Source organism: Delphinus delphis, chromosome 8 (assembly GCF_949987515.2).
Source record: "Delphinus delphis chromosome 8, mDelDel1.2, whole genome shotgun sequence".
Classification (NCBI taxonomy): domain Eukaryota; kingdom Metazoa; phylum Chordata; class Mammalia; order Artiodactyla; family Delphinidae; genus Delphinus; species Delphinus delphis.
The window spans coordinates 90303599-90447777 of record NC_082690.1 but is presented as its reverse complement, the minus strand read 5'-3'; positions in this window follow the sequence as shown (position 1 = coordinate 90447777).

Here is a 144179-nt window from a genome sequence, read left to right as displayed (position 1 = left end):
ACTGGGTATGTTTATTTTTTCTTTAACTATCATTTGCATTTGTATTACTGATAGTTGGTTATAAAGTAAATCCCACTTGGAATGCCCATTAAATTCTGCTTGTTTTCCTTAAAATTTCAAATTAAAGTTGACCCTTCAACAACTTGGGAGTTAGGGGCACCAAACTTCCACAAAGTTGAAAATCCACGTATAACTTAAAGTTGACCCTTCCTATCCACATTTCCTCCATATCCGAGGTTCTGAATTCTTAGATTCAACCAACTGCAGGTCATGTAGTAGTGTAGTATTTACCATTGAAAAAAATCCACAGATAGTTGGACCCTTGCAATTCTAACCTGTATTGTTCAAGGGTCAATTGTATAACTGCATCTTTGAATGCCTCTTCAACTATTCCAACCCTCAAATATGTATTTCTTGGATGCCATTATAATTATCTTTAATCTGATTATCAGTTAGTATGTAAAATATCTACTGCTTGTGATTTTTAATTGAAATACATCTGCTATCTCCTGAATGGATTATAGTACTATTAAGGAATGACTTGTGTTGTCTATTATCTGCTTTTTTTTTTTTTTTTTTTGCGGTACGCGGGCCTCTCACTGCTGCGGCCCCTCCCGCTGCGGAGCACAGGCTCCGGACGCGCGGGCCTAGCCGCTCCGCGGCACGCGGGACCCTCCCGGACCAGGGCACGAACCCGCGTCCCCTACATCGGCAGGCGGACTCCCAACCACTGCACCACCAGGGAAGCCCTATCTGCTTCTTTAAAGCTAATGTAAAATGACATCTAATTGGCACTCTCTTAATTGTTTGAACATTACACATGTTAAAATGACCATGTGAAAACCCAAATATTTACTAGCAAGTTGGCAATGGAAAATCCATTATTGGAGGCTAGTACAGAATGCCCCATTTTGGGTAGAAAACTGTTATATATATATATATATATATATATATATATATATATATACATATACATAGCTCTATATATAGTTATATATAGTATAGTTATATACATAGTTATATACATATATATATAGTTATAATGGTTTATAAAAACTATTGCTTAGATCTAAATGTAGTAAGATTAAGATATTAATGGTTTTGAAACTAGAACATGTATTTAGAAAAAAATAGTGTAATTCTGAAAAGCTGCTGAAGAATTTTCTAAAGGAGGATAATGTGAGACTACTTTTTTAAGCTTTAAAGGGAAAATCAACACTTTTCTAGATTAAAAATAAAATAAAAACAAATTGATGATCCCACTGTTTTCCATTACAGAATTGCAGAGGAAGAGACTGCATCACATTCAGAGTGGTTTCTTTTCCATATCAAATCACCTCCCACAAGGGCTTAGTGTTCCTTTGGAATGATATTTTATTTCATTGTATATTTCTATAAGACCTATTGTCATCAGCTAAGCTCTTTTCAATATTCTATATTTCCTTTCATTGCTATGATGCTGAAAGTGTCCATTTACATTTTCCAATTCAGATGGCATCCAAAAATGTTAAGCCCTTGCCCTAATTTCTGTGAAATAGAGTGATGGCAGAATTAAAGCTTCTTTGTGGCACTCATCCCAAGTCACAATCCTTTCTGTCTGAGGAATTCATAACAGACACAATCACAGACAGTTTGTACCCTGTGGTGCTAAGAAATTAAAAGATAATGTGAATGATATCACACCAGAAAAACCATTACAGTGATAAACAGAAAAAGACAATTTAGCTTAAGTCTTTGAGACATCTAAAGTAATACTCAACACAGTGAAAGGTGTAACTTGCCTGTGCGAAAGTCACTGAAATCATTCCTAGATAAAAATCAACATGGACGGAAGAGGTGTTTGAGGGTGGCAGTGACCTTTGGCATGCAATTTAGGTGGGGGGAGCTAACTTCCTCAAAGTTTTATTAACGTCCAGATGAGATCAAAGCCATCTGCCATCTGTCTCTGGATGTTAAAAATAAGTTACTGCACTGCAGTTTATTTTCTTCCCTTGAATGTGCATCCACTCTCCTTTTTTTTTTAACATCTTTATTAGAGTGTAATTGCTTTACAGTGGTGTGTTAGTTTCTGCTTTATAACAAAGTGAATCAGCTATACATATACACATATCCCCATATCTCCTCCCTCTTATGTCTCCCTCCCATCCTCCCTATCCTATTTTTCAAATGCAGAGTTCTGACAACAACTGGTTTTTAAAATATTTTGAAGACACTGAGGGAATATGCTATTCATGTTAAAAGAAAATAACTTTTTGTATGAACATGCAATTCAGATTTCTATATGGCTCTGTGATCTCAGAGTCCTGTGTTTTGTTTGTTTGCTTTATAAATTTATTTATTTATTTTATTTATTATTTTTATTTATTTATTAGTTTTTGACTGTGTTGGGTCTTCATTGCTGTCTGCGGGCTTTCTCTAGTTGCCGCGAGGAGGGGCTACTCTTCATTGCGGTATGTGGGATTCTCACTGCGGTGGCTTCTCTTGTTGCAGAGCACGGGCTCTAGAGTGCGCGGGCTTCAGTAGATTTGGAGTGTGGGCTCAGTAGTTGTGGCTCGCAGGCTCTAGAGTGCAGGCTCAGTAGTTGTGGTGCACGGGCTTAGTTACTCCATGGCATCTTCCCAGACCAGGGTTTGAACCCGTGTCCCCTGCATTGGCAGGCAGATTCTTACTGTGCCACCAGGGAAGCCCAGAGCCCCGTGTTTATTAGCTTCATTTGACATTTGAACACTTTGTTAAGGCAAATAATTAAATTTGAGGCATTTTCTATTTTATTAATTTATACACAGATAATACACATAATCATAATAAAGTACAATTATTGTCACCTACATTTTCATAAGTTCTCTAAATTGTTGGTTTAAAATATAGAAAAGAAATTAAATGTGGTCTATTGAAGGCGCTACTGTGAATAAGAAATGAAAAATAATTTTAATTAACTTACACAGTGTACCAGTTTTGTATTCACAAGCTTGCAGATAGTCTGTTTCAAAGTAGTTAACTTTGTGACCGCCTGGAGGGGTGGGATAGGGAGGGTGGGAGGGAGGGAGACGCAAGAGAGAAGCGATATGGGAACATATGTATATGTATAACTGATTCACTTTGTTATAAAGCAGAAACTAACACACCATTGTAAAGCAATTATACCCCAATAAAGATGTTTAAAAAAAAAAAAGATTCAACCAAAAAAAAAACAACAACAAAGTAGTTAAATATGCCCTCTGAAAACTTTATAAAAAATCAATTTGCTTAGCAAAGTGTTCTGATAAATAGCCACTAGCTAAATAGGCCGAGCTGTGATTAGCTTCCCCAGTAACTGGGACTGTTATGTCAGGTCCAAATTGAAAGGGACGGTCAGTGACCCTGGATTGAGTCAGTGTGGAAAAGGGTCTGGGTGGAGATGCGAAACGAGGAGAGAATTAGTAACGCCCACAAAGTACCCGAGGACTAGCCCCAAGGAAACATGCTGAAGATGCTCTAACTCTCCAACCATGATTTCCAAGTTCTTATTATTTTTCTGACTTGTCTTTCCCCTTTAGATTGGTACTCAGTATTGACTAAAAATTAATGTCACGTACATACAAATATATTCAGCTAAGTCACATTACACTGTGTAGTTTTCCCAAGGTCCTATATCCACTTCTAGAAAATCAATATCGAGCAGACTTTTGAAGTAGGTATACACCAGTAGCAATAAAAAATATCAGAAATTATAAAAATATGGCATTCAACTATATCAAGTTTCTCTACCAATGCTCCTTTTTGAAAGAGATTTTTACAAAATGTATAAACTTTTTGTATTTCCACAAAGTAAAGGCAGAAGGGAAATATATCAAACTTCTGGAGGATGGTAATTATACATTTTTTGCCCTCCTATTCCTCCATTGTACTTCATCCAGCCAACTTCACTCAAGAAATAATTTGTTGAACTAGTTGAACATTGATATAATTATTTTGTTTTTGATAGACTATCACTTTAATGAGCTATTAATAGTTTTCAAAACATAAACTCTTGTATCTACCTATATATTTCCATAGTGTCTCTCACCATAGTTTTAATATGCTTTGGAATATGTGCTCTATTAGTCCAATGATACAAAACAAATGGGAGAAATGTAGCTAATTTGGGAACATTCACTTGAATTTCTGAAAGTCTTCTTAGATTATGTGGTCTTGCCACATAATGTTTAATGTTCTGCCTGGCCTCCTAACTTCACAGTATTTAAACCATGGAAGGTGGTCATATTTATACACATTTGTGGAGCCAGCTCTGGCAACTGAACTATGGCACCAAACCTATTCTAGACAAAATAAGGGAAGTACAAATATGGTGGATGATTTGGCTGTGATATTAATGACCTATTTAGAGTCAGTGAAAGAGGAAGTAGATCTTCCTATGGATGCATATTTCCTGGTGTCTGGTCTCTCAACCAGGACCCGGACACTTGCCAGAAATTTGACTTGATGACTTTTTCACACACGTATGTCCATCAAACATTACCTGACCTACACCCAAGGTTGGCTTTGTGGGCATGTGAATTCTGCAGTCACACAGGGCCCCAGCTCAGAAGGGTCCTGAGCCTGGTTTAACACCCTGTTGTCACTGTCTTGACAGTCTTATTATCTTTGACTTTGTGTTTTGGAAGTGAATTCCAGGGGCACAATTAAATATGGCTGGAGGGGGTATGGGAGGCATGGAGTCTCAGAGCAAATACAGTCCTGCCTCCCAGCCATCCTGTGTAGATTTTCAGTTGCCCATTCCCTTGCTTTCTGGCACCCCACCTGGAACAAGAGGTCTTCTTTTCTGCTGTGGGAGCTGGGGCAGGGAAAGGGGAGATTTCACATTCTACTTTGGCCCTTCATTCCTCAGTGGGGGCCTGGGTATGAGTGCAACTCAGGGGACTGTGGTCAGAGTCCAGAGTCGGGCACCTGTTCTTTGGGTGTGTTTAGGGGGAAACTGGTTAGAGTCATTGCCACCCATGGTTGGCGACTCCAGGTGCATCCAGTCCACAGCCAGAGGCCACCTGTTAAGGGTGGGAGGGGTTAGCCCTTCTGAGGTAGGTTGGGGCTCTAGGAAGGGGGATGACTGCTTTAAATTCCTCAGCTTCTGCCCCAGCAGGGGTTGGGCATCAGTCTGGCTGGTGACTCTTAGAAGGGGGAAGCTGGCAGTATCAGGTCCTAGCTAGGGCTTCCAGGGGCCTCTAATCACAGACTGGGTGTCAGGGGCAGCTGTGAGGGTCTGCATATCCTGGTACTCGCATCTCCAAGGCAGTGCTCCTCAGGATGTCTATATGCCTGGCCAAAAAAATGCTTTTCCTTCCTCTATCCTCCCCAGGTATAACTTGGACCAGCCAGAGGTAACCTCTAAGAATGAGCTATAAGATACAAACTGTGTCATTTTGGTGTTTCCAAAAGTGAGTTGAATGCACTTATATTTGTATTTAGAACTAACATTGTACACTATAAAGAATAACAGAAAAATTTTGCTAATATCAATAATTTAAAAAGCACTTAGAATGATATTAAATACCAAATTAAACCACTATGATAAGTCAAGGGACAGACCATGGAAGAAAGGAAAAGCTTTATATTTTAGTACCTTTGCAGCACTCTTTTCCTAACTTCTTGAACAAAAGGCCCTGCATTTTCATTTTGCACTGTGTCCCACAAATTATATAGTCAGCTCTGCTTGTACCTAACTGTATTGGCTTCTGTCTCAGTGTGAGATGATATCAACTTCTTTTTGCCTTTCTTTTCTTCTTAATCCAGTCTTCTGAATGGATTTGCCTTTCAGATACACACACTACATGTGCCTCCCTGGGTCAGTGTCCTTCTGGCCCCTCCACATGGGACTTGACAACCTCCACACACTCAGAAGTTTCTTCCTGGATTGTATTCTTGGTCCTGAATTTCCCAGTCTGGGCTTTCTGGCTGATAGATTGTACGCATGTATGTGGTTGGCAGACATAGGTATCGCTGGATATGAATGAAATTTGCAGCAGGAGTTTCAGTAAGAACTGGGAAATATGGAATGGATTACTTCAGGTTGTTGTGGTTTCAGCGTTGGTGGTGAGGACAGGAATATTGTGTGAGAAGTCAAATATTTGATTTACAGCAGGCTTAGAGAATCAGTAATGTCCTTTTCATCTCTAAACTTTATGATTTCAAAGAAGAAGGGCTATTGTTGATATAAGAAAAATAAATGATTTCTAGTATGCTTTTCATGATTATGAAATATCATTAAAAATTGCCCTGAAAATCTAGGCTGATTATAGCCGTTCCATAATTCTGGTTGAGGCAACTGGATAGAAATCTTTAGGCTCATCTTGCTGGCACAATTTGCTGACATTTTAGAGGGAATGCAGTGTTATGCAGTATTAACAGATGAAAGAAATAAAGGAATTAAAGTTAGATGTCTGATTTGATCCAATCACTCATCTTACTAGTATTTTCAACATCAGTAATTTGTGTCCACATTGAAAGCAGTTTGTGAACTTTGGCCATTCATTTAATAACTCCTAGCCTATTTCATTACCTTTAATAATGTCTCATTTTGTGATCGGATGCAATAACATATAGAAAGTCTCCAGCGTTACATACCAAATAAAATTTAATTCCATTTCTTTTTGGAACATCTTAGTTTAACCACATTTTCATAACGTACTACCACATGACAGAAGCAATGAACCTCACCAAATGTCTTTGTAAATGTGGGTACTTATAATCTTAGGAGAATAACGTATAAAAAATGTAAGACATTAATTAATTTAAAATACAAAGGAGAATTACATTAGTTGATTGATGTTATTCTCCTGTGTATTTTCCTTCTCCTTTATATTTTCCTATACAATCACATAAAGTACATAAGGGCTAAGTTTTGAATTACCCACTAAAAAAGGGCTTGGGCAAATTGTTCCAATTACTTAGAAAAATATTTATCCTTATCTGTGATAGATAGTGCCTGCGTGATATTACTAGATGTTCAAACTTTAATTGCAACATTGGTACATGTGGGTACCCCTTCCCTTCTTCTCTGATTCTCTTTGCATATAAGGAATGTGAAACATAACAAAATAACAACTTGCTTTACGTTTTTTTTCATTAAGGCCTATATCAATGATACAGGTCCAAACTGGTTAAGGTTTTTGCGTTATAAAGCCATATTGTTTAATCCAATGCGGTTGGTTCTTCCCCTTTCCAATGCGATTGCTTATATAAAAGTTTGTTGATTTAATTTCTTAATGTGTTTCATAACTTTTAATTTATTTTTATCCTCCCAGCTACTTGGTGCCATAGCCTCCCATATGATCTCACTATTGCTAATTTTATTTGTATTTCAAACTATGTTCTATTCTCCTGCTAGGGTCAACTTCCTAAGATAAGGAATTCAAGATTTTATTTGAAGGGAAATAGCAAACACCCTTCTTCCTTTCCAGGGTTTGGAACCAACCAGAAGTTAAGACAAAAAAGAGAGACGGATGAAAATACAAAAGCCACCCTTAATACTCATATAATTTCTTAAAGAATATGGATTTAGATGTTCAGCCAAATGTGTTTACTTATAACCTGCTACCCAAGCATATCCCCGTGAATAGCCCATTGGGTAGAAAGTTTGGATTTATAGAGCAACCACAATCGCTACAGCTGCTGACTCTTAAAGCTGAATAGGGTAGGGGTTGGGGTGTGTGTGGGGGGGTGAACACAGTTAATCTTCAGAGTTAATAGATTACCTGCAACAATCTACCCATGTCAACCTTTCAAAAATCAAATGCTTATTACCCATGGGGCAATATGTCAGGTCTCTCCCACCACCATAAAAAAAAAAAACAACAAAAGGATATCTCTGTGAGGCAATTTATACCAACTCTACCTAAAATCCTTCCATGATCGTTTAGACAATAATTTTGAGCTCTCTTTCCCAGCCCTCAAACCCTATCCCCACCATATGGTTCCATGAAATGGCCCTACCTCACCTACCTCTCATTACCTGTACTTCAGCGCAAATTACATTCTGCCACATAGGACTTTCCTCCACATATTGGCATGTTGTGTCTCCATATTTATTCCCAAGGCATTGCCTTAACATACAAAGCCTTCCTCTTGGATTATTCTGATTATCAAACTTGTACTCATCCTTCACAATTTAGATGAGATACTGACTCTTCCAAAGACAATTCTCTGATCTTCTAGGTGGAATTATTATTCCCCTCTGCTGGGTCCTGGAGCTCTCTGCTCATTCATTTAGTGTGATATTCCCAGTCATCTGACTTTCTAGAGTAGAAAGATGACTAATTTGACAAGAGTCTGAATCTCACCTCTGTTGCTTACCAGTTGTGAATTTCTGAATTAGTTACTATTATTTCGGTATCATTCTTCAAACCATAAAATGCGGATGATAATGCCTAATACATAGGGTATTTATGAAGGCAAATAAGAGGAAGTAGGTTAAAATCACTTTGGAATATTAGAGCTCAATATATTTGTTTCATATTTTCTTTCATCTCTTTCTACACTATTTTTGGTATATAGTAAATCTCTCTCTATATATATATATATATGGAAGTTTCTTTTTAATTATAATAATTGTGAATAAAAAGAAAATAAAATGTATTGGGGTACTCCAAATGTACCTGACATAGCACATAGCATCTGTTCCATTTTTATTATTCAATGAGGAAAATCAAAAGGGAATATTTTTGGTGTGAAGGATATTTCTTTAGGTTGTTCCAGAAATAAATACTGATATTCTGAGAACCAATAAAAAAGAGTTTCAGTGCACTGAAGACACTGTGGTTTTTATAAAATTATGAGAAGTACCTTGATTTTCATGATACATAATATTAGAATTTTGCTTTAAAACGGCAAAATAAATTGTCTGACAAAGAAGTGTTCAAGGTAGAGAAATCATGCATAAGAAAACATTAAAATGACTGATATTTTGAGGTCATAAGCTGTCATTTATTGATTTAAAAAAATGAACTTAATATTGCAATGCTGAATGTGATAAAGTGTGATACATGGTGAATAAATTCAGATATATACCTGGGAAGAAGCATCTGGCTAACAAAATGGGGTCCCGTCTGGTAGCTACTGTCCTGATGGATATACCATGATTTACAGCCTGGTCCTACAAAACTTTGCCCACACACTTAAGTTTTTCATTGCTTATACTGAGGACACTGAGGCTTACAAAGACCACCTTGATGCTATAAAAAGCATAACCCTGTGTGCTTTGTGGGGATCTTTTGAATTTTTTTGAGCGGGAGCTTATCTTTTCATTGCTCTAGAAGACCTGAAAACAGTCTAGCATGTTACTCTAAACACTAAATAAGACTGAGGAAATTGAATTATCACATATCAGCCCTGCATACATATGTTCATTTTTTGTTACAAAACTATGCATTATTTCTATAATTTAAATTTTAATATGAAACTTGATAACTCTTACAGGCCATATAGATTTGTGTATACTATACTATTCATTACATTCAAGTCATCTAAGGGATTTAGGGCTTATTGGTGGAAAGCCATAGACTGAGGTCACTGTCTGTCTTAGTCCATTAAGGCTGCTATAACAGACCACCATAGATTGGGTGGCTTATAAATAACAAAAATTAATTTCCCACAGTTCTGGAGACTGGGAAGTCCAAGATCAAGGAGCCAGCAAATTTGGTGTCTGGTGAGATCCTGCTTCTTGGTTCACAGAGGCCATCTTCTCATAGTGTCCTCATGTGGAGGAAAGGGGGTTCTCTGGGGTCTGTTATAAAAGGACACTAGTCCCATTTGTGACTTAATCAGATACAAAAGTTCCCACCTCCCAATACCATAACACTGGGGGTTAGGATTTCAACGTAAGAATTTGGGGGACGATGAACATTCAACTGATAGCACTGTCCTGCATGTGACAGCTGAAACTGAGGTCTTCAAATTTACCTTCTGAAATATGCTGGGATTTCTGTGACATTTCCACATGATAGTATAAAATGTCAGTTCCTGAACTTTCTGTTGAGGGATAAAAATTATTTGATGACAACAACTTGGCATTAATGATCTAGCTTATATTCAAAATGGCCATTGTCTATGTATCTCTAACATATACTTCTAAAGAATTTAGACTTCTAATAAATTCTTTTCTTGTAAAAATATTCTTTTCACCTGCTAGAGGCTATTTCTTGCAAAATTGGGCATTTGGGCATTTACCTATGAAAATGAGTAATTGAGCATGGAATTATTTATTTTATCTGTGCATAAGATGACTACAGAATTAAAGCATGGTGCTTTGCTGATGAAAAATTATGCTTAAAAAAAGTTCTCAATGTCAACTTTAAAGGAGTTTTCAGTTGAAAAGCAGCATTCAGATCCTTCAGGATGACTATTTTTTTCTTAGAGTAATCTGTAGTATGACAACTAGAATCATGCATCAGGCTTAAGAGTTTCACCACAGATACTTCTTGATACCTAATGGGCCACTGTTACAGCTTCTTCCGTCTCTGGCTTTTCTTCCATTCCATTTTCTATCCCAGGTTTGCCATGCGTTTTCTCTACTAACTCCATACCATAAAGAACTCTATTTTTGATTACAATAAGGTAGAAGGGAGTTGGAAAGAAGCAGAGGGACATGCTATAAAGTTGAAGAATTAAGATAAAAACTTTTGTCTAGTTTCACTTGATCTTCTTCCAGAGGTGAGTTTGGCATGATTTTTTTACCAGGAAAATAAGTGCCAATGCACTGCTCATGATTCATTCTAGACAAGCCTTTGCTTGTGCCTGCTGGGGCACATCACCTTGTGTGTAGAGGGTCGCCCCCATTTTCCAGGTATGCTCCTCTTCTATATCATGAAATAGCAGATTTTTGCCAAGCACCCTCTTGAAACTATATTTATTGTAAGTTCTTCAAATAGATAACTTATTTCTTGAGGTCAGGGAAAAAATTCTGTACTATTTACAACATTAATATTAAAGGTGAATGGTATTACAGGATAGTGATTAAAGACACAGGAATTAAGAACACCGTTCTGATTGCAGATCCTACCTCAGCCATTTCCTATCTTCTAAACTTAAGCAAAAGCTGAATGTATTGCAGAGTGAAATAATAATGTTGTGCCATTTCCAAAGTAACGTCAGGAAAGTTAAGAACATACATAAAGCCCTTAGCAAAATGTCAGGCAAATACTTGTAAGTACTCAATGTATTTAGTTATTACTAGGTATTATAACTCAGACCAAACACAGTAAAACTTTGGAGCTAACTGAATTTACTCAATACATATTTTCTCAGTTTGACTACTAATGTCTATGGCTATACAAAGATAATCACTGCAGTGTTTAAGAAGAACTTGTCAGCAATTTCGAGGAATTTATACTTTTACTTTCAAAAACAAACCATCTCTGTTAGTTTCTTAAACTCTTCTTGGTTCAAATGCCCCAAACTAGTCCTAATTTCATGAATTAATTGAGCCAATTTTTCTTTCATTTACCGAAATCAATTATTTGAATAAAGTGTACCAAGCCACATAAAAGCAATGAATTAAAATTCTTCCTATTTATTGGTTTTAAAGTAAAATGCTTAGCTGTACTAGGGTCAGACTTTTAAATAGCCAAGCACCTAAGCATTCTAAATCTGATTATTTTTACTGTTCTTAAAACCCAATTACACCAAGTGATTTAAGACTATTTACCTTAAATATTGATCTGCTATGCTTACTTCATTTTGCAAGAATATTCTCTAAATATCTTAGAAGCGTTAGAAAAATCTATACCTTAAAAAACAAAACTATTGTATAATTTTTATTATGGCTAATTTTTTCATTCTAGATGATAACCATTATAATTTGACTGTACAACTTTTATTGACTTTTTGCTAACAGATATCTAAGGCCCAAAATAAATTAGACTTTGGTGTGTACAATTAAACAGGCATAAATATGCCTTAAAAACCAATTAGAAGATATGCAGGTAGGTCCTGCCTAATGTTTTCAGTGAGAGTGAGAAAAACTAAAAGGATAAAATTAAAAGTTCTAAATAAATTTTATATATCTGCAATTGAAATACTGATAAATAAGTACTGTGCTTCTATTGTTGATATGTTTTCACTCTGTATTAGGTGACATTTTCAAAGACCAAATACACTATGTAAAAACATCTATATTTTTAGTGTATAAAGTTATATGTTCTTTGATTATAATATGTATAATTAACTTTATGTCCTTTTTTAAGTGAAACACAAAACTTAATTTGCTTAAGATTAAAAAAAAAATTCCAAGTGATAAAGAGAGAAGAAATATCCCATGTATTTGTCTTCAAATAAATGAGTGTGCATGTGTTTGCAACTGTGGCTCTAGATAAAGAATGCTTTTTCTGACATCTGGTTTATTTATAAACCAGTCCATTGTTTTTGAGGTTAATAGTTTATTTCAAACTTATTCTTTGAATAATTATTTGTTTAAATGAATAGTGTCATGTATACTAAAAGCAGTTAAAATATATGTAAATATAAAATAAAATTATTTTGGTCATTCTTCATTAAAATAAATAAATAAATATGGAATGTCTTTGATTTGTTACAATAAATTCATGTTTCGAGATAATCTGACAATATCTCAGTAGATGAACAAAATGAAAGTAGTACATTGTATAAAACAAATTCAAACTATTAGAAGGATTATGTTATTATACTTTAAAAATATGGAGGTGATATTTCAGATGTTTCGAGGTTTCAAGATTATTAAGGAATATATATGAGAACATCATGAACATTGTATTTGTGAACATTGTATTTGTGACTTACATTCCTTTCACTTAGAAATTTAATATTAAAAACCTTTAATTCTAATATACATAAAATTTATAGAGTTTTTTTTGGTTAATCTCAAGAAATTACTTGATAACAAACTATAATTCTCAGGACATTGGAATTTAAAGCCAATACATTTGTAGAGTTAACTCAGGAGTGTCTATTAAGCAATGATCAAGACACTGTTTCCCTCACATGATGGGTACACATGTGGTGGTCTACCATAGATAAGAAGATAAATAGTTCACCCATAGTTACAGAAGGAAAGGCAAAACAAAACACATGGGTTTTGGCTCTATAATTCAGAAAAATGAGGTTTCAAGCATTATTGAATCAGGTTTGAACACTGTTATAAAGACACTGTCTTTATCTCAGTGATACCTTTTCCTACATTGACTCCTTTTGTGGTTATGCAAAGCTTGTCACCATTATATGCATCACATGCATCCCAACAGCTCAGCAACTCCGGCATTGAGAGAATACCACTTCCAGTTAATATCACCAATACTGTCTTAGGGTATCCAATCTGCCGTGTGTGTGTGTGTGTGTGTGTGTGTGTGTGTGTGTGTATATTAACCCATTTCTATGGCACAGAGATATGGTTTTCTGATTAGTCAGGCCTAATCCTCAAACTTTGCCTATCCTCAAAATTCAAAATAGAATGAGCCCAACAAACAACATATAAATAGTGAAAAAATGACAAAGTAGTTCTCTAAAGCAAAATTAGAATGTTTTTACACAAAAGAAAGGAGAAGAAGTCTTGGGTGGGCAAAAATAGCTCACGACTTCACATTCCATTCCCTAACAGAAACACATTTACATGAGCCCATTTTCCCATTTACTTCTCAGAAATGATGCCATGTATATATATACCATGTAAACATCTCACACCAAAGAGAAAAATAAAATAATTCACTTCCTATCCAAAGGGTTATCTAAATTCTCAACGAACTAAAACAGCTAGGTTTTGAGCTAGAGATCAAGGTGATGGATATGTTTTTCCGTCAAGTCTCACTCCTCATGATGGATATGCTTTTCTATCAAGTCTCATTCCTCATAATTGGCCAACACATGGCTACTCTAAAAGCACGATGATAACATATATTAAAAGTGTTTTTTTCAATACCTTTATCAAGGTATAATTGATATACAAAAAATTACACACACTTAATGCACACAGGCATATAGCTGAGACTGTGGTGACGGTATCATATGTGTATGTACACATTAAATATTAAGTCAAGAGGAAACTTAGTTTCCTATTACTCTTGTGGCATACTACCACAAAATGGGGTCTTACAATACTCACAGTTCTTGAGGTTAGAAGTCTGAAATGAAAAGGCTAGCACAGCCATGCTCCCTCTCCTAGTGCTTGTTGCTACTGACAATCCTCGCGATTCCTTGGCTTGTAGCTGCAAAACTCCAATCTCTGCCTCCATCACCACATGGCTGTTCTCTGTGTATCTGTGGTGATCTCCACTGTCTGTGCCTCTGCCTCCGTGTCTCTACTCCTGTAAGGAACACAGTCATGTTGGATTAAGATCCCACCTATTCTAGTATGACGTTATCTTAACTCAATTACATCTGCAATGACGCTATTTCCAAATAAGATCACGTTACAGGTACCAGGGTTAAGACTTCAACATATCTACAGGTGAAGACAATTCAGCCTACAACAAGGAGAAAGTGAAAGAATTTCATCATCATCTCCACCATCTGTGCATAGCATTCTGAGCAAAAGGCAGCATTTACTAAAGGATCACAAACAGGAGGTCTCACATTCAAATATAGATGCTAGATCACATAAGTATTGGAGAAGACAGTTAAAAATTTTTTTTAACTTATTATAAGGCTTTGAACCTCCTGATTTAGAGGCTTTTGAACAGAATGTCTTCCATCTTTGGAGACAGTTTAGTCTTATCACCACATGGAGTCCCCATCTTTCTTGATAACCTCAAGCTTTGTAAGATGGTGTTCACAGAGATTACCCAAAGAGCTGTGCAACATACTCAGTTGAAATCTAAACATATGAGAAATCAAAGGGCAAGCAACTGATTGGCCAGTTACTCCACTGGTGAAAGAAAAGGAAGATGGCTGCTTCACTGTGCAACTTGTTGGAGAAGAGGATGCAGCAGTGTTTCTCATGTTTAAAAAATGTGCCCTCATGAGAGACAGGACTACTTTAGAACCATCTTAGGTTTTCTCCAAGAAGGACTCTGGATTGGCAAATAAAACTAAGCAGCTATCAAAGGGAATCCTTGGGATGAGCTGAAATAGAGATTAATTTAACCTACGCATTTGTAAGTTTAGAGATCCCAAACCATGAGGGAGTCTCCAAAGAAGCCATGAAAGACTTCACAAGGGAAAATAATTTTTAAATACCCAAAGAGCAGTGTGGTGAAGCTAGCTTTTCACTGAGAATGGTGGTATCAATAAATTTTTTCTCTCTTATCCATCCTGTATTAGTCTGTTTGAAATGTTATAACAAAATACCACAGACTAGGTAGCTTATAAAAAACAGAAATTTATTCCTTGCAGTTCTGGAGAATGGGAAATTTGAGATCAAGGGGACAGCATGGTCATCTTCTTATAAGGACCCTCTACTGGGTTCATAGCCAGAGACTTCTGGTTGTGCTCTCATATGATGAAAGAAGCTGGGGAGCATTTTGGGGTCTCTTTACTAAGAACATTAATCCCATTCCTGAGGGCTCTACCTTCATGACCAAATCACCCCCAAAGTCTCCACCTCCTAATACTATCACACTGGGCATTAGGATTTCTACACATGAATTTGGGGCAGGGGGGGACATAAATATTCAGGCCCTAGCAACACCCACTCCCTACCTCCAAACCTTGATGAGTCATAGACTGCAGTGAGCAAGGAAGGCTTCACATCTACATTAAGCCTGAGTCAAGGAAGAATGAAAAGAACAGAGATTTGACTACTATGTGGAGCTTAATTTGGTTATTACTGGTTTGAGATATGATTGCATAAATATAGCCAAAAAATCAAGTGAAATTTTCTGAGTTCATATGTAGGGTCAAGGAAAGAGCCAACCCCACTAAATCAATTTTAAAGAATGATAGGAAATTAAAGTATAGATGCTTATAAATACCCCCAAGAGTTTAATAGAATAGTTTTAATAGCATATATTATATTCTGCAGAATCGAGATTCTTAGAAAGATTCCCTGCTCTGGTTTTGTTGAATAGCCATCAGGGACAATTACCAGGACCACTAAATAGGAATGGGGAATTCCTCCCTTTTGCAAGCTACTTCTTACTGACTAATGAGAAACCAAAGAGTGCCTTATGGTGACCAGACTGAGAAGTGTCTCTTGACCTTTGAATGTCATTAAACTTTAGGACTCATTTGATTGATTTGTATCTTAGGGATGTTTTTCCAAAGCAATGCTTTATGTGGGGAACCTATTCCATTGATCCGAAAATACAAAATATTAAATAGAAACAGATTGTAAGTAGACAGATATTTTGCACATCACCATTAACATGAATAGTTTATACACAAAATCGAGTATTTTGAATCAATTTATGGATTATCTCTCTGAAAATAAAATTTCTCACCAAAAAATTCATTTTTTACTTCCCTCTGACTTAATGCGATGAACAGAGCTAAAATCTCAATAAGACTTATCACAAATTTATTAAGTTTCAATGAAAGGATTTTGACAAATGCTGAGGCAGGAAACACGAACAAACAGCCAGAGCCATTTATTAAAAATTTAAACGTACATTTTAAAAATTTTAAAGGAAAAATTATTACCCAAAAGTCATCAGTTCTCTTTTTATTAAGAGACCATAATTTATATTTAAACTACATATATATAATTTATTTATGATGGCAAAATAATGCCATGACATAAATAATTATATCAAAATTAGTGAAGAAATTCTAAGTTCATAAAGCTATACAATGAATAGCTATGCAGTTATGACTCACAGGCATTTATATTTCAAAATCCTAAAAGAAGATTGAATTTTTTGGCCATTAATTTTTTAATTGATCCAATTCAACCCGACAAAAGACATTAGAATAAAATAAATGACTTTTTTGTGTGTATGAACAAATACTTTAGGTAAGAGGAATATGGCTACTCAAAATACAAGAAAACATAGATATATCTTTTTCAATAATGAAATTAAACTCATTTACTTTGCTAAAATAATTCTGTATGGCTGGAGAAAGGTGGGTGGAGAGGAGAGTAACAAACAAACTCAGTCCTCTTCTTGGAGGAAAAAAAAATCAGTTGTAATATAATGTGCTACTGTTGCTGATGTAGATGCTGCCATTGTAGCAAGTGTTCCTATCTGTCTAACTTTTAAACTTTGAGCACAATTACATTTCCAGAGATCTAGAGAAATGTGGAATTCATCTTCAGTACCCTTTGATCCTTACCCTTTTTCTCATTTGCCTTCAGATCTTAATTGGAAAATAGACTTCTGTGGTTTGAGTGGTCAATAACATATGTGGAGATCAGGGCAAAGTTCAGATGACCTGACTGATTTATTGTTGTTTCTTTATACTCTACGGTTATAATTTAACAAGATTTCTCATGGGAAGTTAATAAGTTTTTCAAACAGGAAGGGGGACTCTTTGGAAAACAGATGTGTGAATTATGTTATTGTCTCCAGTTTATCTTTTGACTATGATAGAAATGCTCATTTATAAATAAATTTATAAAATTTCAGCAGATATTAAATTTTCAATAAGATAATGAAAGCTATCTTCTTGTGTGACTGACTTTCTGTGGGTTTAAAAATATTATAAAGTCCTTAAATGTCATTTTGTGTGCTTTGTGACTACATATTATTCAGAGACAAAACAAAACAATTGTCATATATTACAAAATGATAAAAATAGCGAGTGTGTATGTTTTCAACACTTATTCTTCCATTATACCATATTTATGTAGAGCTGAGAACAATCTGATTTGGGGACATAGATATGCTACATGCAACATGCTATATATTTATCAGTAAAAGAAATGAACAAAAATAAACCTTGGGTTTCAGGCCAAGACTGTGAAAAATTATTTTATTGCATGTGCCAGCTCTTCTGATATCTATCATAAATTTAAGTTCTTTTGATATCTACCATATTCAAGGCACATGAAAAGCTAGAAGAATGCCTCTGAATTAATGTGTAGTGTGATGAATTGGGTAATACTGCAAACAAACATATTTTTTTTCAAATAAATAAAAATTCAAGGATAGACAGAAATCTGGCCTATTAGTGTTTTAATTAAGAAATTCTGAATGATCTAATTAAATAATATATATATAATTACAGAATTATACATTAGTATCACACACACATATATATATAGTATATGATTAAACAAATATATCTTTAAATAGAAAACACAGATAGTAATAATAAAAGCAAAGATGAAACCATAACTAAATCCATCTTTCAGGAAAAAAACTATAGTGTATTCTAAATATTTTAGCTATATATCCTTTAAGTTCAGGGAAGAAAAATACAACTGAACCAGCAAAGATGGAGTTCCCTCCATCTAGTATAGAACTGGGAATGACGTACATTTACAAACTTATAACACCTGCTCCATGCATGTTAGATAAGACAACAATTAAAAATTAATGTTTATGAAATCAGTATATTCATATTATTTTTAAATAAATACAGTGAAGAGTAACTCACAGCTTTGTGACAAGGCATGTCATTTCTGGAAACACTATTCATTAGAGTGTCTCATCATTAACCTCCTTTCCTCTCAGTTAACTATGTATTCTACTCCGGTTTCTGGAGTAACACAGAGAAATTCTACTTTCATATCAGGATTAATATTTTTATGTCTTGATGCCATATAGGTGTTTTGTCTTGTCTTCAGATCATGTAAACCCAATGCATAAAATGATTTCATACCAGAGTCATTTAAATTGAAATGGCTTCTTTGACAGAGAGGTTGAGCAAATTCCCAATGACTCAGCTTCTAAGTAAAGGAGTTTAAAAACAGAAGAGCTAAGATTTTGAACCTAGGCACTCTGGTTCCTAACTCCATTCTTTTTAAAGCTGAATGACCACAGGAAAGTGATTCAAACTCTCTGTGACTTAATTTCCTCATATGTAAAATGAGGATGATTAACAGTATCTACCACACAGTATTATTATGAAAATTAAACAAGTTAACACATGTAATCATACAGTTTCTCACATATAATAAATATTCAGAAATTACATCTATTATGTTTGTCACTGTTGTATTATTATTGTCCAAAGAAAAGTAATAAAAGGAATAAAGTACAGAAAGATCATCACTAATATGTTTATAAACTTTCAAGAAATTATTTTAAAAAACAATTTTTACAAATTTTGATGAGAAAATAATTATAATTTCATGAAAACATGAAGTGAGTGGATTTAGAATAATTAATTTTTTACCTCCTTGTTTATGCAGATGGAGAAGGCTTGCTCCATAGTATCACCCAGGACCTTAATTTTCCTGCCTTAATGTTGCTCCATCCTCCTATAGTACAATGTGCTCATTTTTCATGGTCAGAGTTAGGTTCTCTCCTGATTCATTATCAACCCTGCATAAAGACTAGAGATTGACCTGGGCAGGTAATTTTATTTTGATTAAGTCAGTTGAAAGTTGCCCACACCTCTCATGCTATTTTTCATTGACAAGAACCCAGTCACAAGGCCACATCCAGCTGCAGGGGAACCTGGGAATGTGGAGTTATCTGGATGGCTATAGGCTAAGGAAGAAGAGGAGAATCAATTCTAGGAAAGAAGGTCAACTTGCACTCAGACAAACTTCCCCATCTGAAAAACAGAGCAACAGTAGCCATCCTTTATTGCACATTTGCCCTCTTGGTCCTGTTCTGTTTCCAACTGCTTTGTATGCTATCTCTAAGCCTCGCAACATGACAAGAGAGACATTAATCCATTACTGATGAAAAATTCAAATTCAATAAACTAAAGTAACTTAACCAAGACTCATAGATTTGGTGGTGAATGATACTGGTTGTCTTGGTATAAAGTAGAAGCAATGTTTAATACAACAAGCCCATGACATTTGGTTACCTGGTTATCATCATATATGTCTTCATATATCTTCATATGTCTTCATATAATGGAAGGAGATTGGAGCAGAGTGCCTTAAAATCCACATCAATACAATATCAAACACATTCATTTACTGCCATGAACAATGAATATAGTGATGAATATGTATAGAGTCTGCCCTTAGTATGCTCTAATTAGGGTGTTTAACAAATAGACTAGTTATATATTTGATTTACCTATATTTTATATTTGCTTCCAGTGATGGTTCATTTTTAATGTGTCAACTTGACTGACCATAGGTTGCCCAGATTAAACATTATTTCTGTGTGTGTGTGTGTGTGTGTGTGTGTGGTGTTTCTGGATGAGACTAGCATTTGAATTACTGGACTCAGTAAATTGCCCTCCTCAATGTGGTTGGACATCATGCAATCCATTAAGGGTCCAAATAGAACAAGAGGGAGAGGAAGGAGAAACTGCCCCTTTTTGCTTTCTGCCTGCCTACTTGAGCTGGAACATCTCATCTCATCTTCTCCCACCCTCAGACTACGATTTATACCATCAGCTCCCCTTGTTCTCTGTCCTTTGTACCCAGACTGAATTATATCACTGTCATTCCTCAGTCTCCAGCTTGCAGATCATGGGACTTCTCAGCCTCCATCTTTCCTACTGGTTCTGTTTCTCTTAAGAAACCATACTAATAAACTCCCTTAGCTCAGGACTCTAATGTATCTCGAGCTTTAGCTCCCTGGTATTTATAGACTGATCTTTGCAATCAGTACCTTGTTTAGATCCCACGTTTGAGCAGAAGAAAATATTCACTTCTATATAGTCTCAATCAGTGATTCTGGATGTCAATCTACAATCTACTCTAAACTGTAAAGTCTTTGGTGATTCCTTCCACCTCTCGTCATGACTCCTTCATTCATCGGTCATTTGAGCATATGCCTATGCCCAGTTGCTTTTCACAGATGCAGAAAAACGTTTGAATGTGATAAAGGTATTGGTCCAGGACAGGAAAAGCATTACAAAATTAAACTTTGTAAATATATAATTGTATGTTTACCATGTTTATAACTATCAGACATTTGTATCACAAACTAACTCTAATGTAGTTACACATAAATGTTCTTTCATGAGCCATATGAATGGACTTTAATATGTTTAGTATGATATGGGGTGAGGCTGTAAAATCAAGTAAATAAAGCCCACAGAAACCTTAAAAGGGCCCTGCCACCTCCCACTACTGGCAAAGAGAAGTCTTTTTTAATATATGAGACAGAGATAGATACAATTAATTAAGTGCCTGCTGTTCAGGAAATTCTGGCCAGTTGGGTCTTATTGCTCTGCTTAAAGGAGAATGACGTATGACATCTAAATTATCCTGACCTATCAAAAAAAAAAGTGATAATATTTCTTTTAGGTCACTGTAGCCCTGAGTGACTTCTGCTATTAGGGTATCCTAAGAATTCTTTTATTAAGTCACTTTTTATCTGTAAAAGGAAGGGAGAAAGAATGGTATGGTAGAAAGGGCAACAAACTGAACCTCATGGATTTGGGGTTCATGCTCTAGACTTGTTATTTTATCCTAGTAACTCAACAAGGTCTTTATTTGCTTCTATGTGAAATAAGGAATTTTTACTATATTAAGAGACCTTATCTTGGGGTCCATGGCCTATGAATAGTTTCTAAGAAATCTGTGAGCTATATGTGCACTTTCTTGTTTTATAAAGAGTATCCATAACTTGAATAACATTATTAAAAGAGTTTTGACCCCCAAAATGCAAGGAGTAGGTGAGTGTATGACTTTCTAAATGTGGCATTGTATATGAGCCATTATATACAGGATTCTTTCAATAATATATAGTGGTGACTATCATGTTCAAGGAAATATGCTCACCTGTGTTATGTTTATGATACAGGTATCCAGAACAGGACATTGCAATGGAATATTTTAATGTTTGTTTTCTAGCGTTCTCTTTCTGAGCTATCTAATTTCGTATACTTCTAGGGGTAGATTCACAGTTGAACCTAAAATGGCATCCCAGAGTATTTGTGTATGTGACTGTGTCCGTGAGCATTTATTCACATTGTTTGGTGTGCAGGATCTCAGGGGTGTGTGAGCAGGTGGGTTATGTACTTACACCTGGGGATAGCTATGGGGGAGAAGGTGTGAAGGGGTCTGCTCTTGTCCCCATCAGCCTTAAAGATTTTTACGTGCACTTTTAATGTGTGTGCTCATTTGTGCAACATGAGGGGTTGAAGGAAGAGTAGAAAGAGATGGCCTCACAATTTAATTAGTGAGAAATTGAGACTGAAGCACTGAATCCTGCCATCAAGGAACATACAAGCTAGTATTATACAGAAGGAACATGAAGGGTGGCAAAATATGCCACCCCAAAATACGCACCTTTAGCATAAGGATTATTTTGAGCTAAAGACACTTGAAAAACAGCAGGTACAAGAAGGATACTCTGACCTTCCTTTTCCTCAGGAAAGCAACACAAAAAAACTCCCATGTGAAAGATGCTTTCTTTTTACCAGGAGCAAAGAAACATTCTTATCACCAGAGACGAGAAGTCAAAGCCGAGAGAAATCTGTTCAAACAGACCTTGCTAAAAGTAACTCTTATCTTCCTGTAGTCTCCCCATATATTTCAGTTGCTTTTCCATACTGCCTCTCTGTGTTCAGCCAAGTATATAAACAATTAGGTCCAGCCACTTATTTTGGTCTTTATTTTCCTATGGGGACTACGATACACACGTATGCTTTTCTCCTGTTAATCTGTTTTATGTCAATTTAATTCTCAGGCCCAGATGGAGACCTTAAAAGAGCAGAGGTAAAGTTTTGTCTCCCCTACACAGACACAAACAAAGAAAATTTCTGCTATTACTCTTAATGTACCTTGTACTGATCTGCTGCTAGAATGCAGAGAACCTATAGTTACACGTTTTATAGTTTTGTCTTTGCCTTAAGATCTTTCCACTTCAATATTAACTAAACTTGGTCCTCTATGAGTCTGAAAAGACCAAGTGATACAACCATGAGAAAATTATGTTTCACCTTCTGCATTTTTTTGTTTAGTAGATGAAACTTTGCTAACTTCAAGTTTTTCAAGAAGAAACGATGCTGAAGCTACTAAGCCCCCAAAGACAGATAAGTCCAGAAGTATACTTTCCTGTTGTTAAAAAAAAGTTTACAGTATTTTAAACTCAGTAGTCAGAGATTAACTTCAAAAAGAGGGCTTTCAGCCTTAAAGCATGTGTTTGATGACGAAAATTCAAAAGGAGACGTCACAGTGAATTCATGATATGTTCCTCCTAGGTGCTACTCCATGCTAGGAGATAGGGATTTAAACATGAATAGGATGGGGGCTCAATCTAACCATGAGAAATAAAGAAAGGGACAAGCATATAAGCGGAAATAACTAGCACCTTACCACGTAACAAGCATATAATCAGACATAACCAGCACCTTACCATGTCCTGTTCTCACCAGGCAATATCCAAAGAGCAAAAATGATTCTACTGCCCCATTTTATATCTAGTTTCTCATTTACTGTTGTCCTATTTTCTTTCAGCTAGTTAAGCATTAGAAAAGAGACCCATTGAATTTGCACTACAGTCTTTTCTTCTCTCTCATTTTCATGCAAAATAAATAAACCCCTTCTGTGTGTTCCATTAAGATTTCAAATATCCCTATTTTGTGGTAATTATATTAATTTGTGTGTCAGCCCCTATTGCCCTGCATAAAATCTCTGTTAGTTATATTTATATACTCAGAGCAATGCCACTGTAAGCTTTCCTATAAATGTTTGCTGCCTGATTTAATTCAGAAGTCTACCCGAAAGCAGGGATGAGTGACAGCTACTGAATAAGTTGTTCTTCTGGTAGCCATTGCTGTCGAAGAAGTCTCCAATAGCAATAACAGTAGTTCAGAGCAAAGACTGTTTGATACCTGAATATTTCAGTTATGGGTAAACTGTGGGTGGAGAGCCCTTCTAGTTTCCCCGAGGACAAATACACTATGAAATGAGAAAGTATTCATTAATGTGACTTGATTTTTTTAATAAATAATTTTGAATATCTTTTAAGCACTCCCTTGGAGTCATAGCCAGAGCTAGGCTTGCATCCCTCAGCCAGGTGATTGCTTTTATCAAACCTCTAAAGTCTTTTGGTGAAATCAATGCCCACTATCAATAAAGAGATGTTTGTAGCAGGAATAACTTCATGTATTATTATCACTATTATTATTTCTTTTAAATAACTTGGACAATGCAAGTGAAAACAACTATTTTTTACACAGCAGTCAGAGCTATTGTATTTTATCAAATCTTTCAAGTTTACTGCTGGGCTGGTTAGTAGAACCATTACAAGTCATAAGCCCCATGTTAGGTCAATTTGTTTTAGGCAGGAAACGTCACTATTGTTGAGCAACTTAGCGTTAGCAACAAAAAGTATCAGGCTCCGTTCTGGTTTGTATGGTCAAAGTACTTTATGACACAATCCCATAGATTTATGTTTTGTCTGTAAGCGACAGTACAGAAGTTCTGACAACAAATTACCTGACGAGAATTCAAGTTAGAAAAAGAAAATTGATGTAGCTCCTCCATTCTCCAACCAATCTGACAATTATCCCTTCCTCCCCATCTCCCTCAATCCTTATAATTTATGCACAAAACAGACCCACAAAACGTATCAGAATATACTCTTTACCAATCCTTCTCAAATACTTCTTAAATAAGAAGCAGAGATACTAAGCAATAAGCTAAAAATATGTTCAATAGGCATAAGTGCTGAATTAGTAAAACAATTCTTCAAAAACCCTCCATATATAATAAGATCCATTAGATATAATTTTAGTTTTTGAACTATTTTTTCTTGAACATTTCTAATTATTTGTAAGTGTTGATAATTTGTGATTTTGTGTGTGTGTGCTATTCCAAAGAGCAACAAAAATGTACTTATTTTTCAACTGAATAATCCTCATTTTATTTCTCTAATACTGAGTTGACTGTACTCTTTTACAAATCTAAAGATCAGGAAGAGGTCATAGTGAACTTGTTTTTCACTCCTGAAACATTTTGCCATTTAATCACTTTAGGAATTATTTCATTATTATTCATCAATTATTTCCCACTAAGCCAGAAAAGATTAAAAACAAGCAAGTGGTAGATTGATGGAATTGCCTAGAAGAATGATGAAATACTGAAACATCCTTAAGATAGGAGATCAGAACTGGCCAAAGGAAAAAGCTATTTCCTTTGTGGAAGCCTTCTTCAGGGAATGGCCTTAAAATTTAGGTAGGTTTGGGCCCATGAAAATGAAGCCATGCATGGGGAAAGAGACATCCAGGCAGGAGATGGGCACAGAAATATGAAAACCTTAAAGGTGTGTATAAGGCTTCACAGGAATTCAATTTGCCTGTGAAAACTTCCAAAGAAACTCCATTCTGCAGAAATATTTACAAGTCTACTTTTTTATTAACAAAGCTTTAGTTTAGTGAACTAAATTCCTATTTATGAATCATCATTACATCTTTCTCCATCTATTGAGGGAAGCTTCATAAAATAGTACATTTGTTGAGGTGCTCAAGCGAAAGAAAAATGGAAAGACGAGTTATTTGTGAAAAGAAAGTCGAGTGTGCACAGGAAAAAGGAAAAGAAAGACTTGAAGTTGTGACACAGAGAATTATTTTATCAAAAGGGAGAATGGAGCAAATACGCCTTCTAAAAAGTTGGGGCTGCCAACTGCTTTATGAAATGACTATAAATGAGAACCTGTTTTTATCAGTCGATAGTGAGAAATTATAACTGAAGCTAAAGTTTGCAATATTCTATTAGCATTTACTTGCTATTATGTTGATATAAGTGGTAGTTTTACTTTGGTGTAATATATTGTTGGTAACCTGTGTATGTAAAGGGTTTCATACTTACTGTTGCCATTCTAATTATTGGTATTTAATGTCACTTAAATTATTCAAACTCTTGTCTTATTTTTAATCTTGTTCACATTATGATTATTATTACATTGTCATCAGACACAAAGTATCATTACCCTACCTAAACTACAATGAATCATCATTTTGACAAAAGAGAATTAAAATTCAGTTCACTATTGCTATCTTTGGTTGGTTCTCAGTTTCTAAAAACACACTGTACAATTAAATAGTATAATAGAGTATGTATAGGATAGAAGGAATGCTTTATTAATGTTTAACCTTGATTGTCAGGCAGCCACAAAAAATTCCAAGTAAGTTTAGTAAAATTTAAGTTCATTGAAATTGGACTATTTAATGATTCATTCAATCAAGTCAAAAACAAAAGATTCAGTTGGCAAACATCACATATTGTATGTATCCATATTCTGTTTGGGGTTTGATTGATTTCAAAATTGCTGTCCTTGAAAAAGTAAAAGTTATCAAGAAACTCATTAAGGTAGGACTTCCAATGTTCTGGAGTTGGCAAGAAAACTGACAGGTTAAATTGTGAAAGTATGTATTTCTATGCTCTGAGCTGGATTACAAAGCTTTGGAGTTCTTTGGAATACTACTCTAGCTTTAGAACCACCCTGCCTTTGCTGGCTTTACGGAAGGATCTTAGCAGCAGTTAGATATGCTTTGGGTTTCACTGCTGTTTTTCTTCTTTCTTACTTGAAAGTAAAATTGCGTCATGCAACCAGAAAGAAGCCTGAAGGTTTTGGTAGGGTTGCATCTAACTCTAAGATATATAAGTATAGTATAGGTAAAATATCAAAGAATATTATTATCCTAGTTTTCCATCACCATGTTTGTAGGTACAAGATTCCAAAATATATTATTTTAATGCTAAAGCCAAATCTCTTTTGCTGCAATACTTTTTCAATTTTATCCTCTATAGTGTAGTTAAACCAATTTCTCTGTTGTGGAGACTAAAATCTATCCCCTTAGAATTTGATAACATTCCTTTTATTTCATGTATCTTCTTCAAACTCTCATACTTTTTATGAAATCACTCTTGTATCAGACTTTAACCTGACATCACATTCCTGTTTCCCCACATGTTAGCTTGGTACCTAAAAAATTACTTTATCAGTCTAAGCTTTAAATAGTTATTTGTAATATATTGATATGATATGATATCTGATATGATATAAATATATTATTTAATACATAATATGATATATACATGTACTTTATATAAATATAAGAACAACAATATAGGGTTTGCTCTTAGGTTTAAACTATATCAAAATCTTAATGCAGGGCATGCAGAATAAGCATTCAATACATCTTAGTGATTCTTCTCTTTCTTCTTATTTACTGACACTTCTCCCACACCCATTCCCAGCCTCTTTTCCTAACCCTCAAACCTAACATTTCTTAATAAATACTGTGCAGAGTAATTCGTTAACCACTGGGCCAGTACTAAGTTCACATCCCATTGGGGTTTTTTTAACATCCTTATCGGAGTATAATTGCTTTACAATGGTGTGTTAGTTCTACTTTATAACAAAGTGAATCATCTATACATATACATATTCCCCATTGCAAATTGTGCTTAGGCTAATAGAAATGGGATTTCCAATTTGGGAGTTGAAGGAGGTAATCGGACCTACAGGATCCCTGAAGTCTTGATTACCTAGGATAGATGGAGAAATAAGGAATACTGATACAAGACTGTGGTAGCCTATCATGATGAGGTATACAAACAGGGATCATGAAGAACAGTGAGCTCAACAGGCTTGAGAAGTGACAGGAGATGGGGTCTGTTAGTCCTATGAGCTGCCTGGATATTACTAAATTACCAACATTTTTCCTGGATTTTTTCCCAAGTATGGATCATCACCATCAAAATGACCTGGGGATGTTTGTTACATTTTAGATTATCAGACACCAACCCAGATTATACAAGCATAGAATCTCTATATTTTCAATAGTTTCCTATGGAGCTTCTCCTGGGAACGAGTCTCTTAGAACCTCTTCTCCAGACACATCTCTCAGTTACAATGCTGATGCTTCTCTGGAATAGGACAGCAGAGTAGACAGCTATTCCTCATTAAGCTTAACAGGCCTCTGTGATGAACTATTTGGTAATAATGCCTCTCCCTCTTTTAAGTAGTCTCTAAATTACTCTTTGTAAAATTACTATTTTTTTTTGACACTTAAAGTTGTTTTATCTCACCTTGGAGAAATGGTTGAATTGCAGGTCTGGGGTGGGAATGTGTAAGACAAGCCTATAATGCTTTGTCCACTGTTTCCCAATGGCTAAAGTGTTTCAAAAACAATAACTGCAATTGATTGGAGCACACTGGATATATAAAAGTTCCTGTGTTCCTAATGGTACTCAAGAAAAGGGAAAGCAACAAATGTCATGTATGTGTACGTCTGTTTGGGCCCTTGAATCAGCCATAAGGTCAAGGAAGAAAATTGAAATAGCAAGTTTCAACATGAACATCCTCTTAACTTGATTATGTTTTGTGTTGACTAACAGGAAATTTTACTTCCAGTTAATGGTTTTTTGTTTTTGGGTTTTTTTTTTTTTTTGGTGGTATTCTCTTTGTTTTTAATCATTTCCCAAATGAATATCTGAATCTTCTTGTTTTCAATAATTTCTAATTCACTTTTGTTTTGTCTTGTTTTTAATTGCTACAAATATCCCTCCAAAGCAAATTGTGCTTTTTGGCTACATGGTCTCACAGCCTCTATTCTATGACAGGTATAAACTGCAGCAGGAACAGACCATTCTACCATATTTTGTCACTCCTTAGCACTGTATACTCTTACATTCTTAGTGTGCCTCTGTCATGTTCCATCTTAAGTAATACAAATACAGAATTCATGGTTTCCACAGTCATTTTTAAATTTACTATAAAGATAATGCTGACACTACAAAACAGTTTCTATCTTGAACCTATTCAAATGTCATAGCAGAATGCCATTTTTTTATGTATTGATATGCCATTGCCTTGTTTGTTTTACGTTGTACCTAAAAGCAGGGTAATACTCTACCTACAGTGGATGGATCATTCAGTAAAAAAGGGGTTAGGGGCTTCCCTGGTGGCTCAGTGGTTGAGAGTCCGCTTGCCGATGCAGGGGACACGGGTTTGTGCCCCGGTCCGGGAAGATCCCGCATGCTGCGGAGCGGCTGGGCCCGTGAACCATGGCCACTGAGCCTGCGCGTCCGGAGCCTGTGCTCCGCAACGCGAGAGGCCACATCAGTGAGAGTCCCGCGTACCGCAAAAAAAAAAAAAAAAAAGGGGGGGGGTTAATGTCACCTTATTACATTAAGAGAACGCTTAGTTTCCTTAAATAATCTATATATTATAAAAAAATTCATTTAATCATAAAATTATATTTTATTAATGTTAATTAGGAAGATGACAATAATAATATTAATTCTAGATGATGGTTATTGAGTGTGTTTTGTATGTGATAGTAGTAACTGTGTTAAATACTTTTTTTTTTTTGTGGGACGCGGGCGTCTCACTGTTGTGGCCTCTCCAGTTGCGGAGCACAGGCTCCGGATGCGCAGGCTCAGCGGCCATGGCTCACGGGCCCAGCCGCTCTGCGGCATGTGGGATCTTCCCAGACTGGGGCACGAACCCGTGTCCCCTGCATCAGCAGGCGGACTCTCAACCACTGCGCCATCAGGGAAGACCTGTGTTAAATACTTTACATACAATATCTCAGCTATAGGTACAGGAATCCTATGATGGGTTATTATCAACTTCATTTTTTTGAAAGAAGAATTGATAGAAAAGTAAATGAATATAGATAATATCACACAGCTAGTAAATGGCAGGCCTAGTGCTCTGAAATCACCTAAATACTTTCTAATCAAAAATTACTTGTTTTTATTAGAAAGAACAAGAGGAAGCTATCTATGTATGCATGACAATATAGGAAAGGAAAATGAACGTTTAGGTCACTAGGAACCTAAATTTGCTTCTTATGAAAAAATTATTGCTAGAGGCTGAACTTTTCTTTATGTATTGAGGCAAAACCTGTAAACATTAAGTCATTTCTTTCAAAAATATATTACATGACTTTATTGATTTGTTGATCTTTATAAATGCTATGATCTCTTCCTAGGATAAATTAGCTAAGTTTAGAAATACTTGTATTCTGTTGCAAATGTATTATCAAAAATGAAGTTTGAGAGGAGACAGAAAATGAAGGGGGTGCTAGAAATTGGATTTTAAAGAAATAAAACTATTAGCCATTTTTTATTCCAGAAAATACATAATGAAAGATTAACAACTACAAGTTTAAACCAGTGTTTCTCAAAATGTGGTCTTCTCCTGAGATATTTTAAGATTTTTGATCCCAAGCCCTACTAAATCAAAATCACTGAGCTTGAGACCTAGAAGAACAGATTAATAACAAGCACCCCAGGTGACTCTAATGCATTTGTTTGAGAACTAACATTTTAAACTTCTAAGGTAAAATTAACATTCAGCTAGATTGAACTATCATAAAAATGAACCAACTGACAAATGTTAAAAAAGAATCATCAGGGCTTCCCTGGTGGCGCAGTGGTTGAGAGTCTGCCTGCTGATGCGGGGGATACGGGTTCGTGCCCTGGTCCGGGAAGATCCCACATGCCGCGAAGCGGCTGGGCCCGTGAGACATGGCCGCTGAGCCTGCGCGTCTGGAGCCTGTGCTCCGCAACAGGAGAGGCCACAACAGTGAGAGGCCCGTGTACCGAAAAAAAAAAAAAAAAAAAGAAGCTTTCAGTTTCACACAATGAGGACTTGCAATAAATTAACCCCCATCTGTGTCCACTCAATTCACATCTAAACTTAAAAATAAAAACATCACTTACATAGAAGAGCCTCAGGCCAGAAACAAAACTCACGGGAGTTTAATAGTATCTTAGAGCCCCAAATACATATGACATTGAATTAAAAAGCAAAAACATAAATAGGGTTGGAGGAAGGAGGGGAAGGAACCATTTCCTCTTCTTCTTTTATCACAGAGGTAGTAATAAAAATAAGAACCAGACTATTTACTTTGAACTTTTGAATGTAGTACCATCTTGTGAATATGTATATTTTGATATCCAATAAAAATAGGCCATTTAATTGCTTTGATTTTTGCTTCCTAGAGAGAATGACTTCTTTAACAATAACTTTCAGAAAGGTATAATTTTCTTGTTGATCTTTGAATGTTTCCCACTAAGCCTATTTCATGCTGATGCAGGCCAGCAGCCCTCCCTCCCATTATCATTAATTAGGCTAAGGCACTCAGTAATGGGAGAATGACCTTGTTTAAAGAGTAGTTATCCATCCAATTGCCTCTGATGGAAATGTGTAGGATCATTAATAGAATAAATGATCACACAACAGATACAAATGGTGGACTGATGTTTATAATGAGGGATGATAAAATCTTGGAGTGAAAGATAAAATCTTTCTCTTTAGAGTGTGGAGTGTAGAATGGATAAAATTCAATTTATGCTTAAATAAAACAGCTACTTGGCATTTTGGCAAAAAGAGTTATATCAGAGCACAGTTAATGACTGTCCATAGCTTTAAATAGTGCAATAGATTTGCTTCACAAACAAGCATCATACAGAGGGATGAGTTGACTACATTGTCTATAATGAGACTTGTTATGGTCTATAGCACCTGCTTTACATACATACCCCAAGTTTATCATTCTTGAAGATAATCAATATAAATTATTCTGTCTGTAAGCAATCATTCAGCGTGTATACTTCATTGTTTTGGGGGGCATTCTGATATTAAATATTTGGATAATTGGCTCAATATTTTGGGAACACATAAAGCTCACTTTTCACTATTAGATATTACTAATAGTGAATAAGCTTATAGTAATGAGCTTATTTTAAAAATTTCCAGCAATGCCACTTTATTTATTTTATATGGAAGATGGTAAATTATTCTGATAGATGCAATACATATTATAATAATTTAAGTGGTATAGAAAAAAATAAAATGACTGTAACTCCCCCTGATTAAAACTAGCATCTTTAACTTTGGGTAGATATTGCTCAATTCACCTATTGAGATACAAATAGAAATGGAAAGATGGATAGACAGGTACTCTTTTATAACATACTCTACTGTACATTCAGTTTTTAAATACGGAGTGATGCACTTATTTTTATTTGAAAACATACAATTGTGAAGTTGAAAACATTCAACTTCAATTAACTCTTTCTTCAACAAAACTATTTTATAAAGAATTTCTTTCAGGCTATGAAAAGAAATTATTTTAAACTTTAAGATGCTGGAATCAATGTTTCTTTTTTAACTATATCTGTAAAATTTTCAGAGTTCTTGGAAATCCATCTAAATTTTAATTTAATATTTCAATGACATTTTACCTTCTAGATGATTTTTACCTGATAGATAAAAATTGTGTCCATGGTCCAAAATGTTTGTGTCCTAATAATCAATTTTTTTTCTGAATAAAAACAAAATTATGCTTATATATTATAGGCATTTTTTTCAGCTTTAGACATTATTAAAACATCTGATTCAGCAGCTTATCTTATGAAGATTTTTTTTTCTTTATTGATATTCTTTTTTTGTTTTGTTTTGGCTATGCCCTGCAGCATGCAGGATCTTAGTTCCCTGACCAGGGATTGAACCCATGCCCCCTGCATTGGGAGCGTGGAGTCTTAACCACTGGACTGCCAGGGAAGTCCTTTTATTAATATCCTTACATTGTCAATGTTTATAATAATTACTATCAGTTTCGAGGCATAATGTCCAGTTGCTTAATCTACATTTTGTTATTTAAATGTTTCAATCAACCTTGCCATTACAATGATAATATTTTTCTTGACTTAGTTGCCTAAATTTCATATTTTTCTTGACTTAGTTGCATAAATTTCATAATTTCCTTAAGAAATGTTTCCATCTCTCCAGGACAGAGTCACAAATGCTGTATTTTCTGAGTTAAATGTAACTTGAATTATTACTTGAATTATTACTTGAATAATTGAAGATAAAGTTCAATAAATTCAAGAACATGGTTCCATATATATTTCTGTGTAGCAAACTCTGTCTACATCTTTCCTGAACAAGATATATTCTTGATCTCTTCATTCAGTTCTTTTTCCATTAGAGGAATCTTTAATACTTTTAGCTTCTGAATATTATTTTCTGTTCTTTAAAAACTTTTTTTGATCTTTAAAAATACTTATTAGGTTTTCTTTTTCCTCCACATCTATTAGCTTCTCTCTAGTATTTTTCACTTTTCATCTTCATTCATATTCACTGTGATCCTTTGTTAGCAGTTTGATCTTTGTCATGTATATTCTGTTTTGTGTGAAAGTCAGAATAATTATTAGTTTTATTATAATGGAGTTTTGGTCTTCTATTTGTTTTATTAGATTTTTATTTCTTTAAAATCTCTGTTGATTTATAATTACATTGCTGAATATTTTCTAACTCACATTATCTCACATTACCTTTTATTGTTCCAAATAACATGTCTTAGAATGTTAAAACAAAAACCAGTAAACTTGTTCATAAATTTCTAGAACCTAATGTGGAAATGCAGTTATACCCTATTTTTATGGTTAGTTAGGAATAAGGTACTTCAAACTTTGCTCATATTTTTAATACCTATTTATTTACTTATTTACTTGCTTACTTATTAAAATCTTAAGAGGTTTGGGACTTCTATAAAAACATGAATTACTGACTAATCAAAAATATGACAATACAACATAACATAAGGAAAACTTGTCTTTAAGAAACTTGTCTTAAAATTCTAAATTAACCCATTTTCTTGTGTATACATTTTATTAGTATAATGTTAAATATTTTAATATTAGATAATTAGTTGCCACAGGAGGCTATATTCCTTTGTACTCTTCCTCTCCTCTCAATTAGTTCTTTTTTTCCCCCTGGAAACTGATATCTTCTCTTACACTGATTGTAAGAGAAATCAAATTAAAATAATATTAATTTATTAAAAATAATTTTTTAAGTTAATATAGTTAAAACAAATAATAATAAGCTCTTTACATATGAGGCATTATACTATAGTGTCATAGTCAAGACCTCAGGCCCTTCTGCGAGATCTGGCTCCAGTCTACCTCCATGACATACTCTAAGTATTTGAGCAATATTAAAATTGTTTTTCAGCTTTATTTTACTCATTTATAAATGGGGCATGAAAATATTACCTACCATATGGCAAAATACCTGCCATGTAAGGTTTACCTGAGGTTTACATGAAATAAGGCTTCACAGAGCCTGGTATATGAAGACCCAAATTTATTAACTAATACATTTTTCTCATTATCAAAAACCATCAAATCTCAAAGGCAATTATCTTTATATCAGATACTTATATTATTTCTGGTGCTGTTTAAATGTATTATTCAAGTTCTGTATGAAGTCAAAGTCATTTTTAACTTCATTATGTACTTAAGATTTTGAGGGACTTCCCTGGTGGCACAGTGGTTAAGAATCCGCCTGCCAATGCAGGGGACACGAGTTCAAGTTCTGGTCTGGAAATATCCCACATGCCACAGAACAACTAAGCCTGTGCGCCACAACTACTGAGCCTCTGCTCTAGAGCCCGTGAGCCACAACTACTGAGCCTGCGCTCTAGAGCCTGCAAGCCACAACTACTGAGCCCTTGTGCCACAACTATTGAAGCCCGTGCACCTAGAGCCCATGCTCCACAACAAGAGAAGCCACCGCAATAAGAAGCACGTGCACCGCAACGAAGAGTAGCCCCCACTTGCCACAAACTAGAGAAAGCCCACGTGCAGCAACAAAGACCTAACACAGCCAAAAATAAATAAATTTATTAAAAAAAAGATTTTGAAAATGACTATTATATGCATGTTTTTGGTTTGATTTTATTGGCATCATCACAGAAAAATAGTTTCCAATACTTGATACTATTGTAGTCTACTGGTGTCCTCTTTGGCTTTATCTAGTTGACAAAAGCATCTTACTTTCGGATCTGAAGTTTTAATTGTACTGTTCTTTTCTGAAATATTTTCATGGTGTTTCACATCTCTGCTATATATCACTCTAAAAATAAGTTGAAATTTAGACAACTGCCCATTGACTCTGGCAAAGGAAAGGATTAGACCTCAGTTTCATGAAGATCAAGTAACTAAATTCCAATTTTCTTCAGTGGTTTCTTTCTTGATATCTGCATGGGCAAGGCTGCCTTGAGTCATGATCTCTTGAGCTCAATGACTAAGAAGGTTAGGCCAGGTCAGTGATTGACTTGAAAGCCATAAGGAAGTGTCCAGGGCTCACAATATTCAGGATGCATCACTGGTTGATATTTTTCTACTGTGAATTTCAGAGTTATATATCAGAGGCAGTAGATAAATTGATTTTTTGGTAATTTGGTATGTTCAGGAACTTAGCAAGTTGAACGTATATTTCAAAAATACCTAAATGTTCTTAAAATTCACCTTATGCTTTGGCTACAAAAAGATACATTCCTATACAAGTTACTTCCCTAATTCTACTTTCATTTATGTTTCTAACCCATACCATTTCCAAAGAGGAGATGTTAAGTATCATTGAGTAAAATCTCCTTTATTCTCTGAACTGCAATTCCTTTAAATATAAACAAAGAATTAATAAATCACATTTGCATAATTGCAAAAATTTAAAGAAATATAATATATGAAAGCCACATCAATCTTATTAAATGTGGTGCTTTAAAATGTTTGTAAAATTGTTCAAAGTATCAGCATTTATAGTCAAACACTTATATTTTAAATTTGTTCATTCAGCATATATTTATTTGTAACCTACATTCCTGAAAACACTGCTCAGTTCTAAATATGTTTAAATGATTCATTCTAACTGATGATCACCTAGAAGAGTTATAGTGAATCAATGTAAACTTTTCTGATTGTTGTATATACAGATCCACACAAGCATCAATAAACATAAGAACTAAAACGTACCCTGCTAAGTGTTTTGAGCAGCATTTTAATATATTTAATATTTGAGGCAGATTTTTTTTGTTACTAGTTTAGTATACTTATTTTATTTTATTTTCTAATTTCCTTTTCTATTGATAGTTTACGACCTACAGAGGAAGGCCTGGCTGCTCCCAGGTTTGGCCATCCAATTAAATCACTGGTTGGTTGAGAGAGAACAAGAATCACTTCAATTCCTCTGCTTTTCTCCTTTCAGAAAGAAGATGTAAACAATGTTAGTGATGGCACATGTTGGTGAAACAAAATTTTACTTTTTTATTTAACCTTATTCAAAATCTTTTGGTTTTAAGCAATCTACAAATATCTTCAGAATGAAGCTGGGCCATAGTAACTCCACCTTGTAATATGCAATAATCTGATGAAAAATTTTTAATTATTATTGTAATTTATTCTTTTCCAGTTTTATTGAGATATAACTGACAGACCGCACCATACATGTTTAAGGTATAAAGCATAATGACTTGACTTAACATATATTGTGAATTGATTAACACAGTAAATTTAGTTACATTCATAACCTCATATAGATACAAAAAAGAAACAAACAGAAAAAAAGTTTTTTTCCTTGTGATGAGAACTTTTAGGATTTACCTTTTTAGCAACTTTCAAGTATACCATATAACAGTGTTAACTACAGTCGTGTTGTACATTATATCTCCAATATTCATTTATCTTATGTGAAAATTTGTTCCTTTTGACCACCTTCATCCAATCCCCCCCACATAACCCACCCCTCATAACCACAAATCTGATCTCTTTTTCTATGAGTTTGGGGGGGGTTGTTTTGCTTTAGATTCCACACATAAGTGAGACCATACAATATCTGTCCTTTTATGATTTATTTCATTTAGCGTAATGCCCTCAAGCTTCATCCATATTGTTGCAAATGGCAGGATTCCCTTGTTTTTTATGGCTGAATAATATTTCATTATGTATACACTTCGTTATCCGTTCATCTATCAATGGACTCTTAGGTTGCTTCCATGTCTTGGCTATTGTAAATAATGTTGCCATGAACATGGAGGTGTGATGTCTTTTGGACTCAGTGTTTTCAGTTCCTTCAGAGGAAAATTCTTATTGTAGCGTTTAAGTTGCACGACTTCTCTTTCTTTTACTAATATATACGGCACTTGTGCAAATTCTCATGCTGATCAGGTTTTTTTAAATTCAAATGTTTGCTTTCATGATAATAGTCATGCTCATGATTAAAAATTTAATTCAAATTCACCTCAGACCAAATGGTATCCTTCTCGAATATCTGTATTGTATGAAAATGCACGTGACAGCTAAGCTGCTAGGTTGTATGTTATGTTCCTGTTCAAATTATTAGTTACTTGTCTACTTTACTCCAGTGATCCTGGTGAGTCTAATCCGTGGCATGTAACTAACAATTAACAATCTTAGGGGAATTTCCTGGCAGTCCAGTGGTTAGGACTAGATGCTTTCACTGCTGTGGACCCAGGTTCTAGCCCTGGTTGGGGAACTAAGATACTGCGAGCCACGCGGTGCAGCCAAAAAAGCAAAAGAAATCTTAGTACTTTATCTCTTTGTACCCAAAGAAAGTTGTGCTAGGCTAGAATTCCAGTTTCTCTTCTTGAAGTCCCCTGTTTCTACAGTTATTTCCAGAATAATAAGTTGATTATTTGTTCTTAAGTTATTTCACTTTGGGTGTCTGTCTTTCACAACCAAACACAGTGGGGCTAAAGCAGAAGACAAAATAAAAATTGTAAATGCGTTTTCCTCTAAACCCACTAATGGTATCCAGCTCCTTTTTAATCTGTTTCTAATTGATCTAACATCACAAGCAAGTGGTTATCATGTAGTCATAATCAGCTGCCAAAATAGTCTTTCTCTCACTATAGTCTATCTCTACCAACAAATCAGAAAGTATGACCTATACTGAACGAGTAGTTTATGTTAATCATGAGTGATTAAGTAGAGATTAAGTAATGGGGCAGGTATTACAAGTTAATAAATATGTGCTATCCAATATTTAAATGTAAAGAAACATATATCTTCTTAGCCACTCTTCTCATTTTTTAGCTTAATACCTAATTATATAAAATTGTAAAATTGTTATAATATTTGTCAAAATTACACACAAGCAATTTCTTCTTATGGAAGCACAAGAATTAGAAAATTTTATCTAGCCACAATCAATTTTCCATGCAGAAGAATTTTTTAGCCACCAGATTTAACACTGGCTCAAAATGATGAAAAGAGTTACTAAATACTATTTTCTTTAAATTAATAATTTTGAACTTATGATAATTTGTTTAGATGAAAGGTACAGAAAAGTGCTTATTTAATAAGCAGAATGCTATTAAAATGAAAACTCCACAGAAATGCAAAGCTTTTGGACTGTATCTTCATCAGCCAAGTGGTATATATTATTATTTTTAAACTTTTAGGCAAAGAAGCATAGCCTCTGGTATGAGTATGTAAATATGCTGATGAGATTTCCAGTGTTTCCAGAAAGAATCTTTTATCTGGCCTACATAATGTGGAGTTCTAATCTCAGGGGGAAATGTAAGATGTGGAGCCTGTTGAAGGAGGTAAATGAGGAAAATTTATTGTAATCACGTGTAACTCAGGAGGCAGAATGCAGGTTGTCTTGTTGTAAGTCCACCGTCTATCGGATATGTTATTTTATCACTTCACTTATGAAAGTAGAAATAGTATATATGCCATATTGACTTATATTCTTAAAATTGGGTGTGTTTGTGATTTATGACACACACAAACATATATATATGTGTGTGTGTATACACATACATATGATTGTTATTTACTATGGCATACTGGTTACTGATTCCTTATTATGAGCCAGTTGAACTCAATGTAGAGACAGAGATAGATTTAGATAAAGATATTGACATATACATAACATAGGAAATCAGTAACCAGTATGTGGTAGTAGTGATACATGGTTATTACTACTATCATCACCATCATCATCATCATCACATCATCATTTTTATTACCATTACAGGTTTCTCCCTCTATCCGAAAGTCGAGCATTCCTATGAGACCTTCGGTGAGCCGAAATGGCATAAAGGAAAGAAGCAATTACCTTAGAACACATCTTGCTAAGGGATGCACAAAATAAATCAAGATAAAGCACAGATGCTCACAGAGTTCAAAGCTATGGTGGCTTGGTGCTGAGATGCTGAGTGTAGGTCCTGGGGAAGGGACTTGGTGGTGCCACACTCAGGCTTGGGGTGCGCATTGCCTCTATACCAGATCGCTGTGGAACAAACACTGAAGGCAATTTTCCCTTTCTGACATTTTTTCTTGAAAGTTAAAATCCTCTTACAATTTCTTCCAGTTAGCAAAAACAGGTACTAATTTAAGTCTTTCATAAAATTGAAGTGGCATAAGCTAACTTTCAAAAAGTGGGGGATACCTGTATTATCACTTTTTATATAGCAAGTCAGTAAGACAGGGTTGATGCCACACATGAGCTTATAAATCATTTACTGAGGAGAAAAAGAATCCAAGAATATACTTTAATACAATAAACACTGTACTTTTTGTTTACCAAAAACTTTAATACCTGCTTTGAGATTTAAACTTGTTTTTGACAATTTATTCTTTAATCATATGTGAAGATAAAGTATTATTTTTTTACAAATGAAGGGAAAATTATTATTTCAATAGTGTCTCTCCTCTACTCAAAGCCTTTCAATAGCTTCCCATCTTACTAAGAGTAAAAGGTAAAATAAAGCACAGAAGGGTCTGCATGCTCTGATCCCCATCATCTCTTTGAACAAGTTTGCTACTCCTTTCCCCCTTGCTTACTCTGCTCCTGCCACAAAGACTACGTACTTAACTTTGCTTAGAACACGCTAGGACTGCTCCCATCTCCAGTCCTGGCACTATGTTCAGAAAGCTCTTTCTCCATACAATTTAATGATTTAATTCTTTAAATCATTCAAGGCTTTGCTCAAGTGTCACCTATGCAGTGAGACTTAACGTTACAATGTGTACTGGTTTATATGTTGCTTTACCATTTGCTTCCAAGATCGCCTTGGCACAGCACGGGAGAAACAAAAGAACTACACTGTGAAGAGTTACCTTCCCTAGATGCTTCTGGATTAGATTTTTATCAGTGAGAAGAACTCACATGAGATTTTGAGGCAGAAAAAGGAAACGCCATTAACCTCCAGAAACAGCTGCATTTAGAATCCTGGGCAGAGAGAAATTCAAAGTAATTTTTTCAAATTAATGTGTTTAAACGTGTATTAATGTGTTTGAAAAAGAGAATATTGGTAAAAGAAAAATCACTTTCAGATAAGCAAAATTAAGACAGATTATCACAAGTAGATTCTATGACAATAGATTCTAAAGAATTCATTTCATGAAAAAAGGGGAAAAAGTTCCAGAAGGACAGTCTGAAGGGAAACAAGAAATAGTGAATAAAAAGGTAAACATAGAAAAAAATAATGACTGGTATAAAATGATAACAATGATAAAGTTCATATATGACATTAAAAGATCACAACATTTTATGAGAATTAAAGTACAAGCCACAGACTGGAAGAAAATATTAGCAAAACATATGTCTGAAAAAAAACTATTACCAAAAATATAGAACTCGTAAAAGAACTCTTAAAACCCAACAATAAAAAAACAAACTATTAAAAATTTAAAATGGACCAAAGATCTGAACAGATATCTCATCTAAGAAAACATGCAGATTGCAAATATGCATACGAAAAAAAATCTCAACATAATATAAAATTAGGGAACTGCAAATTAAAACAAGGTACCACTATAGACCTGTTAGATAGCTAAAATCCAGAACACTGTAAATACCAAATGCTGGTGAGCATGTGGAGCTACAGGAATTCTCAGTCATTGCTGGTGCGAATGCAAAATGGTACAGCCCCTTTGGAAGACAGTTTGACACTTTCTTACAAAACTAAACATACTCTTACCAAATGATCCAGCAATCACGTTTCTTCTAACTTACCCAAATTAGTTGAAAACTAACATACACTCAAAAACGTACTTACTAATGTTTTTAGCAGCTTTATTTATAGTTGCCAAAACATGGAAGCAACCAATATGTCCATCAGTAAGTGAATGGATAAACTGTGGTACATCCCTACAATAAAATATTATTCAGCAATAAAAAAGTGACATGGTAGGATGAAAGCCACAGTAGAAACTTAAATGCATGCTGGCTGATAAGAGAAAGAAGCTAAATTTGAAAAGGTTACATGCCATATGATTCCCACTATATTACCTTCTAGAAAAGGCAAAACTATGGTTACAATTAAAAGATCAGTGGTTGCCAAGGATTCAGAAAGAGGGAGGGAAGGATAGAGCACAGGGGCTTTGTAAGGCAGTGAAACTATTCTATATGATACTGTGATGATTATTATATATTTGTGTTCAACTTTTTGGACAATCCAATACAACACAAAGAGTGAACCCGAATGTAAACTATGGACTTTAGTTAATAACAATGTATCAATTTTGGCTCATCAACTTTACAACAAATGCACCATCCTAATTCAAGTTGTTAACAACATGAAATAATGAATATGTATACAAGGCTATTCAACATAATTGTTTTAAGACATGTAAATGGGTACTTAAGGCACTTTGGATAAATTTTCAAGTGATAGCATCATGCATGAATTTAAAAACTGCTGTATATCAAACATCTCCAATGGAGGACCACAGGATGTACTTTACAATACTTTTATTATTCAAAAAGTAGCTGATGTAATGTTGAAGACACTAATGGATTCAGTAAAAGACTGAAAAATATTTTTTTATAAGTTGGGATAATGGACAAATGTAATATGATAAACATATTATGATACATAATTCATAATTATGGATGTGTCACTGTAATTAAAGCATGTAAAAATTATAGCACCAATATATTAAAATTAATCTATTTAGAGATAATATTTTTATACACATATAGACAAAATAATCTACATTACAAATTTTTAAAAGATAAAAAAGTTTCATAAGGTGGCTGGTCTAAGATCAGTGAGGATAAGTTAGCTGCATCAAACAACTAGAAAATGTCATTTAAAAGAAGTCATAATTTAAATACTGTCCGAGAATATAGAGTGCCTTGGATTAAATAATAAAAAAAAAATCTCTAAGACTTCTATGTGGAAAACTATAAAATATTATTAGTAAATGGTAAGAGACCAATAATTGAGGAGTCAGATCATATTGATGAATATAAAGATTAAAAGTCATAACACTGTTATTATTTCCTGATTTATAGTTTTAATGCAATTCCAAATAATATTCTTCAGGACTTTATGACTTTAAAAGTTGATTCTCAAATTTATATTGGAGTCAAATCTTCCACTTCTTGATAAAGTTGGATAGCTTATTTATGATGAATCTCCCCACTGAGGACCATTAGAAAAATTAGAGAAACTGAAATAATGAGTACTTTGTAGCATCAGAGAACTAAGATGGCAAGGACCTGAGAGGTAAACATCCTGGGGAGAGGGGATACATATTGAGCTGATCTCTGTATGTTCTGGATAGCTTTTCTTTTCCTATTTGCTAATCTTTAAACAGCAGGTGAGAGGTTAGAAGCTGAGTAGGCTACAAATTTGAGAAACTGACAGGGCTTCTGACCTTCTGTTAATGCTGCATGAATAAAAAACTATAATTCAGGAGGCCTAGTAAACATTTCAAGCTTTCCTTTAGGACTCCTGAAAGCAAGCAACATATGCATAAATGCTAACACTCAGTCTAAAAACCAGCTTGGAATCATATCAAACTCAGATTGAAGTGAGGGAACTGCCATAATTTGTCTGCCAAATCCAAAAGTAAATTCTACCAGGACAAACAGAAATCCATTCGGGGCCTTAGATGTTCCCTTCAATTTTCATAGGCAATGTCCACTATTCAATTAACACTTGTCAATCAAGCATACCAAGATGCAGGAGCAATTTACAAAGGAAAAAAAAAGCAATAAATTGTGAAAATATTAAAATCTTTGAGAATCTAAGCAGAGATTTGCAAAAAAAAGAAGCAAATGGGAATTCCATACTAAAAACACAATCACTGAAACTAAAAACTCAAAAGGATTTAATGTCAGGTAAAATACAGCAAGGTACAAGATACATATCCTGGAAGACAGGACAATAGAAAATAATCTGAAGCTTGAAAGGAAAAAAATAAAAGATTAAAATATAAAAGAAGCAAGAGACATATGGAACATGAAAAATATATTAACATAAATGCAGCTAGATCCAAGAAGATGAGGAGAAAGAGAATGACGCTGAAAAATATTTGAAGATAAAATAATAAAGAATTTTTCAATACTGGTGAAATACCATGCAACAGATTTAAAACCACTATGTATGCCAAACAGAATATATACAAAGAAAATCACACCTAGACTCATCATGGTGAATCTGCTGAAAATCAAAGATAAAAAGAATTTCTTAAAAGTATTCAGAGAAAAAGACACATTACTTTAAAGGATCAACAATAAGACTTACAACAATGGAAATAATGGAAATCAGAATATAGAGATAAAATCTTAGAAAATCTGAAAGAAAACAACTCACAACTTAGAATTCTATATACAATGAAAATATCCCTCAAAATTATGGCAAAATGATGATATACCTAGGCTGCCAAAAAGTGAAAAAAATTGTTGTCAGCAGTCCTATACTTGAAAAAAAAACAACTAATGAACTCAAAATATCACTAAAGCAATAAGGATGCACCCAACAGAAATGCATGCATACATGCACCAAAAGGCATGTTTAAAAATGCTCATGGCAGTGCTATATGCAATAGCCCCAAACGCAATACAGCCAAAATGTCTATGAACAGTAGAATGTATAAATATGCTCTTCTACTTAAATACTATATAGTCATAATTAGGAATAGCCTGCTCCTACACACAACATGGATAAGTCTCACAAACATAATTTTCAGGAAGAAATCCGTACACAATAATAAATATGTTATCCAACATACTTGGATTTCAAAATCAGGTGGATTAATTTATGTTGTTAAGATAATGGTTGCTTTTGTGTTGGAGTGTGGGAAAATAAAACTGGAGGGTCACAAGAGAGCTTTTCCAGTACGGATTATGGTTTATTTCTTCACATTGGTAGTAATGAGTTGACCATATCCCCTGTGATATTTATGAATACACTTATATTTGATATTTGTATAAAATTATATTTGTTGAATTTCTGAATACTTATTATCTGATGAGAAATATATTTAATTAAAAAAACCCAGCCAAACACAATCAATCAAAGAAAAAAAATAGTTACTTCACTTTTATATAAAACAGGAATATTAACAAGTGTAGTACTGATACACACAAAGTAATGAAGGAAGCGGATGAGAGGATGCAGAGAAAGATGCAGTTATATATGGAAACCTAGTATTTAATACAGGTGACTTTGCAGATTACTGGATCAAGGAGTAAATGTTCAATTAATGAAGATGAAAAAATTATTTATTTCTATAGGAAAAATAGGATTTTGTGTTCCTACCTGAAAACTTTCAAGAAAAAAGTAAAACAGACTAAAGACAAATGTAAAAGTAATAATTTACCATTTAGAAGAAATTATAAAGGTACAATTTTATCATATTTAGTAACAAATTCACTTATAAGAATAGACAATAAAAGCTAACCACAAACAAAAAGATTGGTAAATCCAATTTAATAAAAATTAACATTTTTATCACACTGCAACCATAAAGGAAGTGAAAAGATTGGATAAAATGTGGGGAAAGATATTTGTAACACTATATAACTAACAAAAAATGTAACATACTAAACACATAAAGGATATCTATAAATCACCAAGAAAATGACAAAGCACTTAATAGAAAAATAGATAAAAGACCTGGATGGAAATTTTATAAAAAAAGAAGCATGAATAATGAACTAACTAGTGAAAAGATTTCAACCTCATTTGTTATAAAGGAAATACAAATTAAGACCATAATAACCACCATTTTATACCAACTTGAAGGTCACCAATGAGGAAACGAAATTCCAATTAGGGAGAATATTGTAAATCAATGGGAACTCTTACATAACATGGATGATAGGTAAATTGGAAGAATACTATGGAAAACAATATGACATCATCTTGTTAAACTGAGCAAAAATATATCCTATAATTCATCACTATCTCTTCTTATATATATATCGTGGGAATTCTTGCATGTGAACACCAACAAACATGCACTAGATGGGTTTTAGAAGCACAGTTTATTAAAGCAGATAATTTTAATAACAAACCTGAACACCGTAAGCAAAATTTAAAAGTAAATTAACCAAATTGTTTGATGGAATATTGTATACTAGTGAAAAATGGATTACAACCAGAAACAATAACAGAAATCTTATAAAGATACTATTGAAGAAAAAGTCACAGAATATAACCTACAGCATGATACCATTTATATAAAGATCTAATACAAGTAAAAACAAAGAGTACCTTATTTAAGACTCATGTATAATCACAATACTTTTAAAAAGAAAGTGGTAACTATAAAATTCATGGAAGTATGAAGGTCTATAAGAGACACAGGCTACAGAAAAGGAGACAGGCTGTGGATAGGTGAAATGGTATTGACAATGCTCAAGTAATAGCTACACAAAAATAAGAGAATAGTGATATTATGCTTATATTATACACATACTAAACAATTCTAGTTTATACCCTTATCTTATACAAAAGATAATGGAAAATCTACTTTTACATTTTGTCAATTTTTCTTATTTTTCTGATTTGTGACCTTTCCAAAAATAAATTTGGCACACTGAAAACAGTACTACATATTCTTAAAGGGCTTACTTAGACCTCTTCAAGCATAACAGCACAGTACTGCAGGGGATGAGATTCTTGACGGACACAAAGAACACATTGCCAAGCATAATAGAAGATCAAAAACATAAAACTGAAACTGTGATCTCTGGGTCCTCCTTTTCTATGCTCTTTATCTCCAAATAATCAAGTTTAATATGAGTTACATATATAATTTCTTGATTATTAAAAGCTATTACTATTTGATTTCCCTCTTTTTTTGTTGTTTTTGAAATACTTGTAGATGAGTCAATTACTTATCAGCAAAAGGTAAGTTCAAAACCTTATCTGAAAATTCTTGGATTCTGTTCTTTTTCTCACGAAATGATATTTAGGGAATGTGGAGACGGCTACAAACTTGTGTTGTTCAACACTATACTGTCAACATATGTCTTTATATTACTTATACAATTAATGTCAGGATATCTTTACCCAAAACAGGTATTTAACACATAACCAATCTAAAGAAAAAAAAAAACAATGTTTGATAGCCTCTTTAGCTATCTCAAATAAATTTTAAAAATATCAGTTTCCCACCCTTTATCCCATAGACCTCTATTGTTTTCAACAAATGACTTTCCCTCTGTCTTCCTGTTAACGTTGTACCACTTATCTCTTAAATAAAGTGAAAAATTAGCTCTCTTCTTTAATAATTTTGTCTTCTTTTTAGCTAGGACTGGTCAATATAAACGAAGCCACAATACTGACATGTAGGTGTTACTATCACAAAGTAAAATACAAATATGTCAAATGATAATGTTATTACTACAAAGTTTTTCCACATTGTAACTTACCCACATCAATGTTTAATCTAACATCTTTTAATGTAGACAATATAATAAATGTTTTGTAGATGAAGTTTTATAGCCTATTACATACCTGTTTCTGAACATTTCTTTTTTTCTCAACAAAGACAACTCTCTTCTAATTTGATCCTTTATTTTAAAGCTCCCAACACTTCAGGAGGGTTTTATAAAGGAGCTGAAAAATACTTCATATTTTTATGGTAATCCAGTCATTTTTCTTAACTCTAGGTAAAATTCACTAGAAATCTCTTAAAATGTAAAATTGTAGCCTTCTGCATGGGGCTAGATTTTATGCAGTTCACCTCTCACTGTCTGTCTTGTTGAATCATAAGTGGGCACCTATAATCAATTACAGATCATATCAGAGATTCCCTATAACATTTCATTAGAAAAATGACTCTTTTGGTGTCCCAATTCTTATTACTGGGATTGATGCAAAAACTTAAAATTATTATTTGTTGAAATAGTGATAATAAGAGGGATTTTGAATTAAAGCTGTGGGTGACACAGCTCATTTGGATCTTCTGGACTGATTATTCAAACTGACTACTAGTCATTTTCATGTGACTTGTAAGTTTTCTGACCTACTTGTCTTGGGGCAAAATTGGCTAATATGCCCCAAACTTGGTTATTATAAGAACATTGGTTTTATGTGCTGAAAATCCTTATTCTAATTCTATCCTTGCTTTGCTCTGAAATACTGCCTGACATCAGAAAATAGTAAGCTTGCACACAGGATACATAACAGAGCAGATCAGAGTTCCTCAGAAATATCATAATTAAGGTAGTAGAAACATTATTTGGGGAGTGAACTCTTAGCAAAACTTACTCCATTGAGTTGCCTTAACTGAGGCAATTAATTTTCTCCATTTAATTGCCTTAACTGAGAATGCTTCTGAAAATTGGACTGATCACATCTATATCATGATATTCGTTGGGAGAGACTTCAACTGTCCACAGATCTTTGCTAGTCTGCTAAACAACTGTTCGACGAGAATTGCCTTAAGATTTACAAAGTGCCAGTGGTCAACATTAATTTGATTTTAATGGCTTAGAGTCTCACATATATTATATAGATGGCATTTGACCACATTATGTAGCAATGTAGTAACTACAGACCTCTAAATAAAGTAGATCCACTACACTTCCCAATGAATTTACTCCACCATGAAGATGGGTTTTACCAATACTCATTTACGAAACTTACCTCAAACTATATCTCATAGCTTTTATAGTTTATATATTCAGAAGTTGATAATATAGCATGCATCCTAAATATACCACAAGAGGTGAAAAGATTAAACTCAGGAAATTTTTACTCTAGTTACTTAAATCTAGTAACTAATTTGCTTTCTTTCTTTGTCCTTAATTGGGACAATATGTTAGTTATTTTCCTCATGTGAGCAGAGCTTTTAGTCATTTTGAAGCAATGCGTCTAAACAAATTTTGATGAAAAAATAATTATCATTTTTTTTGCCTTTATGACTTTCTAAAAAGGAATGCAAAAGACTAGTCTCAGGAGATACGATTTGGAATTTTGGTAAAAGTCAATCCATTAAAAATGTATTTTTATATAATTCTATAGTTACATAGAAAATAACTTAAAAGACTTTAATACCTTAAACGAATATTTTAACCAAAAATGATTTATGTATCAATAGAGCTAGGAGGAAGGGAACTGAAAATTTTTATATGGCTGCTTCCATTGTGTACATTCAAATTTGTCTAAATATGCTCATCAAATAAGTGAAATGCATTCCCTTTGTTTTTTTTTGATTAATATCACAATCTACTTCTTTGAATAATAAAAGCTATCCACTTCAATTCCCTAGTCATAGCTACAGCTGTGATTTTTTCCCCTGAACTTCAAGAAGATGTAACATCTAATTCAATTCTACAGCAAAACTTATGCAAATATATTCCTTTGCTCTCTCTCCTAACCCATCTAGCCAATGCTTTTCAATCTTGTAAACTTTACTGAGTCATTCATTAAATGCAAGGTTTTAGATTTATTTAGGGCTTCTCTTTAATAGCATCTTCATTTAAAAAATTTTTTCTGAGTTATAATCTTTACAAATGGATGGCATCAGAAGAAATATCATGAGGATCCCTTATCTGCCTGACATGCAAGTGATCTGCATTGCTACAATCAACAAAATAAGTTCATCTGAGGTGTCCTTTAAAGGGACTATAAATAATCTTATTTCCATTTTTTATAATCCCAGTTTGGTGATTATTACTAATTTGCATTTTTTTTTACTAGAGGGAACTTAAGTTTCCATAAAAAATTAATAAATAGAAACCTCAATTAAATAGAGTTAAAAAGTAGAGCCCAACAGGAAGAAGAAAGACTCCTTTCTGCGAAAGGACTCAGCCAATGAGAAGCCATGGACTCTTTGTTTACTATAGCTCTTCCAACTTCCTTTTCCTCTTTATAAAAGAATTCTCCTTCCCTTGCCTTTCTGGGACTTGCATGTAGCTCATCATGGTTGCAGACCCTGGACTGCAATTCTCTACTAAACCTGAATAAAACTATCTTTGTTGAGGAAATATCTGGCAGTCTATTTGTTACAGGTTGAAAATTCCCACAGTCATTTTATCAGTGTCGGAGAAAATGAACCACAAAACCTGGGCTAGAATTCCTTTGGAGGAGAAATCTGATATCTTCATTTCTGAAGGCACTGTAAAAGAAGGGGCACTAGCTGAGAAGCTGAATCTATAAGATGTAGGAGCTATCTATAACTCTCTGTAGAACCTAGAATAAATCACTTAGCTTCAGTTCCCACACTTGTGAAACTGAGACATAAATCTCAGAGTTAATGGGAAACCCAATGAGTTAATGCATAATAATTAAAATTCTGCATTAGCATAACACCATCATGAATTTTGCTGTGTTCTCATTTCATATGAAGTCTTATTGCTTATTACTTTTCTTTAAACTGAATCTTTAAAAAATTAAAGGTTATTTTCTAAAAGAAAACTATATCACCATTACAATGGAAAACAAGGATGTTTTTCATAAACAGCAGACAATCAAAAAACAAACACTTGGAAAACAAAGCAATGCTACAAAATCCTACCTAAATACCATGTCAGCTGAAGACTCTGAGCCTGAGACTTTAGTTTTGTTAAAAGAGGGAGAGATTACAAAATGGATTAAAGACCTAAATGTAAGGCCAGACACTATAAAACTCTTAGAGGAAAACACAGGCAGAACACTCTATGACATAAATCACAGCAAGATCCTTTCTGACCCACCTCCTAGAGTAATGGAAATAAAAACAAAAATAAACAAATGGGACCTAATGAAACTTCAAAGCTTTTGCACAGCAAAGGAAACCATAAACAAGACCAAAAGACAACCCTCAGAATGGGAGAAAATATTTGCAAATGAAGCAAGTGACAAAGGATTAATCTCCAAAATTTACAAGCAGCTCAATAACAAAAAAACAAACAACCCAATCCAAAAATGGGCAGAAAACCTAAATAGACATTTCTCCAAAGAAGATATACAGATTGCCAACAAACACATGAAAGAATGCTCAACATCATTAATCATTAGAGAAATGCAAATCAAAACTACAATGAGATATCATCTCACACCAGTCAGAATGGCCATCATCAAAAAATCTAGAAACAATAAATGCTGGAGAGGGTGTGGAGAAAAGGGAACACTCTTGCACTGCTGGTGGGAATGTGAATTGGTTCAGCCACTATGGAGAACAGTATGGAGGTTCCTTAAAAAACTACAAATAGAACTACCATATGACCCAGCAATCCCACTACTGGGCATATACCCTGAGAAAACCAAAATTCAAAAAGAGTCATGTACCAAAATGTTCATTGCAGCTCTGTTTACAATAGCCCGGAGATGGAAACAACCTAAGTGCCCATCATCGCATGAATGGATAAAGGAGATGTGGCACATATATACAATGGAATATTACTCAGCCATTAAAAAGAAACGAAATTGAGCTATTTGTAATGAGGTGGATAGACCTAGAGTTTGTCATACAGAGTGAAGTAAGTCAGAAAGAAAAAGACAAATACCGTATGCTAACACATATATATGGAATTTAAGAAAAAAAATGTCATGAAGAACCTAGGGGTAAGACAGGAATAAAGACACAGACCTACTGGAGAACGGACTTGAGGATATGGGGAGGGGGAAGGGTGAGCTGTGACAGGGCGAGAGAGAGGCATGGACATATACACACTAACAAACGTAAGGTAGATAGCTAGTGGGAAGCAGCCGCATGGCACAGGGATATCAGCTCGGTGCTTTGTGACCGCCTGGAGGGGTGGGATAGGGAGGGTGGGAGGGAGGGAGACGCAAGAGGGAAGACATATGGGAACATATGTATATGTATAACTGATTCACTTTGTTATAAAGCAGAAACTAACACACCATTGTAAAGCAATTATACCCCAATGAAGATGTTAAAAAAATAAATAAAAAATAAAAGAGGGAGAGATTATAAAGAAATTGTGGTAGATGTTCTCTTTGATGAGATAAGAAGGCCAGAAAGAAAAATGGAAAGGAGCCCCTTTTTCTGTCTGTGACTCAGTGTTATTTAATGTTAAGACCACAGACCATCTATTTATATCCTATAACAACAACTCTATGTGTCTCATACTTTGTGAAACATTACAGTGATAAACATAAAATGTTTAACACAGTAAATGCCAATGCACTTTGACAATTATACAAACTTAAAATAGTTCTGGCAAATTAAAAATCTTCATCAATCCAATTAAATAGAGCAAATTCATTTAGGGGCCTACTTCCCCAATAATTCATTTTCATTTCAATAAATTTGGATTACTTTGACAGGCCAGTTATAGTATTCCTCTTTTACGCATTTGGTAAAATAAATAAGTACCAATAACACAATGATTCTAACATATGTAGAAGCACTATACCTCCATTCTGCTAAGACTATCCACTAAATTTTTATTTTGATTATTGCATTTTTCAGTTCTAAAGTTTCCTTTAGATTTATCTTTATATATTTTCTTTCTTTGCTGATAATTTCTATTCATTTGCTGGAACTTTCTATTTGTTTGTATTTATTTATTTTTTGCTTCAAGTATGTTCTTTATTGTCCATTGAAACTGTTTTTCATGGTTACTTTAAAATATGTATCAATATTTGTTTTTCTCTTTCTGACTTACTTCACTCTGTATGACAGACTCTAGCTCCACCCACCTCACTACAAATAATTCAATTTCATTTCTTTTTATGGCTGAGTAATATTCCAAACACAACATTGTAAAGCAATTATCTCCAATAAAGATGTTAAAAAATATGTATTGATAATTCTAATATTTCTATCATCTTGCTCCTGGCATTTATTAATTGACTTTTTTCATTCTCTTCAGATCTTCCCGGTTCTTGGTATAATGTGTGCTTTTTGTTCTAAGCTAAATAACTTTTAGTATGTTATGAGACAGCATGGTTAGCCAGTGTTGAAGCAAAGACTGCACCAAAGTTCAATGGGCAAAGAACACAACATGGCTATTGCAGTAGAGCAGAAAGACTACAATGCAGTCTCAACTCAGCTGCACTGAAAGGAAGGACTGGAGAGTCTTTAAGAGCTGGGGATAGGGGCAGACTTAGGCCATGTGTGTTTGCTAATTAGTTTTACCCAAAGGCAAAGTAAACTTTCTGGAATCTTAGAGTAGGGGAGTCATAGATTTTTCTGTGCTCTCTGGCTATAGTTGAGCATTTGTGGTCTAAAATCTCTTCCTTAACTTTCTGGCTAGAGAGAGCAGGTATCTGTTGGGGCCATGTTTGTCTGTGTCCATTGGTGTTTCCAGGTTGCCAGTTTTTTAAACTCCAAGTCTGTGATATGAGACAAAGAGAAATCCCATGTTGATCTTTGGGTCCTGAAGTTTGTAGCTGGTCTTCTTCTCTTCACCTTTCTTCCTCTTTTTTTTTTTAAAAAAAAAATACTGTCCACAGCTTTTAGTCGAGCTAAAACTAAAAACTATTTAGAAAGAGGAATAGGGAACAGTACATCTGCTCCATATTCCTGGAAGCAGAAAGATAATATACTTTTATTTTTAAATGAATAGTTCTTACTACCTTCAATTGAACATTTTGGTTTGGAAGGCCGAACTACTTCTCTTCATTGACCTAAATTGTGCTGCTGCTGGAGATCCAAGCATTACATATCTTTAAAAAAATTTTTCCATGAATGCCAAATACTGTTCTTCAATGCATTGAAAATCCTTTCTTATACTCTTGATTTTACATGACAGAATTTTAAGCTTGGCAAAATAAGTAACTATTCATGAGATAGTAAGTTCTTAAATTCAATTCACCACTTATTGAATCTTTAATATTGGTCAAGTTGCTTTATCTCATCTAACTTCTATTTCCTTATACATAAAACTGAAAATTAATATTGAACTCACAGGTTGTTGGAACTATTAGATATGATGATACATGTGAATTTTTTACCATATTACATAGTGAATATAAATGCTAAATTACTATTATATAACTTACCTTGTTCTTTCTTCTGCCCTTTTTAATTCTATTTTTTAAAAACATTTTTATACAATTTTAAAAGGATACTTTCCATTTACAGTTATTACAGAATACAGGCTATATTCCCCGTGTTGTACAATACATCCCTGTAGCCTATCTTACAACCAATAGTTTGTACCACCTACCACCCCACAACCATATGGCCCCCAGCTCCCTACTGGGAACCACTAGATTGTTCTCTGTGAGTCTGCTTCTTTTTTTGTTATATTCACTAGTTTGTTGTATATTTTAGATTCCACATATGAATGATATCATACAGTATTTGTCTTTCTCTGTCTGACCTAATTCTCTTAGTATAATGACCTCCAGGCCTATCCATGTTGCTGCAAATGACATTATTTCCTCCTTTTTTTATGACTGAGTAGTGTTCCACTGTGTGTGTGTATATATATATACCACATCTTCTTTATCCATTCATCTGTTGATGTACATTTAGGTTGCTTCAATGCCCTGGTTATTATAAATAGTGCTGCTATAAACATTGGGGTGCATGTACCTTTTCAAATTAGTGTTTTTTATTTTTTTGGATATATACCCAGGAGTAAAATCGCTGGGTCATATGGTTGTTCTATTTTTAGTTATTTGAGGAATCTCCATACAGTTTTCCATAGTGGCAGCACCAATTTACATTCCCACCAACAGAGTATGAGGGTTCCCTTTGCTCTACACCCTCTCCAACATTTATTTGTGTTCTTTAAAATGATATTCATTCTTTGTGCCTTTAATTGTATATGTTTCTGAATTAGCAACTTGACCTAAGAATGGAAAGGAAAGTTTCTGGAAAATTCAAGTGTATAATACGGACAGCAGATTTACACTTATATGTAATGAACTAAAAAACATAGGCCTGGTGGAGGTAAGTTATTTATAAGTAGAGATGCATAACATGAATAGGAAAATTTTAAAAAGAAATCGGTTCTCAGACTGAAAAAACTTCAATCGGTCTCAGATAAGATGACTTTCAACAACTTTATCCCACAAATAACAAATGAAAGGAAGTTTGGGATATTGCCTATACTAGAAGATAAAACTTCACCAATATTGGATAAATTAATTTTCTTACTGATATTTTTACATTTTCAAATATAGTCTCTTCCAGTAAAAAACATAACACGAAGATGTTGTGCACTGATGTGAACTAAGGATAGAGGTAATTTATAATTCAATGTTTTAGTTTTCTGAGTACAGAATTATAACTATTTGATGGAATGCCTATTTTGACAATATGAAGGGTGATTACCTAAAAATTTAGAGCCCTTTTCTTTTTTGCCCAGTACAGTATCTGACATAAAGGAAGAGCTTAATATGTTGCCTGAATAAAACGTAAGAGCCATCACATGACTTTATTTTTCAGCATTCCCCAAATTTCTGTTTTTTTCTTAATAACCGTGCACTGTATTATTTTTTAACATCTTTATCAGAATATAATTGCTTTACATTGTTGTGTTACTTTCTGATGTGTAACAAACTGAATCAGCTATATGTATACTTATAGCCTATATCCCCTCCCTCTTGCTTCTCCCTCCCGCCCTCCTTATCCTACCCCTCTAGGTGGTCTCAAAGCACCAAGCTGATTGCCATGTGCTATGCAGCTGCTTTCCACTAGCTATCTATTTTACATTTGGTAGTGTATATATGTCAATGCTAGTCTCTCACTGCGTCCCTTCCCCCTCCCTGTGTCCTCAAGTCCGTTCTCTGCGTCTGCATCTTTATTCCTGTCTTGCCCCTAGGTTCATCAGAACCATTTCTTGTTTTTAGATTCCATATATATGTGTTAGCATATGGTGCTTGTTTTTCTCTTTCTGACTTATTTCACTCTGTAAGACACATTTTAGGTCCATCCACCTCACTACAAATAACTCAGTTTCATTTCTTTTTATGGATGAGTAATATTCCATTGTATATAAGAGCACATCTTCTTTATACATTCACCTGTTGATGGACACTTAGGTTGCTTCCATGTCCTGGCTATTGTAAATAGCGCTGCAATGAATATTGTGGTACATGACTCTTTCTGAATTATGGTTTTCTTAGGATATATGCCCAGTAGTGGGACTGCTGGGTCATATGGTAGTTCTACTTTTAGATTTTTAAGGAACCTCCATGCTGTTCTCCATAGTGGTTGTATCAATTTACATTCCCACCAACAGTGTAGGAGGGTTCCCTTTTCACCACACCCTTTCCAGCATTTATTGTTTCTAGCTTTTTTGATAATGGTCAATCTGACTGGTGCGAAGTGTTACCTCATTGTAGTTTTGATTTGCATTTCTCTAATGATTAGTAACGTTCAGCATCCTTTCATGTGTTTATTGGCAATCTGTATATCTTCTTTGGAGAAATGTCTATTTAGGTGTTCTGCCCATTTTTAGATTGGGTTGTTTGTTTTTTTGATTCTGAGCTGCATTTGCTGCTTGTATATTTTGGAGATTAATCCTTTGTCAGTTGCATCATTTGCAAATATTTTCTACCATTCTGAGGGTTGTCTTTTTGTCTTGTTTATGGTTTTCTTTGCTGTGCAAAAGCTTTTAAGTTTCATTAGGTCCCATTTGTTTACTTTTCTATTTCTATTTCTCTGGGAGGTGGGTCAAAAAGGATCTCACTGCGATTCATATCATACAGTGTTCTCCCTTTGTTTTCCTCTAAGAGTTTTACTGTCTGGCCTTACAGTTAGGTCTTTAATTCATTTTGAGTTTATTTTTGTGTATGGTATTAGGAAGTGCCCTAATTTCATCCTTTTACATGTAGCAGCCCAGTTTTCCCAGCACCACTTATTGAAGAGGCTGTCTTTTCTCCATTGTATACTCTTGCCTCCTTTAAAAAGATAAGGTGACCATATGTGTGTGAGTTTATCTCTGGGCTTTCTATCCTGTTCCATTGATCTATATTTCTGTTTTTGTGCCAGTACCATATTGTCTTGATTACTGTAGATTGTAGTATAGTGTGAAGTCAGGGAGCCGGATTCCTCCAGCTCCATTTTTCCTTCTCAAGATTGCTTTGGCTATTCGGGGTCTTTTGTGTTTCCATACAAATTGTGAAATTTTTTGTACTAGTTCTGTGAAAAATGCCATTGGTAGTTTGATAGGGAATGCACTGAATCTGTAGATTGCTTTGGGTAGTATAGTCATTTTCACAATATTGATTCCTCCAATCCAAGAACATAGTATATCTTTCTGTCTGTTTGTATCATCTTTAATTTCTTTTATCAGTGTCTTATAGTTCTCTGCATACAGGTCTTTTGCCCCTTAGATAGATTTATTCATAGTTATTTTATTCTTTTTGTTGCAATTGTAAATGAGAGTGTTTCCTTAATTTCTCTTTCAGATTTTTCACCAATAGTGTACAGGAATGCAAGCAATTTCTGTGCATTAATTTTGTATCCTGCTACTCTACCAAATTCATTGATTAGCTCTAGTAATTTTCTGGTAGCATCTTTAGGATTCTTTATGTATAGTATCATGTCATCTTCAAACAGTGACAGTCTTACTACTTCTTTTCCAATTTGGATTCCTTTTATTTCTTTTTCTTCTCTGATTGCTGTGGCTAAAACTTCCAAAACTATGTTGAATAATAGTGGTGAGAGTGGGCAACCTTGTCTTCTTCCTGATCTTAGAGGAAATGGTTTCAGTTTTTCACCATTGAGAATGAGGTTGGCGGTGGGTTTGTCATACATGGCCTTCTCCGTTGAATCTGAATGAGGTCCTTGCTGGATAGAGCACACTTGGTTGTATATTTTTCCCTTTCATCACTTTAAATATGTCCTGCCACTCACTTCTTGCTGGCAGAGTTTCTGTTGAAAGATCAGCTGTTAACCTCATAGGGATTCTCTTGTATGTTATTTGTTGCTTTTCCCTTGCTGCTTTTAATATCTTTTCTTTGTATTTAACTTTTGATACTTTGATTCATATGTGTCTTGGCATGTTTCTCTTTGGGTTTATCCTGTATGGTACTCTCTGTGCTTCCTGGACTTATTTCCTTTCCCATGTTAGGGAAGTTTTCAACTATAATCTTTTCAAATATATTCTCAGACCCTTTCTTTTTCTCTTCTTCTTCTGGGACCCCTATAATTCTAATGTTGGTGCACTTAATGTTTTCCCAGAGGTCTCTGAGACTGTCCTCAATTCTTTTCATTCTTTTTTCTTTATTCTGCTCCCTGGCAGTTATTTCCACCATTTTATCTTTCAGCTCACTTATCCGTTCTTCTGCCTCAGTTATTCTTCTATTGATTCCTTCTAGAGTATTTTTAATTTCACTTATTGTGTTGTTCATCCCTGTTTGTTTGCTCTTTAGTTCTTCTAGATCCTTGTTAAATGTTTTTTGTATTTTCTCCATTCTGTTTCTGAGATTTTGGATCATCTTTACTATCATTACTCTGAATTACTTTTTAGGTAGGTTGCCTATTTCATCTTCATTTATTTGGTCTTGTAGGTTTTTACCTTGCTCCTTTGTCTGTAATATATTTTTTTGTCCTTTTTGTTTTTGATGGGTGGTGCTGTATTCCTGCCTTATTGGTTGTTTGGCCTGAGACACCCAGCACTGGAATTTCCAGGCAGTTGGATAGAGCTGGGTCTTGGTGCTGAGATGAGGACCTCTGGGAGGCCTCACTCCAACTGATATTCCCTGAATTGAGGTTCTCTGTTAGTCCAGCGGTTTGGACTCAGAGCTCCCACCACAGGAGCTCAGGCCCTATGTCTGGCCTGGGAACCAAGATCCCGCAAGCTTCGTGGTGTAGTTAAAAAAAAAAAAAATGGAAGAAAGAAAGAAGAAAAGGAGCAGTATAATATCAAAGAATAAAAAACCAAATAAAATTAGAAAGATAAAAAATGTATTAGGAAAAATAAAACTATAATTGTAACAACTGCCGCAAGGTAAATTAAAACCACAACAGGAAAAAGAGAAAAAAAGGGAGGGGGGGACAAGCCAAAAGGTGAGAACAATAACAAAGTATAAAGAATAAAATAAAATTAGAAAAATAAAAGATTTAGTAGAAAAAAAGAAATATAAGAGAATCAAGAATAATGAATCAACAAGGTAAAACAGAACCCCAATCTAAAAGAGAAAAAAAAAAAAAACCCTTGGCTGTGGGGGTGGAGTTTAGACGGGGTGGAACTTAGGCAGGGGCGGGATTTAGGGTGGAGCAGGACCTAGGCAGGTGGGGGGTGACGTTTGAGTGAGGGTCAGGGCCTCTGCTTAGGACCTGCACAGAAGGGGAGAGGCAGCACATGGAAAGGAGGGCCTCTGGAGTGTGGAGTTTGGAGGCGAGGCCCTGAGTGAGTGTGTGTGGTAGGGGTTAGGCCCATTGTGTTGGAGGGGGTCTCAGAGAGGGTCTCTGAGGGTAGAGGTAGGGCCCTGGGTGGGGCTTGGGCTCTGCATGGCAGCAGGGAGGCTCCGAGGGCAGAGGATTAGGCCTGGGAGCCCAACTGGCTCTGTGGTGCCTAAGTGGACAGGGAAAGCCCTGGTCCTGTTCCCTTCCGTTCCTTCGTGCCCCTCCCCCACTGTCTCCCCCAGGGCCTCCCCCCTCCCCGCTGGACCCCTAACCGTGGGTGGGTCCCACTGGGTGTAGGAACTCCTCCCCTCCGCCAGTCACCCCTCAGGGGTGCGGGTCCCGAAGGTTCGGCCTTTACTTTTGCTCCCCCTTCTCTCCCTCCCACTCCCTCAGGACCGACGTGGCTGGAGGGGGCCTAGGTGGGCAGAGCATCAGGCCCGGGATCTCAGCAGGTTCCTGGGGGCCCAAGTGGGCAAGGGAAACCTGGCCACGCTCCCTTTCGATCCTGTGCCCTCCCAATGGTTCCCCAATTTCCCGCTTCCGGCATGGGATCCCTTCCCCTCCCCCAGCCACCCCTCAGGGGTGCCTCCACTTCTCATCTTCCTTTACTCCCCCCACTCCCCATGTCCTATCCAGTTGCTGGGGGTTCCTCCCGTCCCCTTAGGTGTCCATGGTCCCTCACCGGTGCCTGGTAGGTGCCCTGGTTGTGAGGAGACGCAAATTCCTCATCCTCCTAGTAAGCCATCTTGACTCCGCCCCTCACTGCGTTTAATTTATGCAGCTGTCTGGTACCAGGGAGAGGAACAAAGTGCTACAAGATCATAAGACAAGACCGGCTGGTTCTGCCCAGGGGTAGAAAATGCCGACGGTGTTTCTCTTTATCACATCTCTAAGTCGTCATGTCAGCACGTTGGACGCTGCTAGCTGTCACTGTGTGTGAGAACCTCTGGTACCGTCAAAGTAGCTCGCTGAGAGTTTAGCTGTGTTTCTCAGTTCCCATTCAGCAGCCTTTTTATTGTCTCCAGATAGTTTCTGGATTGGAACCAAATCATTGAAATCTATGAAAATTCAGGAGGTGCAGCAGGTTTTCTGTATATGACCTTTACTACCCCCGAGATGTTCGTGGATTCACATCCCACTGAGAAGTTTAGAAGCAACATTTTGCCCTGGATTCCACTGACCCCCCTCCCCAAGCCACCCGTGCAATTTCCATTGTATTTTTAGTAGTTTGACAGAGTCCACTCCCCACTCCCTTCGCCTCCCACACTGATCCTTCCCTTTGTGGTTTCACATATCACTTATATAAACCCAGAGGCTAGTTTGTGAAAGTTCTCTTTCCTTTCATTGCTGTACCTAAAGCCTCATTGTTTGGTTCACCCTAACTCTACAGGAACGTCCTTTCAGTGTTTGCTCTCCAATAACCTAAAATGCATGATCTATTATCATCATTCTAAGCTGCTTCTGATCTGTGCACATGAGTTGGATTCACTGAAGACTCTGGTTGGCATGTACCACTACCCTTGTCCCTACCCTAGGATCGCTTTTACTCCCTTCTCTTTCCTCTTCACCCTGTGAACACTACTGTGTAGACTGAGGGCAGCAAGTGGGGAAAATGACAAAAACACAAAACTCTTTCCTGCTCCCTGTGGAGCTTTTGGTGAGCAGAGGGGATCTCAGCTGTCATTCCTGAAAACACGTTTCATGTTCTCTTTCTCAGTATTGCCAACACAGAACTCTGAAAATACTTTCTGAAATGCCTCTGAAACTCATAAAGATAAAAGTGTCTTATCACCCGGTGGTAGAGACCACCCTGCCAGAACCAGTTACTGCCACTACTGCTGACACTGTGCATAGAGCTTCTTTTGTCATGGCCAGTATGTCAGCCTGAGTTTCCTAACCATTAGTACCTCCAGGACCTTTAAACTCATTCCCTGAAGCCTGACAGCAATTTAACAAGATGTCAATATTCCTGAATGTATTCATCCAGAAATTGCTTGGCCTATACTCTGAGAGAACTGTTAGGGAAGAAAAAGCAAAACAAAACTTCCCCGCTTAAAAAGAAAAGTGTAAAAATCAGGCCGTATGGTATTAGTTTAAAATTCTATCTTATCTGTGTTACTTATATCCGTATAAAATATAGATGATGACTTCATCTCACCTACATCATTACTTAGATGACTCCATCTCACCTACACAGCACATATCTTTATGGGCTGTAACAAGTCATATAATCGAAGAATGAACAAAGAGAGTGGGAAGCTCACATAAGTTCTAAATCGTTAAATTTAAATTCCTTACATATAAGTAGATAAAGCTGAGGGAATGGAAAGAGACCTCCCTCACAATAATCTCTCTCCCCCACATCCTATATTACTTTAAGTATTAAAGTTTGAATAGCTTTTATTCACAGATTCTCCTAGCTCTCATCCTTCTTTACCTTTCAGCATAATGAAAAAGGCTTCAGGACATATAAAAGGTCAAGTGCAACAATGACCTTGTAATTGCAAAATCCAGGAGCATCTCTGTAATCAGAATACTACTTAATCTCCCCAAAATCATGTCATTGAAGATATTCCTTCTTTATTTAAAAAGGAGAAATGTAGGGCTTCCCTGGTGGCACAGTGGTTGAGAGTCTGCCTGCCAATGCAGGGGACACGGGTTCGAGCCCTGATCTGGGAGGATCCCACATGCCACGGAGCGGCTGGGCCCGTGAGCCACAACTACTGAGCCTGCGCATCTGGAGCCTGTGCTCCGCAACAGGAGAGGCCGCGACAGTGAGAGGCCTGTGCACCGTGGTGAAGAGGGGCTCCCGCTCGCCGCAACTAGAGAAAGCCCTCGCACAGAAACGAAGACCCAACGCAGCCAAATAAATAAATAAATAAATTTTATAAAAAAAAAAAAAAGAGAAATTTAAAACTGAATATGATTACTATAGTAAGTAAAGTGAGAGTAAAATTCATTTTATTTTATAAATTACTGTTTAATAAATACATTCATTATAAAAGAAGAGTAACATATACGTCACATGGGGGTATGACTGAAAGGCAACTGACATTTGTTAATCACCCCCTATATATGTCCAGAATTATACTGGTAAGTGATAGTTTATGTTTAGAGATGACTTCTAAGGATTCCTCAGTCTCTGCATGTACATACCTCAATCCCATCAATAGGTGGATGTAGTATCTTCCTCTAGAATTTAAGCTCGCCTCGTGGCTATCTTTTACCAATAGAATGCAGTGAAGATGACACTCTGCCAGATCTGGACTTTGTCTCCAGAGGACTAGAATCTGGCTTCCCAAGTAAAGAAGCTCTACTACTGAACAGTGAAAGAATATGTAGAGAGAGCCCCAGTCAGATACCAGACGTTCCATCTATCCAAGCTGAAGTATTGTATATGCGATTAAGGCCATCTTACATATTCCAACATCAACTTTGCTCCCAGTTAAATGCATCAGTCACTGAACAGGTAAGTGACCACAGACAACACAAAACTGAGCAGAAGACATACCCACCAGAGTCTTACTTTCAATTGTTGGAAATGTTAAATTATAGTGGTTTTAAGTAACTAAGTATTTGGCGGTTATTTACTCAGTGATAAATATATGAGACAGACTTTGAGACCTGGAAATGGAGACCTGCATAACAGAAACTTAAAATATGTGGTATTGGCTTAGACCCAGGTGATTGCAAGAGGCTGGATGGGCAGTAAAGAGCCTGTTGATTGAGACTGGAGAAGCGATAAGGTGGCTTGCACTGGGAGGCTGAAGGAGGGAAATCCAGTGCTAAGTATCCATGGGAAACTGGCAAAACTGCTGACTAAGTTAGCATAAAATGTAGAAAATGTATCCGACTAAGGAGATATCTATGCAGAATGTCAGAAGTGCTGACTGACTTGATTACCTGTGTGTGAGAAAACAAAAGAGTTATGAGCTAAAGGAGGAAATATTCAGTGTTGAAACAGAATTTAGGGGAACTATTTCCATTTTTGGATTTTCTAGATGGGAAAGTAAATATTTTTCTAATCCCCAGCCTCAAAGACAGAAATAGCCTCAGGCAAAGATCAAATGCAGGGCACTGCCAGAGAAAGATCAAATCAAGGGTTCTTCCGTATGACCTCTTTTTAAAACCTCAGAAAGACTTAATGAGTTTTATACTGCATTCACCCAGCATGAAAAAATGTCTTCTAAGAATATTAAGGGCAACATCCCATAGAAACATGGCTTGCAGCCCGAAGTTGAGAAGGGCTGGTCTTAAAGACATTGTAGGTATGGCTTTTACCTAATGAAATGAATTATAATTTGACGCATTAACTTAATACAAAGTTATTAGAGTACTTGTACTAGCTTCGACTAAAGGAGATTAAGACATTTCAAAATAAAAAGAGGCTTCTGGCCACCAACTGTTTAGTATATCAGGAAGAAAAAGCTACTCAACAGCAAATAGAAGTTATTTCTTATGATAAAGGAATGGCATCTCAGAGAGCAAGTCTAATAGCTCAGAGGATAAAGCCAAAGGCTGAGGTTAGCCATGAATTAGTGATTCATTCTCACAGGCCAAAACTGGGTTATATTCAAAGAACATTTCCTGTCTGCAGGAGTAGGAGGCTGTGAAAGCAAGCGATGGTTGGATTTTAGAACTGCTATGGAGCTATGTGCTGCCTATTCTTCCTCTCTTTGAAAAAGTGTGTCTCTATTGTCCTGCCCCTGTCTCATGAATAATATTAGGTACAGATAACTAGTTTTTTAAATTATCAGTTCTCTAGAGGAACTGGACTTGCACCCAGAAAAACCTCATCCAAATCCAGTCCTGATGCAGATCACAAGCTATGGACTTCAAGTCTAATGCTATAATAGGATACGTTTTGGGGGTATGGTGCTGGAGGGTGCTGGAAGGTGCTGGAAGGGGGTGGGTAGATATTTTACATGACAGGGGCATAACTTAGTATGGTAGATTTTACTGGGATTAGATCCAGAAATCTGACCCTTCCCAGGACTGCCTGCCTAAGAGAGGTATTCTACTTCTCTTATGAATGACCACTGGCCTTATGACTTGTTGAACCAATAAAATGCAACAGATGTGACATTCAAGAGAGTTCCATCCCTGGGTTTTAAAAGGTATTGTCTTCCATTTTTGTCATTTTGATAGTAAGCCTCCATGTAAAATGTTAAGATTCTCCTTCTGCAGAGGCCATAAAGACACAGAGGTTTAGCATGCTCCTACTAATTCAGCAATCCCATCTGTTGTGCCCAGACATTTGAGTGAGGCTATCTTCTATCCTACAATTCAATTCAACATGCCGCAGACAATATCACATGGAGTAGAGATGATCCATACCCACTGAGCCCTATCCAAGTCGTGTAAGGAGCAATAAATTGTTGTTTTGTTGTAAGTTATTAAGCTTTGTGGTGTTCCGTTATACAGCAGTATAACATTTTAGTATAGGCATTTTATATGTAGTCTCTTTCTATTCTCAAAAAAAATATTCTAATATAGGCTTTCATACTTCAAATCACTTTCTCCTGTTAAACTACACTGCTGTCCAAATGAAAATATTCATATATTTAGATGATTGAATCAATATGAAGATACTGTACTTGAATTATCTAAATTATCAGCTCATATTCCACTTGGCTATGGGTATTCATACATTCATGATGCCACTTGACCTTTAAGTTCTTGGACGGGCACCTATTTGTCTAAGTTAATTTCAAGGCAGTCTACATGGAGTCAAGTGAATTAACTATGTCACCTTTGGAGTTCCCTTCCAGCTGTATGATTCTATGATTAATGCTGGCTCACCTGTTTTCATGGCAGTATCTGATGGTGTTAACTCAACATACGAAAAATCTTATCTTGCAGTGCTCTTTTATAACTATGTATACTTAGAAAAAATAGGAGGCTTAAACTTTTATTTCAAGAATAAAGAAACAGAGAAATGGCAGAGGCATGGCAAGTCAAAATGTAGCAATAAGAAGCATGCACTCTAAGTTCCTAAGTAAGTAATCGATACATATGTGAACATAAATTAACCCATTTCCTTAAGCAAAGTACCACCTTTAAAGTTAGATCATGGAGGTACCACAGGACATTTTTAGTGACTGTAGTTAGAACTACATGCCTGAAACTGCTAGGCACCACTGATTATGTCAAATAATCAAAACATAATCTTTGGTCAGAAAGATATGTCTCATTACCTGGAATTTATAAATCATTCAAATGTTTTTTTTTCTCATTCTCTCTAATTCTTTAAGTTAATTAAAATTGCTTTAGCAAAGACTTCAGACACTATAAGTTTAGCTTACTGATCCCATCCTGGGTATTTAATAGCTAAGGAGTGATTTAAGAACATAATTATAATAATAAGAGCAACAATACTAATATTAACTAATTCTGTTTTTTTCACGTGTTCAAGGAATTCACATTTTATTCTCACCACTGCCCAGTGAGATAAAAGGACAAAAACTGAAGTTTTCAAGATATGAGAAAGGAGACAGACAAAAATGTTTTAACTTTTTTGGTGTCATATAGCTAGTTACTGAGAATTTTATATATACATTTATATATACATATTTAATTAGTTTTAGCAATATTCAATCTCATTACTTTATAACTGTGAATGAAATGTACCCAATTACTCTAATGGTTCAACTTGTCTACTGGTCACTAGGATAGGAATTATTTCCTATCCTGGTCACTACAAATTTGTCTACTGGTCACTAGGATAGGAATTATTTCCCAAGTATCATTTAGTTTCTTTGACAGTAAGTAGCAGAAAGTGTCCTAACTGACTTATGCATAAATACAGTGACTTTGTGGAAAGATACAGTATAAATCACAGCACTGGAGGAAGCACTCAGTCTTTGAGAAAGACAGGAGATAGGATATCTTTAGAGATCACAGTATTAGGGCCTACTGCACCTTACTCTACAGTGCTACAAATTACTTATTTCTAGCTGTCTTCTTGCCCTGGGTGTATCCCAACAGATAAAACTTGCTAGAGAGTTAACAGAAAGAGATAAAGATCGAAAGAATTCAATTGCCTTAGTAAGGTCTATATGTTGTGAGACGTAGGGATCTCATTAGTACAAGAACCATCAGAATCAAAAGAATAGAATATGGAAAATTCCCCAGAAAATTACTGAACAGATGAAAGCTAAGCATATTATATTTTATGGTTAAATATAAGGAAATAAGAGTCCAAATTAAGCTAAGTATTTTGGTAAAAGTTTCATTTGTTGTAGGTAGCATAGCTGGAGCTGGTATCTATACCTTTATATATATTTTTTTCACATGCCACTATGAGATTTTGAATACATCTTCCAGAGAAGCAGATTTTTTTTTTCTGGGCAAAGTATTTGTAAATATGTATAAAATCAAGTAAAGTAAATCACATAATTTCTTCAAAAGTAGTAGTTTCATAAATGTGTTTAGACCACAGTATTGTAATTAAAACAGTTTGGAATTTATGAATGAGGAGTTTATCTAAAGTAACAGGTGCAGCAGAGTTAATAGTTACCGTAAAGTTACATGCTCTCTTTTGCAGAAATTAACAAATTTGTTTATAAGTCTAGGTTATATTGGGCAAACTTAGAAAGAAAGCAACCAAAATCTATTCCTGTTCTAGACTGAATGTTTGTGTCCCTCCTAAAATTAACACTTTGAAATGTAATCCCCAATGTAAGGATATTCAGAGGTAGAGTCTTTGGGAGGTGAATGGTTATAGGGGTGGAGCCCTCATGAATGAGATTAATGCCCTTACAGAAGAGCTTCTTTATCCCTTCCTCCATGTAAGGACACAGGATGTGTATCCTCACCAGACACCAAATCTATTGGTGCCTTGATAGTGGACTTCCTAGCCTGCAGGAACTGTGAGAATTGAATTTCTGTTGATTATAAGTCACCCACTCTATGGTATTTTTGTTACAGCAGCCTGAACTAAGATAACCTCTTTGAAATCCAATTAAATTTCTTCGAATCATTTAAAAGTTTATGGTCTTCTTATTCTCTATTTCTCAATGTTCCAATGTTCTATATCTGACTTTAAAATTCTCCAGATCTATTAGCTGCATTTGACTTGATTTTACACAAGTGATTGATTTTCAGACAGAAGAGGATTGTGTAAGAGGTGGTACAGTACAGTGGTCAAGGATCTGGATCTCTAGATAGACTGCCTATGTTCAAATTTTGGCTCTGACAAGTTTTATGTTAGGCAAGTTCCTTAGTCTTGTCTGTTAAATGGAGACAATAACTGTTATACTGAAAAGCTCTTATGAAGATTAAATTTGTTAATATATGTGAAGTGCACAGAACAGTAACTGGGACATAATGAATGCTATATATACGTTTACTATTGTCATGTTAACCAAGCACAGTGTTATAAGGATTACTCAGCAGGTGTCTGGTGACTATTCACTTAGAGTACTACTGGGTTCATCTGAAGATCTGGATCACCAGAAGAGGATGAATAGACTGTCCGACTTAATTTGATTTCTGGGAAAACTTCATGTCCACTTTTTTTAAACTATTATGATCAAACACAGAATATGTATATGAAATAGATAGCAGGTAGCTTGAGTTATTCTCTCAGTGTTTAACTCTCTTACTCTCTCCTTTATAGTTGTAAATCCAAAAGTCACATTATGCAAAGTCACATTATTATTTTTTTTTAAAGATTTATTTTTATGTGGACCATTTTTAAAGTCTTTATTGAATTTGTTACAACATTGCTTCCGTTTTATGTTTTGGTTTTTTGGCCATGAGGCATGTGGGATCTTAGCTCCCCAACCAGGGACTGAACCCTCAGCCCCTGCATTGGAAGGCAAAGTCCTAACCACTGCACTGCCAGGAAAGTCCCCAAAGTCACATTATTTTTAACAGCTGTACTTTGTACTTCTGTAAAGTTTTGCTTAATAGTTAAAGTTTAACTATTAAGCAAAACTTAATAGTTAAAGTTTGCTAAAGATTGCTTAATAGATTTTCTAAAGTATGTTGATATAAATTTAACTACCATCAGAGGAAAGTAGGTATTATTTTGAGCTCTTTGATTTTTTTTTCTTTTTCAGGCAATGCCATAAAATTCTGTATATTTCTTTCTGAACACATCTAATAATAAATTGAAAAGGAATGTAGGTGTTATGAATTCTATCGATGAAATAAAGATCTGGAATCCTGTGTGCCTACAGCTGCTTTGGTGTAGAGATACAGCAGAGGCCTCAGAATGCTGTGATTTTTTCAGTTCCTCATACAATCATTCCCTTATCTAAAAAAATACTCATTGAGTACTTTCCAGGTGACAGGTGATATTCTGTTCTCTGGAAGTAAAATACTGTTTGGTGCAGTATTTTACATGAAACACTACTGTTTTCATGGAACTTCTATTCATAGGAGAAGACAGATAATAAGCAAATGCATAAATATGATGATTTCAAATAAGAATTCCTGGGAAGACTATATAACTGTAGAATGCGAGAGAGGGTGACTGGAAGTAGAGCAGTGGTCAGAGAAGTCTTCCCTGAGCAATTCGTATCTCAGCTGAGATCTAAATGATGACAAGAAATCAGACCCATGTGGCTGTGTAGGAAGAAAGCTTGAGAGTAGGAAAGAGTAAGTGCAAAGGCCTTGAGGCAGAGATGAGCTTATAACGTTTGAGGAATTGAGATAAGACCCAGTGATTGATGCACAGTGACTGAGGGAAGAGCCACAGGACATGAGATGGGAGACTGATGCATGGCTTCATCATGTAGGGTCATTTAATAAGTAGCAGGAATTTGTATTTTATTTTAAGTACACGTTTTGAGAATTCATTGAAGAGTTTTAAGTAGATTCACAGTATAACTTCACTCATATTTTAAAAATTTATTTGGGTTTTTAGAATAATTGAATTTTGTGGCTATATTATAATTCTCTCAAAATTAAGAAATGGTCAAAAATATATATGACCATATACGCAAACCTTTCTGACCCCAAAAGGGACTTACTGAACCTGTAGATCCTACCTCTTCCCTCTAGCATTTCCATATTTGGCCATGTATACCTTAGTATTAGGTGAATTTTTCACTAATAAAACTATGGTTACTTATTTTTTGTTATTAATTACAAAAAGCTTAATTTAGATAGTAACATTTTCAGAAATATATAGTAATATACAGTAATATACTCATAAAGAATATTGACAATTTTCAAAGTATCATCTCTGTTTATACAGCTATTGCATACATCAAACCAGAAACAGTGGAAGGAAAACAGATCAAGTTATTGCCTCTTCCTCAGAAAACATGCAGTTTATTAGAAAAATATTATGTTTATGAATAAGTTGTTATGTAATGGAAATGTGCAAGAAGAGCCTTAGCGTGACACAAATTCCTTTATAGCTCAGAATGGCAAGATGATATTTTTGTTTAGCAGTGGAGAGGACAAGCAAGAGGTGGTGGGAAAAAAGGAAACTACAGAAGAACAGTAAAATAAAAGGTGACACAGATGATCCAAGAGCAGAGTGAAGCAAGTTTGGCTAGTAAATTTAATCAATACATGTCCGAATCTCATGGAAAGGACATATTTGAAATTAATAATCTAAGTTTTGTTTGTTTTAAATCAAGTTCTGACACTAAGTATAAAACTTATTTTCTCTCTCTGACTTTAATTTCTTTCTTATTAAAACAGGGTAGGTAGCTGGCCATGCCAAATCCCAGGTTAAAAACAAAAATTAATTCTGTAATTTGTCATAGGGTAAGTTTGTCCGCTTCCAATTAATTCTTCAGACTGCAGTCAAGTCAGAGTGCCCTTTTCAAAATGCAAATCCTATCAGGGTACTAGTTTGATCACTTTCCCTTTCACATAACATAAGACAATAGGGCTCTGCTTGGTATGGTTCTACCTACTTTTCTAGCCATATGGAGAACCACTCTTCCCCGGCTTTATCTAATTCAGTCAAATGACTTTCAATTGCTATTATTCACATCATGCTTCCTCTGACCTCTGTGCCTGGAATACTTTTCTTCTCCTCTTTTCTCTTAACTCCTACACTTTATTTAATTCCTTGCTCATATTTATATCAGAATCCTCTTTTAGAAGCTTTAGAAGCATCACGTCACTTTCATTCATAATATCTAACACAGTTGAACCTTCTCAGCTAGTTGTATGGAACTAACCTCTACATCTTGCACTAGATTAAGGGTCCACGAAGATAATAGCTATGACTATGTTTGCTTTCTATGTTATTCTAACACCTCATTTGTGCCTAAAAAGTGTATATTGAATGGATGAATGAATCAATCAAACAATGAGTAGAATTAATGATGACAGTGAAAATGAAAAGAATGGATATAAAGTATATTTACGGGAGTGTCTTCTTCCTGATATTCTAATTCTCCACCATCGTCTGATAATACTAAAGGTATTTTTTTTTCTCAGCTTCTCTCCAAACAATGCAGACACAAGAAAGAACTTGGAAGTGCTATCAGAAATAGCATCATCATTATAATAGTTATCCTCAAAACCATTTTTCTTTATCATTATCATCGTGATCACTGCCATCATCGTCACTGTTAGAATTACAAATATACCTCTGTTCAGTACTTTAGCAAAATGGAAATTAAAAGTGTATATACATATAGAGCCAAGCATATTTTCCATGAATAAAGAGGATTAATGATCAGAGGGAAGAAAGTGTAAATCTGTAGGATTTATTCATGGTTTGAGATATCATGTGAAAATTTAGCTTTGAAAGTAAGCAATAAAATTTGCATTTTTGAATTTATACCTAGTTTGACACCCTCTGGGCCAGGACAAGGAACAGATGCTGTCAATACAAATTGCAGCACTTATGTAACACTGTGACATACTTGAGTGAATGTAAGTATTTTTCTCAAAGATCTTTCCCTCACAAGGCAATCACTTTTTAGGAGCTGTCCTTCATCTACAATATGTGGCCCTCATCACTTAGAATTTAACAAACTATCACTGCACCATGCTGTTTTTTCAATCTGAACTTGTTTCCTAGGTATATGAAATATTACCTATTCATAGAAGACTTCCTCCAAAATTGAATATACATGCACACCAAAACCTATAATGGGTTATCATGGACACCTCTAGTTTCCTTTGCAGAAAAAATAATTAGGATTTCTATTTTGCAAAAACGGAGCACCTGTTCAAAATGTTCCCTAAGATAGTCAAACTGGTATCATATAATATGCTTTTGTGTATAATATTAAATTATAGTAGATTAAGCAGAGTATCATGCATGCATTTTTCACAGCATATAATTAAGGTCCAAAATATTTGTTGGGTGAGTGAATGAATGCACTCTACAAGTCAGTAATTTATTTCTGCAGTTTCTGTTAGTGATTAAGGTATTTTTCTTCCTAAAAATTCAGTTTGAGGCAGACTCACAAAAAAAACTGACTCATTTCATCTCGTAAAGTACACCATGTTTTTTCAAAGGGAAAGAGTGGTATGTGCACAAATTACTTCTTCACTAACGTCTGAAGTATAACTTCTCCCTGTATTCAACTGTTTCAATCCAATACCCAAAACATAAATGAAAAATTCTAATCTGACTTCTAACTCTTAAATAAGTAATAGGTAAACTGAAGTAAATCAACACATCTCTATGTTTTATTATTTTCTACCAATATTCTTATTATACATTTTAATAATAAATGGATAGGTAAATGTGGAGCCAAAATGCTCTCTTTTGATTTTTAGACAATTCTTTTGGCTAACATTATGAAGAAATAAAACTTTTTGACTAATGAGAATAATCATATTTGAAACAATTGAAATTTATAAAGAGCACATTATAAATAATGCTCAAATTCCTCAGTGAACAAACATTTTCTCTATTCCTAAATTAAGACTATTATCATGTAACCATCTTATTCATTCATTTATGTATGGGAGTCTCTGAGAAATTTAAGACTGAGTGATGTATTAAAAATATGGGTGGGTACCTGAACGATGGGTGTACATTCTGGAATCTAATCTAACTCCACTCAGAACTTTCAAAACTCAGTCAGTTTGAATACCAAAAATTAATAATCTTTTAATTCCCATCTCTTCATTATTTCCTTAATTTTGCCCATACATTTTCTCCTTGTATAAACGACTGGCATTGGAGATTAAATGCTAAAAATTCACTATTTCAAGATATTCTAATGAGATTTTGGCCTAATTTTTTGAAGTATAACCATATGAAAGTTTGTAAAATACTGATAATTTTAAAAAGTATCTAACTGGTGACTTTATAAGTGAAAACTAAAACCTGACCTTGACTTTCACTAGCAATCGCAATCTTTCATTATGTACAATCATTTAGATCAATTCCTACTCTATAAATATTAGAGATGGGATTAAAATCTTATCTCCCAATTTCTTTTCACTTATCTATGCTGCTTCTATGTGTGAATCTTGATGAATGAATGCAGTTGATTATGAAGGACAAGTAGCTTCCTAAAAATAAGGCAGTATCAGGATGTAGTGGCCATTTACAATTATTTTGGCTGCTCAGAAACTGAAGCCCCTTCTAATATTGTGGAAATCCCCAGTCACATAAAACAAAGTGTCCCTCTCACAAGAGAAGATGTAAAGCGGGGTATCTGTTTTACCAAGGCCTAGAACACACACACACACAAATGACTTGGACTTAACCCACCAGCTGTACCAAGTCCAGATCTGGAATTGTAAGCCTGAGATTCAGATAAGCAGAATATTTGTATACCATTCTGGCCATGTTGAGAGAATCAATACTAACCACATTCAGTTTTCAGAGGCAGTGATGTATGACCATGTTGAGAAGTATCTCAAGACATTAATAGAAAATTTAGAAAAACAAGCAAGCAAAGAACTGAGGCAATAACATCAGGAAAAACAAAATATTGTATAAGGATGAAAACATGTTTATGTCCATTATGTGGTGCAACTGTGAACAATAACTATACAGTCCAAAAATTCATTCATGAAAAATATGGATTTAAGTAAAAATTGGAATATTATATTACAAAAATGAGGAAGAGGAAATGGTAAAAAACAAGAAAAGTTACAGCTTCATCTTCTAAATTTGGAAGTCTATATATCTATGTATATCTATATATATATAGGATTTCCAAAGAAACAAAAAATATATATATATATATATATACTTAGAGATGGAGGGAGGGAAGGGGAGAGAGAGTGAGAGACAGAGATAGAGACAGAGAGACAGAGAAAGAGATTGAGATGTATTTGAAAAAAAAATAGCTCACGTAATTGTGTAAGCTTGGCAAGTTCGAAATCTGCAGGGTAGGCCAGCAGGCTGGAGACCGAGGAAAGAGCTGCAGTTCAAGTCCAAAGGCAGTCTGCTGGGAGAATTAATTCTCACATGGGGAGGTGAGTCTTTTCCTATTAAAGATTTCAACTGATTGGATAAGGTTCACCCACATTATGGAGGGTGATCTGCTTTACTCAAAATCTACTGATTTAAATGTTAATCTCTTCGGACAAATACCTTCAGAGAAACATGTAGAATAATATTTGACCAAATATCTGGATACCATGGTCTAGCCAAGTTGACACATGAAATTAGCTATCAAAATATATAATATCTAAACCTGAAAAATCAAGTAGTAGTATAGGGAAGTGGGATTAGAAACTGGGAATGGTGAATTAGAGGACTGTGTTTTTTTCATTATAAGTCTGATAATTTTTACTATTTGACTCTTTAAACCTACATGGAAAGATTACCTGGATAAAAATAATAAATTTAAAATATTTTAATAAAATTTAAAAACTCATGCGGTCATCATGAATATTTCAGATGTATATTAAGTGTCTTTGTCTTTCACCTCCTCCTCCTAAGATAAACAATGGAACAATGACAGAATTTATAAAATCATCGACCTACTCAGGAAAATGAGGGAAATAGTTGTTAAAGTTGAGTAGATTGGTTATCATGTTTGTTATGTTAATCTCTGCAATTTACTCTATTTTAAAAATATTTAAGAGAACACATATTTTAGCCCATAGACAACTGAAAATAACAATAAGTAACATAAAGGATGAACAGTTTCATTGAGTATGACTGCTCACATTGGAGAGCTAAACTAGGTTTGGAAGTTCCTCATCACAGGGGTCCTACTAGTCCACAAAGACCATCTCATCTTACATACACTGAGAAATCTGCACTCCCTCCTCTCCCATCTCCCTACAGCTAGGTACAATTTTATGGCTTGTAATAGCAAGAAGGGCGAGAATCTTTCTCTTTCTCACCCTGAGGACAGTAACCGGAGTTGCAAAGTCATGTTCTTGAAGCAGGAGTGAGGACGGAGTGAAGTGATATGTTCTCAGCCTGCTGGCAGCTCCAGCTGTTTCCTCTTCAGACTAGTTCAAGGCTGTGGTTTTGGGAATTGTTGCTAGAAGCTTTGCCTTGAGCATAATTGGCAAGTCCTCTTAAACATTTTAAAAATCCAATATCGATTTAATCTTTTTTCTGTATTATATACCAGAGTGCATGTTTAAAGGGATGAGCTGAAGTAGAAATATAGCTGCTGCTGAAGTAAATTTAATGGGTGATATAGGAAACAGCTTGAAATAGAGTAGGTGTGTAAGACACTAATCAGAACTGGAATACAGGAGAAGAAAGATGCAAAACCCAGTATAGTCAAAGACAATGGAGGAGTGTTTTTTAGCAGGGATGGGCGTGGGGGGGAGCTTGTGCTCCTATTCACAGAGGGAGCGCAGTATAATGGGAAAAACAGGGATTTTGAATAGGCTTGAATTTTGGGTTCTGACTCAATCATTTCTGAAGGCAAGAGGCTTCTTACACACCTTTACACACACACGGAAGACAATATTAAGACAAGAGTTATTTGTGGATGACATAATTATTGTACAATCAACATCTTGATAGGATTCACAGAAATTACCCCATGTATTTTTATTTTCTCCATGTTCTAGAGAGTATTCCAGTGTGCGGTGGCTCAGGAGCAGGTGCCTGTGTGTGTGTGTGTTTTCTCTATTGGCTCTCAGTGAGTCTAAGTATCATCACTATTTGATTAAGATCCCGCCTGTATCTAGGTTGACCATAAAATAAACAGCTATAAATACTTGCAAAAAATAATAGAAATTTCTTGTTTCACGTCTACATACATCCTGTAAAATGCTTTACTCACTTAAAGCAGCTCTGCTTATAATGGCTTTCTATTAATCTTACAGTAATTGAAAACATATTTTTGCTATTGTAATATCTTGTTTTTTTATGTTTTAATGTCTTTTTTTAAATTTTCAGATATTATTACAGGAGGAAATAAACAATGAAAAGACTAATGCAAAATCTAATACCTGCATGACCTTGATACTAAATCTATCTGAATTTCAATTTTTGTCAACTGTAAAATAAAGGAATTAGACAGAAAGAACTCAAACATTCCTTCCGACATTAAGATTCTGGTTCTATGAACACAGATTGATTTTTTTGTCCAGGATGGTATTAAAATAAATATTTCTATCATTATAAACTTAATAAAATTTCCCATTTCTGAGATTTGAGAGCAGCATTCCAGAAGAAGTGAAAAGTCACAAAATTAGGCACATGAAATTTATGATGGAATGATTTGACACCAAGAATTGACATTTTATAACTGCCACTCTCCAAATACTATTTTATCTAATAAATATGCTCAGGAAATATTCTGTGAATGTAATTTAAAAAGACATGGAAATAATTCCTCATTTTCACTATTTTATACGTGGGTATTTTGGTGGTAACTCAGGCTTAATTTTATTGTTAGGTGTTTACTTTACAGAAATGTAAAATAACATCTTTACCAGAAAGTTTCAATTAACAACTGTATTTAGACCTCTGTAATGTAAAAACATTCCCCTACACTTTGAAACGGAGACTTTATAATCAAACTAACTTAGTTTTAATACCTATCTGTCATTGGGATATAATAATGACTTAAGATTTTGCTATACGGGAAGAATGAGCTAAATTTTATTAAACAACTACATTTTAACTCTTCCAAAGACATTATTGCCTTATTTTATTTTTCTCTCTGACATATCTGTGCAGTGCATATTATGCCTATTTTACAGATTATAAAACTGGGTTCTGAAAAAAGAATCAAGGCGTGCTTGAAACAGATATTCAAGGTGACTTAACATACATTATTATTTAGTCTTCATAACAACGCTTTTTATTTTATTTATTTTTAATTGAAGTATAGTTGATTTATAATATTATATTAGTTTCAAGTGTACAATATAGTGATTCAATAGTTTTATAGATTATACTCCATTTAAAGTTACTGTAAAATATTAGCTGTATTCCCTGTGCTATACAATATATCTTGTAGCTTATATATTTTACACATAGGAGTTTGTACCTCTTAATCCTCTACCCCTATCTTGCCCCTCCCTCCTTCCCTCTCCCTGCTGGTAACCATCAGTTTGTTCTCTATATCTATGGCTCTGTTTCTGTTTTGTTATATTCATTCTTTTTTTTTATATTCCACATACAGTGATAGCATACAGTATTTACCTTCCTCTGTCTGACTTACTTCACTAAGCATAATACCCTCTAGGTCAATCCATGTGGTTGCAAATGGCACAATTTCATCCTTTTTTATGGCCAAGTGATATTCAATTGTGTGTGTGTGGGGGTATATATAAATATGTATACACATGTATATATAAACACGCATGTATATATGTATACAGACACACATAGGTGTGTATATATATATATCACACCTTCTTTATTTGTTCATCAATTGATGGACACTTAGGTTGCTTCTATATCATCGTTATTATAAATAATGTTGCATGAACATTGGTGTGCATGTATCTTTTTGAATTAGTGTTTTCATTTTCTTCAGATAGATACACAGGAGTGGAAAATAATGAAATTAGAACATTTTCTTACAACATATACAGAAATAAACTCAAAGTAGATTAAAGACCTAAATGTAAGACCAGAAATCATAAACCTTGTAGAAGAAAACATAGGCAAAATACTCTTTGACATAAATCATAGCAATATTTTTTTAATCCGTTTCCTAAGGCAAAGGAAATAAAAGCAAAAATACACAAAGGGAACTTTAAGTTAAAAGATTTTGCACAGCAAAGGAAACCATCAACAAAACAACAAGACAACCTACTGAATGGGAGAAAATATTTGCAAATGACATGACCGATAAATTGTTAACATCCAAAATATATAAACAGCTCATACAACTCAATATCAAAAAAAACTCAATAAAAAAATGGGCAGAAGACCTGAATCGATATTTTTTGAAGAAGATATACAGATGGCCAACAAGTACATGAAAAGGTGCTCGACACTGCTAATCATCAGAGAAATGCAAATTAAAAGCACGAGATATCACCTCACATCTGTCAAAATGGCTATCATCAAAAAGTCTACAAATAACAAATGTTGATGAAGATATGGAGAAAGGGGAGCCCTAGTACACTGTTGGTGAGAATGTAAATTGGTGCAGCTACTGTGGAAAACATTATGGAGGTTTCTCAAAAAACTGAAAATAGAACTAGTATATGATCCAGCAATAACAATCCTTTATAGTTAGAGGCCACTCTCTCCCAGTTAGAGATTGGAATAATGATATTTACAGGGTAGGGCTAAGTAACACGCACAAGGTTACTAAACTCGCAAATGACAGAAGAGAGTAAAAAGTTAATTCTTTTTATACTCCAAATCTTGCCCATTTTTACTCCACTATGCTTTACGATTACTGCCTTTCTCTCCTTCCTTCTTACATCTCTGTTTTCTACAAGATTGGTGAATAGGAGAAGAGGGTCTGAGTTATTATAGGTATTTGTGTTTGTATATATGTATCCATGTATTTATGTAAGCATTAAAGGAATTGGAGGAATTTCATTATAAGAAGTGTAAGATAAGGTTCCTGGCATCAGAGAGCCTGGACTCCATACAGGGAGAGTATTAATCCATTAATACAAAATTCAAGAAGGTGAGAATTACTCAGAAATGAGTAATTTAGAAAGCATATACTACCATAGTTCTGCACAAACTACATGTGCATCAGTGCCTGATTGGTTCATTCTGGATAAAGAGTCTAGAGACTGACCAATCAATATTCTTCAGTGAATCACACACCATTCAGACTCTGTTCTAAAGAGCCAAAAAGGACCATGAATGAAAGGCAAGTTTAGCATCCACTTAGCAACTGTATACTAGTTGTTACGGAAATAATATGTGAAAATAAGGCAGAAGCCCGTAACAAGAGTCAGAAAACACATGGTACAAATCTGGGCTTACTGGGAGGAAATAGTTGAAGGGGAAACCACAAGAATATCTGTCTTGGAAAAATCCAGGAAAGAGAAGAGAGCCAAGGGCACATTCTAGAAGATTCAGAATCAAAGATTCCAAATGAATGCTTCATGCTGAAAAGAGTGGTAGTCAGAAATTAAGATCAGATTGTTTAAAGCCTGCCTAAGTGCTAAGGATTTTGAGCTATATAATAAGCTAGGAACCATTAAGGATTTTTTATGAAAAAGTATAATTTTTAAAGATTAGTTTTTAGGAATCCAATAGGAGTTAATTTTATTGGAGTTATAAATATATATATACATATATATTTATATATATATGTACATATATATATATATTTAGTTTTCTTTAAGCAATTTAAAAATTGGCAACACAGGAAAACATGGCAGTGGCTATATGATCACCTCGGAGCAGAAGAAACACATAAGTGGTCTTTCCTTATTTCCCGAGCTACGTAATAGTAAGCAACTATTTTCCAGGAACAAGGTTGGCATAGGTGTAGGTAGATACCTTTACAGGTAACTCCACAGATAAGGTGTAATAAGACACTGAAACCTATATGCATAGATTGAATAATCTAGCCTGCAAGGTGTGTGGGTATGCTCTGCACACATTATTACAAAATTTTTCAGAAAGCCTTTAAGGAAGCATGTCTTTTGTCTTCTCCAATTCTCTTTTGACTTCTCTCCCTCTCTCGATACATATATTTGAGTTCTCAAATACTTACATTGTCCAGTATGAAAATATATTTTTCCTGCTTGGCAATGTAAATATTTGAGTTAACAATTCTTAGTGTAGACTATAAAACATTATCTTCAACAATATTTAGGTGAAGAAGGCCCAAGAACTTAGTTGGTCAATGAAATCAACAATTCACTGATAAATATTAAAATTCCAGAAGAATTGAATACTGTACAAAAATTCGTTCTTTTTTTTCAAAGTTCTCGAAGAGGTTATACATACAAAGATTATTAGACTGAAATTGAGTCAGTCTTGAAGAGGCTATACATACAAAGATTATTAGACTGAAATTGAGTCAAAGCCCTAGAGAGAGCTTAAACATCTTTGGTCCAAGTTTGTTCTGTCATAAGGGATGCATAATGGATGTGGCTGGTTATAAAATTCAAATATAAATGTTTTCATTTCTCTTTTTGGGGAAAAAAACATATTGGAAAGAACTCTGTTGTCTAGCTAAGTAATCTTTCATAAAAGTTTTTCTTTTATGAATATTTTAGTTGAAATATTCAGAAATAGTCAGAAATGCATATGGCATATGCCAATTAAGTCTGTTAAATCTGGGATAAATACATGTATATATCTGTAAATAACACATATATAACTTCTGAAATGACACAGATTAAAAAGTGAAAATGCATTGAAAAATGACGTTTTCCCAGATGAGATTACGTCAAAAATAAAGTAGAGAAATATAAGAGAACAAAAAACATATGTAACCTTATAAACCATCTTATTAGAAATTTGTAAAACTCAGTACATGTATAACTTCCTCTCAAACAATCTTTAGAACACATTGTGCATGTTGTTCCTTGTGACCACTGTATATCCAGCAATATTTTTAAAAAATCCACTGCCCATGAATGAATATTACAGAGGTAATCAATTCATTGTGCAAATAAAAGAAGGGAAGAGTGAACTAACATATATTTAATGCAATAGAGTCAGGGTTTATTTTATAATTGAGGTTTAGATATGCTAAGTAAATGTTTAAGGTCTTAATGCTAATAAGTGGCAGAATCACTAGTAATAGTCAAGTCTTCCTGGTGAGCATATCAACTTTTTTTCCCATTTATTAAATCACCTCCCTCTCTTAGGCTTAATAGGACAAACAGAGACTTTTAAAATTCTGATTTGCAAATGAAAAATGTACATTCTTGGAAAACTGGAAAATAAAGAATTCCAGTAGAAATTAAGCAAATGTTACCAGTATATCCACTACTTGTAATATGCAGCTTCTACTATGAGATTTCTATGCACATATTTATTTAATTATACATACTTGGACTCTTTCTATAGATATCTCTTTACAACATACTTTTTCCCTTTTGTAGACATTTTCACATGCCAATAGTATTATCCCACATCATTATTTTAATGGATTCATGAAGAGATTTATGTATTTAAATATATATTACTGGATATTTGTCATTTCTAACTTTTATTATCAACAATGCCATGATGAACATGCTTTCAGCCACCCTTTTATGCATATCCCTAATTAGATTCTTAAAATAAATTCACAGAGAGTTTGTTCAGTTGAAAGGAGATGCATTTCTCAATTTACTGATATATTGCTAAATTACCTTCCCAATGTTTTTACCTGTTAAGATTCTCAAAAATAGGGTATGAAAGCATCCATAGCCCATCCATATTGTTGCTAAAACTAGGTAAGAACTTTACCAGCAAAAAACCTTTTCCAGTCTTATGTGAAAAAATACTACCTCCGGGATTGAACTGGCATTTCTTTGACTCTTAGTGATGTTGGGAATGCTTTTATTGGCTTATTGGGTTTTTGTATATCTTCTTTTATAATAGACTAATTTAAGCCTGTCTATTGGGGTTTTCAGCTTCTTTTTAAAATAGAGTTTTCAAACATGAAAAGCTTTTTTAGTGTGTGCTTGCACCCCTCTCCAGTTTTGGCCTTTTATCTTGGTAATTAATTTTATAATCAGATGATTTATATTTAATGTAGTCAAATGTATAAACACTTTGAACTTTTTATGTATGTTTAGCAAAGACTTCACCACAATTTAATTAACTATCTCTATCTCTTTCTATATTTTCTAGTTCTTTTATGTTTACATTTTTAGATTCAAATACTTAACAGAGGTTTGTTTGTCATAATGAGTTTTGTTTTTCTCCCAATATTGTTAGGCAATATTCCCAATTGTCAAGGCTCACTGAATGCTCACCATAATATTTGTTAATCTTATTTTATTTTATATCACTGTATGTTAAGAAGCCTTGCTACCCAATTATGCTTATCTTACACAGAAGCAGTAAGAAACCCATTCTAGAACTTTCTAAAAGAGAGAAGGAACTCAGGTTATAAAAGAACAAAATAAGGCTAATGTTAACTGTCCTAATAAAATGTGTACATGCCATGCACATAGTGTGAGACAACCTTGTTCTAATCTCAGTGACCTTGTAATTTCAGGTCTCTAAGTATCCTTATCAGGTAAGTAGTATTAACATCCTGACTTATAGATTAAATAAATAATGATATTGAGGCAAAAAGTCACACAAATAGAAATGGATAAAAGTAAGATTCAATCCCAGGCAAGCTAACTCCAGTGGCTATGCTATGAATCATTACCCTATATTTTCCCATAAATAAAGAAATAAAGAAGGAGAGAGCGAGAAAGGGAAAGAGAGAGAGAGGAGGAGAAGGAGGGGGAGAGGGAGGGGGAGAGAAGGTTAGAGAAGAGAGAGAAGAGAGAATAAAAGAGAAGAGAGCAGGCGGAGGGGTGGGGAGAGGGAAGGACTGGAAAGGGTAGGGCTAAGGGGGACTGAGAGGGAGAGAAGAAATGAAGAAACCCAATAAATGCACAAAAAGGAACATATCCTTTCAGTTATGTTTTGTTGTTTGATTTTTTTTTCTCTGCACAGACTTTGAAAGACAAGCACTAGAACTAGTTAACATGAAAAATGAAGCACATTCACAGGTAAGTATGGCCAAAGGTAAAGAGCAGCATTCTCCAAAAGAGGAAGTATTGGTGGTCATATATCCCAAAGGTGCTTAAATATATGATGATTGGGGTCACATTAAATTCTTTCCCTAAAGATTACAATAGATATTTCAATGCATCAGCACCATATGGACAGTGATTAGAGAGGTGCTAACTATAGAATCTAACACCAGTGTTTTTCAAACATATTTCTATTTAAAAATAATAACACTCACATACACCATCCTACAAATTATAAGCTGTGACATAGAAAATAAAGTCATAGAAAAAAAAGACATAGAAAAGGAAGTCAATGTAAAATTCTCAGATCAAGGCATTATATTTGGATATATATATCACACATACACATGTATGTACACACATGAATACATATATAGGACTGCTGGTAAAATAATATTTCTACTTTGCTACTGACTTTGAGTAACTGAAAAATTTCCAGAAGAGGGGAAAAATCCCTTGATAAAGTAATTCAAAACTGAAGAAGGTCAAGAAAATTCAAGTGTCCACATTAAGATTTCCAAGATAGGAATAAAGAGGGGGATTCCAAAGGAAGGTAGGTAAATGAAATATTGATATGCCTTCCTTCCCAGAATGGCAACGCATTAATTGGTTAATGAGGGTTAATTAAAAGGGTTAATTATAGCTTTTGCGTTTGTTTCTTATCATTTTACTTAACAAATCCCTAGTGATATCAAATCTACTTTCCAATCCATACACATACTAGTAAAATGGAATGGCCAGTTTATGCATTTACCTTTACATCCTCTGACGTAGGCACCACCCAAATGGTTTCCCATGGTGTTGGAAAAGTGCATACAATTTTCTAAAAGATTTGCACTTTGCTTCACACCAGGTATTGAAAAATACAAAAGCTATTTGCAGAAGGATTGAGAGTATCTGAATTCTTTCGATATTTTCTTGTCTGAAAATTGTTTTAAATTCAGGTCAGAAAAGCTAGTGTAATATTGGAATTGAAAAGAGCAACAGTGTTTTGACATTGTATATCTTGGCATAAACCTTGCCTCATTCACAGTATGAGATGTCATGAAACTCAACTCAGCATAACATAAAATCAAGTGGGTTAAAGGAGTTCAAACAGCAAACATCCAGGTGTCTCCTGTGTCCAGCATCTGGTAATGCAATGAGTTTGTGACAGAGTAACATCAACATGCCAATAATCATTCAATATTGATTGTGCACCTCAATGTAACAAGGATGTGTCAAGGACACATAAATTAATAAAACATTTTTTATTCCCAAGGAGGGAATGACCTGACAATTAGCGTTTACTGAAAAGTCAGATACTGGCCTGAGCATTTTACATGTATTGTTTTTTAATCCTCACATTAATCTCATGAACTTGATGATATTTTACAGAGGCAGAAAGAGGATCCACAATGATTAAATTATCTAAGGCACGTAACCAGCAAGTGGCTGATAAATATTTGGAACAGAACTGCTTTAACCACAAAATCTTTATGCTTTGAATTAGAATATTTCCTCTCCATCCACTGAAGGAGATAATCCAACAATGCAGGAAATCAATTCAATGTGATGTGTACTTTTTGCATAACTATATACAAATTACTACATGAAAGGCAAGAGAAGGGCATGTAATTATGCTCTGAGGCTGTTTTTTTGAGCTCAGAATGGGGTTTTAACTGAGCCGTGGGCCTTGAAGTCGAGCCTTACCTTTGCGGGGCCTGGGACGGCATAGCAACTCTCCTGGACAAGCTGTACGTGACGGGGACAGCAATGACGACGCTGGCTGCAGGAGGGACATGTACCATGTAGCCTGCTACAGCTCGCTGCCGGGCAGCGGTAATCCGTCTGCCCACTCCGAGCAGAGAACGGTGAGCACTGCCTCACGGCGTTCAACAACACGATGCACCTGCTGAGCGGCCCGGAACATCCGGGGTAGCGTGCGGGCTGCGTGCGCCTCTATGACGTAATGACGTGGAGACGGAGGCTGGGAGGAGGGGCTACAGCTGGACCTCTCCATCCCTGCCTCACAGCCCTTGCTCTTGTTCGCCTGCCTAGTTACCTACGCCTCCAGCCACCCCGCGGGGCGCCTGCCCGCAGACAGGCCTACGCGCACGTGGCCTCCGAGGTGATGGGCCCCAACACTTGGCCTCCGGCGGCCTTTCCTGCCTCTGGCACCGCTGGCTTGAGGCTCCTGCCACACTTCCTTCACACCAACCCGTCGGCCCGCCGGCAGCAGGTATTTCCGGGGCTTTGCCGGTCTGTGGCTGTGTTTAACCTACCGTGGGTTAGGTTGAACTTTCGGGAAGGGGTCCAGTCCTTTGAAAGGGTTTACCATGCAGCTTCTCCAGCTCTGACGTGGTGTGCCAACAACGGCTGTCTTGGCCTCCCTGCTCCCTAGGTCTAGTCCCTGCTGGGCTGAGAAGGTGCTCTTCTCCCAAGGGACCTGGGGATTGGCACCCGGGCGAGGGACCGAGGCATATTTTGCCTTTCTATGAGCAGGGAGGGGTGAGGTGAGCCCATCACCTGCCCCGCGGCCCGGGGCTTGAGCAACAGTGAGCTTCCAGGAACCAGAGAGGGAGCAGAGATACATAAATGACCTGAGACTGGTTCTAGTCCTAAAAAGATCACCTACAGCTGGGGTTTTTTAACCCCATGTTGTTGATAAATAAAATAAATCATTTTGCACAAACGCACACACACACAAACAAACCAACAAGACGAAAACAGTATATTCCAGGAAAAGGGAGCAGCTTGTAAAAAAACATGACATATGTAAGGAAAAACAACAGAATTCTTTTTATAAGAAGAAAGGAAAAAACAAGGATCATACTAGAAATATAGATGGGGCCAGAATGTGAAAGGCCTTGGAGGCCATTTTAAACAAATACGGACTTTTTTTTTTCCATAGGAAGTGAGGGAGTCAAGATATGTTTCTAATATGAGGAAGATATATACCTATCTGCATTTATTAACACTTCATTTTAAAAAACTATTTCTTTAGTTTTTCAGCACAATATTTGTTTCTTTTATAAAGCTTTATATTTACTTGTAAATATTTTGGCATCATTGATTTTCACACAATAAAAATAGCTGAGGTGTATGTGTGTGGCAGGGGGAATATTTGGGATCAAATGTTTGTGAAATACTTCACAAATATAGCACTTTACCTGCAAAAAGCCATGAAGTTTCCTTTGTGAAAGTGAGTGTGGTAATGTCTTTGCAGCTTCTCAGTGCATACAAAAAGAACACATTAAGATAAATATTGAAATATAAGGCAAGGTGTGGTCAAATTTCATGAGATGAAGAAATATATATAATGAAAAGGTCAATTTCTTGGCCTCATGCCTACGCTTATTCCTTAGCAACCACTGAGTCTGAATCTTTGAATGTGTTCAGGAATATTCTATGTATCAGTTTATAAGTATCATTATTAAGTATATCTACTGAGGGGTTTTTTAAATATGTGATTGGTAACATACTATATAAGTGGTTCTGCAGCTACTTCTATTCACTTAATATTTTATCTTAGTAATTGTCTAACATCAGTGCCAAAATTGACCTATTTTTAGTGACATTTTACATTACTTAAAACTTTGTTCCATTTGGAATTTATTTTGGTATAGGATAAAATAGGTATGCATTTATAATGTTTTACTGGAAAGAGTAACCTGCCTAATGATAGGTGTATATAAATAGTTAAGAACATAACCATCTATCCTCAATTTATGAAGAATTTATAACCATGTATTTTTAACTTCAATAGAATATTTTTATTACAATTAATTAAATTTTATCAAATATATGTAAGTATTACTGGAGATGACCATAAGTTTCTCTTCTAGGATGAATTTTTGCTTTTGACATATAAAAGTGATAATGAATTATATACATTAAAAGAGCTATTTACATTGAACCATCCTTGCATTCCTGTAATTATTCTCACAGGGACATCTGATCTTCTTCACTATGATGCTGAATTGTATTTTTCAGTATTTATTTTGACTTTTTGCATTATTATTCACGGATGTGTTTGTTTAATTTTATTTATGTTCTCTGTGTCTATGGTCTTTATGACAAGTTTTGGGTGAATTGTAACCTAGACTATAACTATTTTGGAAACTTCCTTTTTTTTAACTAGGTCTTGGATTTCATTGGAATTACCTGTTTTGTTTGTTTGTTTAAGTATGGTAGTAATTTTGAATCACCCTGATCTATATTTTGGGGAGTTTTCTTTCTATTAATTTTTAGTTGTATTTGATTGCAATTACTAAATATTTCTGGGTATTAACTTTGTTTTGGAATTTATTAAAGTTTTATTTGGTGCTTAATATATGGAATTGATTTTTATGAATACTACATGCATATTTGAAAAAATTCTATAGTCTTTGTATATGGGGAGCTATTTTCAAAATGTTTTAATTAGATCAATGTAAAGACATGTTCCAGGGCTCATATTTTTTATTTACTTTTGGTCCATTTGATCATTCATGACCTGAAAAAGATGACGTAAATTATATGGTAGATATTATATTTTTATTATCCTTGTATTGCTGTAGTTGATTTTTAATTTGTAAGTATTGATGTAATTTGGTGCGTACACATTTACCTTATTATAAGGTAATTCCACCTTTTCTATATAAAATAATATTATTTATTCTATCCAGTTGCACAAAATATTTATCTTAGATGTCTGATAATTTTATGCAACTAATCTTTTTTTTTTTTAACATCTTTATTGGGGTATAATTGTTTTACAATGGTGTGTTAGTTTCTGCTTTATAACAAAGTGAATCAGTTATACATATACATATGTTCCCATATCTCTTCCCTCTAGCATCTCCCTCCCTCCCACCCTCCCTATCCCACCCCTCCAGGCGATCACAGAGCACCAAGCTGATCTCCCTGTGCTATGCGGCTGCTTCCCACTAGCTATCTACCTTAAGTTTGGTAGAGTATATATGTCCATGCCTCTCTCTCGCTTTTTCACAGCTCACCCTTCCCCCTCCCCATATCCTCAAGTCCGTTCTCTAGTAGGTCTGTGTCTTTATTCCTGTCTTACCCCTAGGTTCTTCATGACATTTTTTTTTCTTAAATTCCATATATATGTGTTAGCATACGGTATTTGTCTTTCTCTTTCTGACTTACTTCACTCTGTATGACAGACTGTAGGTCTATCCACCTCATTACAAATAGCTCAATTTTGTTTCTTTTTATGGCTGAGTAATATTCCATTGTATATATGTGCCACATCTTCTTTATTATGCAACTAATCTTGTTAACTGTTGTTACTTTTTGTGGGTTGTAGTACAATCTTTCAAACTTCTATTTAAGTCGTCTTTTAATTTTCAGAATGTTTTATTAAATTACATGTTTCAGTATGTTTTGCTTTTGTATCTGTAATAGTTTTTTTTTTAATTCTGTTTTTATTGAGCTGCTCATAATTCTTCCACAGTTTACTGAGCTTAGCACTACATGGTAGTTCTCACTGCAGAGTATCTCTTCCTCTGTGCCTCTCCAACTATTTATTTCATGCAAATATATCATGTCTATTTAATTTAATTTTAGCCCTACTTTCTCTGCTTCTTGAATTTATTTTATTTTTTTAATTTTTTTCACTGTATGTTTAGGGAGGCCTCCACAACCAACATATATAGTTTTTTATATATTTTTCAAAATCAGTGGATACAATCCTTAAGATAACTAATTTGATTTGAGCATGTTGAGTTTAGGTATCTGTCAGATATGCAGTAAGAGGTGTTCACAAGACATTTGGGTATATGGACTAAGTACTTAGGAAGAAAAATATTTTTGTATATAAAGAGGAGGCAGAAAATAACACTGAGAAGGTGAGCTCAAGAATGTTAATGGAGAAGAAAATTCGCAAGGAATAGTTTTTTAAAATTACATTGTTTTCTATAGAGACAGAGACTATAATGGGACTGAGAAAGACACTAAATTGCAATCTACAATATATTTATGACCTTCATTGTTATTATCTTCTTGAGGTTTATACTTTCTAACTTGTAACATCCTAGGTATTGTATACATGAATATTGGCTGATCAATTAGATCTTGCACATCTATCTGTTGACCATTTCTTCCCCCATGGAACGTATTTCTCTTGTGAAATACTTAATAAACAAGATATTATTATTAAAAAAAGGTTTAGAGAATTGTTTGGATCCCCTGATCTCTATAAACAAAAAGAACTATATAGAGTCATAATTTATTACATTTTGTCAAAGCTCTACAAAGATGAAACATTTTAAGCATTCAAACAGGAGAAGATTTGAGAGTGAAAGCTTTTCTGGGACAAAAATATATAAAGCAGGACTTTCCTGGGTAAACTGGGGTGTACTGTCACCTAATTCTAAGACACTCAGTGAGGTACATTTCATTGGTGAAACAAGTATATCAGGTGGTAATAGTTTGATTTTACTCTTGATGACTATCATGCATTGATTCTATTTATGCATCAAACTCTCTTACTTGTAATGCAATTTTCTGTTACTATTTTGTTTCCAAGTAGGCTTTCCTGCCACAAATGGAATGTGTATTTATCTAAGTGACACTTCTTTCCAACACATCACACAAGTTATTTGTCAGTGTAAATAAGTGATCTGTTTTTTTGACATACAATTTATCCTTTTAGGGTTTGGGGTAGCTAGATCAATTTCTTAATCGCTTCTGGTGATTTGATGCAACTTAGTTGCCAAGCTTGACTATATGAGGCCAGAGACCTTAGTATATTTATAGAATAATGAGTAGAGCAGTAATGTTACATGGAGCCCATGAAGTTCAATTTTGACAACATCAGTGATCAAAATTTCTTGAAGAATAATTCCCATAATTGCAGCCAGGAGGTACTAAGCAATGTCCCGTTATCTCCATAGAGCATTAACTGAAAAAATATTCCCCGAGGTTTCAAACTTTCATTGGTGTTCCTCACTGCCACTGTACAAAATGCCATTGATGAAATATTTTTTTTTCTGTAGTTCTTTCCACATAGACTGTGGTCTCTGAAAATCTAATGAAATGTCTTTTTCTTTTCTCTTTATTTTCTTGGTTCTCCATTCATTGCATATATTTTCAGAACTCATTCTTTTTTTTTAACATCTTTATTGGAGTATAATTGCTTTACAATGGTGTGTTAGTTTCTGCTTTATAACAAAGTGAATCAGATATACATATATCCCCATATCTCCTTCCTCTTGTATCTCCCTCCCACCCTCCCTATCCCACCCCTCTAGGTGGTCACAAAGCACCAAGCTAATCTCCCTGTGCTATGTGGCCAGAACTCATTCTTGTCTCATTCATCTATGAAAAGTGTGTAGGTCAATAAACTCAGAGGTTTAGGTTCTCTTCTTTTTTGTTGCATTCTTGGTAGTTCTTATCCTCAGACACATGTTAAGTGAAAGACAGTGATGGCAGAGGTAATAGGCATATCTTGATTCTAAACCAAAGTAAACAGGCTGTCATAAAAATACGGAATTGAATAGATGACAAACTGAATTCTCTCTCTTCAAGCAATTATTTCTGAACCTCAGATCTAATCTGCAATTTTGAAGGCTGAGGGAAGTATTCGTTTGCGGCTCAATCAATTTAAAACAGAAATCCACATGATGATGCAGATAGCAGCGGAGGGAAAAAATGTTTCTTTGTTCTGAACAAGTGATGGATACCTATTCTAATTTTTATTGTATCTCAATTTTTTACAACAATAGTATATTATGCAATCATCTATTTCATCAAATAATAGCTTGACTAGTATAACCATTTGTACAGTAATGCAATGGTAAATGAATGAGCAAATAATGTTCTTCAGGGAAAGGTAGATGAGTCCCATTAAGCAGATATTTGGTAAAAGAATTTTGACTCTACGTGGGATTATGTCTCTTAAATAGTATATTCAATTGGAGCAGTATCTTACAATTGGTGAATAGCTTTATTTATCTTTTTAAAAATGACTTCATAAGAACGGCACAGGGGAAATGAAAGCCAATGCATAATAATTCTATCATACTCTGTAATAATTCTAAGTGCAGACAAGTAAATATATTTTGAAGAGCTGTCATGAGCCAGAACTAAATATTTTATCCCTTTTAATCCTCAACTAATGAGATTACTATTATTTCCATTTTAGCTTCAGGAAAAATTAAATTCAGAGTCAGGATATACTTACCCAAGATGACATTTAGGATGTGGCAGAGTCAAGGTTTAAAAGCATATCAGGGCTTGCCTGGTGGCACAATGGTTGAGAGTCCGCCTGCCAATGTAGGGGACACGGGTTCGTGCCCTGGTCCGGGAAGATCCCACATGCCGCGGAGCGGCTGGGCCCGTGAGCCATGGCCGCTGAGCCTGTGCGTCCGGAGCCTGTGCTCCGCAACGGGAGAGGCCACAACAGTGAGAGGCCCGCGTACCGCACACACACACAAAAGCATATCAGTCATATTCCAAAGCCTAGATATATTCGTCTGTATCACCTCCACCAACTGAATGATACGACAGGTTGAATCCAAACCATACTTCTGATATTGCCATAATTTACTAGGTATAGAATATAGTCATCCCAACATAGTTGTACATACATAAATTTGTTAATGAAAGGGATTACTAAATGTCTCATTCCATCAAAATGTTACAAAATTAAAATAATTGTATTTGTGTACTTCACTTGAAATTCAATTAAGCAATTAGTAGTGATGTCAAGATTGTGCATATAGTTGAATGTTCATTGTTCTTGTTGTTTACCTTGGCTCCTTAAAATAGACTCTAAATTATTATTACATAAAATTAGATAAGTCCAAAATTAGAGAAGTCCAAAGCTTTAAACTTGTACAAAATTTGCACTTTCTAGATAAACTGATACTGAGAAAGTAAGGTGACTTAACCAAGATTGGATGGGAAGAGGGAAAATTTATTTCTAAAAGACTTTCATAATTCTGATATGATATGAGATATATTTAAATTTTCTTAAACTCTAAAAAATTTCAATATTTAGCTAAGGTGGGGAGTAAATTTTGGATGACCAGAATACTGCTTAACTTATAATGATACATGTCTTACAAGAAAAATGTCTCCTATAAATTATTTCTCCTGTATGTCTTTCTGCTTAAGTTTGAATTCCTATAAGTTGTTTAGTACTTTCCATTCATTATTTTTGTCTCTTTATTCTTTTCTCCTTGGGATATAACTATCTAAAACTGGTAACTATAATATAGAATTATATAACTACCATCTAGAATTAGAGAAAGTTTTAGTGTTTTGCAACTGAGAAAGAAATTGATGATGGACAATGTTTATACTGCAGACTACAGCTATATAGAAACACTAAGTATTCAAATTTGGTAGAAAATAAGTCTAGTATTGTGATACATGTATGCAAGACTACAAAATTGTTCACACAATTGAAAGGGGCATTTATTGCCTAGATAGATACATGAATGCTACAGTGGAGACATATTATTAAGTTCTTCATAATATTTACCATTGGGGCAGAGAGCACTTTGAATTACTGGGAATATTGCACGGTTTTAGCCTTTCTCTCAAGAGTGAACTTCATGTTTTTCTTCATTAGAGAGTGGAGCTACACTACGGAGAAGTAATTCCAAGGAGAGTTGAGTAGGACAACACATGGTAATATACTAGTTTTCTGTATTACAAATGTTCTTCTAAGCCCTTTCCATATAATAACTCATTTTAGCCTCCAAGCAATACTAGAAGATTGTATTTTTATCACCCCACTTTATGGATAAATAATGGAAGTACACTAAGGATAACAAGCTTGGTTTTATATAACTTTCATATTGCCTAGCTGTTTAAATATGTTTTTATAGATGAAGTTGAAAGTGACAGCAGATGGTGGTTGGAGAGAGTCCAATATTTTCCTTTTCTCCTTCATGTAATAGCAGTTTTTACTATCTTCTCCTCACTCCACACATTTACCCCACCCATCAGAATAATTTTCCGAGAAATTTAACTAATGAAGCTACTTTTACAAACATGTCCTTGGTTTATGTCTTTACATGTGAGACAGATTTAAGCCACATATTTATATAGTTGATCAACCATTTCTGTTCTATATTCTCATGAATATCTCCACTGCTTTTGCTCTTACCTTTTTTGTGTGTGTGTGCGGTACACGGGCCTCTCACTGTTGTGGCCTCACCCATTGCGGAGCACAGGCTCCAGACGCACAGGCTCAGCGGCCATGGCTCACGGGCCCAGCCGCTCCGCGGCATGTGGGATCTTCCCGGACCAGGGCACGAACCCGTGTCCCCTGCATCGGCAGGCGGACTCTCAACCACTGCGCCACCAGGGAAGCCCTGCTGTTAGCTTTATCATCCCTAGTTTTTAAGTGATGATTTAGAATGTGGACATTGATTATTAATGATTTCATTCTATAAGGACTCTAAAGGTGGCATGAAGTATTGCCTCTTTATTTCAGAAGGAATGAAAGGTTCTCAGCTAATTAGAGATTTTCTAAAGGTCTGATGATACTAAAGTCAAAAACAGGCATATTTTATTTAAGAGTTTAAACACTCTTTATCAGCAACAATGGTTCAAAGCCATGATCACAGCAAATCTTGATGTTTCAAAGGGAAATAAAATTTCCCTTTCAAAAAGCAAATGCTAAAAACTAAAAATAAATAAAATAAAGTAAAATTTAGAAATTATGCTCTGACATGATTTTTACCAATTTTAATCTGAAAATAAGTTAATATATAAACAAAATGTTGCATAACCATTAGATATAAAAGGAGAGTTTAAGGAAAATGAAAGAGATTTTATTCTTAAATTTTAAATTGGTAGTTTTTAAGAGTTATATATTTTAGTATATTGCAAAATGTTGAGGTAGCATATAAAACAACAACCTAGTGACTGGATGCTAAGTAAACTTTAAGTTCTTGGTAAAGAAAGAAAAAAAGATATTTTGATTTGAAATTTAAATAAAAATATGTACCATTTCATTTAGAAACCTCATAAGGCACATTTGGTTCCCCATGAAATGAAATAAATACTTTATAAAATTTGCCTAACCAAATGTGTAACAGGATATTTGAACTACTATTTATTTTTTAAAACTTTTTATTTTTTAAAGACTATTTCACACATAACGATGCAGAGCCCTTTAAAAATAATACTCTAGGTTTTTTATTTAAAGCATATGAACAGAGGCTTTCACTGAAAATCAACAGTCTTTACATTAGATAGTGTCTTGCAAGTAACTCTAAAACCACTGCAAAGAATATTAAATTTTTAACTTGGAAAGTTATAATGTATATAATTATTTTTACAGTGTGTGTCAGTTAACCATTTCTGGCTAACAAAATCTCAATGGCCTACAATTTATCCTTCATCCCTTCAATGGAGAGAACCAAATAGAGGTCATGGAGAGATGCAAATAGAGAGATGCAAAACATTGCTCTCTGTGGTGAATCTACCACAAAAGATACACAAAGGATAATACCAGAATATACTGGACAAATGGATGGTATTGCCAGAAATCCTCAAGTTGTGCATTTGTGATTATAAGAATAAATGGAATTGATATAAAACAGAAGTGTTTTTTGCCCCAGAACACAAATAGTTATTTAATAAGTAATCAGCAAAATATGAACACATTACATTTAATTGTCATGTCTCCTTAGGCTCCTCTTGGTTGTGACAGTTTCTCAGACTTTTCTTGCTTTTGATGAATTTGACAGTTTTAAGGAGCACATCAGATCCTTTGTAGAATGCCCTTCAGTAAGAGATTTTTCTGATGTTTTTCTACATGACTACATATGGATTTTTTAGTATAAAGACTACAGAACTCAAATGTCATTTTTATCACATCATATCAAGGGTACATGCAATCAACATGACAACACTTTTTTTTTTTTTTTTTTTCTTTTGCGGTATGCGGACCTCTCACTGTTGTGGCCTCTCCCGTTGAGGAGCACAGGCTCCAGACGCGCAGGCTCAGCAGCCATGGCTCACGGACCCAGCTGCTCCGCAGCATGTGGGATCTTCCCAGACCGGGGCACGAACCCGTGTCCTCTGCATCAGCAGGTGGACCCTCAACCACTGCACTACCAGGGAAGCCCTTTTCACATTTTTTTTTTTTTTAACATGACAACACTTTTAATGTTGACCTTAATCATCAGGGATCGGTAGTGTTTGTCAGGTTTCTTCACTGTAAAGTTATTCATTTTCCCCCTTTATTTTTACTGCTTAAGAATATTCTGAACTTTGGATATACCAGTTTGTGTGTACAGTCACCCATTGAAGGACATCTTAGTGGTTTCCATTTTTTAGAGATTTTGAATAAAGCTGCCATTTATACCATATAAATGTTCATGTGCAAGTATTATAAGGATACAAGTTTGCTGTGTATATACCTAGAAGCACTGTTGCTGAATCATATAGTAAGACTATGCTTATTAATGTTATAAAAATCGATAAATTGTCTTCCAAAGTGGCTGTATGATTTTGCATCCTATTTCCAAATGAACAAGAGTTCTTGTTCATCCACATCTTCACCAGCAACTGTTGTCAAGTTTTTTGAATTTTAGACATTCTAATTGGTATATAGTGGTTCTGGGTCTATATTTCTTTGTACACACATTTACAGTGTCATTTCTCACATTTCATGGTATGTCTTTATTGTCTCCATTACTAGAGCCCCTTAGGGTAAGGTTTATATCTTATTCACCATAAGCTCTTAGTGTCTGACAAATAGTAGGTGATTATTTTTGTAATGAAGGCAAGATTGGATGAAAGAACAAAAGAATTGTGTCTAATAAATAAATTCAAACATGATCTGAGTAACTGAATGTGTTGAAGAATCAGACTGATAGTGATAATTTGTTCGGCATTATGTTAAAAGTTCATTACATTGGATCTGGCTTCTCCTGAAACCCAGCCCCCCCGCCAATTAATTTCCTTTTTAAAAATATTGTTCTTTAAAAAATGTTCCAATAATTCATTAGAACCATCTATTGAAAAATTAATTTCCAAACAAAAATTAATTTTGTCCCATATGTTAAAATTAATAGAGAAATGAATAGTATTTACTTTAACAAAATAATTTTACTTCTTCCAATCAGGTTTCAGTAACAAATATTTGAAGCCAGTAAACATATTTGAACAATATTAACTTTCAAATTTGGCATGTAACTGCTTAACTATGTATTATTTGTAGACATGGTGAGACAATATTAACAGTAAGTATATTGAGGGCAGTATATAAAAAATACATATAATGTTACAAACTAAATTGATACATATTTAGTGAATGATTTATTCATTTATTCTTCACATTAGACTGTATTCCTTACATCAAATTTATTAAGGTATATAATTATCATTTCATAGACTATGAATTTAAGACCAGTGGAATTTAAGAAAGTTGACTAATATTACTTATTGGTTACAGTGTCAGGCCAGGATTTGAAGTTTCAGTAGGATTTATTTTATACTTCAGACTGACCATTCATATCAAATATATTTTTTATTATAGTTAATTAGTCTAAGCCAGTTAGTTTTTATTAAACTACCTATGTATAAAGTCCCTCAAAGATATAGCTATGTTATCTTATCTCCCATTACTGAATCACCTTGCTCTTTTGTAAGGCACCTTCCAGCAGAAATGTGATATAGATATCAAAATAAGTGATGATGCAGAAAAAAGCTAAAGAGAGCAAATTTATCAGAATACACTATAGTCATACAAGGTGATTCATTTCCTGATTTTCCTTTTACTTCAGCTATAGTTACATTAGTTTTTCTATTGTACCCTGAGGAATTTATAAGTTATTCTTGATGTCAATGCTGTACTTCCCACAGAGTCCCCGTTCTTTTAGAAATAAAATTAGAGAAAGTAGAAGAAAGTCACTCAAAGATTCTCATATTTGTGCTATGTGAAAATTTATTCTCTAACCTATCTCCTGCCTCTCTTGCCAAGATTCTGGACTTTCATATACTTTTTGCTGACTCCTTGAAATTTATATTCTTTTCTCCTACTCTTTCTGAGATAGAATGTGGATGGATGTCTACTTCCAACAGTAAATCAGTTGCTCTATGCACAAAGAACATTTGTTCCAGTAAATATTTTTCCTTGATTCCTCAGCAAAGTGTGAGCCAAGAACTAAAGTCAGACCCATGAAATGACATGAGGTTGATGCCATTGGAATGTTTTATGTTAATTGAAAAATGTGGGAGACTAATGTTTCTTAGTGAATCAGTCGGAGAAATATTGATATAAGCCCCATTGTAAGACAACTACCAAGTTGATAAGAGAATAGAAGAGAAAAAAATATTAAAAGGAAAGAACTTTTAAGAATTTTAAGTTAATACAAAACTTTGTAAGAATTTTGTATTAACTGATGCTATGAGTTTGTTGATTTATAGAATTATGGGGAAATTAGATTGGGATCATTCACTGATCCTTGCTTGATGGGTGAAATAAGTATTATGTCATTGTCATATTTTTTGAATAAACACTGTGGCTTTTGAACTGTGGCACCATAATGGAAGCATTAGAAAGGTTTTCGGATTTTTTGAAGGATGAGGTAAGATGTTAAAAATAATTTAAGTGACTCAGAAAAGACTTTATTCAGCTGTTGCAAATCAGGAAGTACCTGAAGAGCAGGGGGCTCCCAGTGAAGCAGAGTCAGGATTTTTATGGGATAGCGAAAAGTTGCATACCTGTACTGGCAGTTTGGGCTTAGGTTGTTTTTTACTTTACCAAAAGAAGTTGTTGTGGACCATTGCTGTTTCCACGTCCCTTGCTCAGAGCACCGATAACCATTGCAAAAATATTTTCTGAGAACTACTTTTGCAAACCTTAAAAAGAAAGGGAGAGAGAAGGGCGCAAAGGTAGAAAGCAAAAGAGGAACTGGGACCCTCTACCATGTTTGATTTAATGATTTTACAATAAGTTTAATTTAATGTTTTAATGTAAGGTAAAATATACATATATATATTTTTTGCCTTAAAAATATATATAGCTTTCTTTGTTTCATTGTGTGTTTCTATATATGTATCTCTCTCTCTCTCTCTCTATATATATATACACACACACACACGTAATCTGTGGAGGAAGGTACAGAGTTGAGAGGAAGGTACAGAGTTTTCTCATATACTCCCTGCCCCCACTCATGCACAGACTCCTCTTATCAATATCCCCACCACAGTGGTACATTTGTACAACCTATGAACCTGCATCGACACATTATTATTACACAATGCCCATAGTTTTCACTAGGGTTCACTCCTGGATTTGTACATTCAGGGTTCAGACAAATGTATAATAACATGTACCCACTATTACAGTATCATACAGAGTAGTTTCACTGCCTTGAAAATCTTTTGTCCTCTGCCTATTCATCCTTTCTTCTCCCCTAATCTCTGGCAACCATGCATCTTTCTAATGTCTTCACAGTTTTTCCATTTCCAGGTCACATAGTTGGAATCATGCCAAATGTAGACTTGTCAGATTGGCTTCTTTCACTTAGTGATATGCATTTAAGTTTTCTCCCTGCCGAGACTTCCCTGGCAGTCCAGTGGTTAAGATTCCAAGCTCCCAATTTAGGGGGCACAGGTTCAATCCCGGGTTGGGGAAGTAAGATCCCACATGCAGCTTGGCACGGCCAAAAAAAAGAAAAAAAGTTTTCTCCCTGTCTTTTCATGGCTTGGTAGTTCATTTCTTTTAAAAGCTGAATAATAGTCCATTGTCTGGAATAAACACACTACAGTGTGTTTATCCATTCATCTACTGAAAGAAATCTTGGTTTTTCCCAAGTGTTGATGATTACATCTCTGTGCAGGTGTGGACCTAAGTTTTCAACTCTGTTGGGTAGATACCAAGGAGCATGATTGCTGGATCCTGTGGTAAGAGTATGTTGAATTTTGTAAGAAACTGACAAACTGTCTTCTATAGTAGCTGTACCAGTTTGCATTTCCACCAGTAATGAGTGAGAATTTGTTTCTACAAATCCTCTCCAGCATTTGATATTGTCAGTGTTCCAGATTTTGGCCATTCTGACAGGTGCGTAGCGGTATGTTCTTATTCTAACTTGCGTTTCCCTGCTAACAAATGATGTGGAGCACCTTTTTATATGTTTATTTTCCATCTGTACATCTTATTTGGTGATGTGTCTATTAAGGGGTTTGGTCCATTTTTGGATTGGTTTGCTTGCCTTCTTATTGCTAAGTTTTAAGAGTTCTTTTGATGTTTTGGATACCAATCCTTTATCAGATATGTGTTTTGCAAATATTTTATCCCAGTTGGGGCCTGTCTTCTCACTCTTTCACAGAGCAGAATTTTTTAATTTTACTGAAACCCAGCTTATCATTTTTTTCTTTCATGGATTATGCCTTTGGTGTTGTATCTAAAAAGTTGCTGACAAACCTAAGTTCATCTAAAATTTCTCCTATGTTATCTACTAAGAATTTTAGAGTTTTACATTTTACATTAAGGTCTATGATCCATTTTGAATTAATATTTGTAAAGGGTATAAGGTCTGTGTCTAGATTTTTTTTTTTCTGCATTTGTCTAGGTGTTTCAGCATCATTTTTTGAAAAGACTATCTTTTCTCCATTGTATTGCCTTCGCTCTGTTGTCAAAAATCAGTTGATTGTATTTATGTGGCTCTATTTCTGGGCACTGTATTCTACTCTGTCTGTCTGTTTATCTGTTCTTTCGCCAGTAGCACACTGTCTTGATTTTGACAGCATTGCAGTAAGTCTTCAATTTAATTCGATACTGTCAGTTATCCAACTTTGTTCTTCTCCTTTACAATTTTGTTGGCTCTTCTGGGTCTTTTACCTCTCTGTATACACTTTACAATCAGTTTTCTTATTCCACAAGATAATTTTCTGGGATTCTGATTGGGATTGCATGGAATCCAGAGATCAAGTTGGGAAGAACTCACATCTTGACAATATTGAGTATTCCTATCCATAAACATGGACTATTTCTCCATTTATTTGATTCTTCTTTGATTTGATTTATCAGTTTTGCAGTTTTCCTCATGAAGAATTGTACCTGTTTTGTTAGACATATATCTTATTATTTCATTTTTAGGGGTGCAAATATAAATTGTATTGAGTTTTTCATTTTAAATCCCACTTATTTATTGCTGGTACAGGCATTAAAAAAAGTTTTATTGCACTTCACGTTATTGTGCTTTGCAGGTATTGCTTTTTTTTTTACAAATTGAAGGTCTGTGGAAAACCTGCATTGAGCAAGTCTATTGGTGCCATTTTTTCCAGCAGCATTTGCTTACTTCCTGTCTCTCACATTTTGGTAATTATCACAATATTTCCAATTTCTTCATTATTATTATATTTGTTATGGTGATCTGTGATAGGTGGTCTTACAATTACTCTTGTAATTGTTTTGGAGTCACTAACTGAGGCTGTATATGGCAAACTCAATTAATAAATGTGTGTGTTCTGACTGCTCCACTGACCGACTGTTCCCCCATCTCTCTCCCTCTCCTTGGGCCTCCCTATTCCTTGAGACATAGAGCAATTTTGAAATTAGGCCAGTTAATAACCTTGCAATGACCTCTAAGTGTTCAAGTGAAAGGAAGTGTCATACATTTCCCACTTTAAATCAAAAGCTAGAAATGATTAAGCTTAGATGTGAAAAGCCTAGATAGACTGACAATAGACCTCTTATGCCAAGTTGTGAATGCAAAGGAAAAGTTCTTGAAGAGAATTAAAAGTGCTGCTTCAGTGAATATATATATGGTAAGAAGGCGAATCAGCCTTATTTCTGATGTGGAGAAAGTGTTCACTGTCTGGATAGAAGATCAAACCAGCCACAACATTCTCTTAGCCAAAACCTAATCCAGATGAACGTGCTAACTCTCTTCAGTTCTATGAAGGTCGAGAGAGGTGAGGAAGCTGCAGGAGAAAAGTTTGAAACCAGCAGAGGTTGGTTCATGTGGTTTAAGTAAAGAAGCCATCTCCATAACATAAAAGTGCAGGGAAAGCAGCAAGTGCTGATGCAGAAGCTGCAGCAAGTTATCCAGAAAACCTCTCTCAGACGATTAATGAAGGCAGCTACATTAATCAACAGATTTTCAATGTAGATGAAACAGCCTTCTGTGGGAAGAAGATACCGTCTAGGACTTTCATAGCTGAAGAGGAGAAGTCAATGCCTGGCTTCAAAGCTTCAAAAGACAGGCTGATTCTTTTGTTAGGCGCTAATGCAGCTGGTGACTTTAGGTTGAAATCAGTGCTCATTTTCCACACTGAAAATCCTAAGATCCTTAAGAATTATACTAAATTTCTCTTGCCTGTGCTTTAGAAATGGAACAACAAAGCCTGAATGACAGCATATCTGCTTACAGCATGGTTTACTGAATGTTTTAAGCCCACTGTTGAGACCTACTGCTGAGGAAAAAAAATTCTTTTCAAAATACGCTCTGATTCACTTCATTGTGCAGCAGAAACTAACACAATATTGTAAAGCAATTATACTCCAATTTAAAAAAAAATACACTCATTGACAATGCAGCTGATCACCCAAGAGCTCTGATAGAGATGTACACAGGATTAATGTTGCTTTCATGCCTACTAATGCAGTATTCACTCTGCAGACCATGGATCAAGGAGTAATTTTGACTTTCAAGTTTTATTATTTAAGAAATACATTTTTCAAGGCTATAGCTTCCATAGATACCTGGGCAAAGTAAATTGAAAACCTTCTGGAAAGGAGTCACGATTCTAGTTGCCATTAAGTACATCTGTGATTCATGAGAAGAAATCACAATATACATATTAACAGGAGATGAGAAGAACCAACCTTCCTGGATGACTTTGAGGGGTTCAGGAATTCAGTGGAGTAAGTAACTGCAGATGTGGTAGAAACAGCATGAGAACTAGAATTAGAAGTGCAGCCTGAAGATGTGACTGAATTGCTGCAATCTCATGATAAAACTGTAATGAATGAGGAGTTGCTTCTAATGGATGAGTAAAGAAAGTGGTTTCTGGAGATGGAATCTACTTCTGGTGAAGATACTGTCAAGATTGTTGAAATGACAACAAAAGATTTAGGATATTACATAAACTTTGTTGATAAAGCAGAAGCAGGTTTTGAAAGAAGTTCTACCGTGGGTAAAATGCTGTCAAATAGCATTGTATGCTGTAGAGAAATTGTTTGTGAAAGGAAGAGTCAATTGAGGAAGCAAACTTCATTGTTGTCTGATTTAAGAAATTGACACAGGCATCCTAACCGTCAGCAACCACCACCCTGATCAGTCAGCAGCCATCAACACTGAGTAAGAACCAGCACAAAGACTATGACCTGCTGAAGCCTTAGATAATGGTTAGCACTTTTTAGCACTAAAGAATTTTTAAACTAAGATATGCACATTATTTTTTGACATAATGCTATTGCACATTTAATAGACTACAGTATGGCTAAACAACTTTTATATGCACTGGGAAACAAAAATTTGACTTTATTTCGATACGTGCTTTATTGGTGGAAGTGTAAAATCAAACCTGCAATGTCCCTGAGCAATGCCTATACATACAGGAAACCCATTGATCTTTATATATTAACCTTGTATCCTTCAACCTCATTATAATTGCTTATTAGTTACAGGAGTTTTCTGTCAATTCTTTCAGATTTTCTACATAGCTGATAGTATCATATCTATGAGCAAAGACAGTTTTACTTTTTCCAAATGTGTATACCTTTTGTTTCATTTCTTGTTCCATTACGTTAGCTAGGACAATTGTTTCTTTTAAAAAAATATATCCTGAGGTATTACTTAGTGATATTATGATACTGAAATGTAGGAAAAAGAAGAGAGCTTTAAACAAGACTTGTTCAATTTCAGAATGTAATTTCACTCATCTAATGTACTTTGATATTATAAACAAGGAAACTTAAGTTTAGGTGACTTGACCAAGATCACACTAGCTTAGTACTGAAAGGGATACTAACCTTTCTCTATCTCAGTGATTTTCAACTGTAAGTGATTTTGTGCCCCGGGGATATTTGGCAATCTATGGAGCCATTTTTGATGGTCACCACTTGGGAAAAGGGGTTGCCACTGACATCTAGTGGGCAGAGATCAAGTATGCTGCTAAATATCCTACAGTATATAGGGCATCCTCCCCCAGAAAAGATTCATTGTGCAAAATGTCAGTAAGTCCACAGTTCAGAGGTTGAGAAACTCTAGGTGCTAGCTGTATTATTTAAGCTAATACAAAGTGCTAAAGCAAATTTTAGTTGCTTACATAATGGAAATCTATCCTTGCTCAGTTGAGTCCAGTGCAACTGTTCCTGATTGGGAGACTCTTCTTAAATCTATTATTCAGGTTGCCAGATATTATCTATTGCTACATAACAGGTTACTCTTATGTTTAAGTTACTCATAAACTAAAGTGGCTTCAACAACAGCAACAACCCATGTATTGTATCTTATAATTTCTGTGGGCCAGAAATTTGGGAGCAGATTGTCTGGGCAGTTCTGGCTCAGAGTTTCTCATGAAGACTCAGATATATGCCGAAGTGGCAGTCATCTGGAGGTTTGATTGAGGATGAAAACCGGCAGTAGCTTCCAAGGGACTCATTGACATAGCTGGCAAATCTATGCTGGCTATTGGCAGGTACCTTAATTTCTCTCCACATGGGCTTCTCCATGGGGTTGCTTGGGTATCCCCATGGCAGAAGAAGTAAGTTAAGTGGAAGCTGCAATGCTTTTTAAAACCACACATCACTTCTGCAGTCACCTATGTGTCACGCAGATCAGCCCTGATTCAATGTGGGAAAGGACTGCAGAGAAGCTTGATTACCAGGATGTGAAAATTATTGGGGGTCATCTTCAAGCTGGTTGTTACACCTTGTTACTTCCATTATATGTCTCCACTGTATTCTGTAGCAGGCTTTAAGGATCACCATTGAAGTCACATCTATCCCAGACAACACGAATAGGAAAAGAGCAGAGAAAATTACATGTAAGAGATTTTGGGGCCACAGCTGGCAGCTGTGCACATTCTCTCTTGCTAAATGAGAACCATAGAGGTGGTTGGAAAATGTAATTGACGTCTGTGCTCAGAAAGAAAAGTAAACAGGTATGGCAAAACATTGAGCAAACTATGTCATACTTCCAGGAAGTTACTTAAACACAATATTTTAGGCAATGTTATGTAAAAATGCCATTCCCTTTAGAAATCAAAAAGATATGAAGCTATAATTGGAAGAACAAACATAATTAATAATCAGATTGAGAGTAGCTATCCAATAAGAGTACATTATACAGTTTGGTATCACGTAATTATTTTTATTCTAATGTAGTAAAAAAAATATTCTTCACTTTTTCTAATCATTAGATTAGAAGGATAACTAACATGGGTTAAGTATCTTGTTTGTACCATATAATGTATAACACATTTAACAGACCTGAGAAATAACTATTATAATCCTTATACTACATATCAGGAAGTAGACCAAAGTTTTTTCAACATATTCAAAGTGATAGCGCTAGTAAGTAAAATATACAAAATGCAAATGTGTGTTGGTCTCACCCTCATACCCATGAATTTTTATGATACACTAAATAAGATATTCTCATTTTACCGTCAAATAGATATTAGTTCACTCTTAGTTCCTTAAAAATATCTGTGAGGTTTTTAAATTTTTCATTTATTTATTTATCTTTAGTATTCTCTTTACAAATAAGCTACCTTAAGCTACCTTAAGCTACCTTTACAAATAAGCTACCTACATATTTATATTGTAGATACGTCTAAAATTGCAGACTTTAATCTTGGACAGAAGGATATAATGCAAAGTAAAAAGAAAAATTCAAGCCTCGAAACAGCATTGTGTTAGGGTGCTTTTATCATATTCAGGAGCATTTCTGGAGAGTGATATCATGCATGCAACTGAAGTAGTGCATAAACAAAGGAATTTAGCGATAGAATATTTAAATTATAACAGCCGGAAGCTGAAAATACATCTTTAAAGGGCAGATTGTAGAGAAATCTACTGGTAAACAAAATACTCTCTTAAAAAGAAGTCTTTTAGACACACTGCATACCTCTGCTTATTTCCCGTACATTTTGTATGACAAACTACTCAGTGTCATTCAGCTCTTGGAAAGGTATTTTATGATCAAATGATGATTACTTTAGGTTGATGAGATTTGAAAGGTATGCAAATGTGCTCTTTGAGGGAACAGCCATTTACCTATGAAAAGCAACATTACTAGAAGACTGATACATTTAGAAGTAAATGGCAAACCAAGTGAGCCTCACAGTATTTGCCTGGTTCTTAATCAGCAACATATCCAGAAACATCCAGTGCCAGGATTAGAAAATGGTAGTGTAGTTAAGCACTGGAAGAGTCCATAATTTTCCAATCTTAGCGTAGAGTAGAGCTAAACTGGGACTAAAAAATACACACTAAGACACACAGGGACAGTTGTCTCAGAGCATTCTTTTAGACTAGACTTCTGATCTTATTTTTTCATTTCTCTTCTGTTAAAAGATGCTTTTTGTTTGTTTTTGCTGTTTGCTGTTGCTGGTTTGTTTTGTATATTTCTTTGTTGTTATTGCGAACTGGACTTACGTAGCTTTGCATGTGGTTTATGTAAGTTTTCTTATTCCAGGGAGTCATCTTCCATGTATTACCCATTAAAATCATTAGCTCATGTATTGGGTACAAATTCTCAAATATTTTTGGTCCATAATCAGTTCACGAGAAGGTAGAGGATTTTCTAGGGCCTTTGTCTTTTCCCATTTGCCTTGTCACTGTAAGAGCCACCTCTCCCAACACCACCACCTCCGATTAATGGTGCTCCTTTGGTTGGAAGGCTAACAGGAAAGATATTTCTCTTTTCCACCACAAATTTTTCTTACTCACTTATTTAAGTTAAAAGAAATAAAATTAACATATACCAAAAGTAAAATGCTAGATATATTCATAATATTAAATACTATTCACATAAGACTCAAGAATTCCCTGTAGGTTCCTCATTACAGAACCATGACCCATGCTTTTATATCCACAATAAGAAAACTATAAACACGATGGAGAACTTACATGGCAACATATTATGTGATGCCTCAAAGCATTAATTTCCTTTTTTGGTCCATTAAAAAAATAACTCCAAATCAAGGTAAGTATAATAGAGTATCTCCTGATTTGTTTACCTCTCATTTACGCCAGGGAAAACACAAAAATCAAACAAATCAAAGCAAAATCAAATACAATGAAAAAGTTTACTTTTGTCAAACTAAAAGCTGGAAGTCTCTGCCATTTTTTATCTTCTTGTGTTAGGGAACAGCTGACTGAAACTGCCCACCTTGGCCAGGCACATTAATAACCACTTGCATGAGTTGTCTCACAATAGGAGTTACTGATAAGGAACACAATGCCAAAAACTAACCGGGAGTATTCAGGAGGGGCCAAAAGGAAGGAGGGATGCCAACCCATAAAATGTCCTACCAAACTCCCAGAAACCCTGCTCTGGCATCTATCTTGGCTTAGAGATATTCCCGCCACCAGGAAGGACACTGAGTCAACCTAAATATGGGCACAAGCAAGATGATTGGCCAGAGACAACACAGAAAGCTAACCCTACCACCATGAAATCTGAGACTGCAAGCCACATGGCAGAGCAGTTCTAGGTTCCCCTACCCTGCTGCTCTCCATCCAGGCACCCCTTCTTTTGCTTTATCAGTGTGTGTCTCCTCAATTCATTTCCGAGTATTAGACAAGAGCCCACTCTGGGGCTCCCCCTTCTGATAACACTTGTACTGTTATAGAACCACATTCAAGAGAGGTAACCTTCATATACTGTTTCCACCCATTAAAAGCAGATCAGGTCTGATGGGGTAAGAAAACTTAGTTCACTGGAAGAATATTATCTTTAGAGTTAGATATTATGTGAAAACATTAGAGTAATTATTTAACTTCCAAAAGCCTTTGTAACTTCATCCTTAAAATTAGAATCACTATAATTAGTACCCAGGGTTTCTGTGAGAATGAAATACAGAGCATGTATAAAATCTCCAAGCAGGAAGCTCATTCAGTTAATGTTATCAGGGCCCAGTTTTCATCACTCAAGGCCATTTGAAGACTTCTGTGTAATCCCAAAAGGGCCAGGTCATCAACAAGTGTAGCCATTTACAGTTTTGTTTTGTTTTTTTTACTGTCTCAATATCTTTACTTATGTGTCAGTTTCTTTGTCTGTTGAAATTCTTACTGGACCTGTAATTTAGTTAAGCCAATCTAGTTCTAACCTCTGCTTTCAAACATTTTTGTGATGGAGGAATACATAAAATTTAGTGGCTGTTTGCTTCATTTTGCAAGTTTCTAACTTCAACTGTAAAGAAACTCCTTGTCAGCTCTAAGATCTTTTTCTGCATAAGAGAAAAAAACAAATGATATATTGATAACATTCAGAGATGGTGTTATTTTGAGACAAAAAAATCACTCCTCAGAATTACACCTATATGATCACCTAAGCGAAATATATTCTAGAGCCATTGCTGCTTACTTTTTCTTATTTGATTGTGAACTGGGCAACAGTAAAGCAAATTGTGCACTACTGTGTTGTCAAAAGAGCACAGTCTTTGAAATCAAATTGACCTAGGGTCCATCCTGTCTCCACCATTTAACAATGATATAATTTTGCTCATGCCTCCTAGTGGCTCTGAACCTAATTCTCTCCTCATAAGTTGTATAACACCTGCTTGCTGCAATGAAAATGTTCCTATGAAAAAACAGCTTCTGTTTCACAAATTCAAGCCTTCCAAACTTCTGGCTCCCAGCCTGGCAGGCAGCAAAGTTGAAATTACTGGATAAGATGGATAATAACTTTGTGTATCTTCAGTGATAATTGTGTGTCATTGGTGCTTCTGTAGGTGAGATGCTATAGGAAAAGTCCCTGGTCCATGTTCTCTCTTTTTTTTTGGTCTTTTTGTTTACAAGCTTTAATGTGTTTTGAAGACATATAAGTCTTTTACATTTTAAAAAATAACATAAAATTATACATGAGAAAGCAAAATTATCCAAAACCCCACCATAAGAAAAGAGAAATAATTTACATGTCAGTGTAAAAGTAGAAAATATATGCTTTTATATGTGTATACATACACACGGATACACACAAGTGGCATTGTGAACATATTTTACTCTGCTAGATGTTGTAGAAAAAAATACCATGATTCTATGTCAGGAAATAGATAGCCATATTATATTTTTAATGGTTGCATTGTTTTATTTTGTATGAATACACTTTAAAATATTTAATCAATTCTCTACTGAAAGATATCCATAAAATAAAGTTTAGAGATGTTACTTCTTAGGTCACCCAGCTGATGAGTATTGAACCAAAAAATCAACCTAGGTCTTTCTGCTTTCAAAGCCTATGTGCCCTGACTACAGAATATTAGTTTGCTTTTCTCACATAGCATTTCCAATTACTTGAATGCATGTCATTGACCTAGACAAATCATTCTAGGTTCTAAAAGCAAGGTTAATGTTGTGGCTTAAATAGGCCATTCGTTTTTGCCTTCTCATTTAAAAGAAGGTTTTTTCCTATATATATATATATTAGTAGCTCCCTGTGCTTACAATGTGAAGACGCTAAATAAAGACCCCTTGTTTTATATAATTTTGAAAGCTAACATGGAAAATTCCACCTAAAAATGCCCTCAGCTGCATTAGTAGAAGCATTAGCCCTCAGCTGCATTAGTAGAAGCATTAGCCCTCAGCTTAGTTTGCAAGGAACTAAAATGAGCAGTTAGAATGATAAAACAATACTCACCAGTTGCCTGGCATTGTGCAGACCCAGTCATAAAGTACATGTTATGATGTAACACCCAGCACAAGCTGTGCAACCTTTGGGAGTATTGACTACTCAGAAAGCCTTCTATTCCTCTCTCCTCCCAGTCTCTGCCTACAATAGGAATTCTCCCATCAAGCTTCCATTTTGCCAGGAGAGGATAGAATCTTTGGTAATTGATAGTCTCTGTTCTGGCATGGAGAGGAGCAAAAGTCTGCAATTGTCACTCCTCTACTCAGACATGATCAATGGATTCTCACTGCCTAGGAATAAAATCTTTAACATGGCCCAGGGCCCTCAAAGATATGACCCAGCTTGCCTTCACAGCCTTGCTCTCATCACTGCTTCTCTCTGACTGTTTTATTCCCTTCTACCAAGCCTGTCTATTCGTTGTTCCCCAGAAGCAAATCCTACCACCTCACCTTTCTTAACAGTACTACATCGTCCAAAGATGCCTTCAGAACTCTTCTGCCTATGTGAATTCCGTTTTAATTTTTTTTTTTTTTGTAGTATGCGGGCCTCTCACTGTTGTGGCCTCTCCCGTTGTGGAGCACAGGCTCCGGATGCGCAGGCTCAGCAGCCATGGCTCACGGGCCCAGCCACTCCGCAGCATGTGGGATCTTCCCAGACCGGGGCACGAACCCGTGTCCCCTGCATCGGCAGGCGGACTCTCAACTACTGTGCCACCAGGGAAGCCCGTTTTAATTTTTACACAGTCAGTATACCGCTGTTCCCTAAATACTGCCAAACTACCTTGAGTTTTGTTGATGTTTATTTATTAGTAGCACTTGTTTTCTCTTAAATGCATCTTTCTATGACCAGTTTTATTTTTTGACCACGTTATTTTTCTCTGCCATTAAAAGAATTGTCTTTTACTCTGTCTCTAGCTGCTTAAATTCTGACATATCTTCTCTTAGGTGTTCAAATCTAGTGATTGATTAATCTTCTTGGACCTGAGAGCTTAACCCTTTACGTGAAAACCTTCACATTACAGTGAATTAGAAAAGAACCTTTTTTCTTACATATCCACAGAGAACCATCTTTAGTTTTATCACTGTTTAAAATCCTTCTGTATGTTAGGGCTGTGTCAGCCCATCTGAGACAATTGAACACCAGTTAGCACCTGTGAATGCAGGTAGTACCTATAACACTCATTAGTCTCAGATAAAAAGAGGAAGTAGTTTCAAGGTATATGGTAACAACAGAAGACACTTTCCTCAAAAGAGCTCTTAGGACTTTTTTTACAAAAGAGGACTCGGAGAGAAACTAGGTTGCTTAGTATGGAAATGAAATGTTGAACTTTTAAACAGTTGTGCTGGTTTAATACCAGGAATATTTTTAAAAGCCTTTAGCTATTTTGCTGTTCTCATATTATAGGCAAATAGTCATAGTTTATCTTCTTCTTTGCTGCTTTAGGGTCTTCTAAGCCAATCTCAGTAGGTAAATATCAATTGTTCAGCCACAGAAGTCCATAAAAACCAGAGTTCCAGAAAGAGCATTATGTTTTGCATACAGTAATATGCTTGTAAGTGTTTTATATGCCCTGTGCAACAAAAATGGAAGTGTGAATACCAACAATATGATATTTCAGTTACTCTCTGGGGCACTTAATAATATTAGCAATATGTTTCAATCAAGCTCACACTGTATTTATTAAGGAATTTTATGTGGTTTTCTTTTTCAACTTGAAGCTAAACCACTGCTTAAAAAAACTCCAAGTAAATGTGTGGCATCAATCCTTGTATACCAGCCGATGTTTACAACAGCACACCATGGGACATTACTTCTAGCATGACTTGAAAGCCAAACCATGAATTTAAAGGGCTACATGAGCTCCCATTATCAATTTCCAGCAATTCAGGTAATTCTGTAGGATATAAACAGCAACTTTACATAAGATGGCCCCAAGTCCATTTTTCTTATTAATTGCCACTCAACTGCAGTTCAACTAAGCCCTTGAAGGTGAAGAAACAAGTTTTAATCAATTCAGTTTTAATGACACTCCAGATATTATTCCTTGCCCAAATGGATATACTTTTTACCCATTTGCTAAAGGAAGAAATCTAGGAATCAGCACAACTGTAGTGTTTATTTTATTTATTTATTTTTAATTTTTTTTGTGTGTGTGTGGTACGCGGGCCTCTCACTGTTGTGGCCTCCCCCGCTGCGGAGCACAGGCTCCGGACGCGCAGGCTCAGTGGCCATGGCTCACGGGCTCAGCGGCTCCGCGGCATGTGGGATCTTCCTGGACCGGAGCACGAACCCGTGTCCCCTGCATCGGCAGGCGGACTCTCAACCACTGCACCACCAGGGAAGCCCTATAGTGTTTATTTTAAATCAAGCTTTTTGGACAGTTTTAGATTGGTTATTCTATGCGTACATCCTTCCTTCTGTATAAGACTGATGTAATGGACAATGGAGATATTCTATCCAGATCCCCTTGTATGCCTCTTCTCTTTCTGTAAGCTCTTCCTTGAGCTTGTATTAATGGTCTACACCTGTGACTTTTTTCTTGTGGGTTTCCCCTCAGGCTTCTAGGGCCACTTTGCCCTGCAGGCATAGAGAGTTTAAGTACTTTGGGTGCAGACCTTAGCCAGTCATACAAAGACTTGACAGGTTGGGTGAGAGAGGTAGGTCCCTAGCCTCAAGGCATGGCAACTCTGGAAGCAAATCTTGCGCTCCAGAATTTTCCAGTGGAATCAGTTGAAAAGGCCTTCCATGGTACTTTGTGGCAAGTCATAGCCTTATTTGGTTTCCTGCCCTTCTTTATCATGCTTCTCCTTTTACCTGTTTATCTTTGGGGTTCCTCCTAATAAATCCCTTGAATACAAATGCTCACCTTGAGCTTTGGCTCCGGGGAACTTAAAATAGCTTGTTTTACACATAGATGATTGGGTATTTAGTACAATTCTCGGTCTACTAGTAAAGAATGATACAAAAGTAATTTATTAGTGACTACTCCTTTGCAATAATAATTTTTGTTATTGCTCCTTTTGGAGAAAACATAGCCTTACAAGGCAAAACAAGGTACAAAGTCAACATGGGCTTCTCACTAGCTGTGCTACACTGGAAAAGTTCATTAGTCTTTGTTTCCTTAACTCTATTGGATTAAATCCCTAGAGGGATGTATTTAACAGTGAATGAATATGCCTAGTCCTTTGTTCATAGAACTTCTCACTATCAAATAGCTTTTTTTTTTCCTAGCTACCCTTCCACTTGTTTGAAAATGTTTAATCTACCAGAAGTATGGTATATTCAATTCAACAGCAGTAGAATAATCAGTTTATTCCATGTAGGTTAGACCATGTCATCCTGACTACTGATCTTTCAAGGAAAAACAAGGGATACTAAGAGGGTAGGAAACAGAAAGACAGCGTTTAGAGGTATTATGACTGCATATTTCATGATAGACAGTAAACCTTCCCTCTATGCAGAAAGCCAATATCATTTTCTATCTTTTCTTCCCAACTGTGGCAGTATCACCAAATTTAATTAGAAATGCCAACATAGAAGCAAAGTTTTTAAAAACTTCAAATATTCAGGGAAGAATATAGCTTTAAAAGTTTACAGAGAAAATCAAAGTCACTTGATACTTTATTTATTATAAAGACAGTAAGACTGCTTAGTGAGTTTGTCTATGAGGTAGGAGCATTACACTGCCTATATTTCTTTGTAGTTACAATTATTTGCTTAACTATCATCTAATGATCCCTTCCTTCTCCCTAACAGAAATCCAGTTTTGTTCAGGTATCTAACCTTTCTTAATGCAGCCCTTGTGGTGCAAGAGAATCTGAATTCAGCTCCGTCTCATTGAGAAGACCTGAATGGATTAAAGATAACCTCGTTTTTACTGATTAAAAAAATGGACCTAACATGAGCAAATACATTTTGAGGAAAGTATTCTAGGTCTTTTACAAAGGTATCTCTGAATTCTGAGAGAGCAGTCTGAAGCAAATTTCTTATTTCTTCCTGACTTTCACTGAAAATTATCATTATATATGTGAGTTTTGTTAATTGCTGCAACCATTTTAAAATTGGAGTAAAGATGAAGCTCTAATGGAAGAAGGCAAACCGAAAGAATTGCAGAAAAATAAAATTAGAGCAACTCAACTCCAAAGAGAGTCATTTCTCTGAGCTACTATTTGTGGGAGCTAATAGAGTCCCATATTTTAAAAGTTAGTTTAAGTGGGTCTGTTAGTTTCCTAGAGCTTTGGTAACAAATTACAACTAACTGGGTGAATTAAAATGCACAAATGTATTCTTTCAAAGTTCTGTTACCCAGAAATCTGAAATTAGTGTATCCACAAGGCTGGTTCCTTCTGGGGGCTCTGAGGGAGAATCTGTTTCTTGTCCATCTCCCAGCTTCTGGTGATTTCCAGCAATTCTTGTCACTCCTTGGCATGTAGACACATCACTCCAATCTCTTAACTCAGTCTTCTCATGACTTTCCTTTGTATACTTCCATGTTTTAAATCTCTCTTTCTTCTCTCTTATAAAGACAACAGCCATTGGATTTAGGGCCCACCCTAAATCCAGAATGACCTCATCTCCAGATCCTTTACTTAAATCTTCAAAGACCTTGTTTCCAAATAAAGTCACATTCAAGGAACCAGGGGTTAGGATTTGGACCTATCTTTTTGGAGGGACACAATTCAGCACACTACAGTTGAATTTTTGTTTCTCACAGACACAACCATTCTTACTGATAACGGACTCCAATTTAACTCAAATAAATAATTCCTTATTCTGTAGCATAATTCTAGGATCCATGTCTTACCAGATGGTTGAATTCTACCCTCTTTCTATTTAAACTTTGAAAGGGCTTTAAAGATCATCTTATCTAATGTTTCCCTTACAATAAAATTCTCTTCAACAAGTTCCTAAACAATGGCTGTCTGATACTGTATTTAATTGCTCCCAAATGTATATAAATATATTTTCATGACCTCTATGTCACTTCCAGAAAATTTTGACCAGTTGAAATTTTCTGTGACTGAAAAGCATATCTTGATTTGAAGATCTGAAATGTGTAGCTTACAGATATGAAAGAGGATTTTAGATCCCTATAAGAGCCATAAAATATTTGGTTTTAAGAGTAATCCCTAACCAAGTGTGCTATACTAATAGATGGAAGAGAAAAACAGTCTGCTTTGGGTATATTGTAGAAGTTCTGCATGGTTTACACTAGGAAGTTTACTGTTAAGACTTGATAAATATAATCTTTGCTACTACTGTTCATAGGGGTAGGGTAAAATGAAGTTTGTGGATTCTAAATAGAAAGTAAAACTTTAATGCTTGTACCCCCTGGCACACAGTGAAATGAAGGAGAGACATAAAGCATCCAGAAATAAGACATTTGGCATAAATGCCATGGATTTGAAATTATGTTTCTGATTAGAAATGTTTTACGTTTATTCAGTAAACACCCAGTGATACTAGTTCATGTTTCCTGCCATGAAACTTGTTAAACTTGTTAAAGAAATTGCTAAAGAGAATTTTATTGTAGGGGAAACTCCTGCTGGAGTAACAATTCTCATATCAGACAAAACAGACTTTAAAATAGAGACTATTACAAGAGACAAAGAAGGTCACTACATAATGATCAAGTGATCAATCCAAGAAGAAGATATAGCAATTGTAAATATTTATGCACCCAATATAGGAGCACCTCAATACATAAGGCAAATGCTAACAGCCATATAAGGGGAAATTAACAGTAACACAATAATCGTAGGAGACTTTAACACCCCACTTTCACCAATGGATGGATCAATCCAAAATGAAAATAAGGAAACACAAGCTTTCAATGACACATTAAACAAGATGGACTTAATGGATATTTATAGGACATTCTGTCCAAAAACAACAGAATACACTTTCTTCTCAAGTGCTCATGGAACATTTTCCAGGATAGATCATATCTTGGGTCACAAATCAAGCCTTAGTAAAGTTAAGAAAATTGAAATCGTATCAAGTATCTTTTCCGATATGAGACTAGATATAAATGACAGGAAAAAAAATGAAAAAATGTAAACACATGGAGGCTAAACAGTCCGCTACTAAATCACCAAGAGATCACTGAAGAAATCAAAGAGGAAATCAAAAAATACCTAGAAACAAATGACAGTGAAAACACGATGACCCAAAACCTATGGGATGCAGCAAAAGCTGTTCTACGATGGAAGTTTATAATAATACAGTACTACCTCAAGAAACAAGAAAAATCTCAAATAACCTAATGTTACACCTGAAACAATTAGACAAAGAAGAACAACAACAAAAAAAACCCAGAAAGTTAGCAGAAGGAAAGAAATCATAAAGATCAGAGCAGAAATAAATGAAAAAGAAATGAAGGAAACAATAGCAAAGATCAATAAAACTATCTTTGAGAAGATAGACAAAATTGATAAACCATTAGCTAGACACATCAGGAAAAAAAGGAGAATACTCATATCAACAGAATGAGACATGAGAAAGGAGAAGTAATGACTGGCAGTGCAGGAATACAAAGGATCATGACAGATTACTAAAAGCAACTATATGCCAATAAAATGGACAAATTCTTAGAAAAGTACAACCATCCAAGACGGAACCAGGAAGAAATAGAAAATATAAACAGACCAGTCACAAGTAATGAAATTGAAACTGTGATTAAAAATCTTCCAACAAACAACAGCCCAGGACCAGATGGCTTCACAGGCAAATTCTATCAAACATTTAGAGAAGAGCTAACACCTTTCTTTCTCAAACTCTTCCAAAATATAGCACAGGGAAGAACACTCCCAAACTCATTCTATGAGGCCACCATCACCCTGATACCAAAACCTGACAGAGATGGCACAAAAAAAGAAAACTACAGGGCGATAGCTCTGATGAACATAGATGCAAAAATCCTCAACAAAATACTTGCAAACAGAATCCAACAGCACATTAAAAGGATCATACACCATGACCAAGTGGGGTTTATCCCCACTTGAATGCAAGGATTCTTCAATAAATGCAAATCAATCAATGTGATACACCATATTAACAAATCGAAGGAGAAAAACCATATGATAATCTCAATAGATGCAGAGAAAGCTTACAACAGAATTCAACACCCATTTATGATAAAAACTCTCCATAAAGTAGGCATAGAGGGAACCTCCCTCAACATGATAAAGACCATATATGACAAACCCACAGCCAACTTCGTTCTCAGTGGTGAAAAACTGAAACCATTTCCTCTAAGATCAGGAACAAGACAAGGTTGCCCACTCTTGTCACTATTATTCAACATAGTTTTGGAAGTTTTAGCCACAGCAATCAGAGAAGAAAAAGAAATAAAAGGAATCGAAATTGGAAAAGAATAAATAAAACTGTCACTGTTTGTAGGTGACATGATGCTATATGTAGAGAATCCTAAAGATGCTACCAGAAGACTACTAGAGCTGATCAATGAATTTGGTAACGTAGCAGGATACAAAATTAATGCACATAAGTCTCTTGCATTCCTATATACTAATGAAAAATCTGAAAGAGAAATTAAGGAAACACTCCCATTTACCATTGCAACAAAAAAATAAAATACCTAGGAATAAGCCTACCTAAAGAGACAAAAGACCTATATGCAGAAAGCTATAAAACACTGATGAAAGAAATTAAAGATGATGCAAATAGATGGAGAGATATACCATGTTCCTGGATTGAAAGAATCAACATTGTGAAAATGACTATACTACCCAAAGCAATCTACAGATTCAGTGCAATCCCTATCAAACTACCAAGAGCATTTTTCACAGAACTAGAACAACAAATTCCACAATTTGTATGGAAACACAAAAGACCCCAGAGAGCCAAACCAATCTTGAGAAAGAAAAATGTAGCTGGAGGACTCAGGCTCCCAGACTTCACACTATACTAAAAAGCTACACTAATCAAGACAGTATGGTACTGGCACAAAAACCGAAATATAGATCAATGGAACAGGATAGAAAGCCCAGAGATAAACCCATGCACATATGGTCACCTTATCTTTGATAAAGGAGGCAAGAATATACAATGGAGAAAAAACAGCCTCTTCAATAAGTGGTGCTGGGAAAACTGGACAGCTACATATAAAAGAATTAAATTAGAACACTTCCTAACACCATACACAAAAATAAACTCAAAATGGATTAAAGACGTAAATGTAAGGCCAGACACTATAAAACTCTTAGAGGAAAACATAGAACACTATTTGTCATAAATCACAGCAAGATCCTTTTGACCCACCTCCTAGAGAAATAGAAATAAAAACAGAAATAAACAAATGGGACCTAATGAAACTTAAAAGCTTTTGCACAGCAATGGAAACCATAAACAAGATGAAAAGGCAACCCTCAGAATTGGAGAAAATATTTGCCTCAAAACAACTGAGGAAGGAACAATCTCCAAAATATACAAGCAGCTCATGAAGCTCAGTATCAAAAAAACAAACAACCCAATCAAAAAATGGGCAGAAGACCTAAATAGACATTTCTCCAAAGAAGATATACAGATGGCCAACAAACACATGAAAGGATGCTCAACATCACTAAATCATTAGAGAAGTGCAAATCAAAACTACAATGAGGTATCACCTCACACCGGTCTGAATGGCCATCACAAAATCTACAAACAATAAATGCTGGAGAGATTGTGGAGAAAAGGGAACCCTCTTGCTCTCTTGGTGGGAATGTAAATTAATATAGCCACTATGGAGAACAGTATGGAGGTGCCTCAAAAAACTAAAAATAGAACTACCATACGGCCCAGCAATCCCACTACTGGGCATATACCCTGAGAAAACCATAATTCAAAAAGAGACATGTACCACAATGTTCATTGCATCTCTGTTTACAATAGCCAGGACATGGAAGCAACATTTTACTCTTTCAATGGACCCAGATTTCAGTTTGCTGGTTCACAGTATGCATTTCAGCCCATTTCAGCAGTTTGGGCTGACAAGTTGGCTAGAAAGACCAGATAAGTACACTAACACACAATGTAACAAATATTTATCTAAAGATTATAAATTTTAAAATATACTTAGTCTTCTAAAATGACAAATACCTAAATCCTATATGCTTTGATTGCATACCACTGATAAGACACAACATCTCATTTCTATTTCCTGGGCCATCGTTTCCTCATCTTGAAACTACAGTAGTGAACTAAATAATCTTTGAAGTATCTTCCACATATAAAATGTGATCTTTTCATTGTGATAAACTCTGTATATCTAAGTATCCAATGCTAATCTGTCTTTTTGACATTAAATACTGACATTTTGCTCTATGCATCTTCATGTTCAAGGGAAAAGAGAGGGTGGGAATGGGGAGAAAGAGGAGAAAGAAAGATCAAGATTTTCTTTTTTTTTCGGTGATAAACTTTTCCCAGCCAGAATGAAGTCATTTCATGATTTTCTACACGTCTATACCTGTCCAGCTCCATGCTCCTTGAAGCCATTATTTCCATTTCATAATAGAATCAATTACTTTAATAGGAACTGTCCGCTTCCTACTGTTCCACATCAGTCTACGAAGACCAAATTTCTTAAAGGATCAAGACTTCTATTTTTTATAGGACATTCAAAACACAATAGAGAGAAATATACACTTTTATTTTTAAAACTGTTTTTTAAATAATACCAAGTATTACAGTTTGGTTGTTATTATTTTTTAAGCTTATATAAATAATGGCCTCAGGTAAATGACATATATGCATTTATTGCTTTATAATGTCAAGACAGAGCTGCTTATTATTCCTCTAAGGCTATTCTCTATGCATTGTTACCTCTTCTTAAATTGTAAACCGTAAGGTCTCTCTTTTCTTCTCATTCCATTGATCTATTTTTTGCTGAAACCTGTCACTTTCAGCTGCGTCTCACCTCCAAACTGCCCCTCCCTCAGAACTCCCACTCTGACTGTCTTTGGTGCGCTCATCTCACTATTCACACGTCACTGTCATTCATATTTCATGGTGATGACATTGACAGTGATTGTCTCCTTATATAAATGGAAAAAGAAAAAGCCCACGACAAAACAATTCTTCTCCAAAGACTGCAGGCAATGATTGTAATCCATTTGCATTTGCAGTTTGGTGATTCTAGATTTTCAAGAAGAGCCCTGTCTGCTGATAACTTCGTAGGAGGCTGATCTGTCTGACACTGCTATTTCCCAGAAGTTTACCTGTCTGACACATTGTGTAGAGCTATCCTTTGGCAAGTGTACACCTCTGCACTTGGACCAGAAGGGATAGAATTAAACTTACTGCAAATGAGCATTTATTTTTTTATCTGACAGCTGTTACAAAGATAAGGTCATGCCTGTATAGCTGTGCTTCAGTTAATGAAAGCTGATTACACATGTGAATTAGGGAATGAACCTTTGCATTATGGAAGGGATTATTCATAACACAAAAGAATTCACAGCAGGATTCCATTAATAAGTGACTAGTGCCTTTAAAATGATTCTTTTGTTCAAGTCAATTCAAACACGTGAACAATAATTGAGATTCCCCCTACTTTTGGGCCAACTATTTTATTATCTATATATGAAGCTAAATATATATATATGCTTTCAGGAAAATAGATATTATATAGAGGCAAAGATAATTTTACTATACCAAATGGTATACTGAAAGAACCCTTTAACTTTGAAAACTTTTGCTGGAATATTAAGATCAATGAAAATTAATTTTTATGTTTGTATTAGCTTTTCTTCTCCTGGAAACTAAGAGAAACTTTGAGTCAGGAACAATGTGACAGTATGTGACAGAATCAGGTCTCTGAATTATTTTTATTAATAAGAGCAGCATTAGTATACAGCTTAAATTAAATTTCACACCCAGGAAAGAAATTTTCAGGAGATCCTATAACTAAAATAGCAGAAGGGAAAAATTACAAAAATGTTCCAAGCTTCTGTGAATGAAAGACAGTTTTAAAGTGATCTTTAAGGTACTTTTAAAATTTCATTTATTTTCCTTGAACATAGATTTCATAGTTGGGCGTGGATTTCCAATAAACTCTTTTAAACGGATTTGAGGGTTTTTTTTATGGAATTCACTAAACTATATTTTGGATCTCAAATCTCTCTTGAATACTTCCTTGGAGAACAGAAAGCTTTATTCTAAGGTGGTTTTGTCATTATAGGAGATACAACTCTCCAGATTGTTTCCAATAAATACCTGGCTTTTAACAAATTTTCTCATCTAACAAAATAACAGTAAGGAGAGAATGAATCTCCACTATGTAACATCAATGTGTTTGGGTAAAATAAAAATAAAGTAGGACTTGGAATAGAATATCTGGTTCATTGTCACAGCTCTGCTATTAGATCATGAGATATCCACCTTAAAATCTGTAGACTTTATTTTCCACATGAGTTAAATGAGGGTCATACCAGCCTTACACAGCTCACAGACTGATGTGATGATAATCAGAAAACTGATTTGAAACCATTTGAAAGTACAAAGATAATTTCTCATAAGTAGTCTGAAAAAGGAAAATGATTTTAAGAACTGTTTAAAGAGAAAGATGCAATCAGCAGTACATCTTAGATCTTCAATAGGAAGTGCCAGAAAATTTTTGGTTTTTTTCTTTTAATTTTTAAAAAATTTTCAGGTAAATTATTTAAAATGTTTAATTGCCATTCAAATCTGATTTTTTTTTTCCACATGGTAGTGGCTGTTCTTTTTTTTTCACATCTTTATTGGAGTATAATTGCTTTGCAATGTTGTGTTAGTTTCTGCTGTATAACTAAGTGAATCAGCTATATGTATACATATATACCCATATCCCCTCCCTCTTGCGCCTCTCTCCCACTCTCCCTATCCCACCCTCCTAGGTGGTCACAAAGCACTGAGCTGATCTCTCTGTGTATGCAGCTGCTTCCCACTAGCTATCTATTTTAGATTTGGTAGAGTATATAGGCCAATGCTACTCTCCTACTTCATCCCAGCGTACCCTTCCCCCTCCCCGTGTCCTCAGTTCCATTCTCTGCATCTGCGTCTTTATTCCTGTCTTGCCCCTAAGTTCATCAGAACCATTTATTGTTTTTATATTGCATATATATATGTGTTAGCATACGGTACTCATTTTTCTCTTTCTGACTTACTTCACTCTGTATGACAGATTCTAGTTCCATTTACCTCACTACAAATAAGTCAATTTCATTTCTTTTTATGGCTGAGTAATATTCCATTATATATATATATATATATATATATATATATATATATATATGTGTGTGTGTATATATATATGTGCCACATCTTCTTTATCCATTCATCTGTTGATAGCTACCTGGGTTGCTTCTGTGTCCTGGCTATTGTAAATAGTGCTGCAGTGAACATTGTGGTACATGTCTCTTTTTGAATCATGGTTTTCTCAGGGTATATGCCCAGTAGTGGGAATGCTGGGTCATATGGTAGTTCTATTTTTAGTTTTTTAAGGAACCTCCATACTGTTCTCCATAGTGGCTGTATCAATTTACATTCCCACCAACAGTGCACGAGGGTTCCCTTTTACTTCATTACTGTAGGTCATCTTTAACATGCAGAGCTATCATTATCCCCTGAATAGCCTCTCTGCAACTTGGAACTGAAAAACAGAAGCCCCATATATTTCCCCTACCCCCTAATATGTACTACAACTATGTAGAAAATATTTGGTGGGCAGTTATATTATATAGGCATATTCTTAGGGTCTCAGAATTTTATCATGAAACATAGGCTAAGCCTAAAACATAGGCTCTGGAAATCATACATAAAGGGACCTACCTAGACATAGAAGGCAAAGCAAAATAAAACAGTATTCCAGGGATAACAGATGGGATAGCTGCTGAATCCATCCTCTAACTCTCTTCCATTGTTTCCTGTTTACTTGTGAATTAAATTCCTGACTGATGGAGCATGTTGTCCTTGAGATTAACCTCAGTTGGTTAGAACTGTTGCCTGAGAAACCAGAGATAAGAGTTTATGGCACTGAAAGAGCCAGGTGGCTTTCACTATTCCATAGGTTGGGTGAATCTGAACAATATCATCAACTCTCAGGAAGCAGGGCAAATCAATGGCCTGCCAGTGCTGATCAATGGCATGTACACAGCACACAGGAATCACACAGCAGGCACTCTCTCACTGTTCTCCACCCTATTCTTCTATTTTACACATATCTTCACAGGCTTTCCTTGAGGTTTATATTATTCTACTCACATTCTGAATAATTCTCTTTGAAAGGTTTAAGCCTTTATATTTTCCATACCATAACCAATTTATACAGTTTATTGCCTTTTCTTATTTATCACTAAAATCACTTTACCTTATTTTATGTAAATTTTTGAGAATACATGTATACATGCATACATGTATATAATACATGTATGCAAAGGTTTTTTCATTTCTATTTATAAATCTTGATTCTTTACATACCTATATCATTTATTCAGATATTATATATATGACATAATACATATGTATTTAATTTATATATGAATATATGACTTATTTTCCCTATATATATATTTACCACTACAATTTAAAATATAGGTATATATGTAATATATAAAAAGATTAATGATCATATATTCATTTTAATTAATAAATATTTTATGATTTTTACATATTCAATATTTAAAATATTTAAATTTTTAATGTTATTCATTTATATAAATAAAATAAGCTTTATTAATGAAAATATGTTCTACAATTTTATCTCTCCATTTTTCCTACCATATATATTAGTAAGTTCTTACTTTTGAGTAGGACATTCTTTATCTCAGCATCTTTTGTGAGGGAACATATTTCTTTAATATACCTATATTATCTATAGAATTTGTTATGTGTGTCTGTATAGAAAATATAGTAATTGACGCTACTATAGGCAGACATTCACAGATATAAGAAAATATTTGTTTTGATAAAGAAGGCTATGATTATCTCCTTTTTCTCATAGTGAATAAATAAATAATAATTCTTCTCTGTGATTTACTTATTCATTAAAAATATAGTTCTTAAACCTGACTCTCATGCCAGATAATGTATAATGTACTAAAGTATAAAGACAATACCTATGTAAATAAGTTAGACATACTGGCTTTTTCTTTATTTCTCTATGACCTTCTAGATATTTGGGTGTGATTTGTCTTCTTTTTCATCTCTGGACTTTCGAGCATGCATTTGGCCTAAAAATGCTTCCACAAACTCAGATTTTTGCTTCTCATCTAAGCTCATTTGCTGATTTCCTTTCACTCTCTAGGGCATTCTTTGAAATCTTTTACAAATGAACTAGCATTATCTAGTTAAAAATTTGAGTTAACTGTCACGTGCATTATATTTTGTGTCAGTTCTTAAGTTTTTTTATTGTTTTAAATGTAATGTGTGCTGGCAAAGATAAAGCCAGGTACCAGTTAAAGTGGTAAGGACAGGGGCTTCCCTGGTGGCGCAGTGGTTGAGAGTTTGCCTGCCAATGCAGGCGACACGGGTTCGTGCCCTGGTCTGGGAAGATCCCACATGCCGCGGAGCGGCTAGGCCCGTGAGCCATGGCCGCTGAGTCTGCGTGTCCGGAGCCTGTGCTACGCAACAGGAGAGGCCACAACAGTGAGAGGCCCGCGTACCGCAAAAAAAAAGAAAAAAGTGGTAAGGACGTATTTTAATCAGTAATACACTACAGCAAAAGAGAAAAGTACAGCATGAACTGAGCTCAGCTTTGCTTTATACATAGGTAACTGGACATTTTAAAGAACAAATGAGGGAATAAGGAGGAGGCTGAAGCAGGGGCTCAGTAGATTCAGGGAAGTAAAAAGGTACAAAAAGTGGAAAGGAGTGGTCAGTCCATGTGAAAGCCATTTTGGTGTGTTAACTGTTGCTTATCAAAGTTAGGCTACTACCTTCTCACAGAGGCTGGAAGACAGAACCCTATCTTCAGATGGTGGCTGGAGAAAAGAGTATATTCTTTTGGCAGCCTTGAGTTTTCCCAGGCAGGCACTTTTAGGAGACTAGGATTATCCGGGGGATTTGGCCTTGAGCTGTTAGAGTCTATGTTAGTATTTGCTCAAGTGTTTATGGGCTAAGATTAAGGCCTAATTGAGAAGAGGGCTCAGAGGACCCTGGCTAATTTTGTCAAGGAGAGAATCTTTGTCAGCATTCACATAAAAGTTTTTGAAAAGTATAAAGAAAAGCAGTTAAAGCTTCCATGAAACCAAGACTAAGACCAGTTAACCAACTGTTCACATTTGTGCATATTTCCTATTCTTTCACTTATTTCTTATTTTTACATATTCTATTTCAATGAACATAATGCACTTTGTCTGAGGATTCTAAAGCTGGAGGATGACTATTTTCCTGAGGCAAAGTGAAGGATTGTTTAGGGAGAACTAATTGCATTCCCCTCCAGTAGTGTGTTCAGTGACATGAATCTTGGAGACCAAACATAGAATCAGTGGTAGGCATATTGCAAAATTCCATTTCAGAGGAAACTTGTCTAACAGGGTTTCTGCTATAAAATATGGGGGCTTTTAAAAGAGACAGTCCAATCCAAGAACATGGTATATCTTTCCATCTGTTTGTGTGGCCTTTGATTTCTCTCATTAGAATCTTATAGTTTTTGGAGTACAGGTTTTTGCCTCATTAGGTAGGTTTATTCCTAGGTATTTTATTCTTTTTAATGCAATGGTAAATGGGATTGTTTCCTTGATTTTTCTTTCTGATGTTTCGTTGTCAGTGTATAGAAATGCAACAGATTTCTATATATTAATTTTGTATCCTGCAACTTTTCTGAAATCACTGATAACCTCTAGTAGTTTGCAGGTGGCATCTTTAGGATTTTCTACCTGCAGTATTATATCTTGTGCAAATAGTGACAGTTTTACTTCTTCCTCTCCAATTTGGATTCCTTTTGTTTCTTTTTCTTCTCTGCTGTGGCTAGGACTTCCAAGACAATGTTGAATAAAAGTGGCAAGAGTGGGTATCCTTGTCTTATTCATGATCTTAGAGGAAATGCTTTCAGCTTTTCACCGTTTAGTATGATGTTAGCTGTGGGTTTGTCATATACAGGGTTTATTTTGTTGAGGTTATATTCCCTCTATCCCACTTTCTGGAGCATCTTTACCATAAATGGAAATAGCCATACTATCCCAGACAATCTACAGATTTGATGCAATCCCTATCAACATACGAATGACATTTTTCACAGAACGAGAACAAAAAAAATTTTTAACTTGTATGGAAACACAAAAGACCCTGAATAGCCAAAGGAATCTTGAGCAAGCAAAATGGAGCTGGAGAAATCAGGCTCCCTGACTTCAGACTATACTACAAACCTACGGTAATCAAAACAGTATGGTACTGGCACAAAAACACATAGATCAATGGAACAGGATAGAAAGCCCAGAAATAAACCCACACACTTATGGTCAATTAATCTATGACAGAGGAGGCAAGATTATGCAATGGAGCCTTCAGATTATACAATACTGTCTTCAGTAAGTGGTGCTGGGAAAACTGGACAGCTAAACATAAAAGAATACGATTAGAACATTCTCTAACACCATATACAGAAATAAACTCAAAATGGATTAAAGACCTAAATGTAAGACCAGATACTGTAAAATTCCTAGAGGAAAACACAGGAAGAACACTCTTTGATATAAATCACAGCAATATCTTTTTCAATCTGTCTCCTAGAGTAATGGAAATAAAAAGAAAAATAAACAAATGAGACCTAATTAAACTCAAAAGCTTCTGCACAGCAAAAGAAACCATAAACAAAACAAAATGACAACCCACAGAATGGGGGAAAATATTTGCAAGTGATGAAACTGACAAGGGATTAATCTCCAAAATTTACAAACAGCTCATGCAGTTCAATATCAAAAATAAAAAAACCCAATCAAAAAATGGGCAGATGATTTAAATAGACATTCCTCCAAAGAAGTCATACAGATAGCCAACAGGCACATGAAAAGCTGCTCAACATTGCTAATCATTACAGAATTGCAAATCAACACTACATGAGGTACCACCTCACACAGGTCAGAATGTCCATATCATCAAAAAGTTTACAAATAATAAACGCTGGAGAGGATGTGGAATAAAGGAAACCCACCTACACTGTCGGTGGGAGTGTAAATTGGTGCAGCCACTATGGAGAACAGTATGGAAGTTCCTTAAAAAATTAAAAATAGAGTTACCATATGATCCAGCAATCCCACTGCTGGGCATGTACCTGGAGAAAACCATAATTCAAAAAGATACATGCACCCTGATGTTCATAGCAGGACTATTTACAGTAGCCAAGATATGGAAGCAACCTAAATGTCCTCTGACATATATACATATGCATAAGGAATGTTACTCAGCCATAAAAAGAATGAAATAATGGCATTTGCAGCAACATGGATGGACCTAGAGATTACCATACTAAGTGAAGTAAGTCAAAGACAAATATCATATGATATCACTTATATGTGAAATCTAAAAAAAAAGATACAAATGAACTTATTAACAAAACAGAAAAAGACAGACATAGAAAACAAAATTATCATTGCCAAAGGGGAAGGGGGGGTCAGGATAAATTAGGAATTTGGAATTAACAGATGCAAACTACTATATATAAAACAGATAAATGACAAGGACTTACTGAATAGCACAGGGAACTATATTCAGTATCTTGTAATAACCTATAATGGAAAAGAATCCGAAAAAGAATATATAAATGAATATACATATATATTTGAATCACTTTGCTGAACACCCGAAACATCATAAATCAAATATACTTCAATTTTAAAAATTAGTAAAATTTTTAAAAATAGATAGTCCACGAGCAGTAAGGTACCAGAAGCCAGAGTCAAAGGTGACAACAGAAGCAGCCTGTTGAGATAGAGTTAGTCTGGGTGTCAAAATCAGTGGCACTCACACAGCATTCTCCAGAGATACCAAGAATGTTCCCATGTAAGTGTGTTTCTTTCCTAATTAACCACAAAGCCAAAAGAATGCAAAGACAAGCAGACAAGGAAGAAGGGCTGCCTGGCTTACCCTGCTTTCCTCCCCCTAGTCCAGAACCAAGGAAGTCTAGAGCAAATGAGAATCATAAACTTAGGTTCTAGCTGGGAAGTCTGGCTCAGTGATCTCACCTTTGAAGAAAAATTAAAGAGATGCTTAATGTACTCTAATTTTCATAATTAAGAGTTGTTAGTTAAATTGAACCATAGCTTTCTAGTATTTCTATTTATGACAAGAAAAGGTATGAGGATCTGCTAGTGTTTTAAACCAATGGCAAAGAGGATATTACCACCTCAATAAATTTTAAAGTGACAGTGGATGACAAAAATAAATGGCTTTCGGAATTGCATCCAAAAACTCAAGTTTCTGCAACATACCGATTGCAAATACATATCAGTATATCAATACTTATATCAATAGATAGCTAGTTACAGCTATAGACATGTATTACAGAACTTAGGGTCAATATTATATCCATGCAAACTTTTATCCTGTGTGTTGTATCCAAACCTCCTTAAATATCTTGTCCTCGCTTGTTCTAAGACAGCTTTTTTTGTTTTTGAATTTATTCTTCACAAAGGTGTTAGATTGCTAGAGTATATAAATTTGTGGTTAATTAAGATATTAGTGTATATAATAAGTTGCATGGATCTTAACACATTCAGGATCTTCCTAGTACTGGCATGAGTCTCTGGGACTTGATTTTTGTACTTGGGTCCTGAAAACAAATGCTACTTCAGAAGAAGAAATTTTCTCTTCCATTATAAAGTTATATCTTCAAATAGCAGGATCCTGTAAGCCTTAAATATAAAATTGGCTGATGAAAACTGACTATAATGCAGTAGTTTGGACCCAGCTAAAAAAGCTGAGTTTGAATTGAGGATGTGATGGACTTTTAGCTATATACTTTAAAATATGTTTCCTGTGCTTAGGTAGCCCAATAATTCTTAAATGCCTGGCCACTCTATTTAGGAGAAAAGATTAAATTTATTTATTGTCAGAAACCTGAATGCCTTATGGCCATTTGGAGCAGTCTGGGTTAACATGTCAGGTCTCTAGTCTTTGCCTTTCTATTGTACCTGGTGAAATCATCTGTCCTCTCTTGTATAAGTTGGTAATGAACTGGGTTGGGCAGTTATAAACAGAGCCCTCAAAACACACAATTAAAAGTAAACTGATCATATGAAGAGTGTAATCTTCATCTAAGAGTTCACTCCCTTTGTTCAATCAGAAATCCAGAATTAGGTGAATTCTGGCTTTGGTTCAGCACCTACTGAAACATGTCACATCTGTGGTTGGTGCAACCAGTTGGCCTTTCTCTCCTGATCTCAATATGTGTGCTGACATTTAAGCACCCACATTCTAGGTAACAGGGAAAAGAAAAAGTGGAAGGACAAAAAGGGCTTTCTAAGACTCCCCCCACTTCTGCTTGTATTAATAACTCACTGTCCACATATATCTACAAAGAAAACTGAGAAACAGTGCTTTTCAATTGGGCACATTGCCACTTCCAATAATTCTGTGATGTTAGTGGTGGTGGTGGTGTTGATGAGGATTCTCTTAGAAGGAAGAAATAAATAATGATAGTAAGTATTCTCTGACATTCAGCTAAGCCTAATAATGGAAGACCCTGGTTTGCTGGCCACAAAGACTACCAGAATATGGCCTGAGTATCTCTACCTCCTTCTCTGCTTGGAGTAGGAATGCTCCAATCCTCAAGCATTACTGTCTAGGAGCCTCCTGCCTCTTTACCCTATGGCTCAGGCAGGAAGCAACAGTCAGGCTTGTAACTGTTTTATCCATATCCTGTGCATTAAAGGTCTCCATTCAAATGTTTACTCAATTAGAGCAAAAGGAATCTATCCTCAGTTGAAACTTTGAACTAGATGAATTGCTCTATATTGATCTAATATATCCACTTGATGAGTGTTTTTATAAGAATAATAGAACAGTGAGAGAGAATTCCAAAATTTCAAAGCAAATCTTCATAAAAATGAGGCACAATTCAGTATCCTTCAAGATAGTTTATGCAGGGCAATAGTGTAGTGATAAAGTACATTGTTATGCTCCCACAGCCTGCAGCCACTGCTCCCTATTTTAGTCAACTCTACTCTTCCACCAGTGTGAAGGATTCAGTGAATCTGGCATTGTTTTTGAAATCCCCTTCTCTTTAATATTCTTCTATTTCAGCATTTTCTAAACTGTATTCGTGTAAATCTAGTGTTCTATGGTATGTTAACAAACTCATTTAAAAAACAACCGAGGATCTACAGCCAAAATTTTGGGTATTACTTTTCATAGAGATACACAATTCATATGTATATTTTAAACATTCTGAGAAACTTTGTAATAAAGAAGTCCATTCAACTTAATTTAACTCAGCATTTCCCATATTTGTGCTATGATGGAAATCATTTTTCTTGCTTATGAACATTATGTGGAAAGTTCCATGGAAGGTAGTTAATATAAAGTTTATTCTACTTTAAGGCTTATGCTTATTCATTTCCATTTGACATGTATATATAATTAGATTTAATACCTCTTTCTATCTTAAAACAAAATCCAATAAGACAACTAACTATACAGCATATTGGTGGGTTATTTTTTGTCCAGGCATTTAAACCTAGTCCAGTTAATTACAGCTTGAGTGATGAGGCCCACACACGACAAAATATGGTAACGTACTTATATGACACTTCTTCTGGGAAGGAGTTTCATGAGGGAGCTGAGGGGTGCCACTTTCATTCAGGGGATCATTCACTCCTTTTCAGTACACAAACTCTGATGTTCTCAATAAATTTGAGTCCACAGTCTCTCATGATGCATTTCTATAAATAGCAAGTCAGATTTGGGAGAATAAATTGAATCAACTGTCACAAACATTACTCAGTGAAATAAGGGGGGAAGTGTAACTGTAGCCTGCATAAGAATTACATGTAGATTTGCTAAGCTTTGGGGTCCTCTTGGTTGAAATGCATTTCCAAAGCGAAAAAAAATCAATATTAAGCTACATTTGATATATTTCTTTGCTAAAAGCCACAACTTCGAGTATTCTAGAGAGGAATGATTTATAACCATTACATCCAACAAAATGTTCTTTTTGGCCCTGAAATCTGATAATTTGGTTTTACGTGGTGACTGTGCTTCCAGAAATAAAACTCCTGTCCATCACCATTACTATTATCAAGGATAGGCTGAGAAGTACTGTAGAAAGCACAGCACATTTTCACTGCTTTACTCATGTGTGATAATTGCAGAGTTTTGGAAATATATTAGCTACAGAAAAAGAAGAATGAAGACCTTAAAGCTGTTTTAGGTAGAAATGAGCAAGGAACCTTGGTTTTCTATCTAGAGGGTACTTTTCTCCATGTACTCTGTATAATACATTTCCTCTTGGCCTTACAGATGTGTTTTTGAATATTTCAACCTGAAAACATTTTCACTGATTTGCAAATGTTTTATCAGCTTGCCTCCTTCCCCATACCAGAACCTCACGCATATTGCAAGTAAAGGATAGGGAATGAGGACACAGTCCTCATTTTCAATTTTTAATTAATGTTTTGTCTTTCTGGATAAGTCATGGTTGTGTGGTTGCATATGGATGTCTTAAGGCAAAAAGACACTCTCTTCATCAGTTGTAACAAATGTAGCACTCTGGTGGGGGATATTGGTAATGGGAGAGGCTATGATTGGGTAAAGTGTATATGAGACGTCTCTGTACTTTTGTCTCAATTAGCTGGGAACCTAAAACTACACCAAAAAATAAGTCTATTTTTAAAAAGACACTATCTTAGATATCCTACTATGGACAAATCAATATCTTTAGGCCCTTGTATAAGAATTATTAAGAAACTAGAGTTGGTTACAGAATGAAGAAAAGGGGGAATGCTGATTATATTATTGTTAAGGGCCTTGGTGAGCTGATCTACCTGATGATGATCTACCTGATGATGAGCTGCAGCTTCCAGGAAAGACATAATCAATTTTATATCAAAAATGGGGTTCCATCCATATTTTTTTCCCAAGAGGAGAATCAGTTTTCAGCTCACATTGCAATTAAGAATTTACTTCTTTCCAACAGAAGGAGATCATAGTACCTACCTCCTACTCAGCCATATAAAAGTCATAAACTGGGCATAAAAAGCAGAAAATTAACCCCACTGAGCATGTAGAGTTCAACTAAAGAGATAGCAAATGCACTAAGTAAACAAAGGGAGATAACATTTACTAAGTAGTTAAGTTATGGATGATCATTACAGATAAGCATAATCAAAAGACGAATACTAAATGAAAGACAAATACTATTACAGTCAAGATTCTGAGGCCAGGTGGGCAAAATGAAGATAAAATATGTTACCAGAAAGCGGTTGTATTTTCCTCTGTATCTTCCATGCAGTGTATGGTTTGATTTTAACATGCATTGAGAAGCTGTCTGCCAACACTTAATGTTTAATGTTATTCCTCACCAACATTTGACTTGAGTGTCCCTTTTCCTTGAGGGGGAATACAGCACAGGGGTTAGCAAACTAGTCAGTTTCTGTAAAGGAAGTTTGATTGGAAGAAAGCCACACTCATTGTTTTATGTACTATCTATGGCTGCTTTCAATCTACAACAGAGTTGAGTAGCTGCAACAGAGCCATTTGGCCTTCAAAGGTTAAAATATTAACTGACGCTTTACAGAGAAGTTGCGTCATGCCCGATATAGTACAAAGAAGATGGTCTTCGAGTCACATAGACTCACAAGGGGCTATGTGTGACAGGTTAAACTCTATGTTTTGTGCTAAAGTTTATGAGTCTTAATACGTATTTTCCATGTTAAACAACCTAACATTCTCCTACAGTAAGGTTCTCCTTTTTCCAAATAATTGGGACCTTATCTTGATGTTGAACATCCAGAATTCTCCCCCAGCCCTGAAACTAGGCCAACTCTAGTATTTGTTGGGTCTGAGTCATGAAGATACGTGGAGGCTCATCTGTGACATATTTAAATGTCATAAATCAAGCAAAAGAAGTCATTAAATACTTTGATAAGCCTGCCTTCGTAATGAACTAGAAAGTCAAACTTGCATCAAAATGTTCAGACTTTTAACAGTTTCTGCCCCAAAACATGGTAGTATGAGGGGGATCCCTTCTTAGCCTCCACCCTGCAGTTTTCCCACACCCTTTCCTTCTCCTTTTCACTTCTGCCTGCACTGTGATTGGACTGCATGCATGTGGACATCCTGGGCTCATGTCCAAGCTCAGTCCATACCTCTCAGTGTGTCTCCCTTTAGCTACTCCTCCTGAAGGTCTGAGGTTATATACATCTGTGACATGCTCAGTCCCTGGGAAAACAGATCCAGCAAAGAGGCCTCATAAATTTTAGAAACAAGCCTGGATCATTTCAGCAGGCACTTCCACGTTCTTGATACCTAGAACTTGGTGGAGAAGGGGAGCATAGGCTCAGGATGTGTCCTGCTCCTGGCCCCACACACTCCTCACTCTGCGGGCAGATGCATAATTAGCGGGGAGCCCAAGCAGAGCCCTCTAAAAAATCTCCCTCCTCAAGACCTCCAGCATCAGCATCCCCTGCGACAGTGATTCCCAACTGGGGGTGATTTTGTTCTCTAGCAAACATTTGGCAATATCTGGAGGTATTTTTGATTATCATGACTGGCAGGGGATTGCTACTGGCATCTAGTGGGTAGAGGTCAAGGATTGTGCTAAACATTCCACACTGTACAGGATAGGACCCCAAACAAAAAAATTAACTGGTCCAAAATGTTAATAGTGCTGAGGTTGGGAAACCCTCACCTACGATTTTACTAGAAATGCAGAAGTTCAGATTGACCCCAGATCTACTGAATCAGAATCTGAATTTCAACCAGTTGTATAAGTATTCACATTAAGGTGAGAAGCTCTAAGGTATGAAACAGAGGCAGAGGCTCTCCTTGCCCCAGTGAAGGCTGGTGCTGTCTAGGAGAGATAGCTTGTTTGCACTCATATCTGATTTTCTGGTGTCGGTGTTTGATGTTAAGATCTCCCCTCATTCTAGCACTAGTTTTACACCTACTGGTTTATTCCTTTCATAAAAGAGTCAGAAAATCAGATGTATGCTTTATCTTCATTCTTTCTTATGGAGCATACCATAAACATACCAAGCTTAATCTACAGAAAGAATTCTGAAGGATATTTGAAAGGTGACATCAATAAAGCTCATAATTTCTAATCAGTCATTGCAGGCTTTGTAACATTAAGATTATCCCAAACTGAATTCTCCAGGTTGCCTTGAATCACATCCTGAATTTTATGAAACAGGGTAAAACATTTCATAGAATACATCGTAGCTTTTTTAGAGGATTTCATTATCTGAGCAGGGCACAGAAAGGCCTCCGGTACTAGATGCTTAATGTCTGGCCTCTCTTAACATGACTCATTTACTCATGATACCAATTGCATTTCTACAAGAATGTGCTGGGGAATGAATGGGATAAAATTTCATTTTTCAATTTAGTCTGAAAACCTTAATTCATTGATAGAAAACATGTTTATGTTTAGTTTGATTCCTGTTTTACCCATGCAGAGACAACCGAAGGGACTATTCTAGTTTGAAGAGCAAAAGGATGAGCTATGTGTGTCTCATACTCAAGGAGAGTATTTCTGGAGGCAACAGGATAATGAGAGGGGCATATCAGATCTTTCAAAGGGGTCTTGACATTTTCTCGTCCTAATCATATTGCAGAGAAGGCAGGTTTTGCATTTGGCACTTAACCTTATCCTCACGTGTGCCCTTGACTCAATGAAATTCACCCAACCCCTAAGGAATACATTCACTTGGTACTTTCTTACTCTTCCCGAATTCTGATTTTATATTTACCCTAAGTAAGAGTTCTACAACGATTTCTTGAGAATCCACAGTATTTCCAAGCACTGTGCTAAACAAAGACAGAAAACAAACCGATAAAACAAAACAACAAACACTTCAAAATTCTATGACTATGTGACTGACAGGATTTTCAAATCTCCCTTTTTTTTTTTAACATCTATAAAACACTGTCTTTCCCATCTCAGCTCTAGAACTCTGCAGTTTGACAAGGAAAAAAAAATACCATAAATTTATGCTGGATAAATATATGAATGAAAACTTGGAGGATAATATGAAAGTTTATAGAGGCTTTTGTGGCCTCTGGAATTATTCAGTTTAGGAAGTTACTTGTTTTACCTCTTTATAGAGTCTGATTCTTTTGGCCTCCTTAACAGTTCTTCTTTTATCAATATAACTGAATCAGCTATTTATAAAGACATTGTTCAAAGGCAGTGTATATTCCATTCACCTTTAAAAACAATATTTATGACTTGCTTCTTTTTTAGCCACTCGCCAACCATGGAGCTATTTTTCTCAACTCTGTCTCCAGCACAAATTTTAACTCACGTGAAGAATGATTCAGTGACTCATCCATGATAGACCAGCATCTGAGCTGCCCCATCAAAAGACTCTTTAATATGGCAGTCCTGGACTTTGCCCCAGGCCTGATCATTGAGCATTTTTCTCATTCCCAAGGAGTTTACTTGGCTTACATTTTCCCATCCCATTTCCAGCAGAAATTCCTGGTTACCCGTGACTGTAGCTAACACATTATTTGCTGAGAGATGTTGAATGTTGGTTCTGTCGGCTGAATTCCTCATTAATTAGGACCAAGTCTGCCTCCTCTTACTTATATTTAACTAGGTAGGTTACAGCCCTAAAATAAAATATCGCTGCCATATATGTATTATATATATATTCAAACACATGGCAACCTCGTGCTGCCCTCCCAACCCCATACTACAAGTTTCTAGACAAAAATTTACTTTATGAAGTGAAGTACTTTTATCTCTCTAAAAAGTGCACATTTTTATAAAGTTCCTAAGGTAAGATGAACTTTTATTTCTAGTTTTTTAAATTAAATTATTAATATATTTTGACATAAGTTTGGGTATTAGACATATGGCCATTGAGGGAACTTGAAAACTGACATGTAGCTAAGACCAAGACAAAAGTTATATAGTGATTTCAATATGATTTAAACGTTTTATGTCTTTTGTCCTTTTTCTAATAGGGGCTGGCATAAAGGAATGCCTCTGAGTTGTGTTCATATTAAGAATCCTCAGTTTCCAAGATGACCCATTTACAACCTGTGCATATTTTCATTTTTCATGCTGAGTTTATTGTTGTTGCCTGTGTCATTTTCCTCTATTTACCTGTCTAAAGTGGGGGACAGGGTGAGAAGGGGTGTGTGGCTATCTTAAAGCCCTGTTGAAACTTGAGGATGCCAAAGGTACAGTGTTCATGTGATTGTAGAACATCAGGATCAGTTACTGTGAGAGCTTCTCTTAGCAGATTTCAGGCTTAAAATTTTTAAATGTGGCTGCTAGAGAAGCTGAAGATACAGAATTAAAACAGAAACCTCAAACTGTCTAAAGAAATAAACTCTTAAAAATATATACATATATATACACATACATATATATATTATATATACATATACATACATATATATATATATTCCATCCTGGGGCAATGTCTTTTTGAACAACCTAAAGGGAAGAACAAATTACCAAAGGAAAAAGCTGTTATCTGTGGGGAGAGGAGCTGGAATTTAATTTTACTAAATTCCTTTACCCACATAATTCTGAGTTGGGGTCTGCGTGCACATTAGATTGTATAGCAGAAGATAAGAGAAGCTGAGGGTTGCCGAAGCACACATGAGCAGACTGCTCGATACGGCTAGGAACAGTCTCAAATTTGTATTTTGCAGAAGAAACCTGAGATATAATCCTACAATAATGAGAAACAATTGAAAGAAAAACCACAGAACACTGGGGGAAAATTGTATGTGGTTGAAAATTATTTTATTTTATTTTTTTCAGTTTTACTGAGATATAATTAACAACACTGTATAAGTTCAAGGGGTACACCATAATGACTTGACAGACATATACTGCAAAATGATTACCAAAAGAGGTCTGGTTAACACTCATCACCTCATATAGTTATAAAAAAATGTTTTTTCCTTGTGAGGACTTTTACTATTTGCTCTCTTAGCAGCTATCAAATATACCTCACAGCAATATTAACTATAGTCATCATGTTTTATATTACATCCCCAATACTTAGTTATTTTATAACTAAGTGTAAACCTTTTAACCACCTTCATCCAATTCCCCCAAAACCATCCCCTGCCTCAGGTAACCACAAATCTGATCTCTTTTTCCATGAATTTGGTTTTGTTTATTTATTTTTAGCTCCCACATATAAGTGAGATTATTTCTCTATCTGACTCCTTTCACTTAGCACAATGCCCTCAAGATACATCCATGTTATCACAAATAGCAGGGTTTCCTTCTTTTTTATGGCTGCATAATATTTCATTATAGATATGTACCACATTTTCTTTATCCATTCATCTATCCATGAACACTTAGGTTGCCTTCATGTCTTAGCAATTGTAAATAATGCTGCTGTGGGTATAGCTATCTTTTCAACTTAGTGTTTTGTTTTCTTTCTTTTTTAACATATTTATTGGAGTATAATTCCTTTACAATGTTGTGTTAGTTTATGCTGAATAACAAAGTGAATTAGCTATATGTATACATATATCCCCATATCCCCTCCCTCTTGAGCTTCCCTCCCACCCTCCCTATCCCACCCCTCTAGGTAGTCAAAAAGCACTGAGCTGATCTCCCTGTGCTATGCGGCTGCTTCCCACTAGCTATCTATTTTACATTTGGTAGTGTATATATGTCCATGCCACTCTCTCACTTCATCCCAGCTTACCCTTCCCCCTCTCCATGTCCTCAAGTCCATTCTGTACTTCTGCGTCTTTATTACTGTCCTGCCCCTAGGTTCATTAGAACCATTTATTGTTTTTAGATTCCACATATATATGTTAGCATACAGTATTTGTATTTCTCTTTCTGACTTGCTTCACTCTGTATTACAGACTCTAGTCCATCTATCTCACAACAAATAAGTCAATTTCATTTCTTTTTATGGCTGAGTAATATTCCATTGTATATGTGTGCCACATCTTCTTTATCCATTCATTTGTCGATGGGCACTTAGGCTGCTTCCATGTCCTGGCTATTTTAAATAGAGCCGCAATGAACATTGTGGTACATAACTCTATTTGAATTATGGTTTCCTCAGGGTATATGCCCAGTAGTGGGATTGCTGGGTTGTATGGTAGTTCTGTTTTTAGTTTTTTAAGGAACCTCCATACTGTTCTCCATAGTGGCTGTATCAATTTACATTCCCACCAACAGTGCAAGAGGGTGCCCTTTTCTACCCACCCTCTCCAGCATTTATTTTTTGTAGATTTCTTGATGGCCATTTTGACTGGTGTGAGGTGATACCTTATTGTAGTTTTGTTTTGCATTTCTCTAGTGATTAGTGATGTTGAGCATCCTTTCATGTGTTTGTTGGCCATCTGTATATCTTCTTTGGAGAAATGTCTATTTAGATCTTCTGCCCATTTTTGGATTGCATTGTTTGTTTATTTGATATTGAGCTGCACGAGCTGCTTGTATATTTTGGAGGTTAATCCTTTGTCAGTTGCTTTGCTTGCAAATATTTTCTCCTATTCTGAGAGTTGTTTTTTCATCTTGTTTATAGTTTCCTTTGCTGTGCAAAAGCTTTTAAGTTTCATTAGGTCCCATTTGTTTATTTTTGTTTTTATTTCCATTTCTCTAGGAGGTGGGTCAAAAAGGATCTTGCTGTGATTTCTGTCAAAGTGTGTTCTGCCTACGTTTTCCTCTAAGAGTTTTATAGTGTCTGGCCTTACATTTATGTCTTTAATCCATTTTGAGTTTATTTTTGTGTGTGGTGTTAGGGAGTGTTCTAATTTCTTTTTTTTACATGTACCTGTCCAGTTTTCCCTGCACCACTTATTGAAGAGGCTGTCTTTTTTCCATTGTATATTCTAGCCTCCTTTATCAAAAACAGGTGACCATATGTGTGTGGGTTTATCTCTGGGCTTTCTATCCTGTTCCATTGATCTATATTTCGGTTTTTGTGCCAGTACCATACTGTCTTGATTACTGTAGCTTTGTAGAATAACCTGAAGTCTGGGAGCGTGTTTCCTCCAGCTCCATTTTTCTTTCTCAAGATTGATTTGGCTCTTTGGGGTCTTTTGTGTTTCCATACAAATTGTGGAATTTGTTGTTCTAGTTGTGTGAAAAATGCCATTGGTAGTTTAATAGGGATTTCACTTAATCTGTAGATTGCTGTGGGTAGTATAGTCATTTTCACAATGTTGATTCTTCCAATCCAGGAACATGGTATATTTCTCCATCTGTTTGCATCATCTTTAATTCATCAGTGTTTTATAATTTTCTGAATACAAGCCTTTTGCCTCCTTAGGCAGGTTTATTCCTAGGTATTTTATTTTTTTTGTTGCAATGGTAAATGAGAGTGTTTCCTTAATTTCTCTTTCACATTTTTCATCATTACTGTATAGGGACACAAGAGATTTCTGTGCATTAAGTTTGTATCCTTCTACTCTACCAAATTCATTTATTAGCTCTAGTAGTTTTCTGGTAGCACCTTTAGTATTCCCTATGTACAGTATCATGTCATCTGCAAACAGTGACAGTTTTACTTCTTTTTTTCCTATTTCAATTCCTTTTATTTCTTTTTCTTCTCTGATTGCTGTGGCTAAAACTTCCAAAACTATGTTGAATAATATTGGTGAGAGTGGGCAACCTTGTCTTGTTCCTGATCTTAGAGGACATGGTTTCAGTTTTTCACCATTGAGAAAGATGTTGGCTATGGGTTTGTCATATATAGCCTTTATTATGTTGAGGAAAGTTCCCTCTATGCCTACTTTCTGGAGAGTTTTTTATAATAAATGGGTGTTGAATTCTGTTGTAAGCTTTCTCTGAATCTATTGAGATTATCATATGGTTTTTCTCCTTTGATTTGTTAATATGGTGTATCACATTGATTGATTTGCATTTATTGAGGAATCCTTGCATTTAAGTGGGGATAAACCCCACTTGATCATGGTGCATGATCCTTTTAATGTGCTGTTGGATTCTGTTTGCTAGTATTTTGTTGAGGATTTTTGCATCTATGTTCATCAGTGATATTGGCCTGTAGTTTTCTTTCTTTGTGACATCTTTGTCTGCTTTTGGTATCAGGGTGATGGTGGCCTTGTAGAATGAGTTTGGGAGTGTTCCTCCCTCTGCTATATTTTGGAAGAGTTTGAGAAGGATAGGTGTTAGCTCTTCTCTAAATGTTTGATAGAATTTCCCTGTTAAGGCATCTGGTCCCGGGCTTTTGTTTGTTGGAAGATTTTTAATCACTGTTTCAATTTCATTACTTGTGACTGGTCTGTTTATATTTTCTATTTCTTCCTGATTCATTCTCCAAAGGTTGTGCTTTTCTAAGAATTAGTCCATTTCTTCCAGGTGGTCCATTTTATTGGCATATAGTTGCTTGTAGTAATCTCTCATGATCCTGTGTATTTCTGCAATGCCAGTTGTTAATTCTTTTTCATTTCTAATTCTGTTGATTTGAGTCTTCTCCTTTTTTTCTTGATGTGTCTAGCTAATGGTTTATCAATTTTTTGTATCTTCTCAAAGAACCAGCTTTTAGTTTTATTGATATTTGCTATTGTTTCCTTCAATTCTTTTTCATTTATTTCTGATCTGATCTTTATGATTTCTTTCCTTCTGCTAACTTTAGGGTTTTTTTGTTCTTCTTTCTCTAATTGCTTTAGGTGTAAGGTTAGGTTGTTTATTTGAGATTTTTCTTGTTTCTTGAGGTAGGATTGTATTGCTATAAACTTCCCTCTTAGAACTGCTTTTGCTGAATACCATAGGTTTTGGGTCGTGTTTTCATTGCCATTTGTTTCTAGGTATTTTTTGATTTCCTCATTGATCTCTTGGTTATTTAGTAGCATATTGTTTAGCCTCCATGTGTTTGTATTTTTTACATTTTTTCCTGTGATTGATATCTAGTCTCATATCAGAAAAGATACTTGATATGATTTTAATTTTCTTAAGTTTACCAGAGCTTGATTTGTGACCCAAAATATGATATATCCTGGAGAAGGTTCCATGAGCACTTGAGAAGAAAGTTTATTCTGTTGTTTTTGGACCAGATGTCCTATAAATATCAATTAAGTCCATCTTGTTTAATGTGTGATTTAAAGCTTGTGTTTCTTTATTTATTTTCATTTTGGATGATCTGTCAATTGGTGAAAGTGGGGTGTTAAAGTCCCCTACGCTTATTGTGTTACCGTTGATTTCCCTTTATATGGCTGTTAGCATTTGCCTTATGTATTGAGGTGCTCCTATGTCAGGTGCATAAATATTTACAATTGTTATATCTTCTTTTTTGATTGATCACTTGATCATTATGTAGTGACCTTCTTTGTCTCTTGTAATAGTCTTTATTTTAAAGTCTATTTTTCCTGATATGAGAATTGCTACTCCAGCTCTCTTTTGATTTCCATTGGCACGGAATATCTTTTCCATCCCCTTACTTTCAGTCTGTACGTGTCCCTAGGTCTGAAGTGGGTCTCTTGTAGGCAGAATACATATGGGTTTTGTTTTTGTTTCCATTCAGCCAATCTATGTCTTTTGGTTGGAGCATTTAATCCATTTACATCTAAGGTAATTATCGATATGTATGTTCCTATTACCATATTCTTAATTGTTTTTGGTGTGTTATTGTACGTCTTTTCCTTCTCTTGTGTTTCCTGCCTAGAGAAGTTACTTTAGCATTTGCTGTAAAGCTGGTTTGGTGGTGCTGAATTCTCTTAGGTTTTGCTTGTCTGTAAAGTTTTTATTTGTCCGCTGAATCTGAATGAGATCCTTGCTGGGTAGAGTAATCTTGGTTGTAGGTTCTTCCCTTTCATCACTTTAAATATGTCCTGCCACTCCCTTCTGGCTTGCAGAGTTTCTGCTGAAAGATCAGCTCTTAACCTTATGGGGATTCCCTTGTATGTTATTTGTTGTTTTTCTCTTGCTGCTTTTAATATTTTTTCTTTGTATTTAATTTTTGATAGTTTGATTAATATGTGTCTTGGCGTGTTTCTGCTTGGATTTATGCTGTATGGGACTCTCTGTGCTTCCTGGACTTGATTTCCTATTTCCTTTCCGATATTAGGGAAATTTTCAACTATAATCTCTTTAAATATTTTCTCAGTCCCTTTCTTTTTCTCTTCTTCATCTGGGACCCCTATAATTCTAATGTTTGTGCGTTTAATGTTGTCCCAGAGGTCTCTGAGACTGTCCTCAATTCTTTTCATTCTTTTTTCTTTATTCTGCTCTGCGGTAGTTATTTCCACTGTTTTATCTTCCAGGTCACTTATACATTCTTATGCCTCAATTATTCTGCTATTGATTCCTTCTAGAGAATTTTAATTTCATTTATTGTGCTGTTCATCATTGTTTGCTGTTTAGTTCTTCTAGGTCCTTGTTAAATGATTCTTATATTTTCTCCATTCTGTTTTCAAGATTTTAGATCATCTCTAACTTTCATTACTCTGAATTATTTTTCAGGTAGAGTGCCTTTTTCCCCTTCATTTGTTCAGTCTGGTGGGTTTTTACCTTGCTCCTTCATCTGCTGCATATTTCTCTGTCTTCTCATTTTGCTTAATTTAGTTTGTTTGGTGTCTCCTTTTCACAGGCTGCAGGTTTGTTTATCTTGTTGTTTTTGGTGTCTGCCTCCAGTGGGTAAGGTTGGTTCAGTGGGTTGTGTAGGCTTCCTGGTGGATGGGATTGGTTCCTGTGTTCTGGTGGATGAGGCTGGATCTTGTCTTTCTTGTGGGCAGGACCACATCCAGTGGTGTGTTTTGGGGTGTCTGTGACCTTATTATGATTTTAGGCAGCCTCTCTGCTAATGGGTGGGATTGTGTTCCTGTCTTGTTCGTTGTTTGACATGGGGTGTCCAGCACTGGAACTTACTCGTCGTTGAGTGGAGCTGTGTCTTACTGTTGCAATGGAGATCTCTGGGAGAACTCTCTGCTATTGATATTACGTGGGGCTGGTAGGTCTCTGGTGGTCCAATGTCCTGATCTTGGCTCTCCCACCTCAGAGGCTCAGGCCTGACACCTGGCCGGAGCACCAAAACCCTGTCAGCCACACAGCTCAGAAGAAAAGGGAGAAAAAAAGAAAGAAAGAAAAAAATAATAAAATAAATTTATTAAATAAAAATTTTAAATTATCAAAATTAAATTTTAAAAATAATAAAAAGAGAAAAGAGCAACTAAACTAATAAACAAATCCACCAATGATAACAAGCACTAAAAACTAAACTAAGATAAGCATAAAAATCAGAAACTAGTCAGTTGCATACAGCAAAGCCCAAGTCTATAGTTGCTCCTGAAGTCCACTGCCTCAATTTTGGGATGATTTGTTGTCTATTCAGGTATTCCACAGGTGCAGGGTACATCAAGTTGCTTTTGGGGATTTAATCCACTGCTCCTGAGGCTGCATGGAGAAACTTCCCTTTCTATTCTTTGTCCTCACAGCTCCTGGGTTTCAGCCTTGGGTTTGGCCCTACCGCTGCATGTAGGTCACCCTCTGGCGTCTGTTCTTCACCCAGACAGGAGAGGCTGATTAGGGGGCTCTGGCTCACTCAGGCCGGGGAGAGGAAGGGGTACAGAACGCGGGGCAAGCCTGTGGTGGCAGAGGCCGGCGTGATGTTGCAACAGCCTGAGGTGTGCTGTGTGTTCTCCTGGGGAAGTTGTCTCTGGATCATGGGACCCTGGCAGTGGCAGGCTGCACAGGCTCCCGGGAGGGGAGGTGTGGATAGTGACCTGTGCTTGCACACAGGCTTCTTGGTGGTTGCAGCAGCAGCGTTAGCATTTCATACCTGTCTCTGGTATCCGTGCTGATAGCCATAGCTCTTGTCCATGTCTGAAGCTCGTTTAGGTGGTACTCTGAATCTCTTCTCCTTATGCACCCCGATACAGTGGTCTCTTGACTCTTAGGCAGTTCCATACTTTTCCCCGGACTCCCTCCCGGCTAGCTGTGGGGCACTAACCCCCTGCAGGCTGTGTTCACGCCACCAACCCCAGTCCTCTCCCTGGGATCTGACCTCTGAAGCCCAAGCCTCAGCTTCCAGCCCCCGCCCGCCCTGGCGGGTGAGCAGACAAGCCTCTCAGTCTGGTGAGTGCTGGTCGGCATGGATCCTCTGTGCGGGAATCTCTCTGCTTTGCCCTCTGCACCCCTGTTGCTGCGCTCTCCTCCATGGCTCTGAAGCTTCCCCCCCAACCCACCCCTCGTCTCTGCCAGTGAAAGGGCTTCCTAGTGTGTGGAAACTTTTCCTTCTTCACAGCTCCCTCCCAGAGGTGCAGGTCCCGTCCCTATCCTTTTGTCTTTGTTTTTTCTTTTTTTCCTTTTGCCCTATCAAGGTACATGGGGAGTTTCTTGCCTTTTGGGAAATCTCAAGTCTTCTGCCAGCATTCAGTAGTTGTTCTGTAGGAGTTGTTCCACGTGTAGATGTATTTTTGTTGTATCTGTGGGGAGGAAGGTGATCTCCATGTCTTACTCCTCTGTCATCTTGAAGGTCCTTCCAAATTTGGTTTTTGCTCTCCAAACATGTTATACCTTCTATTGAACATTTTCAGTATTGCATAGGTGTGTATTTATTCTGGGTCTGACAGCTAGAAATGGGAGATTTATTAAAGTAAGTTTCTTTTTTTCCCAATTAATTAATTAATTTATTTATTTATTTTTGGCTGTGTCGGGTCTTAGTTTCGACACACGGGATCTTCATTGCAGTGCACAGGCTTCTCTCCAGTTGTGTTGTGCAGGCTTCTCACCAGTTAAATCATGAGGGCTCTGTAGTTGCGGCGTGGAGGCTTAGTTGCCCTGCAGCATGTGAGATCTTAGTTCCCCAACCAGGGATCCAACCCTTGTCCCCTGCATTGGAAGGTGGATTCTTTACCACTGGACCACCAGGGAAGTCCCAAAAGTAAGATTATTTCTATCTGACCTCACATCCTCAGATACTATTTAATGTTGCTCAGGATTAGACAGCAGATGCAACTTTATATAAATAAGTATATATCTCAGGTTTCCACACAAGTATGCCTAGAAGAATTCCACTACCTACCAGTCTCCATCAAAATCCTTTGTTTCTTTGCAAATGCAACCATAGAGAGTAGATAAAAAATATAAATTCACACATTTCAAATATAAGGTCCAAGTTCACTCTTAGAGTCACTAGCAACTACTACCTCATGACACCACATAAAGGTCTTGACCTGACCAAATTTGAGAAAAATCATGCAAAGTTTATTTCAGGAAAAAAAAAAAGAATAATAGAATTTGTAAACTATGCAATGATTCCCTAAAATATATATGAAAACAAATAGTATCACATTATCAAGCTTTAGGGAAAAAACACACAAAAAAATAATTTCTTTCATTATTTTAAAATATTTAAAGCCTAACCTCCCTGGAGAAACTTTTGTGAAAGATTTCATTCCTGATGGTCCTAAATATTCACTTGAGAAAAAATTGGAAGTAATTTCAGATATTGTGAAGCACCATATTAATAATTTTAATAAGGATGTCAAATCTCAAGGTTTTCAAAATCATTACATTTTAGGTTTCATTTTTGTTATTTATAAAGAATTAATCATAAAATAATTTTCCCTCAATTCCTGTTTTATGTGGATGACATGACTAAATATCTCATTGAAGAATCAGCATTATATTATAAATAAATGAAGACTACCATAAAAGTTGATGAATTCTTTGGATCAAAGGAGCCATAATTGGGATGGGGGAGGGGTGTACAAAATTGAACGCTAACCAATACTTCAAAATGTTGGATTGGTGATTGACGTTTTTGTTAATATCAAAATTAAGACAAAAAAAAATACCCGTTTTCAGGATGAAATGTGTCATTTACCACCAAGCATTGGTTTTCAAAACTGCATGTTTCACAAGATCTAAGAAAATCTGAACTTTCTAATCAAATAACACAATCATACTGGAGGAAAAAAAGAGATTAAATACTGAAACTTTTGCTTTCCTTTTAAATATCATAATGTAAAATAAAAGTTTTTTATTCCATACCGAGGTTCATTGGTTTTTAAAAAGAAATATGCTAAAATATGCAATTATCCCATTTTTAGAATGCTGAGGTAGGATGATTGGACTGTTTCAGTTATACAGGTGCAGAGTAACATTAATTGACTAACTTAAACAATCTTAAAAAAATGACAACTTACAAGAGAACGAGGCAAACAGTAGTTTGCATGAAGATTTGAAAACTTGAAGCTTCGAGTATCAAACAGAAATATTATGGAACATTATTTATAATTCAAATTTTTATTGAAAAGTACTAAAAATTAGTGATACAATTTCTCTTAATTTTATTGACTTGGTAAAGTGCCCAGGGACAAGACTACTTAACTTAATTTTTATGGAAAAAAAATCTAGTTTCAGTAGCCTTGCTACAGGATGACCTCAGATGAAATTTTTCTTGTTTTGACTGAGCATCCCAGTTGGCAGTTTGTAAAGAACCAGTTTGTGGGATAATTATTGTGAGATTTTGTTAAAATTATCTTTACTCAGTGACCTTTCATTTTATCTGAAATACATGAAGGCATATGTTGAATATAACTTATCTATCAATTGTTATAAAATAGATAATAAAATACATTATTCATGTTATTAATTTTATTTTCTTTCATTGCTACCTTTATCCAAATATTTTTAAAAGCACAGCAACTAAAACTGGTTTCATAACTTGTATAGTGTAGTAGGTCGCATGAAATAATGAAACATATACCAAGTTTTATTCTATCTTATAAACCAGATTTATAGGAGTGTATTTATAATCAATGGAATAAAGCTAATGCTCTCACTCATACAATCCCTAAGTATTTCCCTAAACATGGTCAAGTGTCTTTGTAAAATGTGCAAAAGCAGGATATTTTAATCACAATTTTTTAAGTCCTTAAAAAGACTCTTTCTGATTCAACTTCCCATCTGTCAGAATCCCCTATCAGGTGACTAATATTACAATTGAGATGGTGTGAAGAGGTGATTAAAGAAAACATACCTAAAAGTATATTTTAAAAATAATGTGTAATTAACATTTATTATATGTTTGCTGCTCTTCTAGGGTCTTTGGAAATAATCTCATTTATTTTCCATTAAA